General features: G+C 36.8%; 2 protein-coding genes across 5 annotated transcripts in view; both read right to left on the bottom strand.

Moving 5' to 3' along the window:
- Positions 1–16,595, bottom strand: part of igdcc3 (immunoglobulin superfamily, DCC subclass, member 3) — a 100,238-nt gene extending 83,643 nt beyond the window's left edge. The window contains exons 1-2 of one of the 3 annotated variants that reach the window (XM_048184375.1): positions 16,125–16,595; positions 2,303–2,608 (exon numbers count right to left, since the gene is read on the bottom strand). In XM_048184375.1, coding sequence (XP_048040332.1) covers positions 2,303–2,608; positions 16,125–16,188 — 370 coding nt within the window. In that variant the 5' untranslated portion in view covers positions 16,189–16,595. Of the gene's footprint in view, positions 1–2,302; positions 2,609–3,054; positions 3,183–3,203; positions 3,382–16,124 lie in introns of those variants that run through there. The other 2 variants (XM_048184378.1, XM_048184377.1) reach the window with 2 other exon arrangements.
- Positions 16,596–20,735: 4,140 nt separating this feature from the next.
- Positions 20,736–118,568, bottom strand: igdcc4 (immunoglobulin superfamily, DCC subclass, member 4). Of its 2 annotated transcripts, none has more exons than XM_048184379.1 (20): positions 117,885–118,568; positions 75,901–76,209; positions 68,483–68,642; positions 59,286–59,419; positions 49,909–50,040; positions 47,537–47,689; positions 46,858–47,268; positions 44,577–44,741; positions 40,596–40,733; positions 39,707–39,871; positions 38,287–38,508; positions 37,344–37,442; positions 37,045–37,228; positions 36,543–36,670; positions 34,500–34,670; positions 34,255–34,389; positions 30,237–30,339; positions 25,949–26,171; positions 25,531–25,659; positions 20,736–24,103 (listed from the first exon to the last, which is right to left on the bottom strand). In XM_048184379.1, the coding sequence occupies exons 1-20, from the start codon at positions 117,949–117,951 to the stop codon at positions 23,573–23,575; spliced, it is 3,759 nt and encodes a 1,252-aa protein (XP_048040336.1). In that variant the 5' UTR covers positions 117,952–118,568; the 3' UTR covers positions 20,736–23,572. The 2 variants fall into 2 exon arrangements, with proteins under 2 accessions (XP_048040336.1, XP_048040337.1); XM_048184380.1 differs by lacking the exon at positions 117,885–118,568 and adding an exon at positions 95,414–95,858.
- Positions 118,569–134,198: the final 15,630 nt, after the last annotated feature.

The raw sequence follows: 134,198 nt of genomic DNA on the forward strand, positions 1-134,198 counted from the left end.
TGAACATGACAAATCGTTTTGCTAGATAAGACCCTTATTCCTCAGCTGGGATCGTGTAGAGCCTTTTGAAGCTGCACTGAAACTGCAATTTGGACCTTCAAACCATTGGTAACTGTTGAAGTCCATTATATGGAGACAAATCCTTATTTTCTTTTTGACTGGATGACATGGGGCTAAGTAAATTATAAGGAAGTTTTAATTCAGAAGTGAACTAGTCCTTTAAGACCTGCTGCACACGAAGCGGATCTGCATCCTATTTTCTAACAACACTTTGTGCTCAATTAAGAGTTTATTGAACTCATTTAAAGCAGAACTCAGTAAGATTTGCGAAGCTCCCCCTACAGTTTCCTTCAATTAATCACACTGTCGTAAATACTCCAAGCGCAGCTCTGGACTACAACGACTACAACGCTCACCAGCGCAGTAGTTTTGCAAATACAGTACAAGAAATCTCGATGGAGTTAGGTAATTTTCGAAATTGTCTTATAAAGTCATAATATATACATTGTTTTTTAAATTACCGTAAAGCATTTTGTCACTCTCGCGTAAACATGAACATGATGCGAGATTGTTGCAGCTCAACTTGCTAGTGCTGTATTCTGGCGTAGACGTGCCAGAGGGGGTTAGTGCTCGCCTCAAACACACCACTACAAGTCAATTAACCATCGTAAGGACTTAGAAAACTATCTAAGAAGGTAAAAAAGTTACTTAGTTCTGTTTTAAGTGCTTATGAGAATACTCGACAAACTGCCATTTTACATAATTTTGTGTTTCTCTTCATTTTACCGTGTTCTCTTGTGTCTTGTCGTGCTTGAATGGTTCAAAAGCATTTGCATGAATAAGAGCTTGGTCATATAATGTAACGCTAGCTAAAGGATGACAGAAAAAAGGAATGCTGCGTTAATTGTGTTAAATATTTTTAACGCGTTAAACTGCAAATAATAATTGCAGGTGTTAACGTGCTATTTTTGACAGCACTACATATTATATATTTATATTTAAATAAATAAATAAAAATAAACACGTCTGATAAAATAAAGATGCCTCTTTAGCTTAGGGAACTATTCAAACATTTTTTGCTTTTTTCCAAAGTTAATCTTTGAGCGTAAGGTAACAGGTTACTGTAAGTAATCATTGTGTGAAGATGAAGAGAAAGGACCTGATTGCTAAGAGCTTATTCCTTCTGAAGCACCATAAAATAACAGCAAGAGATCCTGAATTCCTCACATCATCACAAAAACACACTTTCACATTAGCACTGCAGTGTGCTTTCAAATTAACACTTGCCTGACATCCATTTAATGACCAACTCTGCTCTCCCCTCGGCTACTATTTACAGCTATGCCAACACAACTACCTCCTGCTAACCGCTAAAGAGAACATAAAGAACCCTCCATAAGGCCCTTCTGTTTTCTTTCTTCTTTTGCCCTTTATATTTACCCAGCATCTGTATGAAAAGATCAAACACATTTTGGACGACATGAGAGCGGACAAATGATAATAAGTCATCTTTAGTTGCCACAAACACATGCTGAGTTTATGAAAATCCAATCATAAGCACAATACAGTAACAACGTTTCAGCACTGGACGGGAACAAGGCCCGATTCATACGGGGCCACGGTGGGTATGGGCGGCTAGAAAAGCAAATTTATCCTTGGTGCCTGTGACCAGCAAGTGGGCGAACAACAGCACTCCAGATTATTGTGACATCGACAAAAGCAGAGGGAAAAGAGCACAGCATGGCCGGGTTTAATAGTTAAGTTCAATACAAGAGGCTGAGATTTAGTAATATAAATCACAACACAAGCACGACCGGGAGCGCCACAGCAGCGCACAAAAGGCAGACTGGATCCTACAAGCCAATTTATCTTCAAAAATAGAAGGAGCCCATTGTCCATATATCAAATGGCCTGTCCCAGCCCCCTGTGTCCCTCATGTTCAGTTCATCCAAAGTTAATGTAGCCTGAGTCTACACCACGCCGTGCTCTAACACAGTGCACTCTGTGAAAGACTCTGCAAATGAGCTGGCAGTGGCTTCTATCAAACTCACTTTAGCTTCTCGGGACAATCTAACAGCACCAATATCTGCTGACAGTGGTGTATCTAGACATTTTTCACAGTGGCCCATTTGGGGGCGGAGACACTTTCAAGAGTGCCATGAAACATAACCTGCCTTCTCTCATGATGATTATAATAACATTTATTCAGTATGTAAATGATGTTTATAAAAAAATGACTATTAAAGACAGATAATATAATATAATACATCTCTCAATTACAACACTCTGAAATGCTACTTACTAGCAGCCTGAACTCTGGCTTTGCGGCTCAAGACCAGCCCAAAGAAATTTTGGGCTATGCACTCATAGTCTCCCTCATCAGACGAGCCATCAGACTTGGTCTTCTGGAAATGACCAATCAGAAGCGAGCCATTAGCAAACATGACGTAGTTTTGGTCCTCCACAATCAGCGCTCCGTTGCGTCTCCACTGCGTGGTGATGGGTGGGATCCCCTCCACCTGACAGTGCAGCATCAGAGGTTGTTCCTGAACAGCGATGATGTCACTGGGCTCCAGGGTGAATGACAGCTCGGCCCCAGATGTCATACCTAGTAGGTACAAACACACACATACACACACACACAAATACACAGAGATTAAAACTGCACTATAGAGACAATGCAAATGAAAGGCTTTACTCAGAGAGCTTTGCTCAGAGTATTACAATTTAAAGGGGTTGTTGATTATGATATCACTTTTTTAACTTTTAGTTAGTGAGTAATGTTGCCGTTAGAGCACAAACAACATCTGCAAAGTTCAAAGCAAAGGGAAATATTTTATTTTAAAGAATTCTCTGTTTAAGGACTACAACAAGCTTCTTCCTGGGTTGGTGACATCACTAACCCTAAAATTTACACAAACCCTGCTCCCGAGAACACGCAACAAAGGGGTGAGGCCATGATAATGCATTACAGTAACACAAATGCAATAGCATGTCATAAAAGCAAGATGACAACATAAGTTATAACCGTAATTAAACTAAACTATAACTTACCTGTTCTAACTTCATGCAGCATATATTCTCTGGCTCTGTATGATCTTACAACAGTTCCCACATGAGCGATTTATAGATTATCATTACAGACTATGCTAATGAATGGCTTTAAGATATCCCACATCATCTACATAAATTAAGCAACTAACCATTCAAAAACGTCCTGTTGCATTCTTGCAATCATCATTTCTTCTTGAGTCTCTCCATCATTGTCCGACTCCAGTTTGAACATAAAAGGCTGACCAGTTTCAGTGAGTCTGCGTGAGGTAATCGACGCTAATAGAGGGTATGCATCGACGTCACTTTCCCGCCGAAAGCGCGCTCCCTCAGCTGGACTGAGTGGCAAAAGAAGCTGCTGCGTGACTGGATTTAATAGGGGAAACTGCGAAAACGCGAGTAAAACTAACGAATTACACTAAAGGTTGGAATTGAATGTGTTCCTTACAACTTGTCAAATAAACCTAATCCTTGGATATTGACATGCAGTCTGGAATCGTGTTTCCTGACATTTATATGTGCCTGATTTCGACGGCGGGGAGACACATAAAGCAAATATGCCTGTGAATATTTTATATAACTACAATATCGGTAGGTTTAAATCCACGTAATCACTTATATCAAAGTTATATCGTCATATTGTCCAGCCCTAAAACATATATAGTTTTTATAGTATAGTTTTTGTCAGTGTTGTTTATTGAAAAACACCCAATTATGCAGAATATAAGATGGGAAATATTTAATTGATGAGTTGTCAACATAATATATAACAATACAATATATACGGTATGATTTTACCTCAAAATCCAACAATTTGACAAAATGATGACTGCAAATCCATGTTTCTCTGCCTGGAGTCCACTGTTTCTGTGAATTGCAGTGATCCATTTGCTTTTTTCCCTGTTGCGTTCTGCAGTTTTTAAATATATACCTCAGGTTTTGTGTCAAAGCTATTTGTACAGTCAATCACAAAGCTCTTTCCCATTTTGGATGTGTTTTGTGTGTTTTTCGCGACATTCACGCTGAAAACCAATGCAGCCGCTCAGTCTTTTGCCACTCAGTGAGCGTGCCCGCAGTCGTAACGGTCGACGGTGACGTCACGTGCATACCCTCAATAACACGAGCTCTTGAAACTCCGCTCCATAGACTGTAAAAAAGCTCCGCTCTCATCTTGAGAGCTGCAGCTCATTTGCATTTAAAGGGACACACACAAAAACAGAGCGTTTTTGTTCACCCTCAAAAAGCGACAAATTTAACATGCTATAAAAAAAATCATCTGTGGGGTATTTTGGGCTAAAACTTCACATACACACTCTAGGGACATCAGACTTATCTTACATCTTCAAAACGTGGCATTCTATGACCGCTTTAAACCAAAGGAATTAAATGCTGAAATTAAAAACTAATTATTGGCTATATGAATAAGTAATATGGACTATACTAAAAATTCTCTAAAATATTTTAACATGCACTACCTTTCAAAAGTTTGGGGTCAGTACAATTTTTTAATATATTTTAAAGTTTCTTATGCTCACCAAGGCTGCATTTATTTGAGCTAAAATACAGTGAAATAATCAAATATTATTAAAATTTAAAATAACTGTTTTCTGTTTGAATATATTTTAAAATGCAGTTTATTCCTGTGATTGCAAAGCTGAATTTTCAGCATCTTCAGTGTCACATGATCCTTCAGAAATCATTCTAATATGCTGATTTGGTGCTCAAGTAAAGTTTCTTATTATTATCAATGCTGAAAAATGTTGTGCTGCTTAATATTTTTACAGGATTCTTTGATGAACTGAAATTTCAAAACAACAACATTTTTATGTAACAATTTAAAAATCTTTACTGTCATTTTGACCAATTTAATGCATTGTTGCTGAATAAAATTATTAATTTCTTTCGAAGAAAAAAAAAATCTTACTGAGCCAAAAAACATTTGAATGGTAATGTAAAACATTAGCATTATCTATAAAGAAAGCTGCTATTTAGGAACAGATAGAGGGGGGAGGAACATTTCTGTTAATCGTTCAAGTGGGCATAATTATCTGCTGATGTCAATCTCAAAATGGCCAAGTAAAAGTGAATTAATCTGCCTGGCAGATATCATATATCAGTAGAGAATGGGAATAAATGGCTCAGTGCCATGAATCTGCAGTGAACTTGATTGATAGTCATACTTTCTGTCTAGATCAGTAGTGCAGTGAAATTTTAAATGTCTCTTTGATTTAAACCGAATGTAATTCACTGACATACGTGTGCACGTTTGTGTGTAAAGCTAGTGTACTATTTGCGAGGGCCTGTACATTTTTTCCATCCATCCATCCATCCATCTTCCAAACCATTTTTCCTATAGAGTCATGAGGATGCTGGAGTTTATCCCAGCATCTCAGGCTATAGATAAATGCTCTGGAAAATGGCCAGTCCATCACATCATAAATTTTTTATTTAGTGTAAATATAAAACAAGAAGAAAGCGAGACCTACTGGGACTATTAATTTTCATTATTACCGTACTTCAACACTGACATCAAAATAAACACCACCACTTTATTATTACTATTTATTTTTTTGACCTTTTGAAAATAGTGAATTATTTCTGGGTTCAGCTACACTCAGACCCTTCTTGGCTGCTCAGCCACATATGTTCTGTTCTGGATGCTGATGAAATCAGTAAATTAGCTTGCACTACCAACCTTGGCAACCAGCTTATGCAGAAAGACCATGGTAGACCAAGTTCACCAGCAAAGTTTTTCTAGTTCATCAGCTAGACCAGTACCAAATCAGCACTAAGCAACATACAGTAAGATGGCAGACAGGTAGAGTATGGATAGAAATCACAGCAGAAGAGATATAGAGAACATACTGTATGGAGAGAGATAGAAAAGGAGATAGAAGAATATACTATTTAAAGAAACTTTCCTGTTGTTATCTAAAAATGAAGTTTGCATCTACAAAAAAAAAAAAAAAAAAAAAAAACACACACTTCACACACCACATTAAAGGCCTGTTCACACCAAGACCGATTATGATAACTGTATTGTCCACACCACGCACAATAACATTCTTTTTTATAAGCATGCACTGCAGTTTTGTCATCTACCGCTTTAAATGCTCGAGCTCCTTAAAGCAGGATGGATTCTGATTGGCTGTCAATGTTTTTATCATTCATCAGCTGGAAAAAAAAAAAAAAATTCTGAAAGGGATTCCAATGATATCGTTCCTCTATGCCATTTTCATAATAGTTGTGGACTCTGCTATTCTTTAAAGTGCCCCATTATGCTCTTTTAAAATATTACCTTTCATGCAGTGTGTAATAAAACTGTTTGCGAATGTAAAAGGTCTCCAAATTCTCAAAGATCAAAGTGCACGATAAATAAAGTCATTGTCTCAAAAAAAAAAAAACAATAGATTCTGAACTGCTGAAAAAGTCATCCAGTCTTGCTTCCATAACATACATACGTATCAGTGTAACAAATTTGCATAATGCCCATCTGTGGGCTATTAATTTGCTGCCCGCGAACACTGTAGCAGATTCGTGTTGTGTGCATGTCGAGAAGATGCTGTTTTCTGCTCTGCATAAGCTATTTTTTCAAAGGATGAGGATGTGACGAGTCAGTGGTTAAAATGACCAAAGTGATACAACAGCCTTTTGACGACTGCTTCTCAAATCTCTGTGAGGTCTAAATGAGATTTACAAAATGCTTATCCATTAAAGATGGGACAGTAACCACTTTATTTGGACCACTTTGCTCCTCAAAATCACAACCTGTAATTATATAATTAATTACTGATGTATTTATTTTCTACTGAGCATTTAAAATACATATTTTTGTGTTTTATATTGTGTAGGTCTCTGTCTAATCGTCTAACTCATGTTATTACTGTCTTACTGAAATACTATCACCTAAAATGACCTAAAATGCTAATGGTGAGGAATTACAGTTGCAACATCTCAATGTACGACAAACTGAGTAGCGCATCATTGAGAAACGTCCTGCTCAAATAGTCCTTGTGATGGAGGTTTGGGTCGTTACTGTATTTACAGTGTGTACAATCCTTGAGGATTTAGAAAGCCTCCGGAGCTGAAGTTCAGTTATGATAATGGGCGTTTCGTTTCCAAAACGCACTGTAAACGGTAAACCAATCACAACAGACTGGACCGTCTGACCGATTAGAGATTGAATCTTCGGACGAGTCGTTTGAGAATCTTTAAAAAAAATGTGGTGATGTGCAACGTATATTATGTGAAAATGAAAGTGTTTTTTGACCTTTTAAACCAGTTTTAGGAGAACTCTAATTAGGAACCTTTAAAATAGCATAATAGGGGCACTTTAAAATTTAGATACTTGTTGTGAAAGGGCCTTAAGTCTCACTAAATGTTCTCTTTTAATAACAATGTCCTCCAGCAGATCAGTGACACCCACACCGATGAGGGACGAATAATAAATAGCAGTCTGCCCTGACGATAAAAAGGTAGAGCTTAGCGGACTCTCTTGTGCTCTGCACTGGAGGTATCGAGTTTCAGTCACTGATCGGCTAAGCAGTAGCAGCCTTTGCCTGTGGCTCAGGAATCCATCTGAAGTTCGGGAGGCGGGGGGGCACGAGGGCACAGCTAGACACCAACTCTGGCATCATCGCTCAAATTCCAGCCCCAAAATATACTCCCTACAAGTACAGCCATGGAATGCATTGACTCGCTCGTTCCTGCAGATCACATGACAAATAAATGAAGAGGGAGAAAAAGACAAAAAAAACAGCCTCCCATTATGTTACTAAAGTGGGCTGAGGGGCTTGAGTTATCTCTTCAGGTCTTTCTTATCTCGCTGCTGTTTCTCTCCAAGTCACTCTTTTGTTCCTGCTGCATTTCTGAAGCAAGAATCAAGCTCTTCTGTCAATCTCACAGTTTTATTATCGAACACAGTTTTCTTCTCTGACTTCTAACAAGGTTTTATTGCAGCTCCAGCAGCGCGTCATTCTCAGGGTTACACACACCTCCCCAGAGCAACTGAAAACTTCTCACTGGGTTCTTCACTATATCGGTGTTCAAATCTTCCCTTCCCTTAGATGATAAAACACCAGGGATGTACAGCATAATGTTTAGATCTTTTTGAGTTTTGATGTTGATGTCGCTCATGCATAACTTACGAATGGAATTCCTCAAACTACAATAATTCATGTGTTGATATATTATCATAGAATTAATGCAGTGTGATCCGATGCCGTTGCGCTTGAATTGGCACTTCTGCTTTTAAACCTTTTTAAACTCTTGAAGCTTACATTTTTAGATAGCAACCTTACACTTAGTTCATGGACACAGACAAGTGCAAATGCTCAAATGTCTGAGGTAAGATTTTAAGAAATTTTTACTTTTATTCAGCAAGAATGCATTAAATTGATCAACAGTGACAGCAAAGACATTGAATTCTATACTGAATTTCAAATAAGTTATGCTCTTTATATTTATCAAAGAACCCTGGAAAAAATGTATCATAGTTTCCACAAAAATATTAAGCAGCAATTCAGCTTTGCCATCACAGGAATAAATTACATTTTAAAACTGTATAAATATATAGTAATAAATACAGATATAAATTACTATTATAATATTAATATATATATACACACACACACACACACACACACACACACAATTATTTTAAATTGTAATAATTTTTCACAATAAAAAAAAAATGCTGCCTTGATGAACTACGCAAGTACCACATACTAAACCTAGTGTATATACACATTTTTCATGATTTTTTTTTTTAATTAAAGAATGTTATACAACACAAAATTTAACAAATACTTTAAACTTCTACATTATCATTCTCTAAATCTTGCTGTCACCTGTCTGTTTTTCTCTATTTAGCATGGACCATGTTCATTGCTGTCTGCAGCTATATTTTTTTATTTTTTCACTAAAAGATCACACTTCCGTTAAGCATCCATGTTCAATCAAGGCATCAGCAGCAGCAGTAAGCCCATGTAGTTATTGATTAGAGATTTTTAAAGAAGGCTGCTGGAACTCAGATGAGACATTAATCAGAAGACACAGAGTAACATACAGCAAATGTGAGGGGGAAAAAACAAGGTTAAGAAGTGAAGAGATAAAATGAGCAAAGAATGAGAAACAATACTAAAAAGGAAAGAAAGAAAGATGAGGAAAAAACAAAAATACAAGAACAAGTATACAGCAGCAGTCACACCCACAGTGACTCCTCTTTTGAGAAGTGTTCAGGATTAGCCCAGCGTGAGTCCTGCAGCCTGCCAGGCAGACTCACACAGAGTGCCTTTGAGTGATGCTCACACAGGGGTTTACCACTGACACTCAAAACAACACGCCACACCACATCAGCCTCAATCAATGTTCTCTCCACCCAGCAGAAGCCTACAATTTTCAGCTAGAAGGAAGAAAGAAATACGAAGAAGAGACATTTTAAAAGGACAGTTCATGGGATTTTCATCTACGCACCCTCGTGTGGCCTGAAACACTTGCGATTTATTTTTTTTCCATGGAACACAAAAGAAGTTATTTAGCTGAATATCCAAGCTGTATCTTTCACGCAATGTATGAAGTACCTGCAGCTGTCAGATTTCAAAGTAAACAACTGGCATAAAATACTAAGAGAGTAGTGCATTAGACCTGTGCACTACTGTATATCCCAAGTCTTCTAAAGTTATGCGAAGAACAGACCATTTCATCAACTCCTGATTGCCACTTGTTCAAGCAGAACCTGTATACGAACTAGTGCAACACATTCAAAAGAGAAGAATATTCACACATTTCGTTTTTATTTTTCTTGCTTGTATTACCAATGTCCTATGTTCAATTTATCATATGACTTTAAAAGACTACAAAGAGTACAACAAAGAGTACAAGTAAGGACTTTCATGATATTTTACCCCAGTTAAAGAATTAGTTCACTTCAGAATTAAAATTTCCAGATAATTTACTCACCCCCATGTCATCCAAGATGTTAATGTATTTCTTTCTTCAGTCGAAAAGAAATTATGGAGGAAAACATTCCAGGATTTTATCTATGTAGTGGACTTCAACGGTTACCAATGGGTTGAAGGTCCAAATTGCAGTTTCAGTGCCGCTTCAAAGGGCTCTACACGATCCCATCCAAGGAATAAGGGTCTTATCTAGTGAAACCATCTGTCATTTTCTAAAAAAAAATATATAAAATTTCTCGATTTTAATCAATTCTCATTTTTACGAACCATATCGATTCTTAACTCCCAAGAATCGATTAGTGTAGTCTGTTTTCAGTTGATGAATGAACAGAACATGTAGCCTGCCTCCCAACCAATAAATCGCAATAATCTTTGTGATTTGTTACTTTTGATATGAAGCAAAGTCTCAGATTTCCATCTTATTATGAGATTCAAAAAAGAAATACCGTTTTGGCGCTGTTTAAATGTGGCATGACAGATCGCTTTAGTGCCTCAGTTAAAGAGAAGCACATGTGAACATCCTCTCCGCTTTAATACCAGTTACAGCGCAAAATAATCATGACTAAACATCTGAAGGTATGTTAAAAGATACAGTACAACTTACCGAAATCCGTATCATGTAACTGCTCAATCAGTGTTTCAACCTTGGAAAGACGTCAATAAAACAGCTTATAAACAATGTCACGTAACGTCACATTTACCTCAGAAAAACATATTCAGTGACCATAAACTCATTAGTCAGCTATAAAAATGAACTCTTGAGAGCAGCATTCTTATAAATATATGCACGTTACATATTCATTATAATTTTTAATGTTCTTCAATATTTAATGCATGTTTGAATAAATCAGTTATGACAGCCAAGATTTAAATGTTTATATTTAAAAAAAAAAAACAAATTGGACCGTTTGACTTAGTCTTTGCACGTTTGCTTTGTAAACACTTACTTCCACCTACATCACGCGTGACCTTTCCAATGTGATTACGTAATGCACAGCGAATTGTAGAGCTAGTGCAAGACAAGCATTTGTGGTTAAAAATATATGAATTTGTATTTTTTTTAGAAAATGAACGATTGTTTCGCTAAATAAGATCCTTATTCCTCGACTGGGATCGTAGAACCCTTTGAAGCTGCACTGAAACTGCAATTTGGACCGTCAACCCGTTGGTAGCCGTTGGGATCCACTATATAGAGAAAAATCCTGGAATGTTTTCCTCAAAAGCCTTAATTTCTTTTCTACTGAAGAAAGGTTAAGAAAGGTTTAAGGTTATAGTTGTTTTGCTAAATAAGATCCTTAGATCCTTAGATCCTAAGATCCTAATTCCTCGACTGGGATCGTAGAACCCTTTGAAAGCTGCACTGAAACTGCAATTTGAACCGTCAACCCGTTGGTAGCCGTTGGGATCCACTATATAAAGAAAAATCCTGGAATGTTTTCCTCAAAAGCCTTAATTTCTTTTCTACTGAAGAAAGGTTAAGAAAGGTTTAAGGTTATAGTTGTTTTGCTAAATAAGATCCTTAGATCCTTAGATCCTAAGATCCTAAGATCCTAAGATCCTTATTCCTCGACTGGGATCGTAGAACCCTTTGAAGCTGCACTGAAACTGCAATTTGGACCGTCAACCCGCTGGTAGCCGTTGGGATCCACTATATAGAGAAAAATCCTGGAATGTTTTCCTCAAAAGCCTTAATTTCTTTTCTACTGAAGAAAGGTTAAGAAAGGTTTAAGGTTATAGTTCACCCAAAAATGAAAATTCATTTACTCAAAAAGACATTGTAAAAGTGAATGAAGCAGTTTCATCAAAGTCTTCTGAAGAGACATGAAAATTACCTTTAAAGCGCCTTTTTGTACTTTTAATGCACAAACGTTTTGGTAGCGTGAACTTTCAAAACAATTAAAGAATTTACAAAAAAAATTTCTTCAGATATGTTTCAAAGATGAACGAAAGTCATGGCTTGGAACGAAATGAGGGTAGATGATGACAGTTTTCATTTTTGAAAGAACAGAATGGATATTCTGCAAAATAACGTAAAAACATAATATTTAATCAACATTAGAGTGAGTAGATGATGGTATATTATTCTTTTTAAACGAACTATGCCTATAGTTCATGTAGATTATATTGTTTCACTTTCAAACAAAAACTTACCACATTAGAGAATGGTTTAAAATTATGACTATTTTTAGAAAAGATTTAAATGGTAAATGGTATTTTTGTACCCTTGTATTTAGACTTGGTTCTAAACCAAGGTCAAGAAGAGCAAATACTGAACTGGTTTTATTCCTGCGAAAAAGGACACAATCAAGCTTTATATATTTCAGCATCAATACTCCTGTGCAGATTAGATCATCGGCCGCAAAGAAAAATGTATTCTGCACTGGATAATATAAATGTGATTATAACTAAATGCTAAATGGCAATTCTTAAGTTCTCTCTGACCTTGAGTTGGTGAAATATCACACCAGTCATGCAGTGAATTAAAGCGTGCACCGACCATGAACAGCCCAGTTTCATTAGCAAAGGATAATTCCACTCTAAACAGTCATTTGCCTCTCACTCTAAATATCAATGGTTTAGCATGACCTGTCCAGGGGCCCCGGTGCCACCTCCTTATCAGCATCCTCCGTCATCTCTTTACAGAGCCTTCTGCTAGTAAACAGGGCATCTGTATAGCCTCACCTGCTTAATTCAAATAGCAAACCCTTTTCCTTTCCTCATTTCTGCATCTCTTCCCAGGGTTTTGGTGTGACAGCCTTTTGCACACTGCAAGTCTTGTTTTGATTTCCTGTGACAAAGCACTGAAACATGCTGTCAGAGTGATGGCTGCTTTCAGCCCCTTTCTTTTGTCAAGATTTACAGAAAGAACTCTTAGATCGAGGCCACAGAGGGGGCAAAAGAAAAAGTCATTCTTTGTAGGGTGACCTTAAAACCTATAATCATCCTCTTCATCACTCTATAACTGGAGCGGATTGTTTTTACAGTCACAGCTTTAAGACTGGACCAACTTGCTTGATATGTGAGGAATTTTTCAATTAAAGTTCTTATTGCTCAACCAGAGCTCAGTGAGAGTATTAAATCCTTCAGTGAGGTATGTTTATTTCTATAGATTGCTGAATATTCAGGCATATTATAAGCAAAAAATATATTATGCATTCATTCAAGCCTACTGTTTTAACTTCATACTTAGCCTGTGGCCGCAATTGTGTTGCCTTCACCTTCCCATGAGAACGTGGCCATAATAAGCGTACTTCTCTTCTTCTCTCTGAGAAAGCACTTTCATTTATTGTATTCTCTCACAACCTGGAGGTCTGTTCACAAAGGGTAACACAAGAGAATTAATGCTTAAATTATTAAACCTTTGCTTACTATGGAAGTCTGTTTCCACCTTGGAGTAAAAAAAAAAAAAAAAGATAATTGTGAGATAAAGATTTAAATAGAGTCAAATTGTGAGATATAATGCCATACTGTAAAATATTAAAGATACATCATAGTTCAAAAGTTCAAAAGGGTCAGTAAGGTTTTTTTATAGATATACTTATGCAACAATGACACAGTGACAGTAAAGAAATGTATACCATTACAATAGAATTCCATTTCAAATAAATACTGTTCTTTTGAACTTTCTATTCACCAAAGAATCCAGAAGAATAATAAACAATTTTCAACAATGATGATAATATTAAGAAGTGTTTCTTAACCACCAAATCAGCATATTAGAATGATTTCTGAAGGATTGTGTGACACTGAAGACTGTAGTAATGATGCTGAAATGTCTGCTTTGCTGATTAATTATATTAAACAATATTTCAGTTTTTACTGCATTTTTGATTAAATAAATGCAGCCTCGGTATAAGAAAAAGCATTCTGTCATGACAAGTGACAGAAGTGTTTGGCATGGTAATGGGTATGACAATGTTATATATGTGATCTTTGCAGAATAGATCTGCTATGTTGCTGCTGCTGTAGGTTATTGCTTGGTTATTGCCAAGTATGGGACTTGCTACTGCCATGAGACACTGCTGTGAGCAAGTAAGACATGCTGCTGCTGTACAAAAGAGTGTACATGAATAAGCTGGGGAAGGTGGAGGGTGAAAGCACGCTGCACTGCTAAAGCAAATGCTTACCAAGCATTTGAAGGTTGAGCACGCAAGCTCATTGGCTACTGTACTGATACAGCAGGAACCAATCAATTGTGCCCTATAGAGAATGATGTGATTGCAAGCGGGTTGAGTTAAGGACCTATCAGCCTGCACCATCTAGAGTTTCATGACACTTTTGAATGGTAGTATATGAACTCACAACTGAGATAAGATATAAAAATCACAATTATGAGAAATGAAATTGCAATTATGATAAATCAAGGGAACATTTTGTGGAAACAAGCTTACATAGCTTACACAAAACTGAAATTATTAACTGTATAGTCTATTTTAAACCTCAAATACAACATCAGTCTTTTGACATTTACAACGTCTCATCAAGTTCTCTTCTTTTTTGAGATCTTGATGTATTAATTATATTGAGAATTTTTATTCCTTTTCATGAATGGCTTCTGCTATTTATCTGCTCTCATCCTGCTTTATCTTGGCTTATCCAGCATAAAAGAACAACAACAAAAAACGTATTCCACAACCTCCCTGGGGAGATAACAAAAAACATTGAGTAATTTAACAACCCAATCCATGCTATTCCAACTCAATCTTTCCTCCTCTCTTAAAGTTCTTTGTTGACTGGCAGCTCTGCGATGGCACCCTACAATGAAGACCGGAAGGAAGACTCCAGCATAAGCCAATCATTTTAACACATGACCTCAGCATGCACATGGTTTGTTTGATGATTGTACTAGTTGGCAGTTAAATGAGCTTTGTGAATGCTAAGCAAAATCCTCATTCCCTAGATGTCATGCTCCATAAGCACACATCCTGCACACTGCCCTACAGCCCAAGCCAACAGGCTCACATACACAAACTGACAATTACAGGGGAACAAAAGAACCAAGGAAATTTAAAGGAGAAGTGAAAGACAGCCTTGACACACAATCTTCAAGACAACAGCAGCCTTCAGTTCTTTCCTCACTTTTTCACTACAATGGAAGCAGAATAAAAGGAAGCAATCAGTCGGAGCTCCTGCTGTCTATGACAGACAACAGATGCAAGCTTCTCACCTGTGGGCTGAGAGGGAAGAGCTACTATATTTTAGGAAATGTTCCTGCACTTCAGATATAAATATTCAGCATCTTCCCTTTTAAGTTATCACTTAAAACCTAAGCCACAAAAAAATGAATAATACATGTTAGAAAACCTGAACTGTGAATGTCACTGTTAATAGATCTTTAGACATGCCTAGAGTGCTGAATATGTCTATGTCAAATAACAGAAAGATCTAAAATAGCTATTCAAGGCTTTAAATCAGAGAATATGAAACTGAACACCTATCAGTCTCTGCTTATATTGTATTGAATTGTGTATTACAAATATTAGGACTATTTTAACATTATTTGCACATTTTATTTTTTCTGTCACTTTGTGTGTGCATATTAATGCTTTGGCAATATTAGCATGCAAGATAAGAAATTTAAGCAGGAAGAAAATGCTGTTATGATAAATAAAAACATGCAAAGATATAGGCTACTATTAAATTAATCAAAGTACACACTAAGCACTTCAATGATCAAGGGCAGTGTCATGTCTTAAGTGACTCTATAGATTGCACATAACTCAATATTTCATATTGCTGACACATTGCTCAAGAAGAAATATAATTAGAATTTCATTGTAATATTCCACATCCAACATGCAAAACACGTGGTAAAAATGTCTCATTATAAGTGAACTTCACATCATAACATTTTTCAGTGTCTGAAAACTGCATGAAACCGTAATATAGCGTGTGAGCAAGCTCGCGGAACTCTCCATTCACAAAATCAATGCATGCTTCAGTATGTAACATCTACATGTAACACACCCACCCTACTACAGCAGTAAACACAAACGCTACAACCGCTTAAGAAACATATCTGAATCCGACTGCAATATGGTCAAGTTCACAGTCAATCGCGCTGACCAAGTGGCCCAATACCGCGAGGTTCTCGGAGAGAAATCACACACTTACCGACAAAAGCGAGCAGGAGTATTCCGAGTGAGCATGGAGCCTGACGGCGCCGTCTGGAAGCCATTTAATCACATTGAAATTTACACGAGATGCAAAAAAGAAGGTGAGGCAAGAGCGAAGACAAGGATGGGAAAGCAGTGATAAGCTCCTCTAGAGCCAAACTACAGCCGGTGGCTCCAACATACTTGCGCCATTTTACACATCTTTCTAGGAATGTGTCAGCAGCATCTCGCGCTCTCTCCTCCTCGCGACCAGCACACGCGCTCATCCACCTTTCTGAGCTCACACAGACCGCCTCTCTCTCTCTCTCTCTCTCTCTCTCTCTCATAGAACAAAAGACAAAACAGAGAGCTTGATGAAAGGTATGTCGTCTGGTTATATGTGCAGGACATAAAAATGATCGTATGTAATATATTTTATAATAAAGAGGCCACAGCTTAACAAAGACTTTAAGGCACAAACTAATAAAGGTAGAAAAAAGAAATAGGCTACTGATGGAATGAAGTGTAGTTAATCCTAGTGTGCTGCTGCTAATGATGATATTAATAAAGTTATAATTAATTAGCTTACATTATTGGACATTTTAAATAGAATAATAACCATCCTCCTCCTTATCATCATAATAATCGTTTACTGAATCATTTATCGTAAAGATAAATAAATCGATTATCGGTCCTGATGTTTAAAAAATGTTATTAGGCCTATTTAGAAATGTTGTTATAAATATTATTTCGCTTTATTTACAACTTGAAATTTCAGGCATAGGGCAACAACGATAAAAGAGTGCCATCTATTGGCTGTTCAACATGCAATGAACACAAGGTTGCCATGTATTGCCCAATCTTTACATGCACCCTCAGACCCACCAGTATGACTCAAGGACCACTACACTGACACCAAACCAGAAATGTGTTGCTTTAACTCATATTATAGGTACATATTATTTAGGCCTAGTGTTATTGTTAATATTAGTAAAATCATTTTAAACGTAAAACAATTGATACACTGTAAAAAGTAATATGCTATATAGCCTATACTCCATTCAATTTTGGCAACAGATTACAAGAAATATTATTAAAGTGTTAGTTAACCCATAAATGAAAATTCTGTCATTTAGGCTATTACTTACCCTCATGCCGTTCCACACCCGTAAAACCTTCGTTAATCTTCGTTAATGCTTAAGATATTTTAGTTGAAATCCGATGGCTCCGTGAGGCCTCCTCTCTCAAGATCCATAAAGGTACTAAAAACATATTTAAATCGGTTCATGTGAGTACAGTGGTTCAATATTAATATTATAAAGTGACGAGAATATTTTTGGTGCGCCAAAAAACAAAACAAAATAACGACTTTAGTGATGGCCGATTTCAAAACACTGCTTCAGGAAGAGCACAAATGAATCAGTGTATCGAATCATGATTCAGATCGCGTGTCAAACTGCCAACCATAACGGCTGAAATCACGTGACTTTGGCGCTCTGAACTGGAGATTCGACACACTGATTCATCTGTGCTCCGAATCTTCCTGAAGCAGTGTTTTGAATTCGGCCATCACTAAATAAGTCGTTTTTTTTTTTTTTTTTTTTGGCGCTCCAAAAATATTCTGGTCGCTTTATAATATTAATATTGAACCACTTCACATGAACCGATTTAAATATGTTTTTAGTACCTTTATGGATCTTGAGAGAGGAAGTGTCCATTGCTCCCTATGGAGGCCTCACCGAGCCATCGGATTTCAACTAAAATATCTTAATTTGTGTTTCGAAGATTAACGAAGGTCTTACGGGTGTGGAACAGCATGAGGGTAAGTAATAAATGACAGAATTTTCATTTTTGGGTGAACTAACCCTGAAATTAAATTCAACAAATAGAATTGGGTTAGGATTAATCAAATGAATTCCTTAGATGTCAACCATTTAAAATGAGTAAAATTTAATTTAATCAAAAATATCTAACTAACAGACAGACGTCAAAGATGAATTAAGAACTATTTATTTTTATTGCCAACATTGAAGACAACTGATGATAACAAGCAGAATCACTGAAGCAAAGAGAGACACAAGAATTAACAGAGGTTTAGATGTTGATGCTGATTTTATTGAAAATGTTATGAACTTTTTGAAGAGCCAAAAGTGGTAGTTGTGTAGTCTGTCAATGGAGTGACATAAACCTCTCAGATTTCATTAAATATATCCTTATTGATCACTATTATGGTGATCAGTGTTTCATTTAGTTGGCCAGTTTTGCTTTTTATGTTAATTTGTGGGTTTTTGTAATGGTGTTTGCTTATTTGACACATTTTATATGGTTGACTTTTAAGGAATTAATTTGATTAATTCTAACTCAATTTTTATATGTTGAATTTAATTAATAATATTGCTTGTAATCTGTTGCTACAATTTTATTGAGTAGATAGAGCATATTACTTTTTACAGTGTGGGTCTGTGCATGAGTGAAAAAAGACAGCCTACCAAGTGCTACGAATCTCATTTTCATATATATATATATATATATATATATATATATATATATATTCTATAGGGTCTATACTTGTGAAGATGCATAATTCATGAAAATATATGCTGTTAAAGAAATATGCTGTTACTGCTTTAAAGAAATGAAAATAATAGGACAGATTTTTTTTATTATTAAGATGTTTATTTACATAGTACAAGTTTGCAAAGACTTAGATGCTGCAAACCTCACAGAGACAGTGACAGAGAAAGAACATAAACATTATAACATCATATTGTCCTCCACTGCATCCATCCATCTAACATCAAACTCCACCCTTCACAGCTCATGTATATGATATAATCGAGTACCAACATTTGATCAGTCATCAGATATAATTATTTAATTGCATCAATTATTCATAGGGCACATTTGTTCCTGTTAAAAAGATTAGATCCAATCTAAGTGAGTAAACTGAAGCTTTCTTATATATTCTGACTATGAATGACTGATGTCACAGCGAAGGAATCAAGATTTACAGATCACAGGGCTTGTTGAGTATAACATTTCTATGGGGGTTAAAAGGTATTACCCATATCTCAGAAACTAAATGGTCAATGAACGCTTCTTCAATCTCTTTACCTCTAACTTAAAACCATTTACAATCTTTAGATTTGATTTTACAAAGAAGGCCATGAGAACATACAGATAAGAGACAGACACATGCTGTAATCTTACTGGGATAGAGTAGTTTTGCGTGTGCTGAGACTGATGTTTTGTCTCTCACATATACTGACAGACATCAAGAGGCCATACTGCTGCTGGTGTTACACAAATGTGTCCACAGTATGTGTGCTGAGAATCTCAGAAAAGCACAGGTCTGCTGGTTGGGGAGAAAAGTACAAAAAAAAAAGGATGAATTTTCACATCACCAGAATAGAAAGGTAACCACAAAGCACCAAAGAGAAAACAGCCATTAGAATTTCTTTAGAAAATTGTCTGTATCAGTGTTACTATTTGTTGTTGCTTTTCCTCTGATGTTAAAGCCTTTATTTCCTAGGAGGACAGGTGAGGTTTTCATACTTCACTGCACATTTGCCTTACATCAGAGTAAGCCGGAGTTTTAATGCAAAGACACGGCACCTGAGCAATAAACACTGATTATACACACAGTATAAAAATGGCCCACATGCAACCTTGTGTCTGTTATGAGAGGTATGGCTTGACAGGGGAACCCTCTGGTCTTCTGAACTCTCATTTCAAGCATTTTGCTATCCATTGCTCTGCAAAATCACAGACTTTTCCAGATAAACACAAATGACAACCATTCCTTTGCTTAATATAGTGGAGCAGAAACCAGCCTGAAGCTTCAAAATGAGGTAAAATGAGACAATCAACTTCTCCAGTTTAAGAAAACACTGCTGCCAAACACATATGAATCTGATCCAAACTTCCGATTCCTTTACACGTGTAACTATATGTGCGTGTAGAAGATATATCTGCAATTAAATTAACAAGCAGCAAATGAGGTATCTGAATTATAACTTATCCTGAAGGGCTCTTTCTGAACAATAACATGCATATCTAAGAGTGACAAGACATCTGCTGACCCTGGCGAAACCACAATTTCCTTATTTTTAGACAAAACAAGAGGTCAGTTTATTTTCCCCACACATTCCTAATGCTGTAGGTGGCATGTGCTAACACTATAATCTGATGTATAAGACTCAGGAGCAAAGCTAAGACTGTCTGTTTGACAACACAAACATATCAGAACAGAAAAAAATATGCACAAGAATGATTTGCGTGGCAATGTAACCATTTATGAAAATCAAAATGACCCTTTTTTGCAGTTTAAATGGATCATTTACCCCAAAATTTAAATTCTGCTACCATTTCGCACACAAAAGAAGATATTTTGAACAATCTCTGGGGGTAATGCATAACAAGTAACTTGAGTTACATAATCAGATTACTTTTTCACATTTATTGACTGACAGCTCTACTGTCCCCATGTTGAGAGAAATAAAGTGCAGAGGTGTTTGTGTGCGCTGTGTGAACATGATGGTTATTGTAGTTCTAGACTAAATGTGAATATGCATTTACACATCTCACTTGCATGAAAACATTCAGTATTCCTCAAAATTAATAAAAACATTGAAATGCAATCTCAGAATTTTAGGCAAACCTGTAATAATAACTATATTAAGTTACACAAATATACTTTATGTATTTAATCTCACTTTATTAACCAATGTCTTTGCTGCTGAAAGGTTTGTTTGAGTTGTGCCCTCTACTCTACAGGCGTAAATATGCATTTCATTCAGCCTGAGGCTTTTGGTGTGAAAGGGCCTTTACATTTGCCAAAAGTATAACTTTTTTTGTTGTTATTAAAAAACAAACAAGCAAGCCCAACCCAGGTGAGAAAAAGTAACGCAAAAGTAATGCATCACATTACTTTTCATAAAAAGCAACTAAATAATGCAATTAGTTACTTTTTGAGGGAGTAACGCAATATTGTAATGCATTACTTTTAAAAGTAATTTTCCCAACACTGGTTTTGTCCATATACTGTAATTGAAGTCAATATGGTTCAATGTTGTTTTAGAAACATTCTTCAGAATATCTTCTTTTTGCAGAAAAAAGTAAGTGATACAGATTTAGAACGACATGAGGGTGAGTAAATGATGACAGAATTCTCATTTTGGGTGTGAGCTATTCCTCTAACACAGAACTGACAGGAAGCATATTGAGAAAATACATTATAATCTCAGTAAAATCATCAACTCTAAATCTACAGATCAAGGATGAGTTGTTGACTGGCCACTATACATCTAGAATTGAGACGACTGACGGTGTGTGAGATGCTTACTGTACGTTGTTAAAAAAGCAGCCAGAATAAATTCAGACATTCATCATCTTCATTTCCTACATGATCAGCCCTGAGTTTGGCCTGCTGTACATACAAAAACTGGAATGTTTAAAAGACCATCTTAAAAGGAACCTAGTCTTGCTCTAGCACCAAAGCACTATTCTGTGAAATTATTGAATTAGGAGTCAAAAATCAAAGACAAACAGCTGAACTGTGGCAATGACAAAGACTGACTAGACCTAGAGTTGTCGTTGGCATTATGGGCAGTCCTGTCAATGACCTGAAGAAAGACAGCAAGAGTTTGAGAGTTGTTGACGTTTCTCTTCCAATATAACAGCTTTAACATAAAAGATACTACTTTAAATAAGCATTAAAAAATGCATAAAAAGGAAGCACAACAGATACAGAGCCTGCTCTCAGCAGCAATGCATGATTTTGCATGGAGAACAAAGTTTATTTACAGTTCCAGATGAACCCTAAATGGTGGCAGACGCGTGGCCAAAAGACAGAGTATAAGGTAACGGGATGAGACCTGTCTGAGAGATGGAGGCTATTTCCTAGTTTGGCTGAAAATGTTCTTCTCAGACTCCCTGTGTAGAAGTTCCTGAGAAAAAGAGATGACTGGCATGTCAACAGGTAGATCTTATGGACACAAACCTTGAGGTCTTGAGTTAAATCGTGTGTTTAGCCTTCTATTGTTTTTATATCCCTTCACCTGAAGGGTATATTGCAAAACTGTTGTGATGATCAAGTTTTTTGTCTCCCATGTCAAAGGATTACACAAGCGAATGACCACATGCTTGCACACAGGCTAATAACCAGAGACGAAAGTTTCCGTAACCGTTACACAAGAAAACAGACACAGAGTGAGAAGGGCAGTAGATTCTGCTATTATCCAAAGGCTATGAATCAGACGGCTTAAAAACGCACACAAGTCGCCGCCTTCTTAATTATACTCATAAAATCACACCGAAAAAAAAAAAAAAAACAATCCTGTAAAGAAATGAGGTAGAGCTGTTGACTGAGAGAAACTTGGAGCATGAATCAGTGTGATGTGTCTTTACAAGTACACTCAGAGTTGAAATGATACAAAAAGTACATGACTCTTAGTGTTCTTTTTGTATTGTTTTCCTTCACTATTTTTTTCTTCATTTTTGTCATGGTTTTCTACATGTATTTGATGTATATGTAAATGCACCTTGAATTTGAGACTCCTGAGATGCTACGCTCCAGTCAGGGAATGTGTGTTTTTATTCGTATTGTATTCAGGATTGTGTTTGCGTGCAAGTGTGTGAAGATGTACCTCTGATCTGATCAAGTTAAAGGACCCAAACCTGAAAATTCTGTCATTATTTACTCACCCTCATATTGTTTCAGACCTGTATGACTTTCTTCCTTTCTGCAGAAAACAAAACAAGATATTTTTAAGATGTTTTTGTCCGTGCGCAGGTTTGGAACGACACGAGGGTGAGTAAAAATGACTACATTTTCATTGATGGGTGCACAATCCCTTTAAACTCGAATAGACGGTTACGTAATATCCATGTAGAGCTGAAGAAGGTGCTATTTTCCTGTAATAATCATTTTGAAAGCACGGATCTATGTGTTTGTGTGTGGCAACCCTGAGACAGCAGGAGGTGGCAATTTGTGGCAGGGTAATCTTCTCTGACAAAATGGATCTCCACCTACTGGCACTGATCTCGGATCGATCCGTGACATCTGTCCCGTGAATGAGTTTTGTTTCCATATGCTGGGATGATTTCAGGATCCTTCGACTTCACCTCAGAGTAAGAACACTCTGACTTCATGTGTGCATGTAAACATATAAACCACTTCAGCACATTCCATACATGCACACAAAGAGGGATTAAAGTGTGCCACTGATATGCCATAAAATGCATATCCATGGATACTAGTCCTAAAAAAATAATTCTATATGTACATACATATAAAATAATGGAACCAAAAGGTTGCAATAAAACAGCCGTGAGAGGAGGCGAACGTGGCTACGAGAAAACATCAACTCCCCCAGCAAGAAGGTGCCACTCGTTGGTCTCCTCTGTTGTCCTTCTGTCCCAGAACTTTAGGAACACCATTTATTACACTTCTCCTTCTCTTCCAGCTTAGGGGTACACATAGTTATGCGCCCCTGAGGTAGAATGGACAAGGCCAGAGCTGGCGAAGGATGAGGGGGAAGCGGGGAGACCTGGTGAGGACAGAACCTTTCCTGTGGGGCACAGTCTATGGGCCCCGTTCTCCAGGGTCTCTGCCTTTGACCGAAGGGGTTTGGACGAGTGGAAGCCATTGGTAAGCCCCACTCCTTGGTTTTTGGCACCACCCACTGTCGGCTGGCTAAACCCAGTCTCAAGTGGTCCATTGTGATTGGACAGAACTTCAGAGATGTGAGTGCTGGGGGTTGGAGATGGAGATTGTGTCTCGTGGTTGTCCTCGCTGTGAGCACAAGGTGGATGAGGGGTTGATGGAGTTGCCTTGTCTCCAGGAGAAGGGTGCTGGGAAGATGGAGACTCGAGACAGAGCTCCATGTCGCTTTGTGGACCCTGGTCAGCCGTCGTGTTAGACAGCTGTGAATGCACAATGACTTCAGCCTCCACCTGGTTCTTGCTGAGGGAATACAGCCTCTCCACATGCCCGCTCTGCAAAGACAGCACATCACAAGGAAACAAATGTCAAACAAAACTCTTCAAATGGGGTTTTTAAGTATTCCTAATATGGGTCTAGTTCTTTTATATCTTTTTTGTAATGTTGGAGTATTTTATATAAAAATGGTTAACAGACCTTTTATTAAGATTTTAATCAAATAAATTGCATGATGTACAGTATTTCAATATATTATATATAATATCAATATTTGCTATGAAAAGCTCCCAAATTTCAAGGACATTATATTATTATATTTTACACTTTTCTTTTCAAAAGTTTGGGGTTGGTAAGATTTTTACATATTTTTTGAAAGAAGTCAAACCAATAACTTTTCTATTTTATTGTATTTTAAAATGTAATTTATTCATGTTATGGAAAAGATGAAAACCATGCTAAAAACAGTTGTCATGCTTAATATTTTTTGTGGAAACTGTGATACATTTTTAGGATTCTTTGATGAATAGAAAGTTCAAAAGAACAGCATTTATTTGAAATAGAAATCTTTTGTAACATTATAAAATGCCTTTACTGTCACTTTTGGTCAATTTAATGCATCTTTAATTTCTTTCAAAAAAACTCTTACTGACCACATAATATGAATGGTAGTGTATATAAAATTGTTTATATACATATAATATATATTATGTATAATATATATATATAATATTACATATATTAAATTGTCTATTTATTTTTTACTTATTTATTTATTATTTTCAAATCAATTTTTTCCAGTTTCTTACACAATGAATGCCACCTATTTGAGTCACCATGACATTTTGAATGTAGTTCTAATTTTTCTAATCTTTTTTTTCTTAAATAATTAATTGACTAAAGCAATGTGTTAAATTGACAGGTCTAATATAAACATTGAATTATGGGGTGGAAATTGTGGGTATGGAAGGTGGAACATCACAAACTGAAATGTTAATGAGTTTGTACAGTACAATTCTAAGATAGTGCTATTTCACAGTAAGACAGAATTTTTCTGAAACACTGATTTTTAGAAATGTCAACAGGGAAATAAAACAGTGGTAATATGAGGAAGAGAGGTGGATAAAGGTGTAAATTCCTGCTGCTCCTATATCTGAGGAGCTTTGAGAAGGACAGTAATTGGTAAACGGTATGCAGACTTCAGCTTTCCATTTCAAGTGTCATGTACTAATTAGCAGTGTGTCTTCCCTACTGTCTGCTTAATGGTAATTACTACTCTGTATATTTCCTGTCTGCATGAGGCACAATCTATCAGCCCCATCCCCCATGACACATATTCATAAACGCACAAGCAGATGTGAAAGGATAATGTGCATTTCATAAGATAAAGATTCAAAATCTGTTACGCGACTTCTGTATTTCTATTCTGCCTGTCTTTGACACACACACAAACATACATTGGCATTTATCCATTTCTTTGGCTCACCTTACTGTTTTCTGTCAGTGGTCCCTCCAGAGCCCCATTGATGAGAGCCGAAGAATCCTCGGTTATAGTATCTCTGTATCTAGTGATCCTATTGGCCCAATTCCGACTAACGGATCCGTTCCAGGCTGACTGAGTTTGGAGCAGAAAGAAGAAACTCAAAGACTGAATGTACTTGATAAACACCTTATGTTGGTCTTGGAAAATTTCTATCAGAGAAACACAGTCCTATCCCAACCGTAAGCCAAACCTAAACCTCTACAAACTCATTAGGTGATATGAACCTTCTTCCAAGACCAACAAGGATGTTGCTCCAGGAACATGTCCTTCTTGGGGAAATGGTTCCATAGTACACCATAATATTGTACAGTAGGTGGTGGCACAGTTAACTACAGTATATCTCCATGTTGGCCATGCTCACCTTGGATTCTGAAAGGCCATCATCAGTCCCTCCTACATTACCCATGAGACTCTGCTCCTCACTGGGTTCTGTGAGGGGTCTGTTGGGGTCTTGAGCAATAGAGGGCATGAGGGTTTCCAGTTCATGGCAGTCACTGCAGTCAGGCGCAGTAGCAGGCACTGGACGGGCACCCTTCCTGTACTGAGGACTCAAAGAACTTGAGTCAAGTCCACCAGAGACATCCCTAACAATGGCAGAGAGAAAGACCATTAAATATCACTTAATGTCTTTATTTATAATGCTAAACTCAATGCAAGTGATGTATACTTCTATGAGACCTCAGCAAATGAATGCACATCCTGAGCCATTTCTCTATTCGTGCAGCAAGTGATAAGTGATAAAGTACATAAAAATTCTTTGAAACAGGTCATAAATATAAATATAATATATATACACGTACATATAATGAGAGCTGTTATATAATGCTTTCAAGGTTCCAACTTTTTTTATAACCTTCCAAACAATTCAAAAACTCTTCCTCGTTATTTTTTAAAGAGATCTACTCTGTAGTACCATAGACTGTAAAATACATCTCAATTTGGGGGGAAATGAGTATATGAGCTACACGATTAATTGTTAAAAGATCGCGATCTTCTCTATTCAAACACCCACACGATATTGACGATTTGCCTGTATCTTTTAAATCTTTGACAAAATTACACCAGAACATTCAAATCTGCGTCGGCTCTGCCGCTAAGACAGAGAGAGCAGTTGTCATGTATGAAACAGCGTCACAGTCTTTTCAGTCTTTTACACAGTATTGTTATTTCTGTCTTACAAATATTATCACAGAAATCTGGGATAAAAGTTTAAAGTTAATGAACTGATGTCCTACAGAAGAAAATCACTTTTTGAAAGCGCTTCAAGTAATGATTGTATCGATTACATCGTTATGCCAACAGGTGGTGACAAGTGACTGTTAAAATGTATTTGTCATTGAATCATTCATTCAAGAGGTTCATTCAAAAAACACGCATTCATCCAGTATTGAAACAAGTGAAGTATTTATGAGCGAGTCATTGAATCATTCATTCAAAATGATTTTTTTTTTAAATAATTCATTCTGATAGACTGCAGCAATTAACATTTGTCAGAATCTCTAGAAAATTACATGTTGTTTTGTATAGGTGTCTATTCAGAATCGTGGGAGAATCGTGACTGTCAATTTATCCAGAATCCTGCACCTCAAGTATAGTTCAAACGTTTTTGTGCTCAGTACGTTTTATTGAAAATTTTCAGCAAGGATGCATTTAATTGATTAAAAAGTTACATTAAAAACATTTAAAATGTTACAAAAAAAATTTAAATAACTTCTTCAAGAATCCTGAAAAATAGGTAGCCTATCATGGTTTGTACACAAATATTAAGCAGCATGACAATAATGAGAAATGTTTATTGAGCACCAAATCAGCATATTATGACTAAACAATATTTTTAGTGTCATATTTTTGTTTTAATGAAAAAGTAGGGTGAAATTTAAATGTGGTAAAATTAACGTACTGCAGACATACGGTTTTTCAGGATCTGTGACTTTTAAAGATTTATAATATCATCAATAAAATAAGTAAGCAAAAGCGTCTTGATTATTAATGTTTTGAACAGATTTTATATTTCAATTAATCAAATGTGAAATGACTTGGTTTATAACACTTATTGTGGAATAATAATAGTATATGTTTATCAAACCAGAAACAGTGTATGCCTGAAAACTGCTATGAAATTGAAAAATTAAAAAAAAAGAGGCTTTTTAAAGACATGCACAATGTTCCTTATTTCAGAAATGTAACCTGCCCTTTTTCACCTACCCTTTTATATACATTTACATGGTGAATATTAAAGAACCAGACATTTTATCTAATGAGCTTGGTTGCAGTTTCACAGCTGGAGGTACCACTCTAAATTCCCCAGCCACACACAACCTGTCAAATCTCACCCATTAATGTCAGTGTATACTTATGTGAAAAATATACTTTGAAATGTAAAGGTCACACGTGTTTAATGGAGACACAGTGCCCTATTCAGACTCTGTTAACCAATAATAACAACCACAATTCTCAGAAGGTGGTGAAATGAGTTTGCTTCTCTCATTCTCTAAATGCAAAGGCCCAGAAGACTCAATCTGCCTCTGTGGCTGTTCATTAAACCAGCAGAGCTCTAATAGAGCAAGAGCAATCAGCCATGACTCTCTGTCATTCAGCTCTCAATACCCCACATCTGCCACATCTGCTTCAGACACACACATGCTTGCACACATACTGTGTGACTGAGTGTTGTTATTCACCCATGTCACATTCTAGATTAAAGTAACATCTAAAAGGTCCTTGAAACTTTCTGAATTTGAATATAATTTGATGCGGCTTTTCACTGCAACTTGTTTGTCATTAAAAGCCTTTGAGGAAAACAGATTTCTGCCTAAGCTGAAATTGTTGAAGCATTGTTCTTTGTTTAAGGGATAGTTCACCTAAAAAATGAAATAAAGACACTCTGAAAAATGTTGGAGTGTTTTTTATTCCATATAATGAAAGTCAGTGGGACCCCAATGCTGTGATGAACAGCGATATTTTATAACCCTTTATTATTTATATACTATTATAGTATTCATTATTTTTTAAATATTTTTCATGTTAATTTTAGTTCAAGTTCATTAATTATTAGTCATCAACTTTTCAAATTGTTTTTCTAAATACGTCTTTTTTTAAGTTCTAGTTATATATATATATATATATATAATTATACTATATATTAATATCATGACAACTCTCTAAATATTTTTAGCATGGTAATGGAAAGTCAATAGCATGACAATGTTAATGTATTTGGTCTTCGCGGAATAGATCTGCTATGCTGCTGCTGAATTGTTGCTGCTGTAGATTATTGCTGTTGTAAATTATTGCTGCTGTTGCAGAGCAAGTACAGGAACTTGCTACTGCCAATACATACGCCGATACGCTGCTATGAGTAGACAAAGTGCTGCTGCACAAATAGCATATATCAATAACCCACAGCAGATCTATACAGGTGGAGCTGGGGAAGGTGGAGGGTTTTAGAGGAACTCTGAGGTGCTGTAAACTGCTATAGTGAATGTAACTCATTGGCTGCAGAAGTAACATGGACCAATCAGTTTCTTTTTCCATTTTTAATAGTTTTAGTTAATTAAAACACTGTTTGGTCACATAGTTAACCCCTTAAACAGGCAAGACCGGAAAATGATCAGCAAAAAATAATTTCATGTAATTTTTTATATCATCTGGACTTAAGTAAAACATATCAAAAGGAAATTTTGAAATATTTGATGTAGTTTGAATTTTATGAGTTGTATCTCCCAGTACACATTGCCTGTTTAGGGTATAAAAAAGGGATTATCCACAGTATTGACAATGAATGGTGTTTCAAGGTAAACTGGGCTCCCTGTACTGGTCAAAGCATTATTGAGAATTCTGGGGTGATGACTGAGGGGTCCGTTGTGGGTGGTTGGAGGTCCAGTAGAAATTTTGTTCCAGGACCGGGGTCCCTAGGGAAGACCCTTATAGGCCCTCCAGGCCTCTGGGCCAACTGTACACAGTCCCCCTTCTCAATCGATGTATTTTGAGTTTTAAAAAATGTGCCACTGTTAATATTTACTCATAAAACTGATATTATTATATTTAGTTGACTATATCTTTGCAGTTTTAACTAGATATTTTCTTGCAGAGTTTCCCAAAGCTCATTTTATGGTCAGGCTGACTAATTGACCACAGAAAACTTGAAACAAATAATGTGACCAGCATACTCAAGACAGACCAGGCTATGATAAATGATAAAAGGATTTGATGAAAAAATCGTATGCCCCAAACAACACACTAAAAAGTATGTTTCTCGTGGTACACATTGCCTGTTTTAGGGTTAACTAGCCATTGAGAAAGGTCACATGTTACCGAAACATTTGCTACTTTTTCATTAAAGCAGTGTTTTTATCTTGCAATTGGAGGTTCCCCTTCATTGTTGGAGTATGCAGGCTTTTTCCCCAATGAGTGTGCGTTTCCCCAATGTTGTTTTGAACACCACTGACTTACATTGTATGGACAAAAGCAGAAAAAACATTCTTAAAAATATATTTTTGTTCATAGAACAAAGAAAGTCATACAGATTTAGAATGACATGAGGGTGAGTAAATTATATGATTTTTTATTTTGGGTGAACAATTTATAATCAACAGAACTATCTAAACTGAGAGTGTTGTGAATCTTATAGAGTCTGGACAGGTGCATACCGTGTTTTTCCATTGCGGAAACTGACACACATGCAGAACAGGATGCAGAGCAGACCGAGACACACTCCAACTATTATACCAGTCACAGCATGAATATCCAGCTCTGTAGGAAATTGATAGAGCAAAAGAGAGAGAGAGAGAAGTAAAAACAGAGAAAGACAGGGGAGAAGAAAAAAAAGAGAATACATGATAGAAGTGTAGAAATCATTCATCAAGCAATTGTACATAATTAAACCTCATAGTAATTCAATACAAACCATACTTAAGTATAATAATGAAATATTAATTATAACACAATGTGTATATTAATTATAAGTCATTATAGGACTGGTGTATGCAAGTCTGTGTGAATTTCTGTGGCCAACTCCCCACAGACGGTGTGTGTGTGTGGGGCTGGACTGAATCACTTCACACTCCCTGTGGGAGTGCTATTAATTGAGTGTCAGTGATGGGCAGAGGCAGATGGCAGTCTCTACACACACACACACACACCTGCGATGCCTCATGCAGATTCAGAGAAACTTAACTGGCATTAAAAAAGGGGGGTTTACAATGCCAAAGCAACAGAAAATATATCATACACATAATGATACATATAAGCACAAATCAGTGATACTTTCAGGTTCACGTTTTTGTCCCAAAAGCTTTCAATTTCTGATAGCAAATGTTCACATAACAGCCAAGTTTTCAAAGCAGTTCTGTAGCTCAAAGCGTACTGCAGGTTCATGGGTTTGATTCAGATAAAACGCATACCCTAAATGCAATGCAAGTCTTTTTGGATAAAAGCATCTACCAAAGGCACAAGTGTAAATGTAATGCAAATGTAAACATTCTGAGGTTTAAGATAGTACTATGGTTATGGGAGATTGATTATTTTATATTTCCATAGCAAATCTTTGGGGTAGTTTGAAAAATGTACGCATGCACGCACACAAAATAGCAAACAAACAAACAAACAAAGCTGTTCAAATTCAAAACAATGATTTATGTACACTACTGATTTTTTAAAGGCACTTATGCTCTCTAAGGGCCTGAAACAGATGGCCGGTAACATTTTTATGAATTCTGACAATGCAATGTTGTGAGAACATGAACAACGCTCTGTACAGTTGAGTTGATGGTCAGTGCTGCATCATCACAAAAGTTTAAGCCTTTCCACTGTAAATATTCAAGCGCTAGAACACCCGAAATGGAACTCGTTACTCAAGCAGTATGTGTGAAGTTCAACATCCGAAACATCTGAAGCGCGCGCCCTGAAAGCAGCGTCTCAGACAGTGTGCAAATACTAAGTTGAACTCTCTTTCATGTCTTCCTGTGCTTGAACGGACAAATTCACACAAAATGATGGCAAAAAATGCCTGTCTCAGCAAGTATCCTAGTAAACATAGTCAGTTATTTTTTTAAGTTGAGAAAGAAAATGCATGATCCATGCATGCATTCGGTCTTAAAGTGACATAAAGCATCCTAATAATCCTGCTTCTGCGCTCTCTGTTTTTAATGTTTAAGGATTAGTTAGTTAGTACTTTAAAATGAAAATTACCCCAAGATTTACTCAGCCTCGAGCCATCCTAGGTGTATTTGACTTTCTTCTATCTGATGAACATAAAGTTATATTAATAAACATCCTGACGCGGCCAAGCTTTATAATGGCAGTGAACGGGACCATCGAGTATGAAGCTCAAGAAAGTGCATCCATCAATCATAAACATACTTCACACTGCTCTGGGGGGTTAATAAAGGCCTTCTGAAGCAAAGCGATGCGTTTGTGTAAGAAAAATTTCCATATTTAACAAGTTATAAAGTAAAATATCTAGCTTCCACCAGACTGCCTTCCATATTCAACGTACGAAAAGCGTAACCGTTTTGAACTGCGAGAGGCATTACACTTTCTGCGTAAGTTGAATACGAAGGCGGTCTGGCGGAAGCTAGTTATTTTAATTTATAACTTGTTAAATATGGATATTTTTCTTACACAAATGCATCGCTTCGCTTCAGAAGGCCTCTTTTGTAACATTATAAATCTATTTTACTGTCACTTCTGATCAATGTAGTGCATCTATTCTGATTAAAAGTATACATTAATTATACAAAAGTACACATTACTGATTAGCAGTAATATGCTTCGGATGTGTGAGCACACAAAACATCTTACATAGTCTTACATTGTGCTTGAATGCTTAAATTGGCATGGCTTGAACACAAATGATAAACTTTTGTAACCATGCAGCACTGACCTGATCAGGACAGTGTCTGTTCCTTCAACTGTCTGAAACATCTTTCATGCTGAAAGACGCAACTGGATCTACCATGTTAAGCACTAAATCAGGAGTTCCCAAACTTTTCAGCCCACGACCCCCAAAATAACGATGCCTGTGACTCGCGACCCCCACTGTCTTCAGAGATGGTTAAAGTATACAAACGTTGTGCGCAATGGCGCACACGCACTATTTTCACACATAGGCCTACTCTGTTTGCGGTGTAGTTTTTTTTTCCGTGCCCATATTAACGGATTAGAGCGTTCACACTGCACACCGCAGCACATGGATGCAGTCCGGCAGTGCGTTCCACAAGCGCACCGTGCAGCGATCATTTACGCAGTTTATTTTTGCTGCACTGAATTAAAACTGTTCGCATTAAAATAAACAGGTACTGACGTGAAAAACTAGTAGTAATTTCACCATAAATGCATATACTGTAATTTAAAGTCTCTGTTACACAGTCAACATGGCTTTTATGCCTTGGGTAAAGCAAAGAAACGGGTACATTACCTAGCATTTAGGTTAACAAGGAAGGAGACATAAAGATAGCACTCGTCTCTTCATGAAGGTGGAAAAACAAAGTTCTTTATGACCTGAGGGATTTCTTGTAAAAAGATTTAAAAGGAAAGAAAAGACAAGAGTCGCCTGTTTTTGTCTGTTTTAAGTTTTACTTTAAAATGTTTGTGATTTTAACATAAAGCTTATGTCTCAATGTTTTGCCACTTGCGTGAGAAACGTAATATATAAATCAAAAGTATTACTTTATATAAAGTGAATTGAACAAAACGTTTAAATGTAGTGCTTTTAAACGTGACATTGATGAAATACAGTGTATACAAAGAGAATCGCAATGCTGACAAGCCATGTTGAGTAACAACCTTTGGATTTGAAATAAAAATAAGTAAATGTGTTTGTGATATACAGCCATGGATCAGTTGCGCACTGCAAATGCGGCATATGAAAGCACAATAGCGCGTGCTGCATATGTACTGCAAAGGCATGGCAGAGGTGCTTCTCTCTCCTCCTCCTGCGTTGTCTTTGGTCGATATTAACCAACGTTTCATTTCGACAAAATAATATCCAAAGCTTAAAGCCTAAAGAATTACCTACGTGCACATGTCTGAATGTTTAACATAATGCTATAAATTGACCTGCTGCAACTGATGCTGTTGCTAACATGTCGTTAATCTGTCGTAATCACCTCAAGAGTCAAGGTCAAGGGGAAGGAAAATCAAAAGAAATAACTACTATTTTTAGTATTTTGTTACATTTATTGATAAAATCTGCTATTTTTAATCATTACATTTTTTTTTCTTTTTTTTTTCTGGAAATCATCTCGCGACCCCCACTTTGGGAACCACTGCACTAAATTAATGACAGAGTCCGCGCTGTTGTGCAAGGTAAATAGGAGGATGACATCTAGTGGAGAAGACTAATAATAAGATTAACGTCAATCAGATATTATTATGTTCAATGTTTGCGGAAATAAATACGGAAAAAAGATTTATTTTTGGCTTTTGAGAATTGAAATTCAAAACAACTGCATTTTTAAAAACGATTAATCGAAAAATCGATTTTCTTGCCCAGCCCTACTGTTTATTGACATCTGTTGCTGCCAAGTATTTACTAAACCAAAACAAAATAGTGACTACAAAAGCATAATATAAACCTTGAAAAATAACCTAAATAAAATTACACACTCACCAAATATTGTGAAAACAATACATAGACAAACAAACAATTTTACAATACATACACACCATATTTCTTTGGAGGAGTATACACATCCTTCACAGGTGAATATGGTCCCACCCCCATTTCAGTGCAGGCCCCCATCTTAAAATAATAACGAGTCCCACTCATCAGGCCCTGGACCTCTGCATTGGTGACAGAACCTGAGGGAAGAGAGTGAGACAGAGAGAAATTTAAAAGAGAGGCAATAACATTTCTCATATAAAGTACAAGACCATGTGCTTGTTGTTTGTGTGTGTGTTTTTAGGTTCACCATCATGTGTGAGGTTTATCCACAGGTGATCTGGATGGCTGATGTTGCCAGTGTAGAGGATCCAGTAGGTCAAAATGACTCCATTTGGCTCCAGTGGAGGGCGCCAGCTAACCAGAACAGAGAATGAGTCCAGAGCACTCAACTGCATATCCACAGGAGGAGAGGAGGGTCCTGCAATTAAACCCGACACACAAAAAAACAAAAAAGGAAAAAAGAAGTGTAATAATTAGTAATGTTAATTATTAATCTCCTAATCATTTTGAATTACATACATACATTCTACTTGTACTACTGTGGCAAGTACTATGGCATTTACCATTGTATTTACATGGTATGTCAAAGTACAGTACTTTTCAAGAATACCATGGGACTATCAAGATACTTTTTTGAACTATGTGCTCATTTTTGGAGGTTGACAGTAAAAATCACTATCCACTTTGATTATATGGGAAAAAAGTAGCTTAAAGAGCATCTTCCTCATTTTGATCTCATTTTGTGTTCCACGTTAAAAAATAGGTTTAGAATGACAAGCAAGTGTAAACAATGGTTTAAGTGAACTTTATTGTGTGCTAGCTGCTAATGCTACACAAATATCACAAACAGAAATGCTTCTTTTTTTCTCAGGTAGAAAAAAAGTGTTTTCTAAGAAAAGCACATTTAAATGTTTGTGATGTTATAATGGTCACAGTCTGTGAGTTTTAAGGAGATACTGTGAGCATAATACCAGTTCTGTTTTTTTTTTAGAGGGAAAGGTCTCTTTTGAAGTGCCCACTCTTTCTCCCCCCTCAAGAGTAGATAAAGCTCCTCTCAGTTAGTATGACACTAAATCGCTGTGGCAACGTGCTCCTCCCTGCCATCACTTGGCTAGACTGACTGACAAGCTGAAAGACTCTTGGCCAACAAAAGGGGCAATTCCATCTGGGCTTTTAATTAAAGCCAATTATCTCCTTACGCTTCTCCCAATTAATCCCCTAACTGTTAACCTAACACAAACACACTGACTCACAATGACCCACACAACTCACACACTCACAGTATACTCACAAATACACATTCATTCATTATTTTCCCACTCAAAAAAAAAAATACAGACACTCACATTTGTATACACACTATAATCAAAGCTCTCACTCACACATGAACAGACACGAGACAGTGTGAACTCGGCCAGATTCACTAGAAATGAAACTCATGTGTGAAAAGCTTATTTCGAGGGGGACAAAATCATCTTCATATTCTATAAACTTTCTTTCTGTCATATTTTCTTCATATATTAAATTCTGTTATTTACTTACCTTCATGTCATTCCATACCTGTAAGACTTTTGTTCATCTTTGGAACACAAATGAAGATCTTTTTGATGAAATCTGAGATCTTTCTGTCCCTGCATAGACAGCTATGCAACTGACACTTTGATGCTTCAGAAAGTTCATAAAGGGACTGTAATACTAATCCATATGAATTGAGCAGTTTAGTTCAAATTTTCTTAAGAGACACAATCACTTTATATGCTGAACCAATTTAATTTAGGTTGTTATTCACATAAACATTCATCAACGCTCACATAATTTTTGTTTGCTTGACGTGTGAGAACCAATGAGGTTCAGTCTTGTGTGTTACCCATCACGTCTGAGCTTCCGCAAGAACCAATGAGGTTTGTTCTCACGCATCAAGCAGGTTCAGTTGAGCTTTTGTTTATGTGAATAAAAGCCTAAATTCAATCTGTTCATCATATAAAGCGATTGAGTCTCTTCAGAAAATTTGGATTAAACCGTCCAATTCATATGGATTAGTTTTACATTCTCTTTATGAACTTTTTGAAGCATCAAAGTAGTAGTTGTGTAGCTTTCAATGGAGGGACAGAAATCTCTCTCTTTTAATTTTATTAAAAACATCTTTATTTGTGTTCCGAAGATGAACAAAAGTCTTACGGGTTTGGAACGACACAAGAGTGAGAAAATAATGACAGAATTTTCATTTTTGGGTGAACAAACACTTCATGTACAAAGGATCTTTCACAGCATTAAAAAGGGCTGTACTCACTGTCTGGAAGTGTGGATTCTTCCACTGTGCTGCTGAAGGGGCCACTCATATCAACTCCGTTAGATTGCACAGCGATTTCATAGCTAGTGAAGGGCTTAAGTGATCCCAGTAAAATCTCCTGAGAAGAGCTGAAAGACAGTAAAGAAAAATACAGAGGACTGGTTAACCAATAAAGTATTATTTAATAGTCAACGCTGCTCTTTAGAGAGAAGCGTGGTCAATATAATGTCTCATAACCATTCAAAAGTCAATGTCAAATATTGCAATAAATATCATATATAGAGAGAGAATGATAGAAAATAACATACAATATTTACTTAAAATTCACTTTATTTACTCTGTAAAATGGCCAAACATTGGAAAATAATTGCTGGGTGAAAGAGTGCGCAAGAAAGAAGCATGTAAGAAAATGGTATGGTGATGATAACATGTGCCTCTTTATTTCACAATGATTGTTTATAATCTGACTATACAAAAATATTTTTGTGTATTTGCATGGTACCTGGTATAGTATGAGACCAGCGATGCATTGCGTATTCCTGCGGGGCTGCAGCGTATAGTGTAGTTAATGATTCGCACATTGCTAAAGTGCGGTTTCTCCCAGCGGAGCCAGATAGAGGTGGAACTGTTCGCACGAGCTCTGATGCTGATGGGCGGCAATGGTGGGAGAGGGTTTGGTGTCCGCACTAAGAAAATGATACACACACACACACACACACACAAATTTACTCAGATTTAAATCTACATGACAGGTAGATGTGATTTTATCTATCATTATCTTCTCATCATAACCAAACGCACCTCGTGTGAGTTTCTCTGTTCTGCCTTTCCAGACAGCAGGATAACCCTCAGTCTGTTTATTGAACGCCCAAACCTTCACCTCATACAGCTGATCAGGAGCTGAAACAAAATCATAAGGTCCAAAAAAATTAATAAAAATCACAAATGGTGATATTGTAAAGCATTTTGCATACTTTACATTCATGTGGGTTAGACCAGTGTTGTTTTAGGATTATTGAGATACTATTATAGTTTTTATTTTTATATTTTACATTCGGCAGCAGCTATTTGCACTAAGTGAAAATAGCAGCATTTTCTTAGCAATATGCTATTTACACTAGGTGAAAATAGTGATATATTCTATTTACACCATGTAAAAGTAGCAGTTCTTTCCAATAAGTGTACATAGTAATTAGATGCTATCTATAGGCTACTTTTTATTGCCAGATGCTATTTACACCTCAGTATTTTTGTACAACAGGATGCAATAATATTAGAGTTTAATGATTATATTTATTACAATTTTATTTAGTTTTATTTATTATAAAGTTTATTTTCTTTAAGAACATTTTTTTTTTATTTTTACTGAAAATAAATGCCTTTCTGATGTGATATGTGATGTGAAAATGGAGAGGGGCGAGCTCGGCAAAAGGTGGATTCAACAAAAAAGGTGGATTTAAAAGACAGTTCTGCAAGCCTTACTCGCTACTGCTGAGCCACGTTGAATTCCGTGTGTCTTTTCTTAAACCTGAGAGGCCCAACCATTCATTGGTGGGCAGAGCTAGTGTTGCTATTTGGAACAAGGGACGCTATTTGCGCTTAGTGGACTCCGTTTACATTTTCAGATTATAGTCCCTGTATTGGGAATTGTATGAGCAGCTTTGTTATATAAGATAAGCAGTTTCAGATAAATGTTTGTGTTAGAATATAGCATATGTGAATAAAGTTACTGCTCAACTCTCACCAAGGCCTGTGACCTCATGGTGTTTAACTCTCTTCCTCAGTTTGATCTGTTGAATCTTCTCATTGATCACAGGCTTCTCCTCATTGGTCAGCTCCTCTCCATCCACCTCCCACCAGGAAAGCTTGTAGCCGGTGATCTGAGTGTGATTGGGCGGTGGCTGCCATGTGACATGGAGGGAATGCATTTTGGCTCTCACTTTGAGCTCAGTGGGAGCAAAGAGCACTGGAAAAACAACAGAGGGAGTTGGTGAGACAGGCAGTGCGTATTTTGTGTGTGTGCGTTGGCTGTACATAAGCAGTGGCACCTCCAGGACATTTTTAATGAGAGACACTGAAAGTGCAAACAAATTAAACTAGTATTTCAAACAACCATAAAGAAGCCTACAAGCTTATTCCACTGCCATAATTAATGTGGACCAGAATCATTTTATCTTCATTTTATCTTCTTCTTTATTAAGTTTTCTCCTATTTTAGCTTTAAGAAGGCCCAATAGGAAACAAAACATAGGGAAAAGCTAATAATTCTGGCTAAATATAATTTACTTGGTCTAATTTTGTGAGAACAAATTAAGACAATATCAGCTGATGACTTCAAAATGTCTATGGATTGTACAGAAGATACACAGATTACCTCACATAGCAGATTTTATGCTAAAAATAATATTTTTATTCAGCAAAGACACATTAAAGTGATTAAAAGTGACAGTACAGACATAAAATATTAAGCAGCATGACTGTTTCCAACAGTGATGATAAGAAGAAATGTTTCTTGAGCACCAAATCATCATATTAGAATGATTTCTGAAGGATCATGTGACACAGAAGACTATAGTAATGATGCTGAAAATTCAGCTTTGCCATCACAGAAATAAATTACATTTTAAAATATATTACAGAAGACAATTATTTTAATTTGTAATCATATTCCACAATATTACTGTTTTTGCTGTATTTCTGGTCAGAAAAAATATTACCCATTAGCCTTGGTGAGCATAAGCCGACTTTGAACAGTAGTGTATGTAAAACCTTGTACTTGACTATTGAACTTTGTACTAGGTCAAACAAGATCTAAACTGCACAAAACATAAATAAGTAAATAGAAACTAGGGAAATAAAGCATGTGGTGACACATCAAGTTCAAAATATTCCACTTATGAACTCTAAGTAACGCGTTTGGCCCATTTCTGATAATACATGTAGACATTAAAATCACTATTGAGCATTTAAGTAACCAAAAATGTATACATCTTGGTGACTGTGAGACTAACGGGGTGGTCAATGTTGTTTTAGGGGGATCAATGGCCCCCCGGACACCCCTTGGAGGCACCACTGCATACAAGTTTAACCTTGAGTGAGTTAAAACTGGTATCTATGTGCATACAGTGCATTTGCTTTTGAGTGCATATTTATGCGTTTACTCACCCTGAGTAAGGTTTGGTGTGTGGTGCGAGGCCCACTCAGAAGGCTGACTGAACCCAGCTCGTGTTCCTGCCACAATCCGGAGCTGGTACGTTTGATTTGGTTTCAGATCCCTTAGAGTCACCTGTGTCTCATTCCCACCCACTTCCACAGAGTATATGTGATCCACTGCAGAGCACACACACACAAACACGAGCCAGAAAATAAGTATGCCAGTGGAAATCATTTCTGCAGCTGGCTGATAAAAAAGCATGAACAATGGATGTCTGAATTGACTTTGGTTCTGTCTTTCATTCTGTGTCACAGGCCATCAGACCGAATCTGTCTTTTGTTCCACCTTTATTACTGTTCATTAAGCATCCAGAGCACTAATAGAGCAGAAGCAATCAGCCATGTCTTTGTCATTCAGCTCAAAATACCCCAGACATGCCTGCTGCTCTACTAGCGACTGCAGAGAAATGCACAAAGCTACGAATTCAGCAGCCAACATGAATTTATCAACATGTGTCAAGGCAAAACCTCAAACACACCCCTCATAGACACCCATCATATTTGATACAAAAAAAGACAACTTTCAATATGATCAAATATGATAAATAAAGCTTTTGAGGAAAATTTACTGCATTTGTACATCTCTCAAACATCATTGTATTGCACAACTAAACTACAGAGCTTTGGTCATAAAACTGCGGTGTTTTTTTCCTCCTCAGAGTATAAATTCCATATTCTCCCATATCATACTATGTGAGCCATAAAAGCCTGATGTATCAAACATGATGTACAAAAAACACAAAAGCAAACATTTTAGATTTTTAAAGAATATTTTGTTTAAAGGCTCAAGAAACCTTTCCACGGTTAACGCCCCAGGTGTCAGTAGGTGGCGCTGTCTTACCCTGCTCCAGCGCTCTGTAGTCAATGCGATAGCGTTTGATGGCTCCACGGCTCAGCTGAGGGGAGAGGGGCAGCCACATGACTCTGATGTCAGTGGGAGATGTGCTCAGCAGGGACAGCTGTGGAGAAGCGCTGGGAACTGAAAAGAACAAAAAGCAAACAAAGATTTACAAAACAGTAGTTGTCTCAAATGACTTGCACTTATACTATGCACTCTAGTGTCTAGTGTATGAATTTTATAAGGTCATTTTGTCATCCAGCATTGGAGTCTAATAGCTCCTCCCCTTCCACTGTAACACTTTACATTTCTGTAAAGCATTTTCGGTAAAGCTGCTTTGAAACAATATGAATTGTGAAAAGCGCTATACAAATAAACTCGAACGAAAATTTCACATTGTAAGGAAGGTTGCAACAGTCGACTGCATGAAGTGTCCATGACTCCATTTTTCAGTTAAATAAGTGCATCATACGGGCATTTTAAGTGCACTTCTTCTTGGAATTTGACTCTTGGCCCTGTCCCAAATGGAACCCTAACCTCTCGAGATCTCCCTCTGAGTCCACACTTTCGCTGCTTTGAATGTCGTGTAGAAGTCTGCTATGGAGCTTGCTTCAATGCAGGCTCGGCAAAAGGGTGTATCAAGGGCATTTATACTAGCCGCAAAGGAGGCACTTCTGAATACACTTTTAAAATGAAAATTGGAACACCCTACAGTCTTGTCGACTTAACGGACATGCGCACGCAGCAGCTATTGTAAGTCCACAAGACTGCAAGTCCAGATGAAGTGTCCCAATTGGGACGCGGCCCTAGTGTATATTGCACAGGTCAATGAGATCTTTTTTTTTCTCCGAAAATTGCTTATGTATCCACCTTATTTTTCAGCTATTTCCTGTAAATGTTTGAGACTTCAGATTCATTAGCCGCTATAGCTAAATAACTAAAAGAATAGTGCAATATACGGTAAAACTATTTTTGCTATAAACCGGTGTGTTTATGATTACAAAAATAAATTAGCTGCAAGCAGCAATTACGGGGCCAAGCACAAAAACGGCACAAGGAGCCAGCCAACATGGCTGGGAGCATCAGACCAACAGCAGCAGTGAGCAATTAGAAAAAAAAGTTATTAGCATTTTTGTCAATTTTGTTATAACTTTTGACCACAAGGTGGCGCTGGTCCAAAACTACTCAGGCTCCGTCAGGGCATGTCCTGATGACCCATACCAAATTTATGAATTTTTGTCGAACCCATCAGAAGTTACAAGCAAAAATAGCCATTTTTCATATTTCCCCTCCAGTAGGTGGCGCTGCGCCGAAACACTGTATATTGCCTCAGGTCATGCTTGTGATGACACGTACCAAGTTTGGTCTGAATATGTCAAAGCATTGTAGAGATACAGCTTCAAGAGTAATTTTGCATCATGCCTCAAATTCTTTGCTCCGGTATACGAAAACGGTTTGATTATCGACTTGAAATCCATAACTTTTTGTCGGCATGTCTGAAGATGATATGGTTCAATTTTGTGAAAATCGGAGCAACGGTCTAGGAGGAGTTCGAAAAAGTAGGTTTTCAAAGTAAAACGATTGGCGGACAGGAAGTTCACTGACTATGGCAAATTTGTAATCATGTTCTCAGCATGACCCAAGGAATCTATTGAGACCAGTTTATACAATCGGTTAATATAGTCAAAAGTTATTAGCATTTTTGTAAATTTCGTTAAACTTTTGACCAAAGGTGGCGCAGTGCTGAAACTTCTCATGCTCCTTCAGGGCTTTATCCTGATGACCCATACCGAGTTTCGTAACGATACGCTAATGCGTTCGTAAAATACAGCATTTTAGCACAAAATTCAAAATGGCGAAGCTAAAATGGCCAATATGGGAAAATTGGATATTATTCATCGGCATGATGCCCCAAATCCAAGGAGACCAAATTTATGATTTTTGGACAAACCCATAAGAAGTTAAAGCAAAAATAGCCATTTTTCATATCTCCGCACCAGTGTGGCACTGGCCGAAACACTGCATGGTGCCTCAGGTCATGCTTGTGATGACATGTACAAGTTTGGTCGAATATGATAAAGTGTTGCAGAGATACAGCCTTTTTTTTTCGGAGGCATACAATTCGTTCGTGTGTTTTTCGAAAACGTGAGCAATGACTTGTTCCATAACTTTTTGTCAGCATGATCTGAAGATGATCTGGTTCAATTTTCGTGAAAATCGGAGTAACGGCTAGGAGGAGTTCGAAAAAGTAGGTTTTTCAGAAAATCAAAATGGCGGAAAAATTTTCATGAGGAAAATGACGTCATAGTGCAATATTCACTGAGCCAAGGAATCAAGGAAAAAATATTTTGTTTCTAGCCCTTATGGTTCAAAAGTTATTAAAAACATAAGTCAAATTTGGACAGCTGGTGGCGCTAGGGATTGAGTTAGAGACTCCAAATGCAAACATTCAGACTTCCTCTAACTGTGTGCCAAATTTTTTCCAGGTTCATCTGCCATAGACTTGAGCGGAAGAAGAAGAAGAATATTTGAACCCTTTCCAGCAGTGAATTAAAATAATATGATAAGAAAAAGTTGACTGTGGTTGATGATTTACAGAATGAAAATGTTAATTATTTTAACAAAATAAGAGGGAACATACAAAATGCATGTTATTTTTTATTTAGTACTGTCCTGAGTAAGATATTTTACAAACAAAAAAAAGTTTATATATAGTCCACAAGACAAAAAAAAAAAAGCTCAATTTATAAAATGCGAAAGTTTACATACCCTTGATAGTTAATAGCGTGTGTGGTTACCTGGATGATGCACGGCTGTTTTTTTTGCATTTAGTGATGGTTGTTCATCAGTCCCTTGTTTGTCCTGAGCAGTTACACTGCCCAATATTCTTCAGAAAAATTCTCCAGGTCTTGCAAATTCTTTGATTTTCCAGCATCTTTTGAATATTTGAACCCTTTCCAGCAGTGACTATGATTTTGAGATCCATTTTTTCACAATGAGGACAACTGAAGGACTCAAACTCAAGTGTTAAAAAGGTTTGAACAATCACTGATGCTCCAGAAGGAAACACGATGCATTAAGAGCCGGGGGGTGAAAACTTTTAAACAGGATGAAGATGTCACAATTTTTCTTATTTGGATTAAATATTATATTTTTCATTTAGTACTGCCCTTCGGAAGCAACAGAAGATACATGTTTCCTGGAAGACAAATTAAGTACAATTTACCTTGATCTTCTTATTAAAAAAGTTTTCACCCCCCGGCTCTTAATCCTTCTGGAGCATCAGTGAATGTTTGAACCTTTTATAATACTAGTGTATGAGTCCCTCAGTTGTCCTCAGTGTGAAAAGATGGATCTCAACTTCATACAGTCATTGCTGTAAAGGGTTCAAATATGCAAAAGATGCTGGAAAATTAAATAATTTGCAGGACCTGGAAGATTTTTCTGAAGAACGTTGGGCAGTTTAACGGCTCAGGACAAACAAGGGACTGATGAACAACCATCACAAAACAAACAAACAGCCATGGATTATCCAGGTATTAACACACAGTATTAAGAATCAAGGGTATGTAAACTTTTGAGCAGGGTCATTTTTAAAAAAAAAAAAAAGCTATTTTGTAAACATTTTAATTTAAAATATCTTATTCAGGAAAGTACTAAATAAAAAATATCATGCATTTTTATGATCTCTCTTATTTTGAAAAAATATATTTTGCAGATTCTGCAAGGGGTTCACAAACTTTCAAGCAGTCACAATGTAAATGGCCTAGCATTGGTCAAGTCTAGCACATTGCATACAGCATTATGCATAATATGTATAAGTTAAATGTAACAGTAGGTTGTTATTCCATGCATGCAGAAAGCTTATTACACACAGTATGCTGTACATATAATAAAAATACCACTTTAAAATCTATCAATTTAGTCAATTCACTTTCTTTATCACATTGAAAACCTGACCTCTCCCCACTAGTCAGTGCTCACCATCCTCTAGCATCTCCACAGTAACGGGCTGTGACGGGCGGCTGGCCCCAATGGGCGAGTAGGCCACTACATAGAAGGTGTAGGCTGTGTGAGGGAGCAGCTCCTTTACATGCAGCTCTGTGGTGTCATTATTCACCGCAAACTGATACTCCATGTTGTCTGAGCCTGTAAACACACAAATAGTACATTTATAGTACATACAAATAGTACATTTGTTTATTTGATCTAAGACAAAATATATATATATATATTTTTTTTCTGAGTTTCTAAATGAGGAGAAGAATGACCCCGTCAATAACAGCCGGAGCTTACATATGGCTTGTGGTTCTGTACAGCAGCGATCTACGAAGTGGATTGGCTTCGGTAAAGTAATGAGACAGGATTTTTCTCTGCGGACTGATCCACTTAAGTTGGCTACACTCAGTGTAATGAGAAACACTGCAGGTCAAACAGGGACTCCAGTAACTTCAGGCAACAAAATAGGAAAGAGCTCACAGAAAGCTTTTGGGAAATTTAAGAACAAGATAACATTTTCCAGATTTTGTTCCAATGTGTTATTTTAGTACTATTTATACACTATTATAGTATTTATATTTTTTATTATAGTATTATAGTAAAGACTAAAGGTGACTATGCTTTTGAGGTAGTTGCTCCTAAGTTGTGGAATGCTCTCCCTTTGGATCTAAGATCTGTTGACATTTTTAAAAAGCAGCTAAAAACTCACTTGCTTTTGTCTAAATTTTCTATGTATCTTTTTATTGATTGTCTGTTTTTAATGTCTTTTATTCTTATTTTTGATTTCTCTTTTATATTTTGGATGTAAAGCACTTTGTGATGCTTGCTCTGGAAACGTGCTATAGAAATAAAAATCACTTACTATTATAGTATTTAGTCATATTTTGAATTAACTTTTTAAAGGTGCTACAGAGGATGTTTTGTTTTATACAAATTTGCAATATTACTTGAAACTGTCTTTACTAACTGATAAAAGACTATTTATTAGGTGCACTGAAAGGAATAATATTAATATACATCATCTTTGCACGAGGTAGGGCCTTAAAAACATCAGCCAATCGTTTACGCGATCATCGCGTAAACGATTGGCCCTCTGGTTTGTCAATCACTGCCATGACGTTCCTTGTGAGAGACGTGCGTGGCTGCGCGCTCCAGTAACTTTCCACACTCTACAGGCGCCGCATGCAATGTTTTTGTCAGGTAGACAGGAGGAGTAACAACTGCAGATTATGAGTTACCTGCGGTGAGTCCGACATAATGAATCCACTAACACGACACAGCAAATGCCGGTGGTAAACAAACACTCGTGTTCCAATACTCGTGCACGAGTTTTGGGAGGCGCTCCCTCGAAATGAGCTATGAAGGAGGGGGGTTGTTCTTACGCATGCGCTCATTTCAAAAACTCACTAACAGTCTTTGGTTTCGCAGTCGACCAAAAGATCCTCTGTAGCACCTTTAATATTTTAAGTTTTCATTTCAATTCTAGATTTAGTAATTTTGTTATGTGCGTTTGTCATTTTTATTAGTTATTGTTTGTTTTTAAACATTTCTATTTAGCTTTCCTTTCATTTCAGTTTTAGTAATATTAGCACACTAAATTCAGTTAGTTTTCAAGGCAACATTTTTAATTTTTGTTTTACAATTTTCATTTTAGTTTTACATGTAATATTTTTATTTCAATAAAGAAGATGATTGTTTTAGTTAAAAATAATAACGTTGAGTTAAACACTGATTTAAAATGATGAATATGGTTGGGAACCGAGAACCAGTTCTTATTCAGAATGTTTTTATTTTTTGAAAAAATGTTGAAAATACAGAATATTTTAGAACCGAAAAAGCATTCCTGCGTTATTTATTCAGTAGTGTACTTAGATTACAGAACAAATGGCTCTTATCAGTTGGTTCTTTTTGGTAAATCCAACTTGCAGCTTAAAACCATCTGTCTTACTGTACTTTACAAATTACGACTTACTGTAAATCAATGTAATTATTGACTGTTTGACAATGTCTAGATAAAGATAAACATTATGCATTTGGTCAGTAGTATTTTTTAAATATTAATCAATGAAAAATCTTACCACATTTTTGTTTACTACTATAGGTCAATTATTGCATTGCATTTATGCCACCTCTAAAAAGACTGTTATTATTGTAATAAATGTATTATTTATTTTATAAATTATCTCCTCATTAGGTAATGCATTTCTTTTTTTTCCTATTCTGAATTCTGAAACGCAAACACACTCTCTCTCTCTCTCTCTCTCACCTGCCGTGCGTTGGTAATGTACTGAGAAGCCGATGATCTGGTCGCTGTTGTGTTCAGGTGGGTCCCAGGTGAGCAGTGCTGAAGTGCTAGAGTGGGGTGTGGCCGACACATGACGAGGAGGGCTAGGCAGCCCCTCCCTCACGATGACGGACAGCTTGGCAGTGGCACAGGCGGTGCCCAGACTGTTGGCAGCAATACACTGGTAATATCCCGCATCGTCCAGCCGCAGCTGGTTGATGAGCAGAACTCCAGGGTTCTGAGTCTTAACCCGGGCATTAGACTGGACCGGTTCTCCATTCTTGAGCCAGCGCAGAGCAGGGGGAGGGTCACCAGAACTATTACACACAAACCGAGCCGTATTCCCCCGGGACAGGGACACTGCCTCTGGGGGCTGGAGGATGACTGGTGGAGCTGGGCAGAATGAGAGCGGAGACAAAAAAAGATCATATAGAGGATCATATAGAAATATTGCCAAAACTTTACAACACAGTTCAGTTTTTTTAACATTAACACATTAGGTACAACCAACTAACATGTAATGTAGGTTAATGTTAATATAAATATGCTTTTGTTCATTGTTCATGATACATTATATACAATCCCTCAGGGAATGTATCCAGTATTATACAGAATATGTAGGATCTGTTAAAAGATAATACACACACACACACTCAGTTACCCAGTACTCGAAGTTCAGCAGGAGATGAGACAAAATCTCTGGTCTTGGGTTTGTTGGCACGACACACGTACACTCCAGCATGGTGACTGCGGGTGTCAGGAATCACTAGGTTGGTTGCCAGGACAACCACATCTGTAGATATAGGCTTCCCATCTAATGCATCCCAGAGGAGTGGTTGTGTAAAAAGAATGAAAATAATAACATAAAAAATGTATAAAATTAAAAAGAAAACAAGAAATAAATCGATCAAGACTGAGAAAGCATCAAAACACTGACAATTTCCTCAAGAATTCAACGGTCCATAGGAGAAATGGCACCTTGAAAAATATATATTTTACAATTTAACAACACTTTTGTTTAATAGTGTACACATGACTTGAATACTCCAACTATTCAAGTCTTGTGTACACTATTAATCAAAATGACAAGTTTTAGTAGTAGTAGTTCAGCAAATATCAAATATCTGTCATCTACTTACCCTCAATGTTGTTGAACACAATACAGTTACAGTGAATAGGGACAGAAGGTTTCAAGTTTCAATAAAGAATGCAAAAGCTCCATAAGAATATATATATATATATATATATATATATATATATATATATATATATATATATATATATATAAAATATATATATATATATATATATATATATATATATATATATAGTGTCCATTCAACATTTTGTGATCCTTTTGTGATCCATGGCAGAAAAGCAAGTGCGTGTCTGGAATAACTTGACGGTCCAGAAATGCTCACAGACTGTTAATTTTGAGTGAACTATCCCTTTAAGCTGCTAAGAAAAATATCTATCACAAACACTGCATAGCACCTTATACTGGTGTGCAATGAGCAATGTGAACCGACAGAGGTCAGTACAGCACTGGAGGAGGTACGGCATGCATTAACGATTCCTAGACACTGACCGTCTGTGGCTGCCATATTAGCACTCAAACAAAGAAAAAAGACACCTTCTGCAATTTACAACATCTTGTTAATTTTTTATGAAACCTAATGAGAATAATGCTCTCAGTTATACATCCTTGGAATCACTGTGGAGAAAAGGAGACAAAATGAGGTCTGTAATGAACCTGGATGTAAGCAGTAACAGTGGGGGTGAAGGGTGGGTAGTTGGGGTGTCTGCTGCAGCAGAGCCACGTGTCTATAAAGCAAACATATAAGCTCACTCTATAAATCACAAATATGTGTGGTTCATTTACATTGTTCACTCCAAGTTCACAGTGTACACAGTACTAATTACAATTTGGTCATTTAGCTGACACTTTTATCCAAAACAACAATGCACTTATTATAATCACAGTGTCTCCCAATCAACCAGGGGTTTAAGGGCACAGCAATGATTGGTCAAGAATTTAACATCAGGTTTCGAACCTACCAGGCCCTCCTACTCCTATTTCAAACTGACCGACCCAGTTAGTTCGGGTCCTCTAGCCAACCCAAGCCCAAAAGGAATTCATGAAAAATAAATTATATTTAAATGGTAACACTTTAAAATAAGGCCTCATTTGTTAAAATTAATGTATTAACTAACATGAACTAACAATGAGCAATACATTTGCTACAGTATTTATTAATCTTTGTTAATGTTAGCAAGTAAAAATCCATTGTTTGTTCATGTTAGTTCACAGTGCATTAATGTTAACAAATACAACATTTGATTTTAATAATGTATTAGTAAATGTTGAAATGAACATTAAAATAAATGCTGTAGAAGAAGTATTGTTAATTCTTAGTTCATGTTAACTAAAGTAGTTAACTAATGTTAACTTAATGAAACCTTAAATGTAAAGTGTTACCATATTTTATATATATATATATATATATATATATATATATATATATATATATATATATATATATATATATATATATATATATATATATATATATATATATCCAACAGATATTATACTGACTACAAGTAATTTGCAAAACATGTCAACTTATTCTGTACTCTATCCATAAACTATGAATAACTTAGTTTAAAGTATCTTACAGTTAGTAGAATTTCTAAAGTGAAAATAAAGTGTAACCATTTTAATAAAAAAACTAAATTTATTATAAATATAAAATTGCACACACATCTCCATCTATGCATTTTTACATGCTCGGAAAGGAAGTAAAAAGAAAGTGAACTTTTTTAGGTTTTGGTTCAAGTCTTAATTTTTGATGTATTCCATCGTAATTTGATCAAATGGGATTGCATAGTCTTGTTTAAGAGCCATGTTCAGGCTCAATGTATAGACCAGGTTCAAATAAATGCATGCACAGACCCCCAAGTTACAGTCTGCTACAATAGACCAGGATACGGATGTATGCGTGTAATAATATATTTGTGTTTGCGTCTTACCCTGTCTGCTCCATGACACGAAGGGTTTGGGCTCACCCTGAGCCATGCACTCCATCACAGCTGGACGACCCATGACCACTGTAGAGTTCCGCGGTGGAGCCACAATCACCACCTCACTCTCCTGAGACAGACCTACATATGTCAGACACAGACTATGAGTGTGTGTTTGTGTACATGATAGAGCCTTCACCATCAGGCACAATGGTTTGCTTGAGTGAAAGCAGCACTAGTCAAGCAACTAACTCAACAGAGGATACTGTTTCCTCTTCTGCTCACGAGAAATGAGAGAGACAGAGATAGAGCGAGACACACAGGATCGAGGGGAGGAGGAAAGAGTAATGAAACAGAGATTGAAACATTTAAAGAGAGGCAATCTTTGAGGCCTAAGAGGATAGGTATCATGTTTTCTGGTTTGCAGCTCTTATATATAAATAAGATATATATAAATAATATATTTGAAAAATATATATACTTTTATTCAACAAGGATGCATTAAATTGATCAAACTGACAGAAACAGCATTTATAATGTAACAAAAGATTTCTTTTAAACTTTATATTTATTAAAGCTGCAGTCCGTAACATTTTTTGGTTAAAAATGATCCAAAATAACAGTTCCTCTGTGCGTCATTACGTCACGTCCGTAAACAGAAAGGAAGGAGTCCAGGCTAATCGGTTTCATCACGTGAGGATGCAGCTGGTAGCGGATCATTTATAGCCTTTTCTCACAGCAGCTGAAATAATTAAACTTATCATTTTGATAGTGGATTGTAATCTAGAAAGGTCCAAATGACAATCATAAGTGACAATTGGAGATTCACCCGTAGTCAAAAGCAAAAGACTTTGGACTGTGGAGTGGCTACAGAAATTTAAATCTACAGGTAATGCTAATATACACAGTCATAGCAATGCTGATGTTGTTAACATTAACAATTTGAGAACAATATAATAACAGGTGTCAATAATGAGCCGTCGTTCGGAAGTAGAACATGGAAGCTTCAATGAAAACAGCATAGCAGAATGACAGGGGAGAGATGAATTTGTTGAATAAAGTCATTATTTTTGTTTTGTTTTTGTGCACAAAAAGTATTCCCACCGCTTCATAACATTAAGGTTGAACCACTGTAGTCACGTTGACTACTTTAACAACTTTTTTTGTTTTTACAACTTTTCTGGATATGACACCACACTAAATGTGGTAATTTCATAGCTTTCAATGGAGGATAAAAAAATCTCAGAGATTTCATCAAAATATCTTAATTTGTGTTCCGAAGATGATCGAAGGTCTTACGGGTGTGGAACGACATGAGGGTGAGTAATTAATGACAGAAATTTCATTTTGGGGTGAACCAACCCTTTAAATGTGCTCTATAAATAAAGTTCGACTGAACAAAAAACTATACATTTAGTGGTAAAGGCCCTGTTCCTGTGGCCTCAGAAGAGCCTGTATGAATTCAGTAGACACACCCACAGATGATAATGAAGCAAAACATTAGCATGCAGCTATGGATACGGTATGACGATCATAAATTAATCACTCTGATTACATACAGCAGCAATAACATATGCATGAGAGCCCAGGGATTTAAAAAGGGTCAGATTTCTGTCTGAGGCTACAGGGTGCACCGTGGAAAAGCAGTATACAGTAGACGTGCGCCTGTTTTTAAAACAACCTTATAATGAGAACAGCAGGCCACTACAGACCATGATCAACTGCAAAAGTTTGCTATACGGCTCTTTCAAGATAAAGTGAAAGTGTAAAAAAAAATATACAGTATCAAGCAGAATGCAGATGAGCCAAACTACTGCCTTACATCTCAGCGACATGAGATACCTGAATCACACACACACTCACAATGACTGTTACTGTGTAATTGAGCTGTCTGGTGTCAGGGGCAAAAGATGTGTTGCATTCACAGAGCAAAACTATGATTACCTCAAGGTGAAGATTGCTCTCTTTTAGTCTGTCTTTCTCTCATTCTGTCTCACTATTCAATTTAACTTTATTGGCAAGCCTCTAAATATTTAATAAACTGGCAAAGCTGAGGAGGTATGCAAAAATAGAACATATTAATAGAGAAGTTAGTAACTTAAGTTAGACAACACATAACATAAGAACTAAGGTGAGCGACTGAAGTGTTTATGTAACTGAAGGCCATTAGCATTACATAAGATGTCTACATACACATACAGACACACACACACACACACACAGGGTCACTATGGTGACCAAAGTGTATACATAACATACTGGGATGATACAGATAATACATATTTAACATGATAAAACGTATCTAGCAGCCAGTGTTTTTGTATGTCCATCTCTAAGAATTAGTTTTTGTCATGGTTAAAAAGTTGCTTATTGGGGTTCTTCAATTCTTTGCTCATTTTATTTTTTTTCTTTCACTCATTTTAGTGTCAAATGCATCAATGCATCTTGCTATAGAAAATAATAATAAAACAAATAAAAAAAAATCTTTCTTTCTCTCAATCTCTCTTTCATTTTTATTAACTATTCTCTTTCTCTTATTCTGTCTTTCACACCCAGACACACTCCACTTAATCCATTTCATTTTCTTCCAAAAAGGGAGAGAAGAAACTTTATGAAGCAACTGAAACAAATAAAAGGGTTGGAAGAGCAAATAGGAGTAGAAGAGAGGAAGAGGCAGAAAGATGAATGTGGAACAATTAGAAAGATAGCTTAAATGATGAAAGTGTGAGATGGAAACACACACAGAGAAAATCATTCAGGTCTCTGGCTGATAACACAGACGCATAATGGAAATGAGCAAAGGTCAGCATGGAGATTTAAGTCTTTCAGAGGTGTGTGTTTGGGGGGGGGAAGGCAGGGATTGACTTCATAGCTTTACCAATCAGTCTCCCTCGTCTTCCCACACTCTCTTTTATTTCATTTAGTTTTTTTTTTATCTCTCTAGCCTTCACTGTCTTTGTTCCTCATCTCATTCCTCTCTTCCATCCCTCCTTTTGCCCACTCCATTTCATCAGCCTTCGCAGCCTTAAGGACAGCAGGAAATCAATTCTGCCTGCAACACAGACCACCTCTGCAGAGGGCACTTAAACACACATACATAAAACACTGAAAGGGCCACTGCAGATATTCAAACTTTACTTAAAATAAAAAGACTGAAAGAGAACCATAAACTGATGTTTCACAATTTAAGGGGTCATATCATGAGTAATCACATTTCCAATGTTCTTTTGATAAAAAATTGCTTATACAAACCGAATTCCGGAAAAGTTGGCACGTTTTTTTTATTTGAATAAAATAAAAACTAAAAGACTTTCAAATCACATGAGCCAATATTTTATTTACAATAGAAAATAGATAGCATAACAAATGTGAAAACAGAAATTTTACAATTTTATGCACAAAATGAGCTTATTTCAAATTTGATGCCTGCTATAGGTCTCAAAATAGTTGGGACGGGGGCATGTTTAGCATAGTGTAGCATCTCCTCTTCTTTTCAAAACAGTTTGAAGACGTCTGGGCATCAAGGTTATGAGTTTCTGGAGTTTTGGTGTTGGAATTTGGTCCCATCCTTGCCTGATTTAGGTTTCCAGCTGCTGAAGAGTCTTTGACGTATTTTTCATTTAATGATGCGCCAACTGTTCTCTATAGGTGAAAGATCTGGACTGCAGGCAGGCCAATTCAGCACCCGGATTCTTCTACGACGAAGCCATGCTGTTGCAATAGCTGCAGTATGTGGTTTTGCATTGTCCAGCTAAAATACACAAGGCCTTCCCTGAAATAGCCGTCATCTGGAAACCTTTATACACACCTTTCAGCATTCATAGTGCCTTCCAAAACATGCAAGCTGCCCATACCATATAAACTTATGCACCCCCATACCATCAGAGATGCTGGCTTTTGAACTGAATGCTGATGACACGCTGCAAGATCTCCTTCCTCTTTAGCCCGGAGGACACAGCGTCTGTGATTTCCAACAAGAATGTCATATTTGGACTCGTCTGACCATAGAACACTTTTCCACTTTGAAACAGTCCATTTTAAATGAGCCTTGGCCCACAGGACACGACGACGCTTTTGGACCATGTTCACATATGGCTTCCTTTTTGCATGATACAGCTATAGTTGGCATCTGCAGATGGCACAGCGGATTTACCGACAGTGGTTTCTGGAAGTATTCCTGGGCCCATTTAGTAATGTCATTGACACAATTATGCCAATGAGTGATGCAGTGTAGTCTGAGGGCCCAAAGACCACGGGCATCCAATAAAGGTCTTCGGCCTTGTCACTTACGCAGAGATTTCTCCAGTTTTTCTTAATCTTTTGATGATGTTATGCACTGTAGATGATGATATGTGCAAAGGCTTTGCAATTTGATGCTGAGGAATACTGTTTTTAAAGTATTCCACAATCTTTTTACACACACTTTCACAGATCGGAGAGCCTCTACCCATCTTTACTTCTGAGAGACTCTGCCTTTCTAAGACATCCCTTTTATAGCTAATCATGTTATAGACCTGATATCAATTAACTTGCTAGATGTTCTCCCAGCTGAATCTTTTCAAAATGTCTTGCTTTTTCAGCCATTTGCTGTCCCTGTGCCAACTTTTTTGAGACCAGTAGCAGGCATCAAATTTGAAATGAGCTCATTTAGTGGATAAAAGTAAAATTTCAAAGTTTAAAAATGTGTTATGTTATCCATGTTCTATTGTGAATAAAATATTGGCTCATGTGATTTGAAAGTCTTTTAGTTTTCATTTTATTCAAATTTAAAAAACGGGTTTGGGTTGTATATGAAAATTTGAGTAATATGAAAATGTATTGCAACTTTCATTGAAAAAGAGACCAAAAATCAAAATTAAGCTGCAAAAGAGCTAATTTCATATTTTTATGACTTAAGGAATGTGAATACATTTGCACCAAATACCACTCATTTCTACATGACAGGAACATATGCTGTTTAGAAACCTGTCCTGTCCATCACTGTAAAGTAATACACTTGTTAAGTCATGACATAAAGAGTAGTCTTTCGGCCTCCACTCTGTTTCAAGTGAGAATAGTATCTCAGCAGCCATTTATGAGCAATATTAAAGGGAGAGTTCACCCAAAATGAAAATTCTGTCATCATTTATTCCCACTCAGGTTGTTCCAAACCTGTATAAATGTCTTTGTTCTGCTGAACACAAAGGAAGATATTTGGAAGAATGTCAGTAACCAAACAGATCTCGCCCCCCATTGACAACTATAGTATTTATTTTTTCTACTATGGGAGTCAATGGAGGGTGAGATCTGCATGGTTACAAAAATTCTTCCAAATTCTTCCTTCCTTTGTGTTCAGCAGAACAAAGAAATTAGGCTTAGAACAACTTAAGAGTGAGTAAATGATGACACAATTTTCATTTTTGGGTGAACTACCCCTGTAAGCTAAGCTTTTAAAAACTCACAGTACACTACATGTAGTGCGGCAGTCTTCAGGTTCATGGCGTCCCGGAAACAAATATTTTAATGATTCCAAAAACATGAATCAGTGTCTGGAGATATTAGGCATGGAGATAAAGATTAAGATATTACCAAAATATCATGATATTTTGAGAGACTTCCATTGTATGGACAAACAATGAAAGTCAACGAGAATGTAACTGTTTGGTTACCAACTGTCATGAATGCGGCTCTCCCGGTTCATTCTCCGGACCGCCGGAGGGAGCCATCACCACAATACTGATTCGGTTCTATTCGGACTCCATTTCCCATAGGCCCTCATTCCTGGGACTGATTGCGCACACACCTGCACTGCATCACACACACACTATTTAACACACACACACACACACACACACACACACACACACACACACACACACACACACACACACACACACACACACACACACACACACACACACACACACACACACACACACACACACACACACACACACACACACACACACACACACACACACACACCATCGCGAAGTCTTGATTTGCTGTTGTGATCATTTCTGAGCGTTATTCTGTGGACTGCTTTTCTGTTATTACCTGGACTGTTTATCACTGCTGAACCTTTGCCGCTTGCCTTGATTCCTGCCTGTACCTTGGTCTGTGTTTGCTTGCCGCCTGTCTCGATCTCTGCCTGTGACCCGACTCTGATTCTTTGCTGCCAGCCCCGACCTTTGCCTGTCCCCGACCATGGTATTGCCTTGCCCTTGTTGTATTTGCTGTGTTTTAATAAAACTGCGAATGGATCCACTCTCCACTGACCCTTCATTACACCAACATTCTTCAAAATATCTTCTTTTGTGTTCAGCAGAAGAAAGAAATGCATACAGGTTTAGAACAACATGGGGGTGAGTAAATGATGACAGAAATGTCATTTTTGGGTGGACTATACACAAATCCGCCGGGAACTCTATGGGCGCCGCCATCTTGCCTGCCGCCATTACTGCGTGCCTGCGAAGTGTGACGGTGTGACACTTGCCGGTGCCCTTTAATGACATTTCAATGAAAGCGCATCCTGCTCTTTTAAGAAAATGTCTGGTGAAAGGGAACATTGGGTAGATGATGTCAGGCAGTGGCCAAAACTTACCGATAAAGGTAATTTATTGACAACATAATGTAATAATGTAAAAATGTAATGTAATGTAATTAAGAAGTGTATTAATTGATGACAACAATAAAACCGAACGCTGTCATTACTAGCTGTGTTGCTAATATGTTCACAAGCTTCACAAGTTTCAAATAATTATTAGGCCATCCTTAAAAATATTCTTGTTTGCCATAACCCGACCGACCCTGTCAATTTAGGACCGACCCAATTAATTATTTTTTCCCCTTTTAGTCCGACCGACTTGCCGATTGTAATTGCGTTAAGACCCACTGATTTTTTTTTACTCTTCAAACAGCTAATACAAATGCAATAAAATGTGAGACACACGCAATTGACGCTTTTCACACGCTCTCACGCCACACATCCATTTTCTCACGCACAAAAAAATCGCGAAGAGGACAGAGAGACCGACAGACTAGACAGAGCAGGTTACTTATGATAGAAAAAAAAAAATCTCAGCTCTCAGATTCTGTCAATTTTATTACGAAATTCAAACAATAAATACCGTTTTGGTGCTTGTAAATGTGACATGCTAGAAATACAGATTAAAAAATATTACAACATCAAACAACGTATAATATGTTCTTGTAAACATGTTTTTCAAAATGGATTTATGTAGCCTATTCACACTTACCTTCGTCTGAGGTAAATCTCTCAGAAATGACCGAAGGCTGTCAGCTAGCAGCTCCTCACACAGAACCTGTTTTGGCTGATATGTGTACTGTATTACATCTTTATTATATTTTTACTTATAAAGTTGTTATTATAATAAAAAATGCATTATATTTAAATTGTTATTTTTAAATAATACTGCCAGCTGATAGGGCTCTCTGTATGTTTACATTAAGTTAGGTGAGTTGTTTTTTTCTTGAGAAAAATTAATGCCTACCTTGTGTAGCCTACCTAATATTTATCCAAATGAGTCAATATTTAATCAAATCACAATAATAATTAAATAATAGTAATTGAATAATTGAATTAAAATAATAAAAAAGTGTAGCTTACCAGAAATTGTAGCCTACCATGTAAACATTGTAACATGTCACTAAACCTAATAAAATTCAGCTTAGTTACTAAAATGTTTTGACAATCACAATACACTTATTGTGATGCAATAATAAAAAAAAATATTTACATTTTTTACGACCTACCGACCATTTTTTATTTTTTTGGCTGTTATGGCAAACCAAAATATTTTTAAGGATGGCCTTAGCCACGACCAGTTGTAGCAATAAAATACATGTTCTTACAGGTATTCAAGATTATTTTATTAATCATCTGGCATGCAATGAGCCATCTCGGTTATGTGTTTCATCCACTTTTGACGCACATCTTGGTCCTCCGCTCGAGGAACTCTGTGCAATCCGTATGGCCGTAAACATGGGCAGTCAATGTGCAACAAAGGTTCGTGGAATACACAAACGGTTTTATTCCAGGCCTGTAGTTTTGTGCTGTTGTTAAAACAACACGCTCTTCCCGGCATCACTGGACAGCATACGTACTAAAAAAACTATATAGCTAACATCTGCTACAGCCTACGGGACCAGCACGCTACTTCTGCTACTTCATAGCAGCAAGGCACGCAGTAATGGCGGCGCTGCTTTACTTCCGTGTTTCGCCGGATTTGTCTATTCCTTTAATATGAAAGAATACTTCACAAATGTTTTACCCGTATTCTGAATTACGCAGTGCATTGTGTTGTGTTTTAAATGTCCATAAACTTAATGGAAAACATACTGGTAATTTTGCACCAGATCATTATACATTTTTCGGTTACACTTTATTTTAAGGTGTCTTTGTTACACTGTAATTATACATTTGTAACGAAGCGACGGGACTCAGGCAGGGATCCATTTACAAAGCTTTATTAAAGTGAGCGTGGTCGTACAGGCAGGGTCAAACGGGAGCAAACAGGAACAGCAAGGGACAGGCAGAATCGTGGTCAAGATACAGGCAGTAGATCAGGACAGGCAGATATCAATCACAGAACAGCGGACAAGGCAATGGTCAGGACAGGCAGCAATGGGTCGATAATGGGTAACAGGCAGGTAACAACAGACAGGCAAAGAGGATATAAGCACTCAGAATTGTACACAATGTGAATCAAGACTTCGCAAAGAGGTAGTGTGAGTCTTTTATAGTCCAGGTAGTGTGCTAAGCTGTATGTGGCAACAGGTGATTGGTGTAGAGTGAACATGTGACTGGCAGAGAGGATTGTGAGAAATGTGGTCCGGGAACTGACAGGAACAGACGGTGATCGTGACAACATTTAAGTATTGTGTATTAAGTCACTACATGTACTTACTATAGGATTAAGGTTTGGTTTGGTTTAGGGTTAGTTGCATGTAATTATGCATAATTTATAGTTCTTACATAGTAACTGCATGTAACATATGTAACAATGACACTGTAGAAAAATGGGTAACACTTTATTTTATAGTTTTTATAAAATAAAACATTTTATAGTTTTTCTACAGTGCACTTACAGTAGAAGGCAACGCAACAAAAACAGACCATTTACTTCCAAGGTTCATAGAAAGAGCAGAAAAACTAAGTTATAACTAACATTATAACTAGCACTAATAAGTGGAACTCTATAATTCTGGTGCTTAATGAATTCTCAGAGAATACACTCACTGAGTTCTAAACCTCTATAAGGCCATTACTGTGTGTGAGTCAGCGAATTGAGGTGAATGGAGCTTGAAAATTCTATGTGAGGCCGACAGAACACGAATAATAAAAAGCTGTCTATGATGGGGTAATTAGGAACGGGTCTTTGTACCTGGGCTAACTGTGAGAGAAGCATCTTGGCTGAAGCGCTTGCTGGCAGAGTTGAAGGCCACGCAACGGTACAAGCCTTCGTCTTCTTTAGAGACTCCTAAAATCTGCAGCACCCCGTTTGGAAGAGATATGTACCTGTAAGAGAAAGAAAGAGATAAGCATTAGCATTTCTAAATCAACCGAAAGTGTCAATATGTGTGTGTGTGTGTGTGTGTGTGTGTGTGTGTGTGTGTGTGTGTGTGTGTGTGTGTGTGTGTGTGTGTGTGTGTTTGTCGTTCTTCTAAACTGAAGCTTCTTTTAAGCCTTAGGAGGCTAGACATCTGCTATTTATGCCAGCACTAAGCACCAGTCAACTCAGAAAAACATATAAAGCGGCAATACACACAAACCATACTGCAGAAATAACATAGCGGGGGAGTGAAAAATGGTAGAGAAAAGAAGTAGAGACAGACTTTATGTATAGGAGAATATAGGAGAACAGTCCAAAATGGCTGCTTGTATCTTCATAAGACCATTTCAATTTCTTTCTTCCATTTACTCTTTCTCTCTTTGTTTGCAGTGGCAAGGTCAGGTTGCACCACTAATATACATTCTATAAGTTATCTTTCTCCCCAAGAGATCGTTTTCAAATCCTCTTTTCATTCAGGACCGATATTATACACCATTAATCTTGTAGACTCATCCCCATGAGCAAGACACTCTGGCAGAAAGGCCACGAAGACCAAGGTTGGGTGAATATGTCCATCTGCGGGTTGAAACCAGGTGCATTATAGAATTCCGAATTCACTGGGGCTGTGAGAGTTCAGCTGAGGACACATCCACACCAGAGCTACACCTCCAGCAGTACGGCACCGCCTCAGCTGCGCTCGGGATGTAAATGAGAGAGTGATTGCAGCAGCCGCCAGAACACGACAGTGTGTATTAATGCATGGCTAATGTGCAAGTGTGTTCTCATTAATATGAAGAATGAATACAAAATACACTTTTTACAGATACAAAAGAAAGCACCTGATGCAAACAATCTGTATCCTTTTTAAAGTTTGTTCTCATTTGTAATTCCAAACTGCTAGACTTCAATGCAGTGACAAATACATCAAGACTACTAGAACTTACTTCTGGACTATACATTTACTGTGCCTACAATCTTACATCTAATGATTTAAAGTGGTTAACAGATGGCTAAGAGTAAACACATCTGTCTAGCAGTCTGTAATTTAGTGTTGAAAAGAGTCAAGGTCCCCCACTGGAATGTAAAAATTTCTTTCATTAAAAAGTTTATATACTGTACATACACTACCATTCAAAAGTTTGGGGTTGGTAAGATTTTTGTTTTTGAAAGAAGTCACTTAAGCTCAAGAGGTGCAATTATATGTTAAAAGCAGTTATAGTTTTTTTCTTTTTTTTTTAGAAAATTCAAAAGAACAGCATTTGAAACAAATCTTTTGGAACAACCTAAAGGTCTCTCTCTGCCGTCACTTTTGATCGATTTAATCCATCCTTACTGAATAAAAGTATTAAATTGCCCCTATTATGCTATTTTAAAGGTTCCTAATTTTGTTTTGGTGGTCAATACAAAAGAAGATAATTTAAAGAATGTTGGTAACCAGACAGTTGACTGTAGCCATTGACTTCCATAGTATTTTCCCCCCCTACTATGTCAATGGCTACCGTCAACTGTTTGATTATCAACATTTTTAAAAATATCTTCTTCAAGTCTACATAAACAAGCTCCACCCAAACTTTTTGCACTCCATTTTAGTCAAAGTGGTGGCACAGAGGGTAGCATGTTGCTCATGAGGACCCGGTTTCAAGTTCAGCCTGGGTCATGTCTCACTCCAGTTCTCCCTTTCTCTGCCTGTGCTTTCCTGTCCATTGTCCCATCCAATAAAAACAAAATTTAAATAAAACTCAATTTAATGACATTTGATGTACACCATGGCACAGTTGCTGTCATATGCAGAGAAACATTTCTCAGAGGATACTTCAACAGAAACTGACAGCAGATGATGAAATCTCTCAATGATGCAATCAGAAGACATTTAATAAAATTCTCTGTTCTCATTTGACATTTGAAAGTCTTTCTTTTTCACTCTGCATGTTTTTAGTAAGCATTAACTCTTGAAAATATCTATATTATTACATATTACTTAAAATATCTAATAGTCTTACCCTAACAACCCATTAGTAAACAGTAGGTATAAAAAACCTGATGCACAATAATAATAATAATAATATCATGCGGCTGGATATCATGAGGTGAATTGACATACATGTGAAACAATAGATATTAAATATTGATTTTAAAATCTGCAATGCTCTCCAAGGTACCAGGATGATGAATAACACTGGACATTCAGTCTGAAAGATACTGTGATTATAATATGTGTTTTAAGTGTATGCTGCACACCTACATCTCTCTATGTGCAAGTGGTTTTATGTGTTTGCTTATGTGTGTATGTGCGAGCGATAGAAAGAGAGCAAGAGATGCATGTTCTTATTATAAAATAAAAAAGACACTCTTGCTCTCAAGTTCAAGCATATGGCTGTACAAGAGAGAAAAAGAAAGAGAAGGTCGAGAAAAAGCAGAGAGAAACTGAGAATAAAAAGAAAAAAATAGAGATATCGCTCCAGCTTTCTGAAACATAGCATGTTTTTCTCCTGAATTTTAACAAACAATTAAGAATCAGTAGCCAAATGCCCTTTATGCAATCAAATCAGGAGTTTATCCTAAGATCTCGCTGTCACATTGGTTTGGGTTGTGTTGGTATTGTTCATGTCTTGAAGCCCCTTTGACACAGCGCATTGATCCCGGAAAATGGCCATAAAAGTGGCAGAGTGCCTTCTGTGTGAACGCAAACACGTTCCAGGATTGATTTCGACATAGATTCTATGATGGGGACCTACTGCAGTAACATTGCCGGGATCAGTCCCGGAACGCGCCCTGTGTGAACAAAAGCCATAATCAATGCTGTAAGGGGTGTGTCGTAGTGATGACGCTGAAGCTGAGCTGATGCATTTAGTGAAACGGTACGTGATGCGCTAGTTTATGATCGAATCAGAAAAAAAATATCCACAAGCGTGGTTTATCGAGAGAGAAATCGTAGATCATAGGCAAACTTAAGACGCTGCAGAGACATTATATCACATCGATGTCACGTGTCTTTACAGGATCTTTATGGGATGTGTGTGAACGCAAGCACAGATTCTGGAAAATCCCTGGCAGTGTGAATGAACCAAAATCAAACGATCCCAGGACACATTATCCAAGTATTTTCCGGAATCCCTGTGTGAAAGGGGCTTTATTTTGTAATTTCACGTTTCCTGGTTTCTTGTCATGTGACTTCCTTGTGATCATGCCTTGTGAATGTGCCATGTTCTGATTGGTTCGCTTGTCTATGTGTCACGTTCTCCTTGGTTCATTGTTCATGGCTTTCAGGTGTGTCTTGTTAAAGGGTTAGTTCACCCAAAAATGAAAATAATGTAATTTATTACTCACCCTCATGTCGTTCCACACCCATAAGAACTTTGTTCATCTTCAGAACACAAATTAAGATATTGTTGATGAAATCCATTGGCTCAGTGAGGCCTCTATTGAGAGCAAAACCATTCAAACTCTCAAGGTCCATAAAGGATACTAAAAACATATTTGAAACAGTTCATGTGAGTTAAGTGGTTCTATCTTCATATTATAAAGCGAAAAGAATACTTATTGTGTGCAAAAAAACAAAATAACGATTTTTCAACAATATCTATATGGCCGATTTCAAAACACTGCTTCATGAAATGAAATGAAATGAATGAGGCATTTATATAGCGCTTTCATATGTACAACTGTACACCCAAAGCGCTTTACAATCATATCAGGGGTCTCTCCTCATCCACCACCAGTGCACAGCATCCACTTGGATGATGCGACAGCAGCCACAGTACAACGGCGCCAGTGCGCTCACCACACACCAGCTGTAGGTGGAGAGGAGAGAGAGTGAAGCTTCTGAGCTTTATGAATCTTTTGTTTAGAATTAGTGATTCGGATCTCCTATCAAACGGCTAAACTGCAGAAATCACGTGACTTTGGTGCTCCGATTCACTGATTCGATTCGTAAAGCTCTGAAGCAGTGTTTTGAAATCGGCCCATATAGATATTGTTTTTTTTTTTTTTGGCGCACAAAAAATATTCTTGTCGCTTTATAATATTAAGATAGAACCACTGTACTCACATGAACTGTTTCAAATATGTTTTTAGTACCTTTATGGATCTTGAGAGTTTGAATGGCTTTGCTCTCAACAGAGGCCTCATTGCGCCATCGGATTTCATCAACACTATCTTAATTTGTGTTCCGAAGATAAACAAAGGTCTTATGGCTGTAGAACGACATGAGGGTGAGTAATAAATGACATTATTTTAATTTTTGGGTGAACTAAACCTTTAAGTCATTAGTCTTTGTGTATATACAGCCCTCATGTTTCATTGCTCTCTTGTCTAGAATTGTTCAATGTAAGTCCATGTATTTCTGTCAAGTCTTTGTCTAGTTCACCTTGGATTATATTCAATAAAACTTCACTTGGGTTCAGCACACGCACTTTCAGTGGACTGCTTGTTACATAAGCATAGCATCTGCAAAAACACAAAGAAAAAAAAAAAAAAAAAAAAAAAACTGAACAAAATGATTTGCTCAAATTAAAAATTTTATATTTATTAAAAAGATACAAATAAAATAAGGAATTAAATATTAGAACGGGGGGGTCAGCAACCTACGTCATGCAGAGGGATGTCAGAAGCACGCACCTCCGGTCTTTTGCGAACGGTTTGTTGGATCTGCGCACTAGCACAGGATATAATCTCACAGTTCAAATACCCAAGTACCTCAAAATATACATCTGTAAGCAAGTTTGAAGGACTTTATCTTAATTAAATACATACACCTCTATAGCTGTTGTCACATGCTAGTGATTATCCCTCTGCGTGCCATAGGTTGCCGACCTCCTGTACTACAAACTCAACCGATTTGGTGATCCTAACCATATCATTATAAACCCTCACAATACAGTTTTGAACTTAATTCCTGGCCTTTCACTATCATCTCCATGAGCTAGGGACCAGACAATATAGTGAGTCAAATTTAAATGCAAATGAAACATGATTATATAAATTCATTGGAAAACTCAGTGTTGCAAGTTAACATGCAATACTATCTAGACAGTATGTTCAGCAAACCTAGCTACTTCCGGCAAAATGAAATCAAACCATTTAATCAAACAGGAATTAGGAAAATTATGATAACCATAATAAAAAGGTTTTGAGCCAACTTGGACAGTAGAGTACACCATCAATATTTTACATGATTACTGTGCTGCATAGCCAGCAAGAGATTTTCCTGACCAAAAAATGATTGCAGTTTCTTACAGATTCTGTACTTGACCTTTTCAGATGGGGTGACTGAGTTACAGAAATTTGGCAGCCTCTGCTATAGTAAGCCTTCCATTTATCACATGACATGACATACTTTAAACCGATGACCCAGACTTCATTTGATGCAACAGTCCACCTTCCTTCTGCTTCCCTCCCTCTGATGCCCACCTCTTTGATGGGGCCCATGCCTAAGTCTTTGACCTCTGAATCTGATGGGCCTCTTGTACACAGAATCATTGATTGGCTTCTCTCACATACAGACTTACCTGCTCTAAGTTGACAAATTGCAAAAGCAACTTACGACATACACATACTCTGAAATGGTAAACAACTGTGATTACACTATGAGATAAATTGACAATTCTCCTAATTTTTCACATAAGAGCAGAGATGGCCATTTTCAGATTGAATGTATCTGGCTTTCAGTGTCATCTTCCTCCAGTTATTATTAGCTGTACAAAACAGCTAATTATTTATGTAATGTCTTAATTATAAACACACTGGTTTGTAGCGTAAACAGTTTTACCATTTACTGCACTTTGATATTCTTCTCATTATTTCCATATAGCAGCTAATTGATCGGAAGACTCACACATTCACAGGAAACAGCTTACTTCAATGTTGAAAAATAAGTTGGATACTGTAACATGAATTTCACTGGCTACTCTGTTTCAAACAGGAATAAAATTTTATATTTTTCAAACATACAAAACAATCAAATCCATAGGCATACCAAATTGTTCATCAATGGATTATTTAATTAACTGTTAACATGAGTCAGATTAAATAAAAATCAAATGTATTCAAATGACAACAGAGACAAATAAATTCCTTTTGCATTATGGGCGCAATAAAAAAGCAATTATTTTAAATAAAAGAGTGTCCAGGTGAAACATGTACATAACTAGCCAGTGTTCAAAACTATCGCTTTACTTTAGCCCGATTCACAACAGTAAGCTTGTAATAATGTTTTATAATTCAGGTGGTACTGGTGGGTTTCCACAGGAAATTTGAGCATGCAGCCGTTCGTCTTTGCGTCATTACGTCACATCTGTACACATTAAAAAAAGTCCCCGCTAGTAGGCTAAATCACATGTGAGGATGGAGGATCATTCATAGCCTTTTCTCACAGCAGCTGCAATAATTATAATCTTATCATTTTGATGACGGATTATAATCCAGAAAGGTCCACATGACAATCATCAGTGACAAGTGGAGAGTCACCTGTAGTCAAAAGCAAAAGTCTTCTGACTGCGGAGTGGCTACAGAAATTGAAATCTACAGGTAACGCTAATACACACTAAATACATGCAATGCTGTTGTTGTTAACATTAACAATTTGAGAACAAAGTATAACAATAATATTAATTTGCACGATTTGACTTGAGCTGAGCCAAGCGATGGTTAGATTTATTCACCAATGGCAGCGCAATTTATTGTATGCTTTTTTTCTCAGTGGGTCAGAACAAAAGTGCCAGATTTGTTATGTTGCGTTCCAGGCAACCCTTAACCCGTGTTTTTCCAACCTTCTACCCGTGAAAGTGCACTGGAACGGCAGTCAAACCTGTGACTTTCCACCCGTGAACTCGTACTAGATCGATGTACTCCCAGTAAAATAACGTAAAATAAAAGGTATAACAGCTTCTTTTGCCTTATGCGCCGTTTTTCCTTCTCTGTTTCCCTTAAATAAGCAAGGAGTAAGCACCTTTGGCAATAGAAATTATTATAAATGAGCATAAGCCCGGTATGGTCTGCCATGCTGATTTGTTTACACTCAGGCAGTTTGGTGTGACTTGCCTGGAATGCTACAAAATCACGAGTCGTGGTTCGAAGTCGTGACTTACAGGCTCAAAATCCTGCCTGGAACGCAGCATAACTTACACAACATTTTCCGGTGAAAATTCTTATTTTGGTCATACATCTTCCAAGACGCAGAATCTGTGATTCCAAAGTACAGCATCCACACAGATGTGGTGACTGACAGCAAACATTAGATTCATCCGCACTGAGGAGCCGTGCCGATGCACAACCCACGTAAAGATGATAATTCCACATATAACTGCAATTGCAGGTTTCAAACAGAGATGGCGACAAAGAGGCAAATCTTACGGACTGCAGCTTTAAATAGTCAATTAAATAAAATTAAAAAATGCTGTACATTACATTTATATGTGAAAATAGTTCTATTGTGAATTTAAAAAAAATGAAATGTGAAAAAGTACCATTAGTTATAACGTACTACGTCATCAAACCTAAATTATGTCCAAGAGGTCAAGCAAACTTTAATTATGTACCCATCAGACACACAATAAGTCCATGCAGAACTACACTCGCAGACACTAATGTCTAATGAGTTTTCACCACTGGACTCACCACAAGGAAAGTATTCTCTAAACAAGACACATAACTGGGGAGCTTCTAACTTAAAGGTGCCCTAGAATTAAAAATTGAATTTATATTGGCATAGTTAAATAACAAGAGTTCAGTACATGGAAATGACATACAGTGAGTCTCAAACTCTTCTTATATAAATCGTATTTGTTTAAAAGACCACCGAAGAACAGGCAAATCTCAACATAACACCGACTGCTACGTAACATTCAAGATCATTAATATGTACGCCCCCAATATTTGCATATGCCAGCCCAATATCGAGGCATTACACAAGGGCAGGCAGTATTAACGTCTGGATCTGCACAGCTGAATCATCAGACTAGGTAAGCAAGCAAGAACAATAGCGAAAAATGGCAGATGAAGCAATAATAGCTGACATGATCCATGATAACATGATATTTTTAGTGATATTTATAAATTGTCTTTCTAAATGTTTCGTTAGCATGTTACTAATGTACTGTTAAATGTGGTTAAAGTTACCATCGTTTCTTACTGTATTCATGGAGACAAGAGCCATCGCTATTTTCATTTTTAAACACTTGCAGTCTGTATAATGCATAAACACAACTTCATTCTTTATAAATCTCTCCAGCAGTGTGTAATGTTAGCTTTAGCCAAGGAAAAAAAACTCAAACTCATTCAGAATCAAATGTAAACATCCAATAAATACAATACTCACATAATCCGACGCTTGCATGCAGTATGCATGACGAACACTTTGTAAAGATCCATTTTGAGGGTTATATTAGCTGTGTAAACTTTGTTTATGCACTGTTTAAGGCAAGCGCGAGCTCCGGGGGTGGAGAGCGCAAGCATTTAAAGGGGCCGCAGCATGAATCGGCGCATTTCTAATTATGCCCCAAAATAGGCAGTTAAAAAATTTAATTTAAAAAAAATCTATGGGGTATTTTGAGCTGAAACTTCACAGACACATTCAGGGGACACCTTAGACTTATATTACATCTTGTAAAAAAAACGTTCGATGGTACCTTTAACCGCAGGCCATTCTGTTAAGATATTGTTTAGTTACAACACTAGAAAGCTACCTGGTAATTTTGTACATGTTGTGTAGTGATGTTGTGTAATGCACAAGTGCCATTTATACTATATATTTCACTGTATTTTTGATCAAATAAATGCAACATAAGATACTTCTTTTAAAAACATTGAAAAATCTTGCTGACCCCCGGTAGTATACAGTAGTGTATTATTAGTAATATCTATATTTTTTTTTTTCAAATAATTGTGCAGCCTTATTTTAAACAACAAAATCAGCTCCCATGTTGGACTAGCTTTGCACTTGCCATGTAGTCCTTAGTGCAAACATTATCATACTTAAAAAATGTGACAAAAAGATAATTATACATTCCAAAACTCATGCCAAGATAACTTACCTGGATGGTTCTAGAGATTCTGTGGGTGCAGGTAGTGGTGTCTGGTCCTTCTCCCAGGTGATACTTGGGGTGGGCAAGCCATCTACATAGCACTCAAACCGGGCAGTGCCACCTACAGGCACAACCTGAGGCTCAGGATCCTGAAGGAAATGGGACAAGCCTGAGAAAGACAAAAAGAGCAGATTGTGAGAGCAGAAAGCAACAAGAAATAACCAAAAAGGGAATCAGTGAATGCATTACATTCGCTTTTCATGGAATAAGCACAAGTGTTGTAGCCACATGGTGGGAGTAGAGAAGAGGCGAGCAGGGCCCCTGACCTCTACTCCGGTGCCTCTGAGCTTTGAAAATACTCTCACTTTGATCTGCTACATCTGCTAGACTAACACCGCTCATAAACCCACAGTACACTGAACAACTCACTCACAGAACAAGTGAGAGGAAACCTTATTATTCAAACAAATGGTCAATGTTAATTTCTTGGTTAATGTTAATTTCAACGTACATTAATACATTAATATTGAATAAATTAACAGTTGTGTGGATTATGAACAAATGTGAATTAACAATGAACAATAGTATATTTATAAATTAACATTAAAGGTACACTATTTAACTGTTTTGTTCAAAATTAACAAAATTTAAATAATGAGTCAATACATCATCAATACTTCTTCCAAAATATGTCTTAAGTAAGTGTTAATATTTTAGACATAGTGGGATGGTTTTAACGGGAGATTGTGTACATAGATCACTCGTCCATGCATGTCTCCTCATATTTATAAATAGAGAAAAGTTGCTCGGGCTACTGTCGCATGTATGGTGTGGGTGTCACATAAGTTTTGAGGAATTTGGAATGTTGTAAAAGGGACACGGAGATGGAGTTTTATTACTCAACAGTTAAGTAAGGTATTTTTTGAACACATACATATCCATATGTAGCTCTCTAACAGAGTTCACTGTAAAGCATTATCTGTTGTGCTAAGGTAGTTTTTACTAAGGTTGTTGCGCTGTGCTTGAATTTATTTTCAAGTACCGTATCTATTAAAGGGGTAGTTCACACAAAATTGAAAATTCTGTTTCAATTACTCACCCTCAAGTTGTTCCAAACCTGTATGACTTTCTTTTTTCTGCTGAACACAAAAGATGATATTTTGAACAATATAAGTAACCACACATTTAATGACTTCCACAGTATTTTTTTTTCCCCCCAATTCTATGGAAGTCAATGGGACCCATCAACTGTTTGCAAATTCATACAGGTTTCATACAACTTGAGGGTGAGTAAAAAAATAAATTTTTGGGTGAACTACCCCTTTAATGCCTTTACAAAATTAAGTATACTTCAAGATCCTTTTACTAAGTATAGTTAAGTTCAAGTATATTTTTCAGTAGACTTTATGTAGTAAGTATACTAATATCAATGTTCAAGAAGTTTACTTGTAAGTGTACTCTTTCAATACTACTTAGGACTAAATTGGCCCACTTTTTAGTGTATAAAAGTAAACAGTAAAGTATAAAATGTAAAGTTAAAGTGTAACAGTAGTAAACTTTGAGTACACAACTATAAGTTTTTCATTTGTACTGCAACTGTACTACAAGTGAACTTATACTGACAGTTTACTAATCAAATACTTGTAGCACACTTTAGTTTATGAAAGTACACTTTGAAGTATACGCTCAGTAAACTACTAGTTTAGTCGTTGTATACTGCATAGTATACTTGTAAATTTTCTTTAAGTGAACATAACATCATACTTACAGTTTACTATTTATATATTGTTTTTGCACAAGTATACTACTATGTTCCTACTAAGGTATTCAACAACTTCAACAACTTCAACAACTCTTTCCATTTTAAGAACATTTTATTCTAGCTTCATGCATCCTTTTTTTATCAACTTGAATATATGTAAGTTTCATAAAAAGCAACAAAAAGCTGAGAAAATCGTTATCTTTAGAAATCAATATTTTCAAACAATGTAAGTTTATAAGACAGTATGTAAAACTATGTGGAGAAAGTCCAGTATACATAAGTGCAATTTTAAGTATATTTCTGAAAAGTACATAAGGTGTATTACTGAAACATATACTTAAAGTATAATTTTGTTTTGTTTGTTTTTTGTACGTTTAAAAGTACTATACTAATTGCACACTTGAATAAACGTCTTTTTCGTAAGGGTGAGTACATCTACAGCAGTGATGGGAATAACGGCGTTATAAATAACGCGCGTTACTAACGCCGTTACTTTTTTCAGTAACGAGTAATCAAACGAATTACTTTTTCTCCCGTTACAACGCCGTTAGCGTTACTGACAAAAAAAATGCCGCGTTACTATAATTGAGCTCACTGAAACGGTTTTCATCCGAGTAAGCTCTCTCTCAGCCATAGGACCTGCAAAGTTTTTTTCTCTGGTGTGTGCTGCGGTTAGTCATACACAAATATAATTTTAAACTGATAATAATGTATGATGCGCTGTGTGTGTGTCTGTCAGAGCATGCGCGCGAAGCGCGAGCTCAAACCAGAATACCCTTTTTGATGCTTGATCGAAAATATGTGAAATTAGTTTTTTTCTAGTCGACTAGTAGTTGTTCATTTAAACTATTAATTGACTAATCACATTTATATTAATTTAATTTCTTAAATACTGGAGAGAATAAACCATAATAAGGAGCGTTTAAGGGCACGCATAATTGCCATAAAGAACCGGCAAAAGTAATGATTATGAGTGTGACAAAAACAGCAAGGAGACATTTTAATTGTTTATTAATAAAGTAATGTTTTCTGAATCAGTGTCGGCTGCAAAGATGAAGTTGACATTGCTGATTCTCATTGCTGATCATCTGCTTATATGGACGCGCCTAGAGAGATAACGCACATTTCATTCGGATTAGGCTATATAATCAGAGTAGCCTCTTTCTTTTCGTGTTTAATGACTTCATTTTCGTTAAAGTAGATATTTCAAGCATTCTACAGATATATTTCTCATGTCTGCGAGGCAAGCAGCCTCTGAGTTTCGGTTCATTTAGCCTATAAGACGCGCTCCAGTTCACGCGCCAGTGATCGCGCCCGCGCCTCCATGTCATGATTTTATTGTCTGCTATATTTACTTGTTATATATTAAATCCAAGCAATTGGTTGATGAAACGTTGATTAAAATTAAGATACAATTTTTACAAAACGAAATTCACTTTAAAGAGAGGCTTTCTATGAAACTAAACTGTTTAATTTCATGTCTGACCCACTCCATGTCTCCCGATATATTTGCGCATCTTACTCACGCTGTTCACGTTTCATAATTGAATAAATGGATTTAAAACATAACATAGGACTATTTAAAGATAAATATGAAACTACGTTTTCTTTAATGGCTACCAACACAGTACAGAGAAATTTCATGTCGTGAGCAAGAGCGGATCATGAGTCAGGAGTCGCATCAAGAATAATTTATTCTTAGACTTATATGTAACATTGGGGGCATTCAATTTATTTGGCATATTTTTATTTTTTTAAAAGTAACGCAATAGTTACTTTCCCTGGTAATTAGTTACTTTTATAATGATGTAACTCAGTTACTAACTCCGTTACTATTTGTGAGAAGTAACTAGTAACTATAACTAATTACTTTTTTAAAGTAACGTGCCCAACACTGATCTACAGTAACCTCTTCAGTTAGTCAGCTTGAGATCCTTTCCATCCTTTCCATCTTTCCATGCGCACAGTCACACAGAGCCGAAGCACAACCAAAGCAATGTTCTTCCTCAAAATGCATGCAGTTTTGCAACATAGTGTACCTTTTCCCTATATAATTAAATGCCGTAAAAACTTGTTCATTGTTATGTTAGTGCATGATAATTCAAATTTATTGTAAAGGATTACTATAATCTCAATTAAACTTCACAACCAAAACTGTCAAGACTTACGGAAACAAAATCTTTAGATTGCATTAAACTGCATTAAACACTAAATGTCCCAGATTCATATTGAATTCTTAATACAGTTTTGAATTTAAATGAGATTAATTTAATAAAAAGACAACTTAGAAATAAAAAAATTGATTTAATTTTTTATATTACGAATACAATGTATTTTCTAGGGATAGTGTTGACTATTGAAGCTTCTCTTAAGATGATTTATGGTCAGGGGAGAAGCCATCCATATACAAACAATTCAAATTTAAAAGTTCCTAAACAAGCTCACACATGAAGCACTGCGGAGTTCATAACAGCTCCGCAGGCAGTGCAGCCTGCTTGGCTGAGACCTGTTAAACATTAACACCAGATATTTTTGACTTGTACACAGCATGCGGACTAAAGCAAACACACTTTACAAAAAAACATGGGAGATTTACTGGAGCACACACCAGTAGCATGGTTATGTGTAGGTGTGAGCATCTGAACTTACAAGGCTATTAAAAAATAATAAGAAATATTCTGCCACTGAGAGAAAATGGCATTTCATAACCACAAAAAAAGTAGTATATGGAGACAAAACTATTTAAATGAGGACCTCTTCCCTCTGTCACTGTCACCACCAAGTGAGTAATAATTAATATAATTTTCATGGTAACTGTAAGTGTGTGACTGCTTCCAAGACACCTTTGCATGCTGCAGCGCTGAGGATCCCAGTCATGCAAATGACAGATAACCAGGCTAAATTACAAAACCATGTACTGACATCCCTCCCCTGGAAGAAACCTTCATTGCACCGATTTCTCAATGGAGGAAATAGTCTATCTGTTTGGACTATCTCCAATCCCAGTACCGCCTCTCTGTCCAGTTTCCAAATCTCTATGTTCTTCTGTCATTCACAAAATTCACTGACAAAGATTTAAAGTAAATATTCAAGAAATGTCTGTCTGTCTGTCTATTTATCGTATCTCTTACTTGTTTTACTTACTTGCATTAGTGCGAGGGTGTTAAAAGCCACTCTTATTTTAAATAAAATAAAATAATAAACAACTTTTGTCCTTTTATAATGAATAATAATGTCAATATGTTATTATGCATAGCCTCATATATAGTCTCTAATTTTCATGTTAGACTAACATGACAGCTTCCAACCACAATGAAATTGTGTTCCACCAAAATTGTTCCCCACAACAAAAAAAGAAGAAGAAAAAAATAAAAATAACAATAAAAATTCAGGAACTACCTTTTGTTGTCCTTTTGCTGATAAATAATTATGTCAATGTGTTACTCATGTATACTTATACTTGGTTTCTAATTTTCATGTTAGACTAACATGACACGCTCTCTCTCTCTTACACTAAAACCGCAATGTACATCAAGGTCTACAGCAGAGATGCCAGGCATCATTACTATCTACATAAAAGTAATAAAGCAAAATTGAATGAACAGAAATAATGAAGGACGACAGAGTCATGGCCAATGTAACACATAATGACTAAAGGAAATTTTCTTTATCGTCTTTATCGTCTAGTGGGCTGCCTTAAACACAAAGAGAAAGAAAGAATAAGGAGGTAAAGAGATAAAGGGGCTGAAGTCTGATATCTTCCCCCTCCTCAGGCTCTTCAGTAAACACAATCAAGTCCTTGTGCTAACCAGGTGAGAACGACACTCAGCTCTAGCCAAGCAAAGACAACCACCAACTGGAATGTGGCAGAGAGAGAGTCAAAGAGAGAGGATGGTATGCATCTAGGAGTTAAGTCAAAAATGAAAAGCCTAAAGCCCAAAATATACTTCGGCTATCTACATTCCGCAACGGTCTGGGCGCTGTCCATGTGATGTAATTTTCATCATCAGGAGGATCTGTGGACAACTGTGCACACTGTTCGTGTGCAGCACGATTTTTGTGCACATGTGTGAGTGTTTTGAGTGCTTGAAAACAACAAAGTCCACTAAACAGTGTGTATACTATGCGCAAAATGCATCTTTCCACACTCACCACCAAAGGACTTATTGACTTATTCACGATACAGCACTAGCTTTGAGTACCTTATTTCTTTTATAAAACAGTTACCACACAATACAAATATTAAAGCCAAAAATATGTATCAATGCAACTTTCATGAAGTAAACTTTCACTAAAGCCTTCCTTCCGCCGGAAAAAGTAGTCCCTGACCGTGAACAGCAACAGACGTTACATTACTACGCCATTAGATGGCGGCAAAGACTGTCTTTATGAGTGTGTCAGTCAGTAGCGAAGACTGTTACATTGAAAAGACTGAATTGTTATGAACACGGAACAAGAAGCAACTGTCAAATGCTTTGACTAGCGCTGTATGTCACAGGAAAAGCCCTTAAATGTTAAAAGGACAGGATAATACATCAGGCATTTAAACAGATTTTTTATTATGAACATAGGACTGACCTGAAGGAAAATGCTAAATCTGAATGCAGGTAATAAACTCGCTCACTCAATCTCTTTCTCGCAATACTCTTCTACATAATACAGGAAGCTTCAATGAACAATACCAATTGAGAACATTTACGTTGCTAAGAGTGGTTGCTAAGGGTGTTGAGTAGTGATACACAGAACCGTTGGGTGAAGCGGTCATAGCCGTGTTTTATCGTGAATAAAACACAGCTATTGACCAATCACAATCAAGGACAGGAACTAACCGTTTAAAAATATAATATAATCTTTTTTAAGGCCATAACACCAAGCCAACGGTCAGCCAACGTAGGGCCATCGGTGAGGGTCTGTCAGGCTAGTTTTTGCGGTGTGTTCCACACATTGTTTCTAGTCAGGCTCACGCCAGTGGAAGCTGTCGGTGAGAGAGATCGCTGTGTTTGGCTGCTTAGTTTAGTGAACGAGTCTGTGCATGAGAATAAAAGCGATAGTAATGAAAGCGAGCAAAGAAGTCTAGACGGCACAGACTGAAGTTTGTTCTAATTTTATGTCATCATACCTGAGCATTCTAATACGCTAATATTTTGATAACAACATGAGCCATCTGGAAGGAAGAAAGTGATCAGCATGATTGATATTCAAAGTGGTAAGCAAGTGCTGCTTTGTTTATGGTTTGTATATCTGCAGTCCTACCCTTTTTGAATGATGAATATACCTGCTGATATAGACAGTTATTTCCTAATACGCAGGCTAGTTGCCTATAGCCTGTAGTCTTTTTGTTGTGTTTTGTTGCCTATAGCCTGTAGTCTTTTTGTTGTGCAGCTTTTTGGCCCAGATGCAGCCGACGTGAGATGACAACACAGTCGGCTTTTGTCACCAATAGTTCTTTGATGTCGACTTGGTGTGTAATGGCCTTAAGGTCTTTATCAGATATGTGTGTACACATTAACTGGAATGTGATGCTTTCTGGATGATGCAGATTTCAACACAACAAAAACTTTGGCTAGCCTCTCAAGTTTGAAATGATCTGGCTCTTTGATCTCTCTTAGACTCAGCAGCTGTTGTGTGTTGGAGATAAATCAGAGTAGAATGTGTTCATACTCACTGGCGAGATGCAGGGTGAGAGCCCGGCTGGTCAGGGCTCCTGTAGAGCTGGTACTTAGGCAGCTGTATCCACCCTCCACACCCGCTGGAGTCTGGCCATCCGTGGAGGAGGGCGAGATAAGCAGGGATCCGTTGGGCAAAGGCCGGATGGTCTGGCTCTCAGAGAGGACCGCTCCATCCCGCAGCCAGGTCACATTGAGGGGGGGCTCGCTGGCCCCCAGATGGCAGTCCAGCAGTAAGGGATGATCAGGCTCCAGAACCACATGGACCGGACCAGCACCACAGCTCAGCTCCACGGACACAGGCTTCTCTAATTAGGGAGTGAGAGGAGGAGAGACAGAGCTGATGTTACAACCTTAGGTTGGGAGGGATGAATTAAAAAAAGCAAAGAACAAATCAAATGAAGAAAAGAAAGGGCCAAAGAAATGATCACTGAAAAGGGTTGTTAACAGTGAATCAGTTAAATTCACAATTCACTGTTTTTTTTGATAACTTGATTCAATACAAAATTCATTTAAAGAATTAAGTACAGGCTACTCCAATACAACACAAAGTACAGGACAGTGTGTAGACTACATGGATGACCAGAGATCAAAGGATTACTTTAATAATACATTCCAGTATATTATTAGCAAATACTGGTGAGATGCAAGTGAATTTAATTAAACTGAACTGAAAATGCTCTCTTCGGGTGTATACATTCGTAACATTACTCTAACAGTGGTTAGAAAAAAGGTATGCCATGAACTTAAGTAAATATTGTCCACATAACATTTTCAGAATTTCCTTTGGTTTATTACACTACAATACAATGACAAAAGAAGCAGAATATTTCATTTTAAAACAAGACAACACGTTATAGTGTTGTCAAAAGTACCAACCGCAATACCAAGTCAGTACTGAAATTTTAAAAAATGTGACACTTTGAGCGTTGTTGAGCAGATTCGCAAACACCTCCGATTGGCAATTGTGTTCATGCGCTCATCAGATATGTCTGTGATTGGCTACAATGATCAAGGCTTCAAAAACATGTTTGACCCCACTGATAGATGCCTGCTTTTAAATGCTCCCGCTGCCGCTTTCAAATTCAAACACTTTCGTGCACTTTCAAATGCTGCCATGCGTAGCCAATCACAGACATATCTGATGAGTGCGTGAACACAAAGGCCAATCAGAGGTGTTTATGAATCCACTCGACAGAGCTCAAAGCGTCACATTTTTAAAATTTCAGTACTGACTTAATATCGCGGTCGGCAGGCTACTTTTGACAACACTAACAAGTTGTTATTTTTCTCAAACAGTATATACGGCCCTTTATACATGAACATATAGAGCTCCTTTTATATTTTAGGAAGAAATAATGGCCAAAGAAAGACCATCACTCTTCAACACAGCATATTTGTATCAATATACCATTAATAAATAAAATTTACTTTAACCAAACATTGAAAACAGATCTTGTATCAACGTACAGTAATCTGGAAAACACCATTTACTTTACACTCAAAGGAACCTGGAGAACAGAGTTATTCACGTTATCAGTCATGTCAAGCGTGAGGCAATAATTTTATAACGACTATGCTAATCAGCCATCCATAACACTATGTCAGCGCTCTGTACACTTACACACACACACAGACCACATATTGGTCCTCTACATTTTCGTGCTGCAGTAAGCTCCCAATTAATTACGCTAATGGGAAATGGAATTATTTCCTAGATTAAAGTGGAAGCTGACCCTCCGGCATCCCTGGGTTTGTGCGTGTGTGTGTGTGTGTGTGTGTGTGTGTGTGTGTGTGTGTGTGTGTGTGTGTGTGTGTGTGTGTGTGACTGAGACAAGCTAGCAAGCAAGAGCAGCTCACACAACTAGCACACAAAAAGAGGAAGGGAAAACACAATATTACTTGTTGGATGGCTGAAAGCCAGAGTGCGCAGACAAACATGTGAGAGAGTGACTTCTGAGGCAGAAAGAACACAGACTGACAGAGAGAGACTCATAATAAGTTCAGCGCAACCAGAGCTGCAGAGTCCCCGGGTGAAATCGTCAACCTCAGTTTATAGGTGAAAATAAGGCCACTAAGCCTCTGGCTCCAAAAAGGTCAGCGCCATTCCAAATGAGACCTTATTAGTAAGTGAGAGAACAAATGCGTGTGTCTGCGTGCAGATCTGAGAAAGAAAAAAAAGAAAAAAAAAAAAAGAAATGCTGCCCACAATGAGCTGTCCTGCATCAAAGGCATGAGAGATCTGTGAGCCATAATAACAGAAACACTGGCCTACTTTCACCACAGCCATTAACAGTTACACAGAGTGCACAGGATCGCTTCAATAGACAGTCATCCCAGCTCACCTTAAAGGGATAGTTCACCCAAAAATGAAAAATTCTGTCATGCTCACCCTCAAGTAGTTCCAAACCTATATGAATTTATTCGTTCTGCTGAACACAAAGGTAGATATTTAGAAGAATGTCAGTAACTAAACAGATCATTTACTGCCATAGCAGGAAAAATAAATACTATGGTAGTCAATGGGGGCGAGATCTGTTTGGTTACTGACATTCTTCCAAATATCTTCCTTTGTGTTCAGCAGAACAAATAAATTCATACAGGTTTGGAACTACTTGAGGGTGAGCATGACAGAATTTTCACTTTTAGGGCCAACTATCCCTTTAACCGTGCTTCTGTCCTCTTCCTGTCTTACTTCTATTCAATTAAATCTCATTAAATCTAATTACGGCCATTTATGACAATTTCTCTGAGAATATTTTTTGACTTCCTAAGATCTTTGATGACTATACATTATTTAACTCCCAACTTCTCTCTCAAACGCAGAGTTTGGCATGAAGCACATACAGAAAGAACAAATCCGCATACTTGAACTATGTCAAAATACACATTAAAATGAACTACTGTCCATTTGTACCACTCCCTCTCCTGTGCACGTGCAAAAGCACAGCAGCTTCCTGAGACCCTGCTGAGTTTGTGAAATGGCAATGTTTGTGGGGTGATTTCTCACCCCTATGGACCTCTGCTGCTCTGGACTCGCTTTGAGATCAATCCGGTGGGGAATCTCATGGCATGGCAGAGGTCCAATCAAATCATCACTGTTGCCCTGCCTTTGCAAATGAAGAGAGCGATAAACAGAGATGGAAGATAGAAGAGACAGTATTTTCCACTGAGACATTAGTTATGTAGTAGCCCAAAGCATCTGACAAAGCAAAGTACCAAAAATATAAAACACTCCATTGATAAGAGATCATATGATGTATTTTGGATGCAGGTTTCCTTATTTACTAGTCTCAACCAGTTTCATTAGAAAGATCAAGCTGGTCAATCTGCAACACTTCATTCAGCGCCAAATCGGCACTAACTACCATAAATCTGGACTAGAATGCAAATGCTATAATCTAAGCTAGACGAATTTATAAAAAAAATTACAAATTCTATATTTTCATTATATATACACAGTCTCACACATACACACTTAATTTTTATTTTACATGATACATGAGGAAAATTGTGGAATTCAACATTTATAAAACATTTGGGTCTCATATTGGGCCTCATTTATGAAACAAACGTATGACGTTGCATTTCCTCGCAAAACATGGCACTTATCAATATGGGCATGAGCGGTGGCTACGATCAGATGAGCCTTTTAATGACAGCATTTTGTTTATTAAGATTACTTTCTTGATCAAGTCCGACAACCGAAGCTCATTAATCGATCATTAACCGTTAAATGACTAGATTAAAAAATTGAATTAAATTAGAATAGATGGGTGTCTGTGACCCATTAAAAATACCACAAATGTTTGTTTTCCCCAGAGGTTTAGCAACATGCCCAAATAGCAGCATAAACAAGAGAACACGATGATCCACACATCGTTGCCTGCAACGCTTCTGTGAACCAAGAAATTACTGTTAAATTTAAAGGATTTGTTGTGGAGTGAGTGGAAAATAGCATAGTGTTTATAATGTTTGCAAATGTTTAGTTTTATTTACCGGTTTTTAACATACATATAAATAATGTAATTGTCTGCAATTACGAGGTTAACGGGTGTTTTTGGTGCAAGATAAGTTTCTCTATCATGAGATTACTTCCTCTTCTTGGCCTTCTTGGTTACGTTTCTCCATGTCATAAACTCTAGGGTCGAGGCTTCTAAACCGTGAATTTTTAGGGGTGTGATATTCAAATGACAACCACCACATTTATCATCATACGATCATTCGATTTCTGCGCTTGGATGTGCCTTATAAGCACTTAGTTCCAGAAAATGTTTTCATAAATGTTGTGAAATAATCATGAAACTAAAATATCTGAGATTTATATTTTACTAGTAAATTGTTTTATTCATCAAAACTGCATCATGGTATACCTAACCACAGAAACTAACCATCTAAACCATGACCCATTGAGTTATTCCACCAAACGTTAAAAAAAAAGAAGTTAATATTCACATAATGGCTAAATATCATCTGATTATGCCTGCCTGAAATCAATCTATCATAACAAGCTGGTCCATCTAGCCATACTCGGAGACTAGAACTGGTAAAAGAACGACAGAGGTAAAAGAGTTTGTGATGAAGAATGTTCTAGTCATTCTGGCTCTGATAATTACTAAAACATTTGCATTCATCTACAAGGAGATCTCCCTGCAAACACCTGACAATATATTATAAACAGTGCAAACTTCTCAGTTACACAACACCAGCCTCATCTTTTTACAAGAGATACAAAATTATCGCCTCTGCATGAGTTACTGTGAAGTGGAGGCAGTGCTCAGGGGTAGTACAGAACATATTGTCTGAACTGTGGTCCATTCAGTGAAACTTTTTTAGATTGCACTGCCAAAGGCATGAAACACTCGTGATGTGACTCAACAAATACAGCACATTGTGTTTATGCAGTATACTTCATCATCGGTGTGACATGCAGCAGAACACTCTCAACATCTGACATCTACTGAGGCATCTTGCATGTCAACTTGACTTAACTAGATAAGACATATTTTTAGAACAATGATTCTGAATGCTAGATTCTCTTGTTCATCATGCATACACATATACAGTGCAAAAGTCTTAGTATTCTCTCTCTCTCTCTCACTCTCTCTCACACACACACACACACACACAAAATGGTTTTAAGTTATTTTATATCTTTTGCTGTAGTGTGTCAGTAGGAAATATCAGTTTACATTTTCAAACATTCCTTTTGCCATTGTTCGTAATAATCCAGTGAGATTTTTCTATGCACAAGGAGTCTGACAACAGCCCGTATACCAAGATCTGATCTCACTCATTGAGTCCATCAGGGATTACATGAAGAAACAGAAAAAACTGAGACAAATTAAATCCAGATGAACTGTGGCAACTCAATTCAAAAAGTTTTAAAGATATATATATAAATATCCCTAGATTCTTATTTTTAATAAACTTTTATTTTGTAATCTTCAGTTTTAAGGACATACAGGGTTCAACCACGTTTAAATGGTTTAATTTTACACATTTTCAATGTTCGAAAACCAAATGTGAGTTACTTTGCATATAGCTGATACTTATTGCATTTAAATGGGAATGTCCGAAGAATAAATAATGTTGAAACTAGAAATGTATCTGGTTTCCCTCTATTCAAACAATTGCATGCAATATAACTCTCTATGAGTTCCAAAAGTCCAGAGCTGAGGTACATTAATTTGCTCTCAAAAGTGTATTTATATATAATATTTGAATCAGTTTCAGGGTTATTTGGTAGAAGGGACTTTGCTCATTTTAACAGCTTCTGAAGCTACCAAGAGTTCAAATACACAGTATCATAACTACTTGTTACCACAGTGACATCCCAATATCTCTGGGATTGAACCATAGGACCTTAAAATTAAGATTCCATATGAAAAGTTTCATATTAACAAGAATCTAAAATTCTCAAAGAAACCATTAAAACACAACGGCACTAATGATTTTAAATATTAAACATGCATTTTAGTAATATATACAATCATCATAATAAAGACAATATTGTTCTCTACACTGAACAAAGAGTAATTTCAACATATAAATGAATTATTTTTGTATTTTACTATATTTTCAGCTGAAATTCTCATTACCGCAATGCGTCCAGGTAGGTCTGAATGTATGTTGTGTTCTAATTTAAACAGAAAAAAATGAAAATATTCTAAAAAAAAAAAAAATTATATACGGATGTTCTAATAAATGATTTCAAATGACAGAAAAAATATTAATGTATAATATATAATAATAATGAAATAATAGAGGAAAAATTAAGAGTCCATGACTGATGTTCTCATCCTCTGCAACATTTTTTAAGGACTCTTTACACACACACACACACACAATTTTGAAATATAGCTGCGAGCAGCGATGGCGGGCCCAAGCCCGGTGGCACCGCCACCCCGGTGGCTTCAGGGCAACTGTGCACAGCGGGCAATAGGCACTTAAAACGGTTAAACATCAAAGGACTATGTCAAATTCACTCCACATTTACTGCACTACAAGGTGCCACTATAGAGCCCCTCCTCCCTGCCCATTTTCAAAGGATTACATGTGCCAAGTTTTAACATTATTCTGATGAATTTTGAAGCAAATCAGGTAAAAATAAGAGGGTGATCTCAATGTATGCTGAAAGTGACACATTTTCTGCTTCCAGTTGGTGGCGCTATTACTTTGAATCACAATAGTCACATCCATGTGATCAGCCTTGTACAACGAAGACTAAGCCGAAGTTTCATCAAAATCAATTAATGTATGCAGAAGTTATAACACTTTGTTTCCCTTTTCTTGCCATAAATTCGTTGCCTCGCCACGGCCAAACCGTTTGAGATATCCAAAATCCGTTTGCAATTAAACAACTTCAATGTGTTAGCAACAAGTTAAAAAAAGTTTGGTGTAAATTGGATAAACCCTGTAGGAGCAGTAGTATAAAATTCATAGCCTGTTTTTTCAAAAAATTAACATTCAAACCAAAATAGCTGACTTCCTGTTGGTCGGAGCTAATGAATGTAAATTAGAAAATTGTCCGGCTTGATGAGAACAATATGTGTACCGAGTTTGGTGATTGTAGGAAAAACTAACCCCCCCACTTTTGTCAAAAGGTGGCGCTACTGAGCCCCTCCACCACGCCCATTTCTATGGCTTTGTCCATGTCTACTGGTTGACAATATTGATGTGTGTGTCGAGTTTCATGCAATTTGAAGCATGTTAAGAGCCTCAAAAACACTCAAGAATATTATTACAGTTTGACCTGTTGCCATGGCAACAATATTTCAAATATCAAAAATCCTGTCATAGGTCTACATCTGCTGTGTATTGACATTACACTGATGAAGTTTGAAGCAAATCAGGTAAAAATAAGAGGGTGATCTCAAAACATTTCAAAAAGTGATACACTTCCTGCTGCCAGTTGGTGGCGCTATAACTTTGACTCACAATAGTCACATCCATGTGATCAGACTCCTATAACGAACACACTCGTGAAGTTTCATAAAGATCAATATATGTATGCAGACGTTATAACACATTTCCTGTTTCCTTTTTCTCGCCATAAATTCGTTGCCTCGCCACGGCCAAACCGTTCGAGATATCAAAAATCCCCTGGCAATTTTTAATCATCAGTGTCTTGACTTCATGCTGACCGAGTTTGGTGGCGATCGGATTAATCGTCTAGGAGGAGTATATCAAATTCCAGAGCATGCGTTTTTCAAACAACCCTTAATAGCTGACTTCCTGTTGGCGTGGTGTTTAACTTAGAGCACGAAAGTTGTTCGGCCCGATGAGGTCTATATGTGTACTGAGTTTCATACTAATACGTGCAAGCGTGTTTAATATATGGACCAAATTTTCAGACTTTTTTCAAGGGGGCGCTGTCGAGCCCCCCTGCCACGCCCGGGTACCAGCCTCTCCGGCGTCCTAATGGCCGCGGATTCCAATGTGTGTGCCAATTTTCAAGAGTTTTTGAGCATGTTAAGGCCCCCAAAAAGCCCCGGAAGACGGAAAAAAAATAAAAAAAAAAAAAAAAAAAAAAATAATAATAATCCTTAGAAGAACAAGAGGGCCCTGCGCGAATTTTCGCTTGGGCCCTAATTAAGCAACATTTGCTAGAACCTCAAAGATGGCTACCAAGTAGGCAGATCTCTTTAAATTTATCCAGTTAAAAGTTCAAAATTCTCTTATCAGACCACGGCATTTTGATTATCATTACCGTAACAGGAAATTTTCCTCATTTAGAAAAACTTCAAATTAACAATTTTCTGTGAAAAAAAGTACTTCATTGATGACTAATTACATACATTGAATAAAAGTTGGCTAAATCTTCATGGCTTCTCTGAATTTAATAAAATATGCTAAGGTACCTCATCCTCCGCAACACCATTCTCACTTACCGCAACAATTTAAGGCCAGTTGCAGTAGAGAGAACTTCCGTTTCGGTAATATTTTTAAATATATATTATGAGGTATTACGTTAAATAATATTTACTAACTGTTGGAAAACTTTTGCAAAGGCTAGGGTGACAAATTTCAGAGAAAAGGTTTACAAAAAAGAAATCTATAGCTTCGGGAAGTCTACACAAATGTGGATATTCACACACGCTGGCACATCTATCATTATGAAGACTTTCAACAGGCGTAATTATTTTGTATAATAATCTCATGTTTTCTATCCCTTAACCTCTAAACACAACTCTCACAGAACACTTTTGGTCATTTTACATTTTAATAAAACATTGTATGTTTATTTTGCCATTTGAGTGAGGTAAGCGGCTGCTTAGGGCCCCAGGGAATCAGGGGGGCCCCATTGATGGCAAAAAGCAAGTTTTTGTTCAGAGTTGAGTTCTGTGTGCTCACAATATGCATTTCAACTTAATTCACTTTTATTTATTATAGCGCTTGTCACAATCCATATTGTTTCAAAGCAGCTTTACAGAAAATATGGTATCTTTCCTTGATCGTCTGAAATATATGTTAGCAAAATGTTACGCTAGCAAAGAATATGTTTTTAATGATACTGAGTGCAAAACGCCTTGAATGCTTTTATTTTATGTTTCGCTGTAGGCTTTATGTTTTTATTTATAGTTTGGGTGTATTTTATTATTTTTATTTGGATTTTTGTTCATGTTCTGTGTGTTTTTCAAAATAAATGAACTGAATTCATTTTGAGTCTGCAATCTGATCAAATAAACGTATTTGGCGTGCTGTCCAAGGGGATCGAGGCTCCGAGCTTGGAATTTTGCCCAAATCCAGAGTTCTCCTCGTATCCCCAGCCAGCCGAGAGTGAGGAACGGGGTGGCGGAGGGATGCAGAAAACTGTCGAGGTAACTATGTGAGTCGGCTCTCGTCTGTGTATATATAACTCCTCTTGAGCTGATTAGATACACGATTTAAATGTTCTCCTCCAAAACTTTGTTTATAAAACATCATTTGTTACTTGAATTCTGAATTCTCTCGAGATGCAAACATGTAAGAGGCTGACAATTAGCTGAACATGTACCAGTTTAATTAGTGACACAGCCATCAGCCAATCACCGTGGGCATAGTCCATAGCAACGAGGTCAACCCACCTTTTCTCTTAGCTTAGCTTTAAAAGGAACACTCCACTTTTTTTGAAAATAGGCTCATTTTCCAACTCCCTTAAAGTTAAACAGTTGAGTTTTACCGTTTTCGAATCCATTCAGCCGATCTCTGGGTCTGGCGGTACCACTTTTAGCATAGCTTAGCATAGTGCATTGAATCTGATTAGACTGTTAGCATCTCGCTCAAAAATGACAAGAGTTTCAATATTATTCCCATTTAAAACTTGACTCTTCTGTAGTTACATCGTGTACTAAGACCAACGGAAAATGAAAAGTTGCTATTTCCTTGATTATTAGACCAGTTCCTTGATTATTACACCAGAATGAGAGTATAGTTCCTAGCTATATCGGCCTAGAAAATCGCAACTTTTCATTTTCCGTCTGTCTTAGTACACGATGTAACTACAGAAGAGTCAAGTTTTAAATGGGAAAAATATTGAAACTCTTTGGTCATTTTTGAGCGAGATGCTAACGGTCTCATCAGATTCAATGAACTATGCTAAGCTATGCTAAAAGTGGTACCGCCAGACCCGGAGATCGGCTGAATGGATTTGAAAACGGTAAAACTCAACTGTTTAACTCTAGGGTAGTTGAAAAATTAGCCTATTTTCAAAAAAAAAAAAAAAAAAGTGTTCCTTTAAGACTTCTCTCTATTCCTTAGTAAAAGTTGGTCTCAGCAGCTTTGTGAATAGGTTTTAACAGAAAACTCTTAGCTAAGAACTTTTACTGCCATTTAGGAGAACTCTTAGTGGTAAGATAAAATGTTTTGTGAATACGGCCCCAGATGTTTATTTAATATTTATTTAATAGATGGAAAAATAGTTGTTTGCTTTTAAATGCATGTGCAGAATATATACAATATGTACTTTCAAGTTTACTACATCATTTTGAAAATATGTCAGGTTTCACTGAAATATATATAAAAAAAAAAAAAACAGGTTGTAAATTGTGGAAGGTGTTGCAGTAATGAGATAAATCAATCAAAACTAAAAAAAAAAAAAAAAAAAAAACTGCTCATTTAAAAATAAATGTTATTTCAGAATTTCAAGTAGTTCTCCATGACTGTTAATAATCCATTTTTAAAAATGTGAAAACGTATTTGATTTTCTAATAGTGTTGATGTTTTCAGACTGTTGCGGTAATGAGATTAGGACTTGTTTTGGAAATTGTGTGCAAAAAAGGTCTTAAATTGTAAGTACATGTTTTTAAATTAATGTTCACAAATACTCCAGGCTTCGTTTCTAATGTCTGAAAAAAAATATATATATATATATTTTCATGTTTGAAATTTTTAAAACCAAGTTTTCATACAGGAATTAAATGTTTTCATTCTAGTTGTTTCATGTGACAAAAATATGTACTGTACAAGTTTAACAAAATTATAGTTTATGAAAAAATGACAGAGGGAACCATATCTCTTGACCTGTTCATGTCCTTGAGAGCAATTATTTGAACTATTTAGTTGAGCAAAAACCACTTCACCACCAAACAAATAACTGACTCATCAAAACTTAGTGAAACAAACCTTATCTTCTTAAATGTATTGGACCACAACAAATCCCTGAATTATATATGGACTTCACAACATAGCGTTTCTATAAACATATGCTTGTCTTTATTATCGTTCACACATATTTAAAAAAAAGTTGAGCACTGATTGAACGTTTAGCATGCTCTAATGGACTGTTTGATTAAAACACAAACATATATTTCAGCACAGCATTTTATCCTGTATTGATCACACATACACTCACCATCGTAATGACAGTCCACAATGTCATTTTATAGGTCTGGCAGAGATCTTACTGACTATATGAGCCACAGTTATATTAATTTCAGTCACAAAACTAAACGTTTATGTTTAAAAGAACTGTATAGCAGTTTAAAGTGTTTAAATCATGATCAAAAGAGAAAACAATAACACACTCAAACATCCCGCATATATCTGAACAGATATGCTGATGATAACAACAATAAGAACAGATACAACATCCTAGCTGATGGATTGCAGGAGCTCGCACACACCTTGTAAACACTAAATCAGGCTTCAGTTCACACTCACATGCAGCAATTCTGGTTGGCACTCCTGCCAGCTATTGGCTGAGAACTAAGCACTGCACGAGGTGGACAAAGGTGGAGCTGTGTGTGAACACGCGTTTGTGCCAGCTGGATGTGTGACATATGCACCGCACAACCACTAATGAAGGCTAGGAGGACAGGGACAGATGGTCTGATTGATAGCCCAGTGCAACAAACCATTTAAATTCAGATGGCAACATGTCTGTGTGGGTGCATTTGTGTGTGTATCCTGGGTACAGTGCCAGCTATTACTCAGCAGCGAGGCACAATTACAGAGAGAGAGAGAATAGGTGAAAACATGACCACAGAAACAACATACATGTAACATGTCACATCAAATTTTGATAACATGAGTTATACCAAATATTAATCACATACAGAAACAGTTTACAGATTAGTTTATTTCTCACTTGATGTGTTACTTCAAATATTCCAGGATTTATCATATCGATTTCACAATGACAAATTGACTAGATTTCACCTTATTTTTATATTATATTGTTAGTCATTTTATATTTTTGTGCTTTTTTATATTATTATGTTAGGTTTATTCAAACAATAAAATACAAAACTACTGAACAAGAGAGACCCATCAGTGCCTGGTTACAGATGACATTGCTTTACAACTGTCACATATTTTCAGTAATTAGGGTTGAATTATTTGTAGTCTGCCTTGAAAAAGTTATGATCTGTAATATTATTATGTTGTGTGTGGGTTTATTTATCTTTACTTTGGAGACAAATTTGTAAAATTAATGTTTTTTCCCCTCAATGCAAAATATTTTCTTTTAGGGGTAGGGTTAAATGAATAAAAAGTACCTTTACATAAAAATAGAAAAAGAAGTACTGTATGTAAACATTCTTCTTTTCACTGAAAGAATAATCATAAATTCACAATTTATTTTGTCCTTTTTTTACAAGCTATTTGTAAACAAAATGAATACAGACAAAAACTAAAAACAACATCAAAACAGAACAACTAAATAAAATAGTTGCTTGATGTCTGGTTGTTTTAGACATGAAAATGGGAGATGATCACAACTCATATTTCTCAAATGTTTCTCTACACGCACTTTTCTCCACCACTTACCACCACATGCTAACTCAATGCAACATTTCAACCTTTGGCTTGGAGTGTAAGTCCATATTTATAAGATGCGCTTATTTGCAATACCTAGTCACATTATTTTTTGGTTCATTATTTCTGTCCAGGATCTGACAGTTTGTTTTCATATTGACAGAATTAGGATTAGGGCTGTCACTAATGATTATTTTGGTAATTGAGTAATCAGTCACTTATTTTTATAATTAATTGAGTAATCAGATATTTTTTGTGGAAATAAAAAATAGACCTGTATGTGTGTGTATTTATATATACATATTATGTAAACAGAAACTTTTATTTTGGATGCGATTAATCCCGATTAATCGTTTGACAGCCCTATTTGCTATAGGGGGTTAGAGGGGTTGCTATAGTAAGGGGGGTCTACTGTTGCTGTAATGATGAACAAGTTGCTGTTTGTGTTGTGGATATTTATGTAAAAAGTTTGCTTTGCTTCGTATATTCAGTTTAACAGCTGTAACTGAACTGAAAGGGCTTAGCCAAAGCCAGGATTAAGCCTTATTCAATTACGGTATTTAAGTAGTTTTATTTTATAATTTATTTTATAATTATAGTTTATAGTAATTTATAAACGTTCAATAGAAAAAAACATTACTCGTGTGCATCTTGAGACAAAACAATAACACTGACATATTTTAAGATCTGTCAGTTCAAGTTACTTTCACTTAAAACAGCTCAAACTTGCATTTTAGTCTGGGACTAGCTTAAGCCTTGTCTGTGAAACCGGGGGAATATTTTTTTTACACTTAAATTATGGTCTAAATGAATTGGTCAAATGCTTTTCCAATCAGTCTGAATCCACTCGCATTTGTTTGGACTGTTTCTCAGTCAATAAAACAGTATCGAGAGAACCTGTTGTTTTCCTCTGTGAACATGCACTAAATGAATGTCTGACAATTTCATTGCTTTTTGAAATTTTTGGATTTAAAAAAAGTTTAAAACGTCTAGAGATGGAGTACACTCGTTCTGCGATACCGTTGCTCTCAATGATGGTCTGAAAGGTGTGTAATAGTTAGGCTACGTATGCTTTTTTTGCATTACAGTGTTAAATAAAGAAACCCTTTATGCGTATCCTGCAGGCGTGTATGGATTCTCCATCCATACAATAAATGCACATCCTTGAATGAGCGGAGATTTCTAGCATATTTACTTGAACTTCTCAGGTAATATCTAGTATGGTTTGACCCATTCCAGAGGCGATCAAAATCAGAATTTAAAATCGGCTGAATAAAGCTCTCTACAAACCGCCCTGGCTGTATGCGCGTGAATCACGGACACGCACACAATATTGTAAGTTACTGTATAATATTTTTTTAACAAGCAGAATAACACAGTCACGATAAACAGTCTCAATTTTAGCTATGTCTTTTAACTACTGTAGTATTATAGTATTTTGAAGAACAAAAATATGAAGTATAACTATTGGCTTTAAATCATTAAGTCAGCTATCACTTTACTTTGGCGTGAGGCCCTGGGGATGTGGCACAGCCCTATTTAGATATATATACAGTGCTTAGCGTAAATGAGTACACCCCCTTTAAAAAGTAACATTTTAAACAATATCTCAATGAACACAAATAAAATTTAAAGTTTTATATAACATCTGTTTAACTTATATTATTAACCTTTCATGTTATAACTCAAATTAGGGTGTTGCAAAAATGAGTACACCCCACTGAAAGTCTCTGGAGCAAAGCTAAATTTTAGACTACAAATGTCTAATTGAACAAGAATTCAACCACAGGTGAGTCTAATATTCATTACACAGGTGTCCAGCAGACAGCTGACTATAAAGGGTGTTAAAACCCCTTCCCATTTCATGCTGTCAGCAATGGCACCACATGGAAGAGAAATGTCACAAGACCTGAGAAAGAAAAGCATTTCTTTACACCAGAAAGGTGAAGGCTACAAGAAGATCAGTCAGAATACTGTAGCAAAAGTGGTACAAAAAATTAAAAAAGATGGAACTGCAACCATCTCAAAGAGACGTCCAGGTCATCCATGGAAGTTAACACCTCGACAGGAGCGTCTTCCGATGAGAAGGGTTGAAGAAAATCGGCATACAAGTTCACTGCAGTTATCTAAAGAAGCAGAAAGCCAAACTGGGGTGACTATTTCCCGTGACACAATACGGCGTACACTGCAGAGGAACGGCATGCATGGGTGCCGTCCATGAAAGAAGCCTCTCCTAAAGCCTATGCACCAAAAAGCCTGCCTAGAGTTTGCCAGGGCCCATGCTGACAAAGATGAAGACTACTGGAACTCTATACACTGGAGTGATGAGACCAAGATAAATGTTTTTGGAACTGATGGCTTCAAAACTGTATGGTGTCGCAAAGGTGAGGAATACAAAGAAAAAAGCATGGTGTCTACAGTGAAACATGGTGGTGGCCGTGTCCTTATGTGGGGCTCCATGAGTGCTGCTGGTGTCGGGGAGCTGTATTTCATTGATGGCATTATGAATTCACAGATGTACTGCTCTATTGGCAAGGCAAGGCAATTTTATTTGTATAGCACACTTCATACACAATGGCAATTCAAAGTGCTTTACATAAAGAGGAAGAATAAAAATAGAACATAAGAAATAGAAATAACAGTAAAAACAGAGAATTTTGTTATCTGGATGGAAGAGCTAGGAAGTTTCAGGGAGTTTTTTTGTTGTTGTTGTTGTTGTTGTCCATCAGAGTGGATCTAAACGGATCTATCCATCGGAGCGGATCTAACTGGATCTTCCTCACACGTCAGGACCGCTGTCTAGCTCTACCTGTTAAGGCACCTTGAACTATACTGAAAGAGAAGATGCTACCATCACTCGGTGCCCTTGGTCGTCGTGCACTTTTCCAACATGACAATGATCCGAAACACCACTGTTGGATTTCTAAGTTATATTATTAACCTTACTTTCATGTTATAAGTTAAATAGATGTTATATTAAACTTAGTCTTGTCAACATTTTGGAAACTGTTTTTGTGTTCATTGGGATATTGTTTAAAATGTTACTTTTCAAAGGGGGTGTACTCATTTACGCTGAGCACTGTACAATAAGGCAATAATATTTGGTTCAAATAAAGTATCAAAAGCAAGTAAACATAGGATTTTATAGAATGCTTAAGATACATAATATAATATACAATATAATAAACGAATCAACTTATGTACATCGTGCATTATAACAAATGCCTGCAGAGGGCGCCAAAGGCCTGGTGTTGTTACACTTTACAACAGATCAAATCCTTGTTTAATATTGCCATTTAATCTTCACTTAATCTTTATATTTGACTTAATATTTGACCACTTACCATAGAAATGCTACAGCCACTGTAATTTCTTGAACAAGAATATGAGGACATTTTTTAAACTTTTATTTTGAAATCGCGATGAACAGTTCGCACATTTAGAAACATATTGTATGTAATTGAGGACTTTTTTTTAAAATAGAGTACTTGAATTTAATTGAGGAATCGAGACAACCCTAATTAGGATAACATGTTAACTTCTAACATGAGGGCGAAAAAGTCAAAACTATTTCTACTTCCTAATAATTAGGGGGAAAAGAGCTGAAAAGATTTCTCAAAAGAAGCTAAATCAAGTGCATATTCCTGTGCAAATTTGGTCAAACTTTTTTTGGTGAAAAAAATGTTTTTAATAATAATAATAATAATAATAATAAGCTAATATTTATCCACACAATATTTTGGACCACACTGAGTTTTACTGTATGGACAACAACAGGTGAAACGTTCATCAAAAAATTATTTTCTGTTCCACATTAGAAATCATGGTCAATCATATTTACTACTCTTATATACAGGATTAGAATGTATTAGAGTAAATGATGACATAACTATCCCTTTAAAAAAGGGATAAAGAGAAAGGCTGCAAAATGTGCCTGTATGTTCAAAAAAAGACCTAAACCTGATGACGATCAACAACATCCATGTGTCATGCTGGTAAAATTTCTACACTATACAGCTTGGAAGAATAAATGGGCACTTGCTGCAGCGTATGGGAATTGAGTGGGAGGATTTCAAACTCTCCATCTTTGAGTATATGACAAGAGAGAGTGCAATGATGAGGAAACAATTTACCACAGCATTCCCAAGTTACCATGGGATTGCAAGGTCGAAATACTGTGGCTCATCCAACTTCACTGTAGTTCTCTCTGAAGAGTTTCACTAGTCAAGAGTTTCACTGGTCATGCAGAAGCATAAGATATATAAGAGAACATATTCAACTGCAATGAGGTCATGAGTATAATATATATATATATATATATACACATACACACATATACACACACATATACACACACACACACATATATATACGTGTATATATATGCCATCCTAGGTGTATATGACTATTTCCTTTCAGACGAACATAATTGGAGATATATTTAAAAATTTCCTTAGTCCTCCAAGTTTTATAATGGTAGTGAATGGCTGCCCAGATTTTGAAGACAAAAAAAAAAAAAAAAAAACATCCATCCATAAAAAACTCCAGGGGGTTAATAAAGGCCTTCTGAAGCGAATCGATGTGTTTGTCTAAGACAAATATCCTTATTTGTCCAAAAAGCGCTAACTTCCGCGACTTAATACACAATGCCATGATGTTATACACTACGCCATGACGTACTATGATATATCCTACGCTATAACACGTAGCACATCATGTCATTGTGTAGAACGTTATGTCATTGTGTATAGTCATATACACCTATGGCTTGAAGGTGAGTAAATCATGGGATAATTTTCATTTTTGGGTGAACTAACTCTTTGAGTAAAGCAGCACATCCTGGCATCACAAGACAACAAGTTACTAAACAAAATGAACAACAAATGTAAAAAAAAAAAAAAAAAAAAAAAAAGGATGACATTCCCTTATGGCATCAATGCACTTTATCTATGTTTGTTATTCATTCTAATGTGTCAGGGAAATGTTCTTAAAGCACTAAACAAAGTAACATCATACTTTCTGTTCTCTTCTTTTTAAAGAACGTCAAAAGATGCGCTTGAACTGCTTCTTGAATCAGAGCTCTGGCGTGACTGTGCTCAGCACACTGTACCACTGTAGTTATGTTAACTATTTTAACGATGTCTTTACTACTTTTCTGGACCATGAATGTGGTCATTTTGTTGCTTTCTATGGGGGATAAAAAAAAAACCTCTCGGATTTCATCAAAAATATCTTAATTTGTGTTCTGAAGATGAACGAAGGTCTTACAGGTGTGGAACGACATGAGGGTGAGTAATTAATGACAGAAATTTCATTTTTGGGTGAATCCTTTAAGGAAGACAATGGACTGCCAGGGTTAGGAGAAAAAGAGCTTCTTTTCAAACAGTCACAAGATCTTTTCAAGCCAAAGCATAAAAATATGCAGATTTTTACATTTGTTTTTTAACTTTAACATTGTGCCATCTCAGAAATCAGCAAAAGTTTGGAGTGTCAAATGTATTGGGGAAAATGTATTGCTTAAGCCAACAGGACAAAGAAAATTTTGACTTGAAAGAAAACATTTGGAAAAACAAACCAGTTAATTAGAAGGAAATACTAGAAAACAGATTTTAGCAAATCTAAAAATGAATATGATCATCTATTTTTTTATATTGTGAATTATAATATTGTATTGCTTACATTCACTTGAATTTTAATATCAACCATATAATGAAATTCTTTAGTTTAGTGATTTATTTTACATATGTTTAAAAAAAATCATCTAGAATTTTAATATTCATATATAATGAAAATAATTATGGACTGTCATGCATCTCTAATTTTAAATTTTTAAATTTTCAGGTTATAAAGTCATCTGTCACAAATAAGAGGCTGCATGTGTTTTTGTTCCTCAGACAATGTATTAAATTAAAAATGGATGCCTGAGGGATTGAAGTAGGAGGAATTCAGAGCAGGCATTGACAGTACAGTGACAGATGAGTCATTTGGTTGTAAAGTGACAATAAATAAATCAGAAAATTAATAGAGGTGCAAGCAACAACACACTAACAAAATAATAGCAGGCTGTTAGTAGTGACGTGACTGCAAGACCACTGCAGGGTGATTATTTTAGGAGCTTTTCTCAACATCACTGATAAGTGTCCTGTAAGATCTGTAGTGCAATAGCTTTGTTGATCTGTTTGGCTAGTGAGAAACCAAAAGGGGAATAAGGTGTCTAGGAGGAAGGAGTGAGTTTGACAAGCCGCTCAAAGCACTCGATTACTGAGGTCACTGCTCTTGAAGCATGTAAGGAATACTGACAGACTGGAAGATGGTAGTGAAATATTAATGTACGTTTATACATTTATAATAATGTACATTTATAACAATGTTGTGCTGTTGTGCTTTATTTCCTTGCATTCAATTACAGAAAACTGAGTGAATGTTTCAAATACAACAGCTGAGGAAGTGCTAGCAAATTTGACATTTTTCTCTCTTCTGACCAATCAATCTCTCTGTATAGGCCAATTCACACCGCACCGACAAACGCCAACAAACACCAACAAACGCCGACGAACAAGTTGGCCGTTGGATTTAGAATCCTATGAGAAAAAACTGTCATGTTCACACCGCCCCAACAAACACCAACAAACGAGTGACGTCTGACTGGGAAAATTCCACAACTACATACAGGTAACCATGACAATGTTGTCAGGCAAGTTTATTACATTAATAATACAGCATCATATATATTTTCATTGTATTAAAGTATTGAGGCAAAACAAAAATACTAACCTGAAATCCGAAGCGCTGTAGCCATCGATCTGATCGTAACCTATTGCGGTGCGGTTGGTATACACCGGTTTTTAAACTTTTTTTTTAGCGCGACCCTTTTTATTAACGAGACCCATAAGCATATAAAACCATGTAGCTAAACGAGCCAAAACGAATTATTAAAAAACGAAACTGAAGGTAAACCTGCGTTGCTCTCATGGTGGTTATAACGTCGTTACCTCTATCTTTCGGTGAAGTGGAGCAGCTGCTCTTGCTGAATGGCACGGATTGCACTATGGACTACGAATACGATACGAGAATACGAATCTGACGTCACGCCGCATTGAGTTCTGGGTAACTTCTTTGTTTATTCGCCATCTTGACAGGATCGCGCAGCCTTTCCGTTATTGAGTTTAGTGCAGTAATTTGTTTTCTGTCATGATTGTGAAAAATGTCACCATTGTATGTCATTAATGCTGCATCGATAATTGTGATAGTAACTCAGATCATCGTTCTGAGAGAAAACAAGACAGTGAAAAACGTTTTTTCGCCTTTTCTACGTGTAAAAACACCAAGGGAAGCAGGTCGAGGAGATGACGAGAAGACGCCGGATGGCAAATCTATTATTAATGGCACTGATTAAACCCACTGCTTATCACTCAATAAAAGAATGGCATTGCTAAGTGTTTTTGAACGTTTTGATTTCGTTTGGTTTAATAATTAACATTACCTTTGCAAGTCTGACTCTCACTGCGCTCGTGAATTAGCAGAACTTGACGGGGACATTCAAATGCTTAACAAGAAAAACGCTTCATGTGACAAACAAACAATTCTGTACATGTTTATTAAAGCATACTGCGTGGAGATACGCAAATGAGCCCAAAATATGAACGCAACACGTTTATAAAAACGGTTTCCTCTCTGTCCTCTCAAGAAAAGGCTTAATGCACTTAGACTGATATTAAAGAGACCAAATTCTATTTACAAATAAAGCACATGCAGAAAAACGAATGAGACCAAAATATAAACTTTCAGTATCACTTAAAATGCAAGCATTTTATAAATTTTCTTCATAACGGTTTTATAAAGGTATGAAATTGCTTAGTGTGGTTGTCATTTGTTAAAATAAATATAAAAATACATTGTGTTCGTGTCCGTCTGTCCGCTGAATTTGACCCATAATCTCTGATTCTCCTCATCTGTGATCATGGAAAAGGGGGATTACAATGACAACAGTTGTAAATTAGGCCTACTCAGTATGCTCGTTTAAGCACCATTTAAATGTTTCCAACAAATAAATGAATCGACTTTTCTCAGTGTGTTGATCACATAGATTTATTTGGATATTCATACGATGGCTGAAGCAGCGGTGAGCGTCCAGCGTGTGACACGGTAAACAGATCAACATTGTAAACGAAATTCTACAAAACTTCAATGAAAAAAAATAAAATAAATAAAATGATCATGCGACGCGATAAAATAGCTTCTATTCCCTGCAAACGATACCATTAAAATGTTAACGTTCCACTTATTGGCAGAAACAAAACAAAAGGAGAAACAAAGCAAGAATCCGTATTAATTTCAGTACGAGTAATAGAGGGCTATCCTGTCAAAATGGCGGCGCCGCCCTGGCATGCAACGAGGCGTGACGTCGGTTCGTATTCTCGATTGTACCTTTTGTAATATTTTTATTTTTAACTGTATTTTATTTTTTATAACGAACAAGCTGCGATGTCACGTTTCCAGTACTTTGTTGTGTGTGCGTGAGGCGCGGGCGCGATCAAACAGCTGTCTATTCAGGGGACTTGCCTCATCGTCATGGCAACGGTTCATAGCCAGGTCAGATTACGTCAGAGTTTGTTGCCGTTTGTTGGAAAACTGTTCACACTGCGCAGACATTCCACGACCCGACAAACGCCGATTAAACATGTTCAGTCGGGTGAAAACCGACTCCGACCAACGCCAACAAACGCCAACAGGGTTATCACACCGATCCAACAAACTCCAACAGATGAGTTTGTTGGCGTTTGTTGGCTGTTGTCGGGGCGGTGTGAATTGGCCTTATGTTTGTTTCCTCTTTTGGAAAGTCGTAGAAACAGTATTGTGGATTTTAACAAATAGGAACGCAAAAATTATATTTGTTGTAGTTTCTGTTCACTACTATAGAAGTTTACTCAACTATGACGACTTCCGCTTCTGAGAACCCCAGAAAAGTGAAAAACATCCACTGACAGTTCAGGCAACATACTCAAGCAGGGCTGGGTAAAAATGACTGATTTCTTGATTTTAATCGATTCTCATTTTTATGAACCAATATTGATTCTTAAATCCCAAGATTCGATCTTTTAGTCTGTTTTCAGTTGATGAACAGAACTTTGTAGCATGCCCCCATCCAATAAAATGTGAATAAGCTTTGTGACTTTTGATATGAAACAAAGTCTCAGATTTCAAATTCTGTCCATTTTATTACGAAATTCAAACAATAAATACTGCTTTGGCGCTCTGGTGTGACAGGTCATTGTAGCATCTCAGTTCAAGTGAAGCAGCAGCGCAGAGCCCACAAGAACTGATCATGTCTTCCGCTTTACTAGTTACAACAAATAAACATGAATGAACACCAGAAGGTATGTGGAAAGATATAGTACAACTTACCAAAATCGGTATCATGTCTCATGTAATTGCTCAATCAGTGTTTCAACCATGGAAACACGTCAATAAAACAGCTTGTAAACAATGTGTCACGTAATGTTACATTTACCTCATAAAAATCATTTAAATGACCATAAACTTGTTAAAAAAATGAAATGTGTCAATACCCAAACCAAATCCGCAGTGCATTTACATGTAACTTGTGTATTCACCGATGTCTCTATACTAGCAGGAGGGGTCTATCAACAAAATCCAGCATACATTGCAACTGAATCTATCTAGGTGCACGTCTTATCAGCAGAGCTCCAGGATTTAGTATTCTGATCTCTTTACCAAACCAATATGGCATCCCAGTTCTAGGCAAATAAGGAAAGCCTCTCAGGAATATTAGAGAAGCGATTACAATACACCAAAAAATAATAAATAACCACAGTGCTCTAGGGAGATGTGCAAACAATTACAGGACTCCAAGCAAATCTCACTGCGTTCAAGATGAGGATGATGATAAGGACTTTTAAATTGCTTGTTGAGCAAGTCCTGATGAGCCGAATGAGCTGATGTTATTCAAGAGGTCACAGCTTCCCAAGTTGACAGCCAATTCTGACAGCCTAACAGTGTGTTAAATAGGGCTTCAAGAGCAGTTGTGCAAGAGTGCCGTCCATTCAGTGGTCTGTGCTGAAACAACTCGACTTAAAGATAACTAATCTACTAACACTCTACAGACACACTAAAGCTTGAGTCGACATTGGCTATTTTTTTTTTTATTTTACTCAGCAAACATTTTGCATGTAATGCAAGATGAATTCTTTATAAAAATAGATGAATCCTTATTAAAGTTACTAAAGTTATTCAGTCAAGAGCAGTGAGTACTTTTTTGCAGTGATGTTTGATTCACATTAAAAACACAGACAGCAGCAGGAATCGTACAATTTGCTAGCCACTGGCTAAGTACAGACATTTTTAAGTTGCCTATAGCGTGAAATTTACTCTGAATATATTTAAATGGAATTTATATGGATGCTCGCTTCCACCAGAGAATAAAAAAAATGTAAAAGATAATTGTGACTTTATTTCGCAATTCTGACTTTTTTTTTCTTCTCAGAATTGCAAAATATAAACGTAAACAATTCTGAATTTATAACTCGCAAGTTTTGCGAGTTTATGGCATGGTTTCACAGATGAGGCTTAGATTAAGCCAGGATTAGGCCTTAGTTCAATTATGACATTTAAGCAGGATTGTAAACATGCCTTAGATAAAACATTACTGTTTTTGTTTTGTTTGTTTTTTTAAGATATGTCAGTGCAAGTTGCTTTCGTTTAAAACAGCTCAATGATGCATTTTAGTCTGGGCTTAAGGCTTGTCTGTAAAACCAGGGGTATATCACGTAATTCCAAATGCAATTGCAATTGCAAGAAAAAAAGTCTGAATTGTGAGATAAAAAGTCGCAAATACCTTTTTTATTTTGTTATTCAGTGGCAGAAACAAGCTTCCATAGCTTGATGTCTCAAGCATCAAATCTCTCGCAAAAATTTTAAAGTCCCCCTGTAGTCAATAATTTTATCCCTTAAAACTCCTCTTTGATCACCAAAATGACACATTTAAACATTTTTTTCCTGTGAAAAAAAAAAAAAATTCTTCATGCCTTAAAATAGCTTGAATGTAACTTTACACCATTGCCTCATTTATTATATGGGGATCTATGAATATGCTAATTAGCCCAGCCTCCACTCATTGGTACAAGCTCAAGAGATCCACCTTAATGTCAGTGGAGAAAGGCATATAGTTCATCATAACATCGTTATATATATATATATATATATATATATATATATATATATATATATATATATCATACACCCACTATATTGCCAAATCTACCCAATTTTTTATATCAACAGAAAAATATACTGGGATATATTCTCTTGAGACTCTCCTGCTTCAGAGCGATCACGGTTAATGATATGCTAAAGCCCGCCGGCACGTTGATGTGATTGGTTACAAGGTAGATTGTGATGTCAGAAACACCAGCGATTTCAAACCACGGGTTTGAGACTGTCTTTTTTTCACTGCAGTTTTAAATAGAAAATACTTAGCAATGATGTTGACATGAATTTTGCACATGGTTTGTCTAAAAGCATATTAAAAACACCACATAGACAAATAAACAACATTAAAAGCTTGAATTTCACCACAGGGGGACTTTAAGTACAAAAAAGTAAAACCAACTTTCTTTCTGGCTGTGGCAGTTCTGGCATCCATGGCCAAAACAAAGTTCCTTTGGAATGGACACGTTATATTCTCAGACCATGAACGGAGAATGACTCACTCGCTAGACTTTGCACATCCTGCAGCTGTGCCACTGCCATGTGAACCATTGCAACTGGACTCAAAATGCAGTAAACCATGATGTCCATTACCACTTATACGCATTTAAGTTTTGGGTCAGAAAGATGTGAGAAATTAATACTTTTATTCAGCTAGTAAGCATTAAATTGATCAAAAATGACAATAAACACATTTATAAGGTTTATAAATGCTGTTCTTTTGAACTTTTTATCAATCAAAGACAATGTGGTTTCTTGACCACCAAATCAGCATATTAGAATGATTTCGGAGGCATTATGTAACACTGAAGACTGAAGTTTTCTGAAAATGCAGCTTTGTCATCATTAGAACAAATGACTTAAAATTGATTAAAATAGAAAACAGTTATTTTAAATTGTATAAATGCACATAAATAAATGCAGCCTTGGCAAGCATAAGAGACTTCTTTCAAAAACTTTCAAAAATCTTACTGACCCCAAACTTTTTCACAGTAGTGTACACACAACACACATTAATGTTAGTTTTTGAGGCAAAAAAATTATTGCTTTAGTCCATCTGAAATAGAACCTTTAAAGTGCAAGTAAATACCCTTCAAGTCTGTCTGAAAATCTAAAAGGGCAAAGTGAAAACATCTATAATCAATGGCAAAAGCATTTCCATTGTCACAGGTGCTATCTGTATGATAAGAGGTAACAGTCACGACAGTTACGGAAGCTTCAGCTCTACCTCTTTATCTGTAAACCACAGACACACATACAAAAGTTCTAACATGATATGTATTGATGTTATCTGTCTCTGAATATAAAATTCTGGGAATTCTGCTTAGGGAAACTCAGTGCAGCCAGATCAAAAGCAAAGGAGCAGAGCATAAGACAGGTAACACTAAGGCTAGGAAATAGTACGAGATTTATATTATAACTGAAAGAAAAGGAATCTGATAACTGAGTCTCAAAAAGTAAGATGTTGCAGCAGATGCACTAAGATCATTTACACATATGGCATGCTATCTAAAAAAACTCGCATTGCATTCAAGACAATTTATCAGTTCATGGAATGCATTTCTTGGGAATCGAACCTTTGACATTGGCTTTGCTAGCAGCATCCTCCACTATGTAAGCCACAGGTATGCTATACAAAAATACGAAACACTATTTGAACACCTCTTTCCACCAAAAACCAAGTCACATATGCAAACAAATGACAGACAGAGACTTTTTTTTAAGGAATTTCTGTAATTTCTTTTAACCAACTGCTCATATAGTGAATGTATGAAGTTGTTTTCTCTCACAGTTCACACATATAGTAACTCACAGATGTAAAGTAGTCCATCATAGAAACATGTTAAACTAACATTTGGCAACCTGAAAATGGCAAAATACTTCTTGACTCCGTTTTGAATATATTATTTTATAAATTTAAGACTACCAACCTTTTTGTTTTCCGTTTTGCTTATACTGTCTTTCTTTTTTTTTTTTTTTTTTTTAAATGCCAATTGGTTTGATAATTAGAAGTTTTATAGTTAGGCTATATAATGGATATGGCATTTTAAGTGTGACTTAAAGTGTTAGTTCACCCAAAAATGAAATTTCTGTCATTAATTACTCACCCTCATGTTGTTCCACACCCATAAGACCTTTGTTCATCTTCAGAACACAAGTTAGAGGTGCCAAAGAACATGTTTTCAAAAGATGTAATATAAGTCTTAAGTGTCCCCTGAATGTGTCTGAAGTTTCAGCTCAAAATACCCCATAGTTTTTTTTTTGTTTTTTTTTTTAACTGCCTATCATTATAAATGCGCTGATTCAGGGTACGCGGCCGCTTTAAATCTCGTGCTCCTCACCCCAAGAGCTCGTGCTTGCCTTAAACACCATAAAGTTCACACAGCTAATATAACCCTCAAAATGGACCTTTACAAAGTGTTCGTCATGCAACATGTCTAATCGCGTAAGCATAGTATTTATTTGGATGTTTACATTTGATTCTGAATGAGTTTGATAGGTGCTCCGTGGCTAAAGCTAACATTACACACTGTTGGAGAGATTTATAAAGAATGAAGTTGTGTTTATGAATTATACAGACTGCAAGTGTTTAAAAAAATGAAAATAACGACAGTCTTGTCTCCGTGAATACAGTAAGAAACGATGGTAACTTTAACCACATTTAACAGTAGCTACATTAGCAACATGCTAACGAAACATTTAGAAAGACAATTTACAAACATCACTAAAAATATCATGATATCAATGATCATGTCAGTTATTATTGCTCCATCTGCCATTTTTCGCTATTGTCCTTGCTTGCTTACCTAGTCTGATGATTCAGCTGTGCACATCCAGACGTTAATACTGCCTGCCCTTGTGTAATGCCTTGAACATGGGCTGGCATATGCAAATATTGGGGGCGTACATATTAATGATCCCGACTGTTACGTAACAGTCGGTGTTATGTTAAGATTCGCCTGTTCCTCTGAGGTCTTTTAAACAAATGAGATTTATATAAGGAGGAGGAAACAATGGAGTTTGAGACTCACTGTATGTCATTTCCATGTACTGAACTCTTGTTATTCAACTATGCCGAGGTAAATTCAATTTTTGAATCTAGGGCACTTTTAAGATATTTTTGATGAAATCCAATAGTTTTTTTTAATCCTCAATAGAAAGCAATGAAATTGCCACATTCAATGTCCAGAAAGGTAGTAAAGCCATTGTTAAAATAGCCCATGTGACTACAGTGGTTCAAACTTAAAGGGTTAGTTCACCAAAAAATGACACGCTCCGAAGCTTCCTGAAGCAGTGTTTTGAAATTGGCCATCACTAAATAAGTCATTATTTTGTTTTTTTGGCACACCAAAAATATTCTTGTTGCTTTATAATATTAACATGTTACCACTGTACTCACATTAACTGATTTAAACATGTTTTTAGTACATTAATGGATCTAGAGAGAGGAAATGTCATTGCTGGCTATGGAGGCCTCACTGAGTCATCGGATTTAATCAAAAATATCTTAATTTGTGTTCCGAAGATTAACGAAGGTCTTACGGGTGTGGAACGACATGAGGGTGAGTAATTAATGACAGAAATATCATTTTTGGGTGAACTAACCCTTTAAGCGTCCAAATACATTTTGGGCCACTGTATAGTGTACAGAATATGTGTGTATTATTTGTATTCTTTGTAGATCTTGCAAATGCTTTGGCGATACACTGTACCTTTTCATATCAATATAGCACCTTTGAGTTGACTTGAAATATTGAGCTGTCCTGTTGTATGCTCACTCTTGCTTCGGTATCAGGGTGAGTAATAAATGACATTATTTTCATTTTTGGGTGAACTAACCCTTTAATGTTATGAAACGTCAAGAATGCTTTTTGTGCGCAAAAACAAAACAAAAATAACTACTTTAGTCAACAAATTTGTTGAGTTAAAAAAAAAGGGGCCAGACAAATCCAAATTAAACCCTGCAGCTCGTGACGACACATTGATGTCCCAAGACATGAAACAATCGTTTTTTGCGATAAACCAAACAGTATTTATATCATTTTTTTTTTTACCTCTAATACAACACAATGTCCATTGTTTTAACAATGTTTTACTACTTTTCTGGACCTTGAATGTGGTAATTTTCGTTGCTTTCTATTGAGGATAAAAAAAACTCTTGGATTTCATCAAAAATATCTTAACTTGTGTTCTGAAGATTAACAAAGGACTTACGGGTGTGGAACGACATGAGGGGAAGTAATTAATGACAGAATTCTGATTTTTGGGTGAACTAACCCTTTAAGTGTCCAAATACATTTTGGGACCACTGTATAGTGTACAGAATATGTGTGTTTTATTTGTATTCTTTGTAGATCTTGCAAATGCTTTGGCGATACACTGTACCTTTTCATATCAATATAGCACCTTTGAGTTGACTTGAAACGTTGAGCTGTCCTGTTGTATGCTCACTCCTGCTTATGCTCAAAATAACAGTACTGTCTTTTTATAGACTTTCAAGAGAGTCTCCCAGTCCACAACACTATAATAGTGGGGTCCCCAGATGGCCCAATCCTGGCACAGGTCTGGTTAAAGACCACATTTATTTACACATAACAGTCAATACTAAAAGCAGGAATTTAAATAGCTCAGTTGGAGTCTTTGACGCATTTACAATTACTTTTTCTCCTCTGTGAATTAATTGTGATTTTCTTTTGACAAGGCAATTACTGCAGTCTTTTGACAACATTTTAAGGGGAAATTCAAGACAAAGGCACTAAGACAGACAGCCAATTGCCAAGCTGAAAAACATTAAATCATGTACTGAAAGCAAAACACCTGGTGAACCGGCAAGGTTATAAACCTTTCATGAATCTGCTCTTGTTAATTATCTTCACAGCCTCTTTGTGTGTCAAGAATTTTATAACAGTAAGTATCTGACATGTTTAATACGTCTGCATTGAAGAAAAAAAAAAAATACACCCTTGTAAATATGGGTGCTTGCATCCACAATCTAAATTGTCCTTAGTGATAAATGGCTCCCCTTCCTAAGGCATGCCTCCCCACCCCACTATGAGCCCTCCTTTGTGTTCACGTGACCAAGTGGACAGCAGCACGGAATGGAAGGAATGTGATCGGATGACTGTTTACCCAACCAGCGTCATGAGGAATAGACCCCGCTTCACACACTCGCTCACACATGCACGCACCGACACATACATTAACATGCCACTTTTTTCTCATAAAACACACAGCAGAATGACTTCAGTTCTACACAGTATATATATATATATATATATATATATATATATATATATATATATATATATATATATATATATATATATATATATATATATATATATATATAGGCTGATGAAGGCTGGTGTGTCATCAGTCATAATACATGACAAAATATGGCAGTTATGTTGCTGTAAGTAAAAAAAAAAAAAAAAAATGACATATATATATATATATATATATATATATATATATATATATATATATATATATATATATATATGTCATTTTTTTTTTTTTTTAATAAATAAATATATAAATAAATATTTTTTTTACTTACAGCAACATAACTGCCATATTTTGTCATGTATTATGACTGATGACACACCAGCCTTCATCAATAAATATCATCATTTTGGACCAAACATTTTCTTTCCCAAGATTAATTCAGAGAATATTGTCCACCCATTGAAACTATCATTTACTGAACAGCAGTGACAATCTTCTTTCTGCTTCAGCAAATGTATAGAGCATACACAAAACCCAGTGGATCACGACCTCCTTTCACTGGCTACAAACGTTCACACAATGTGAATCGCTGTAGCCTACATATGGCCTTGAAGCGTTTTTTTTTTTTTTTTTTTTTTTTTTTACTTATGCAACAAAAACAGATACTGGCACAGTTTGGACATTTATATATCAGATGCTTCTTCAAATGTCCATTACACTTGCATGCACCAAAGTAATTTTTTTATTTGGATACAAAAGAGTTGGGATACTTGATTCAGACAAAGTTCTGCTGTGGTCATTCTGAATGGTGTGATAGTAAAAAGAGCAGCTATGCATTAAGCTGCAGAGACTCAAGTGGGAGCTGATGAGTTGCTGAAAAAAGCATTGTGGATGTTGATCACTGTGGGGGAAACATTTCTGGCTACGCTCAACAGCAAGTTGTCCAAAAAAAAAACAAAACAAAAAAAACAAGGGAATTGGATCAAATCTGATTACGAACAGTAGAAACCATTAATAAAAGTTCAACTTTATGTTAAAAATATTCTCCAGGCTCTTGGCTAAGAGGCCCTTGGCAGGGCTTGAATGTTCTTGGCAGTTTGTATGTAAGCAAACAAGTCAATTATCAACTAATAGAGGGAATGCAGTGATGCATTGAAGTTTGACTATATAGTTTGGTCTTGAAATAAAAAAAAAAAAAAAAAAAAAAAAAAAAAAAAAAATCACAAACCTGCTTTCACATAACTTTAAAGGGGTAGTCATTATTTACTCAATCTCATGTCATTTGAAATTGGTATAATGCTCCTTCTTCTGTGCAACAACAACAACAAAGATATGTTTGAAGAATGTTGGTAACCAAGCAGCTTTGGTGACCATTCACTTCCATTTTATTGACAAAAAAATTAGAATATTTTCTTTTGCGTTCAGCAGGAAAAAAAAAAATCATATAGGTTTAGAACGACATTGTTGACAGAATTTAATTTCTCTTTAAGACAGACAAGCAATCACTTTAATGATCATTTAAACAGGTAATACTAATTATTCCAGTTGCTCATGAAACATGTCCATTCTCCCATCGACCCATCCAGTTCCTCCCTTTGTCCTTCTTTTCATCTCCCTTTGACCCATCTGAGGTTCTATCCCTGGTCAAGCCCCATGCTGATAGATTTTGACAGCTGTTATCCAGGTCACAGTATCCCTGGAGTCCATGTGTACAAATGTTGAACTCAAATAGCCATTGCAACACCGAACACAGAGAGCTAAGCACTAGCTTCATATAGATCTGTTTGGGGATTCTTATTGGACTTATTGCAGGTGGTCAAATATTTGATACATTAATGTAACTTTTTTATCCAACAACAACTGAATCACTTTCAGGTCTTACTGCTTAAAACATTAAGTACATTACACAGATCATTGAAGAGATTTGTCAACCTTTCCTAGGGTCAACAACCTGCGGCAGACCTTTGTAAAGACTGACAGGAAGTATGATAATAAATAACTTCCTTGTATGATTTCCTTCTCCTGAAAATTATTCACCTCACCACTGACAAGCAAACCTGGCAAATGCAAAATACAAGGAGGCTTAAAACAACCACCGACACCCAACCAAGAAAAGAAAAGAAAAGAAAAGAAAAGAAAAGAAAAGAAAAGAAAAGAAAAGAAAAGAAAAGAAAAGAAAAGAAAAGAAAAGAAAAGAAAAGAAAAGAAAAGAAAAGAAAAGAAAAGGGCTAGGCTAAATAATATTAATCAACCTGAATCAACTGTCTTACTGTCAAAAGTTAGGCATAAAAGAACAAAGACATACACAATAAACCACAACAGAAAACCATAAAAATAACAAAGAGAATCAAAGAAGAAACTTCTTAACTGAAAGGTGGGCTGCATGACCTCAAGTCACCGTGAAATCAAAATTGTTTATGGAATGTTGCAGTGTTTGTTATAAATTATTTATATGTGTACATTATTTAAAAAAAAAAAAAAAAAAACATGCCCCGCAATGACATCTCTTTTCTGTTGATATGCACACTGGCGCAAGGACTGGGCAATAAGGTTTTCCAACAGCCAGACCAGTTTAAACCAGTTCCCTACAGAAAACTGGCAATTAGCAAAGGACAATGATCCAATCATTTCCTGATGGACAAAATCAAGACTCGCCCTACATTTCCTTCTCATTCAAGAAGCCGTTTCACTCAGATTTACCTCACAGCAAGGAATGAAAGACAATAGCAATTTCATGCCGACTTTAAAGGGCATTCGAACTAACAACAACCTACATCTACAAAGTAGGGCTGCACTATTTATCGCAATTAAATCGCACGCGATTTGGCAAAGGCTGCGATTATTTTATGCGCAGCTTGTCATAGCTGTACGGCTCTGGGATCAATAGTAAATGTTTCTCCATCTGAAAGCCAGAGGGCGCTCTCGCACAGAAACTCTATATAAGCCCAGAAGTAGATAACACGCGTCATTTCACTGTAGCTGAATAAACTGAAGACTGAAACGCTTTGATTGATTGAACATGACTAATAAACACACGACTGCCTTATTCTGTGTAAGAAGCAACATCATCTCACAGATGGAAAATCAACTGTCGAGTGAGTTTGGAGTAAAAACATGTTGTTCCTAGGTGTATATGACTTTCTTGTTTCTGATGAAGACAATCAGAGAAATATTAATAGATATCCTGACGTATCCGAGCTTTATACCCTGCTGCGGGGTAAGTTGTGCCTTTGGGGAGAATACGTAGGGGTAATTTGTGCCAGTCATTTCTGAAGTAAAACAGAACATTTTAATGTTATGAACTGTAATGCTATATGAAAGCAAGACAAATTCAATACAAAATTACTCATTTAAGGTTTATTTAGATATTGTCACCCTATTAAACTGTTGGAATAGGCTAAGTCATATTTTGTAGTTTTTGGGAAAACACAAAAAACTTAAATACACAAAATATGATATTTGTGAATCATTTCAGGCAAAAAGGCTTTGGCAATAGATGCCTGTTGACATACATAGAACGCTGTCTCTCAATTATAAGAATAACATAAGAACACACCACGTTCCAAATTATTATGCAAGTGACGTATCAGTAAGATTTCAGTAGAATAAACATTCAGATTTTAGTTTTTCTAAGAAAATGTTTGTTTGTTTATTTATCCATGTCTTATAACTGGTATCAGTCTCAGACAAAATAATTTGCCAGGTCTATGGAAACCCTACTTAGAGGTTGTTCCACATTATTAAGCAAGTCACAGTTTTCATGCAAAATGGGGAGGAAGAAAGATCTTTCTGATGATGAAAATACCTGTTTGCTGCTCCAACACTGGCTTTTTTTTATAGCTGCCCTTTTAATACAATTAATTTTTTTTGACAGGAACTTTCATTAATAAGCCTTTATCTGACCGAGTTCTGCTGTGCTCTAATCACTCACAAATCTTATGATAATTCGATAATCTCCATTCAGTTTTCACACAATATTAGTTGTTTTCATGCCTTTTGCACAACATTGGACCATTTCATGCTTTTCATCTTCAGAAAGTGCGTTTTATAAGTGTGTGGCATGATGGGTTTTGGTCTAAAATCAAGAATGTCACATAGTTTAACTGCTAAAATGTAAGAGTACAATGTACAATTACAAATTAATAATATGTTGAAAATAATCATACGTGGGGGTGAGTTGTGCCACTGGCACAACTTAACCCAGGCCCTCTGGCACAAATTACCCCGGACCCACAAGTTTGAAAAACTAGCATGATCCAGCAGTTAAGAGCTAACATCATGCTAACTGTTTAGACTCATTGTGTAGCCTGCTAAAGCACTAAAACATGTGTGAAATGTTTACAAACTTGTCTATAATTGTTCAGACACTACAATCAAAAAACCTTGATCATAGAAATTTTACTTTGAAAGGGAAAAAACAGTTTTTTTAGCTAAAATGTGCTTTCCTCTCATGCCATGTGTCTCTCATCTTTGGAGGATGAGTAAAATGGATGGCTTTTCAAAATTATGTGGTTATATGACCAATTTCTTCTATGGTTTTCCAGAAACAATGGGTGAAACTACTTCCCCCTGGCACAAATCACCCCACTCTCCCCTACTGTATGCTACTATAACTACCGCGACTTCAGAAGCGTCTGCTTCAGTCTACATTTTGTGCAGTTATTGAAAATCTCTTCATCCCTCTCAGGGGCATTAAACAATATAAACACTTGTTAAAAAAGAGGGAAAATGAGGTCATGAAGGGATGCTTTAATGGAAGTAATGGCAGAAGTGCTGCAGCAGTACTAGAGAAAGATTACACAGCAGATCTAGTGATGAAGCTGGAAATAAATGCCATGGAGCACAAAAGAGTAACTCTTTCCTTTCTGCAGGACAGGCTGTGTTGCACTGATGTGATGATCAAAACATGGAGAGCCCCCCCTGGACAGAGCACACACTGCAGCACTGAGTCACGGGTTTTGGAGCAGCATGCCTGTGAGACCATGTGACAGTCCCTGTAAAACATGCCCTCTGGCCTCTACACTGCTTCTACCTTTTTTGGTGGTGGTGGTGGAGGTGGAGGGGGTCTTTAAAAAAAGCTGACAACTGTACATTGATTTCTAGGAGAACACTGGAATGTTAGACAACATAATATGGAAAGCAAAACATAAGCTTAATAAGATTTTTAAAGTGGAGAGGTGCAGCCTCATAAGTGCATCAGCGTACCAGTCCTCATCTATTAACCAAGAGTTCACAGATATTTTATGTGATCTTTCTTGTGGAAAAGCAAAGATCTCCGTTTATGAATATGAAGTGGAAAAAAAGAGAGGAATAGATAACTCCAAATCACCCTCACGATTCTCCAGTATCACGTACCACAAGAACACACTTACATATAACAACATTCCTCTTCCTCTTTGTAAACCTGGCACACAGCCTCAGGGAAACCCAGCCTGAATTTGTGGGTACAAATCTTAGTGGACAGGAGGGAAGAAATAGCGATGTTATGTTCATGACTTTCAAAGTCACTGGAAAGATCAACCTGAACTCTCAGACTTACTCGACCACTCCATCTACCTTCTCAAAGTAACGTATTTGCTTACAGCATCTCTTGCGGTGAAACCTGTCAAAATACTGCGCTCCTCTGCACAGCCTGTCCATAATAGAAGTCTCAAAACATCTCTGATCTTCTTCTATTGTTATGATAAACCACAGGTGCTCAAGTCAGCATTTCAGCCGATTTTCTCATTCCAACAACACAATAACAAACCTGTACATTTCAAATGAACCCCGAAGAACCATAACTCAGGTGTGTTTAGTAATAGTTAAGACTATAGGAATGGATTTAGGTCTTTTGGAAAATCTAAAATGTCTTCACCCAGTTTTATCTAGAGATTAGATTTCACAAACTGGATTTACACCTCACTGAAATTCTCAATAATTTTTTCCTCATCAGGAAGGATTATAGGATTTTAGTTTTGAGGGGAGGCGGGGGGTTGGGCTCAGTCCCGACTTCCAACATGAGCTTATGCGTCTCAGCATAACACATCTTGCCTTAAAGGGATATTGGGCAGATTGGGTAGCATTTCATTTTGTGAATGCACTGGAAGATAAAGCGTTCGGAGGCGAGATGGGATGCAAGTCTGTAACAGCTGTGCAGGGTAGACCTTAGAACTAGAACATTGACTGAAGTCCCCTTGTAGTCAATCATTTTATCCCTTGAAACTCATCTTTGATCACCAAAATGACACATTTAAAAATTTTTCCTGTGAAAAAAAATTCTTCATGCCTTAAAATAGCTTGAATATAACTCATTTATTATACAGATTTATGAATATGCTAATTAGCCACGCCTTCACTCACTCGCACGAGCTCAGACGAGATCCACACGGGGAACTTACTGAGGTAAACGCTGCAATGGTATCGCTTTTTTACAACGTCGGACACATAATGGTAATTATATGACTAGCCGTTTGCTTGACTACATTATCAATCAGCAGATTATTTGTTTTGCTAATGTTACACAAACCATGTTCCCGTTTGCAAGTAAGACAGCTGCCTTCTAACAATCAGTAACCATAGAAACACCTTAACGTCAGTGGAAAAAGGCATATAGTTCATCATAACATACATCGTAAACCCGCTGTATTGCCAAATCTACATGACTTTTTTTTAAATCAACAGAAAATATCGGGATATATTCTCTAGTCTAGAAACTCTCCTGCTTCAGAGTGGTCATGGTTAATGATATTCTAAAGCCCGCCGGCACATTGACGTGATTGGTTACAAGGTAGTTTGTGACATCAGAAACACCAGCGATTTCAAACTGTGGGTCTTTTTTTCACTGCAGTTTTAAATAGAAAATACTCAGCAATGGTGCTGACTTATAAATTTGCACATGGTTTGTCTTAAAGCATATTAAAACACCACATAGACATAAACAACATTAAAAACTTGATTTTCACCACAGGGGGACTTTAATATGATGAACATTAAAGTTTATTCATATACTGGTGCAAAGAAAGGTATGTGGTCTATATTGGATTGTTTCTGTCAATCTTAAATCCTCCTCTAGCACAAACCAATACTTATCACAAAATCTTACTAATGTAATTTTTCCAAGGAAAAGGCATCCCTGAGGTCTCTACTCTATTGTTATGAGGAAATAATATTATTATCTTAAATACTGGGACATGGGAGCAAAAAAAAAAAAAAAAACCCTCATAGCCAACAGAGGGAACAGATTGTTACTTCATTAAACAGCAAAGTATAATCTACAGGTCTAGCATGCAAATCAGCAGGGCTCATGCATTTATCGTAATAGTGACAAATACAGATAATAGTGTATGAAGATAAAACTGTACTGTTAAAGGTAGGATAGGCAATGTTTTTCATATAAAATGTTTGTTATACTGTTTTGAAACTCCCTTCACATCCTGATAGCAATCAATAATAGAAGTGGTCTAAATATTAAATGTACATTTATCTTCTGTGGAAGTCTCAGGTCCAAAAAATGTTTGTCCAATCATTACATTCGGTCCGATAGGATGTCCTACCTGCCAATCTATGTATTTCCATACATCCTCCACGCACCCTGCTCGTGCAGATATCACACGTCATCAGTGTGTTCTGTAAGGCTATTCAGAGCTGTAGACAGACAGTCACCAAGTGCCGCAAACAAACAGCAATGACCTTTTATAGTTCCTCCTGAACCAAAACAACAAGCTTATGCTGCTTTCACATCATGTCTTACTTGTTGTAATTAAGAGATGGCAACCCATGATGTTCTACTCGGAGCCATTCACGTCCTCGGACTCGGAACTGTGCATTTCTATAGCAACATTACCAATGGCAAAATGAAGCTGCAGCAGTCACAAGATGCATCCCAATTCAGCCAAGACGCATTAGCGTTTACACGCGTTTCAAATGCATCGCTTGTGATCACTTACATTCGAATTTCGTCAAGACCCTCCCCTCTTATTTCAAGACACATCGCTTTCGGTGCATAAATACTACTTAATGAACAAACCCGTTTTACGTGGCTTATGCAAATTAACCTAATATAATATGTAAGGGATAATGTACATCCAGCCAGTTGTTATCTCAGAATAAACCCAGACAGGGTGATCTTGCATCAGCCTGAAGGGGTTTATTCTGAGATAACAACCAGCTGGATGTACATTATCCCGCTTATTACACGGATACTTTGAATAATTATACACGGCTAAGTGAATAATTATACACAAAATATTGATCTGAGTCTAAATATTTTATTAGCAAAAGCTTACAAAGCTTCAGTGGAGAGAGCAGTTGCTGGCGTGGCAAGTTCAAACTAGACAGACATTTAAGGAATACGGTACAGTCACACCACTTATTAAACAGCATTTCACCACATAAATAATTATGGGGATACGAGATATTGATCTGAGATTAAAATGTTTTAAAATCGTACCCGTTTGTTAAATAATCCAACAGTGTACAAAACAATAGTCGCAAAATGTCAGCAGCTGCATTTGTATGAAACGAGAGAGTCCACAATACTGGATGACATAATTAAATAACTGTACTCAAAATATTGATTTTAATGAGTTGTAATAGTTTATTAGCTCACCAAACGCAAAGCTTAGATAAAGAAAAAACGTTCCTAGCAAGCATATATAGTGCTGCTGACTTAATCCGGATAAGCCTGTGTTATCTGTTTTCAGCGGTTGTTATCGGGGAATAACATATTGCTGGATGGTGTGATTGACCAATCAGAATCAAGTATTCCACAGAGTTGTGTAATATAATATAATGTAATATTATTCTTTTTATGTGCACTAACTCCCGTAAATAAGTTTTTACAAGATGGGATGTCTGACTGGTACAAGGTGGTACAAGTCAAAGCTCTTTAAATTGTTTACGTTCATTATTATTGTAATGTGCTTTGAGACATAAGGTAATTTAACACCCTCTCGTGACGCTTTACAGACTCTGCTCTGGCTGTGAGCGTTCATGTGTTTTGGAGGAAGCTTGGCTTTGGAGACACTCTGAAGGGAGGGTGGGATATTATGCTTTCAAGGTTAGCTTGCTATTAATAATAATAATAATAATAAACTTTATTTTCTATAGCGCCTTTAAAAGTAGCATCTCAAAGCACTTCACAAGAATTAAATAAAATAAAACACAAAACAAACAATACATTAATGAAAGTTAAAGCTGCAGTCCGCGATTTTTCCTCTTTGTCGCCATCTCTCATTTGAAACCTGCAATTGCAGTCATATGCGGAACAGTTATCTGTATGTGCGTTGTGCCTCGGCACAGCTCGTCAGCGCGGATGAATCTAATGCTTGCTGTCAATCACTACACCGGTGTGGATACTGTACTTCAGAATCACAGATTCTACGTCTTGAAAGTATGACCATTATAAGAATTTTCACTGGAAAATATCATCTGAACAAGTAAGTAACATTTCTGCCACTTTTGTTCTGACCAACTGAGGAAAAAGGCATTAGGCCTACAATAAATTGCGCTGCCAATGATGATTAAATCTAACGATCGCTTAGCTCGAATCATGCTAAACCGTGCAAATTATTATTACTGTTATACTTTGTTCTCAAATCGTTAATGTTAACAACATCAGCATTACTATGGCTATGTGTATATTAGCGTTACCTGTAGATTTCAATTTCTGTAGCCACTCCACAGTCCAAAGTCTTTTGCTTTTTGACTACGGGTGAATCTCCAGTTGTCACTGATGATTGTCTTTCTGGATTACAATCCGCCATCAAAATGATAAGTTTAATTATTTCAGCTGCTGTGAGAAAGGGCTATAAATGATCCGCTACCAACATCCTCACGTGATAAAACCGACTAGCCTGGACTCCTTCTTTCTGTTTACAGACGTGACGTAATGACGCACAGACGAACTGCTGCATGCTCAAATTTCCCACGGAAATCCATCATGTCGCTCTTATTATAAAACATTATTACAAGCTTACCGTTGTGAATCGAGACAAGATAAAGAGATAGTTTTGAACACTGGCTGGTTATGTACTTGCTCAAAAATTGATTTTGGATCATTTTTAATCAAAAACAGTTACGGACTGCAGCTTTAAATACAAACCAAAAAAATAAATAAAAATAAAAACATACTATCAAAAAACTTCAAAAAGTAAAAAGAAAAGTATGACCATTACAAAAATAATCAGGTAAAAGCTACCCTAAAAATAAATAAATAAAGGTTTTAGGGGAAGATTAAAAACACTTATTCTGCTAAACACTTATTCTGCTTGCCTAATCTCAGCAGGCAGAGAGTTCCAAAGTTTTGGAGCATTTAAAGAAAAGGCCCCATCACCCATAGATTAGTCTCAGCCATAGACGTCACGCCTACAGACCGTTGGCTGAACATCTGATGCATATGGCACACAAAATGGGAAACACTTCAGCAGTTTCAAAGTCATCATCTGTTAAATTCTAGAGGACTTCCTGGATAATAATAATGAGCGCTTACCAGTATCAAAAGCATGTGAAGTTTGCGGCGCCACTGTTGTAGTAAACTTGCACAACGTTCTTGAATGAATAATTTATTAGATGCATGCCGGTCTGTTATTGTACTTCTCATTTTCACACCCCTAAACATGACGCAGAACAAACAAACTGTGATTCGTTGCTTTACACGTTGGTCGGACGCTGTCTTGGGTGATCCTTGGCCAATGAAAGCTGCAATGAAGACTAACTTGTTATAGTCAATCCGAAATTGCCTACCCTACCTTTAAGGTTAATGTTTCAAAAGAAATCTGTCAAAACAATTCTGGAAGAAAATCACAAGTTGTATTTAGAATTTTCTAATAAATAAATAAATAAATAATATTAAATTTTAAAAAAAAAACTGAAGTACTTTAATGAAAACAAAACCACCCTACAGCAGGTCTGCACAGCGGTCTAGAGCAAGCATTTTTAATGCAATTGATCACTAGTAGGTCCCGCCCCGCTGTAAATAATCTATCCACTACAGCACTGGCACTAAAATCGTTAACGGAGCTCAAAGATGACACAGTGTTTTGACCGCTGTGGTTGCTGTTTATACTTCCCAGTGGACATTGGAGAGACAAGGGCATCGCTGGATGCCAAGAGGTGCCCATGTGTTTCAGTGCACTTCTTTGTTATGTAAATAAGGTGTATAGTCTTTGGATAAGTCGCCCTGACCATTCCCCACCCCTTTTTCCTCCAGCGCCTGTGACTGAATTCAAGTCGCTGATTCCTGCCCGAAGCTCCTGCACTGAGCAGCACTCACCCTTCACGAGCCATAACAACACTCCTACTGCCTTTGATCTCTCCAATTTCATTACATACCATCCAGTGTGATAAATATATGCCATAAAATTACAAAAAAGTGTGGGTGGTCTACACAACAAGCATCAAAGCCTTTTGTAAACTCATAAATTAAATAATGATTTGATTTAAATGTAAGAATAAGCTAGATAATAACAAGCTTGTGCCAGTAATTTTCCGCTTACCCAAGTCACCATCTCTCTATTTTAAAAAAGGGTGCGATTTACACAATGCCTTTCAGCGGGGTCAATTTTGGGGGGTGGGGGTATTTTGGCCCAGTCCCCCTAGTGGGTGACAAAGGCACCACAAGCTACAAAATGCCTATTTATTTTCATGTGTTACCATTTTGGCACACTTAGGGAATGTGGGCAAAAATGCAGAATGCATAAGCAATGTATGTATATGGAGAATATATATATATTTTATGGTTTAAGTTGTAGTACACAGAAATAAAAAAAGTGTAAAGACAATTAAAAGACACTGTGAAGCATAGAAAGAAGACTGCCTTCTCCTCCACCTGACCTGTTCAACTCCCTGTCATCTTGTAATGTGTGAAAGGCACTTTAGTCGTTTAAAAACAACAAACAGAACATCCTACTCGTTTTCTAGTTCAAACTTGTAGTCGTTTGAACTTTTACATATACATTTGTTACAATTTAGTTAAACAATCTGAGGAATTATGACTTAGGCTAATGTGTGCGGTTTCTTAAGTTGTTTTTTTCAGCGTCAAGACAAACATGCTGCTTCAACAAATGGTCATTTTAGCAGATTAGTTTCATATTTTCAACTCAAGGACACTCAGGGTAAATATGTGAGTTAATGGGTTGCAACGTTTAAGTAATTACGTGGACTGATAATATGGATTTTTTAAGGCCCCCTCCCCTCCCTAATTTTGACGTCCATTGGTGGTCTTCTAAATAAGTCCAAATAAGGAATTCAAACAAACCCCTTTAAAGTCAAAAATTTCTTTTACCAGTTTTACTTTTAATTAATGATGACTATGAACCTGTACATTCCGAAACTAGAGCCCCCCCTATTACATATCCGCCCCTCTGAGCAAATATTGCCTTGCCTTTATGTATCTGCATCCATTTGTTTTATTTTTAATATCGTTTCAGTATGCTGTAGGACTACTATTACATCAAATTAACCAAACGGTTATTGAACGCATAATATGTTTTACAAAAGTGAAGTTTGGATGTGACAAAAAAGTTTAATCCACAAATAAATATTGTAGGCTACTTCAGCGTAAATAGGCTGCCTGTTTGCGTAAAGTAAATAAAAAATAAAATAAAAAAAAGGAATAACGTTACGTGAAAAAAGTAAAAGCTCCACAACGCTGCAACAAGCAAGGTGCACGATTTCTCTCTCCAGCCCATCTACTAACATATCCTGACAGATACAAAGAAATACATAGATATAGGCTACGAGACACACACACACAACTTAAAAGACATTGGACGGGGAAACACCGGCTATTAGATTTAGCTTGTATTACCTTGCACGGATAATCCACAGTAACCCAGAGAAAGTAGACAGAAGAACCAGATATTCTCCACCGCCATGTACAGCGTTTGATTTCCAGCAGCGGGGTAAAGCAAGTGTGCTTTATATGACCGCTACAATCTACATGCATATAATGGAATTCGGGGAATAATCTCTTAAGGTATAATTAGTTTCGCGTAATTTCATGTATTTCCCTGTCGCGCGCTCCCCCCACCTATAACATAACGTGGTTGTTTAGTCGGGGAAGAGTCGTCGTGTCTCTCGGCGCCTCATCGCCATGTTGTGTCCAAATGTTAAGTGTGTGAGAGTGTGTTAGCTCTCTTTACACACACACACACACACACACAGTGAGTCCCGCTTTAGGTGTCCACTGGAGCTGCATGAAACGCTGCCAGTATCCTCACACACCCCCTTCCCGTGTACACGGGTGCACGCTAGCTTCTCTGAACGCGCTGCGCCAAATACACGACACAACAATGTAAAATGAACATACACTGATTTATTTAGAGCCTCGTATTTCGCTTGTAGCAGTGAGAAAAACACCCTTATCTAATACGATGTGCTGATATGTTCCTAAGATAGCACTTCCGAGTGTGCTATAAAGTCAGATGTGTTCTAGGCTATTTGCATTAACTGTAATTTCAATATTACACAGGTGATTCCATGTGCCACTATAAATCACAACAGAATCTATCAATCCGATAACATTCACTTGCTCATTGATATGCGAATCATAGATTCACTATAGCTAGTCTGCAACACACACAGCTGGGGTTGCAGGACCCTCTGCCATGACCTTCAAATGGGCTGAGAGAGAATTCTTCTCTCCTGGTGTCTGAGGGGGCGAGAGATCACATGTGCATCCGTGTCATGTGCTCCTACAGCCTGAGGATCCCACTCCGCCTGTCCACTGAGACAGCCATGTGCACGGGACCCCTACTGTCTACACAAACAACTAATGGGGTCAGCTCAATCATAGACTCATAGAACACAGCACCAAGATTCTTTTACAAGTAAACCAATCTATCTATATATCTGAAAGAAGAGAATGTTTATACTCTTCGCACATCACAAAACCAAACACTGAAAGATACCAGGTATTAATGATGTTATCATATACACCAAATGGCAACATTTTGAGGAAGAGGGTCCAGCCTTGTGTATTTACAGAGCATATTAGAGAAAATAATGGGAGATTATTTATTCATTGCCCATGGAAATATGTTTAATGGTAAAGACCTTAATATTTCATAGTGTATGTGTATGTGGATTCTGCCGTGGGCAAGTCATGTTGAGAATGGGCTGAGAAATTTTATCTCTCCCAAGTCCCAACTGCAAAACGAAGGGCTTCCTGGGGGTAACTGTATCCAAACCGCAGAGGGAATGAAACAGATCAAACAACGGGGATGTCCCTCCTGCAGCTGCTGTCTTTCCAAACAGCACCGCTCCTGTAAGCAGAGTGTATTCACTCCGTAAATATCTCCTGCCTCTCTGTGCTGTTGTGACTCTATTGCTCCACTTCCACCACATCAAAGGCACTTTTGTCATGGCATAATGGAGTGATTGTAAGCTTGTTGTTTTAAGGGTAGGCTGCTTTTGCTTCAAAACAAAAACAAATAAAAAGAATGATTATATGCACTTGTTGCAGACACAAAGATTCAGCCCAAAACACAAATATTCTGTGTACACCTCTCGAACATCCACTCAAATGAGTTAATTTGGGGTTATAAAGCTCATTTAGTGTTATGAATGAAAGCTCCCTCAAGAGGCCTGAGGACATGCAGTTAATCAGTTTTGCTGATCTCATAAAACTTTGTATTTGTTAAGCCGATATAGAATTAGGCTATGATATATTTTAGATCTAGTCTCAAGATGCAAAAGAAAGCAAGCAATCAGATGCCTTTGAAGAAGTCAGACGAAGGGCCCTAATGTCGTTCATTGCATGATTCAGTGAATGAATGAGATGAACTTTTCATCCTTGAAACGACACATGCCAATGAATTTAAAGCCAAAGCATTTTCGAAGTGGGTAGGTATTCATCATTGAACTCTTTAGCTAAACATCTAAATGAGAAAATCAATACAGTATTTTTTTACAGACTGAAAGACTCAATATTTGACAGGACATGAAGTGAAAAAGCTGTAGAAGTGTGTTTCATTTGAAAAATACAATTTTTACCCTTTTTGCAGGTTTTGGGTGCAGTGCACAAAATAAGGACATGGATTGCACTTTTATATAAGAATAAATCAAATCAAATCAAATAGAATAAATAAAGATTTTAATATTATTCAAAGTCAGGGAATATAATGCCTCGCTTCGAGTTTTTTCCCCCTGGACAAAATTACCTATCATGTATTTAAAGTGAACCACAGTAGAGCCAATCCCCAAATATGATGGTGTTGTAAATAACTGCCCTGCCCAGTTACTACCCCGCTCTTCTGTCATTGTAAGGGCACCAAATGTATGCTTGGCACAGTCAGCATGTCACCATGGTTACTGAGACTCAGGAGTATAGGCATAGGACAAAAAGCTCAATGGTACAATTGGTGGTCCAGTGCCACTTGGATACGCTGGCATGCGGCCCAGAGAGGGAGTAGAGAGGTATGTTGGCTACTACTGTACGAATGGGGTGGCACCCAAACAGTAGCCTGAAATTCACAATATATTGAAGGTCTGGTTTTGCTTGGCTTATTTTCCTGGACTCCAAAAAAAGTTTTAGCAAGAACCACTGATGTGGCTAAAAATATGATTCTTGTTGGCTTGAATGATATCCAACTCTCTCTAGCTCTCTCTCTCTCTCTTTTTTCCCTGGGAACAAGCAATTGCTTGTTATTATTTATACTAACATTTCCTCACTTAGAAGCTGAGGCATATTTGAAGTTTATGGGAAAGACTTTGCAAGAAACAATGAATATTGCATTTTATACGACAGTGTCAGTCATTGAATCTGATTGGCTGAGCAGTCTTCCAAGACCGCTGATATTTAGTCCTAAAGCAATGGGGCTTTTTTTTCACTCTGCTTGTCTAATATTTGTATCGTCAGTGTATGTTTTAGAGGTGGGGATTATCAGTAGGTTTCTGCAGGTTAAATCTGTAGTAAAATAGCAAAATGTCCACCTAGCCCAGTGGTTCTCAACCAAGGGCCCAGGGGAAACTAGGTGCCCTCAGCAAACTTTCAAGGGGGTTTCAGGATGACTTGAAATTTAACTTTTTTATTAATATTGTTGGGGAACGAACAGTTTTAGGACCCTTGAGACCAGATATGTTGAATAAAGACCCGGAGTCAAAGTTTTAAAAAAATAAATTGAAGAAAAATTTCATGAAGAATAGTTTGCAGTTTCATCAGCAGAAGCCAGCTTCAAGTCTCCCAAGGAGTTCGTAGGCCGCTCTGCGTACATTCACATTTCCACAACAATTATACTCTAACAGAGTCTACTAACTACGTCATTACTTCAGGTTGAATGATTCTGATTGGCTAAGAAAAATAGACAAGATTAGAAATTTTTCCACACGTGGACAGATAGTAAGAAGCATATCTCCCTTCGTCGCGGTGATGACGAGGGGGACCCTGGATTTAGGTACCGGATGTCCTTTTGGGGTCATGATGTGGCGTCTGCTAGTCTCAAGCAGAATGCCAGTTGTCCAGTACAAAGGGACCTGCACAAAACTCTTAGCACACATACACAGAGACACATGATTCACAGCTTCTTCAAGGCTGAAGTTGATCTGAGATCTGCTCTGAGCAGGAAACTTTCCCCAAAACATACTGATAACATGTTCTTTTCTCTCAGTGAGAGGTACAGAGGAAAACAGATGCTTTAACATACATTGAAGAAGTCATTCAAATATTTTAACAGAAATATAAATGTTGATTAATAACTTAAAAGATATATATTGAAGCGGCAGTGGATTCCAGAATCCACCCCTTCAGTCCCCTCTTAAAAGGCCAATGTGAAGTCTTAAACACCACATCTGGTCTTAACAAATTAGGCCGCTTCAAAATTTAACGTTGCTCACCCATGCTCCCCTGGCAGGTCACAATTGTATAAAATAGACAATAGGTTTTCCCTCTAAAGGCTTAACTAGAACAGAATTTTCTACAGAGCACATAGTGCATTATTGACCTTCAGTCCTTACACATAGTCGTCTTTACATCAATCTTTGTGATTTGGTTTATCATCAAATTCCTTGACTACAAAGCAAATACATATTTATTCTCTGGAAGCCGGGCTAAATGAGCAAGCACTGTTACTGCATTCCTGGCATGGGCCAGACCCTCAGTCACTCCTCAGATACTAAATACAGACATTGCCTGTAATCATAAACACCAGGATCTATACACTGGTTTTTAGAAAAATATAATTTCCAATTCATTATATATTACAAGGTGATGGATCATAAATCCACTCCTTTCACTATACCTTTATAGATAATTTTTAATATTAAAAACAAAATTGTGGTCTAATTCAAAATGAACAACAAAAAATAAATAAGACCATCATAATCCATCTAAGTATTATAAGTTTCTTAAATCATTGTTCAGTTTACAGACATAGCATGTACCACCTTAATTGAAGAACATCTTTTAAATCTCTTTTTTTTTTTAAACACCTTTAAAAATAGAAATAAAAGAAAACATTTACATGACCGTTTCAATTATCATTTTCAATAAAACATAGAATTGTTACTTTTACTTAATAATCCTTTTGTTAAGATTTCTTTTCACAACAGATCCATTATAGCCCACAAAAAATAAATAAATAAATAAATAAAATAAACAATATAAATAAAAAATAAACCTTTGAATTTTAAAACATTTCGTTAAAAACTTTTCATCAAAATGACATAATCATCAAAACATATAAATTTAGTTAGAGTAACAATTTCTTTGTCTTGACTGATATCTTTATCATGACATTGACTGTTAATAATACTCAATACCTAATTATTATTAATCTGAAACTCAATTTTCACAACATTTCACAGTACTCAGTCCATGTCAGCAGTACAGCATTTGAAATCAAATAATTAAGACTTCCTTTAACGTCAGTTTTAAACTCAAGTTTCTTGTCAATTATAACTGCATAGGCTGACCAAAATCTTAATGACCAAAATCTTAACCCTCTTCTTTGGCAGGGATCTTTTTCATTATCACTCACTGCACCAAAATTGTCAAACAAAAACACAAACGGACAGATTTTCTTCCATAACACTTATAAATTATACAAATTTGTACTATAAGACATTATCAATTTCTTTAAAGCTGTTTTTGAAACAGTTTCTCTCTCTCTTTTTTTTTTTTTTTTTTTTTCACAATAATTTAAACTGCTTATAATTTTGTCACATCCTATCAAATTGTTAGTCTGCAGATCTAAAAATATATTATCGTTACTGTCTCAGTCCCACTTATCTCTACTGTGTTTCAGAAACCAAAGTATTATTTTTCTCAAATCTCAACCCCTAGGTTACACGGACAGCCTTATAGCTTCTTTCACCTTCAACCCTTATTACATAAATTATATTTCTCTAGGCATCTAATGTCATGCATCAATTTAATGGATGAAAAATAAAACTTTTATCAGTTATATTCACTCCTCCTTTGTTTGCCCACTGGCCTTCCATAAATTTGAGGGGTTTCTCTGGATAATTTACTAGTGACTTAGCCAATGTGTCACTTTGTCTCTGCCGTCAAAGCTTATAACATTTACGCTTATCATTCTGATCAAACAAATAAGACAGTGTTTAAATTTAGACCCTCAGTTGAATTCAGACAAGGGTTTTTAACCCATGGACGGCAATCTTCAATTACACAATTCCAATTTATATAAATGTTCTTAAAAATGCTAATCCAGAGAATAATTAAAATCAACATCATACATGACAAAAGTCATAATTACCATTAGCAGACAGAGCTGGATATCCAATCCACTTAAAGCTTGTCCCATGTTCTGTATCGTCTTTTCATAAGATTCAATCCGAAATATCGGCTTGTCAAAATTTGTCATTTCATGATAAAACACTCATTCCAGAGGTTAATGACATACACACGCTGAGGACAGATTATTTCCCCAAACTAACACATACAAAACATAAAGTTCAGTCAGCCTCACACACACTAGACACATGAATATGAACCGCTCATTGTCAATGTTAGCTTTTTGTTTTAATTCTAAAAACACATTTAAATTTCCCATTTTCCTGTAGGTTTATTCTTATTCAGTCTCAAAACATCTCTGTTCATTTTAATTCTTTTTCACAAAAGTCAGCTGGGTTGTTTTGGTTCTAGTCTCATTGCTTTGTTTTGTTTAAACTTTAGCAGACTGATAACAGACAGACAGAGTGTCCTTGCCTCTACCCCAGCCGTCTCTCTCTCTCTTACTGCACAAATAATCAATTCAGCAGCCTCAAAAGTCTGTAACTTAGACAGAATTTAATATTAAATTATTATATGGAAACCTTGGTCATTCACAGGTTAAAATGTACTTTTTTTTTTACTTCCAAATAAAAGCCATTACCATCATCTAAAATGTTATGCTAGTAGCCATTTTTGAGGTTATCTTTAGTTTAAATGCTGAATGCACTTATCTGTCTCTTGACTCTTCAAAATCAGTCTTTATCTTTAACCACCACCATGTCTACGAATTATTCTCTGCCATGTCCAATGACCTGCAGGAGTAAAAACTATAATACAGACACATTAGTTCAAAATCAACACAGCCTCATGAATTCAGGGATTCACAGTACTGTTGAATCTAAAACTTCTATACAGTTCTTGCCAATAGGGCAACCAACATCATGTTAATTTTACTCTGGTCTCCCCAGAAATTACGGACAATCACCTCATGATCTCAGTCGGCTCTTGAAAGCTCATTCCCATCAGCTCTTTATCAATAATCTTCTTCTCCTCAGGGTCTTGTCCCCTGGCATAGTTGTGGACTTGTCACAATGAAAAACAAGCCATCTTAGGAATGCGGTTTTTGGTGAGTGGTATAGAGGAACATTTTTGGGGCAGACTGCTGTACCTCTGACAGCTCCCCCCTTTTGATGCTGCTGGCCTCACAGACATCCGCTCCACTCTCATACCCATCTCACATAACACCTCCCATCAGGGTAGGTGCCCAGTGGCGGCGTGACCCCCTGCCTTAGGTTGTCCTCGTCTGGCCATAGAGGATCTTACCCGTCTTTGAGAAATCACCTCGTGCACACTGGTACCCGCTCTTTCCCATTCCAGATCTTTGACAGTTTTCTTCACCAAAATCAGGTGTTTTCTGGAGCTTAGGGAAGTTGCATTCAAGATCCACCAGAGCCATTGGACTGCCTAATAGTGTTAAAACATGGAGACAGGTTAATGACAGCAGTATTTAATCACTAAAATCATTAGACTGCATTCTCTCAGCAGTAACATATTAGTGCTGAGATTATACTCAGTGAATTTAATTCTCACTGTCCATTCAGTGTAATGTTCTGTCACATCTGTAACTGGAGCCATCGGCCCTGCACATGGTGGTGACAAAGATCAGACAAAAAGTTACTGGTCATAGAAAAAAAATTCATCAAAATAGTCACATTCAAGGTTTGTATTACCATTTTAAAGACATCTTTACTCTCATTGAGTGTAAAAGTTTTACTTTGACACATTTAACAACAAATGGCCCTCTTTATGGCAATCATTTCTTTTAACATCTCTGTGTCCATGATTTTCAACTTAGACACTGTGCTTCACTATAAACAGCTTGTTATCACTTATGACACAAGCTCAGATAGCAGCATTTATCTGACTTTGAGTGAGAGAGAGACTCTGAGGATTTCAGGACTGGTACACTGCCTTTTTATAACTTTTAACATCAAACTTTACCTATTTCTTGTAACTCTGGCCCAACTTAAGACTTTGCCAGAATTGACATCTGTTTTCAAATAAACATTATTTTTATATTTGTCTTTCACCCATATATCAAGGAACTGAGACATTACAAACTTCCGATCAGGTTGAGTCTCTGTGACAATGGCAGTCTCATTTTTGCCATTTAAACCTTCTGTCACTTTGACCATCAAAAATCAAACATTTAGAACTTAGAAGTCCTACATTATTTAGTTATTCACATTCACGGTAGTGATGTGTTAATCACAAGATAACATACTTGAGACTGTTCAAACATTTCTCCATAAAGTGAAACATTCTTTCAGAACATTCAATCATCCCTATTTTCATCCTCTACTTACTTTTTATATATTTTTGTAAATCACGTTTTAGATTTATTTTCAGTAATTTTATATTAACCTGTTTTTGTCCAAAACTTATTATTATAGTTTTCCCTTCAAAAGAAATTCCTTTTGACCTTATTGTTATCTCTTGTTCTTTCTCAGTTTCACAAGCTCTCAGACAGAGTGGAAGTCTCTTTTTTGTTTCTTTCTTTCTTTTGTTTACAAAATTTGTGGCTATGGCCAAGTTTCCCACACTTGTGGCATTTTAACGGATGTTTACGGCATGAACGAGCCAAATGCCCTTTCCTACCACACTGGTAACATTCTATGTTATTTTGTAGATTTGTTTTGGCTTCAACCACAGCAGCAGATACTTCGCCTATATTTTGATCCTTATTAGCTTGTAAACGGCTCCAGCATACAGCACACCATTGAAGCAGGCATTCCCAGTTTGGAATGTGAACAGAGCCACTGATAACCAGTTCTCTGTTCTCTGTATACTTTGGACAATCCTCCTGTGGCAGATTCAATCACAATAGCCGAATCATAATCTTCATCATTATCATTGGCAGCACAGTAATTTTCATAAGCTGCTCGGAAACGCTCAACATATTCTAAAGGGCTTTCACCAGGTTTTTGTTTGACTTGCGTTACACTTGTCCAGGGAAAGGATCCCCGACCCAAATTTTATTTTACTTGTCTTTTATAGTCACTGTAAGCCATGCAATATTGTCCCCAAGTTACTGGGGCCCTAGGGCCAAACTCAATTCCCTGAACTCTACGTAATTTACTTGAGGGAACCAGACTTTCTACCAGAACCTGTACATCAGCTATGCCCAAATTTTGTTGCCTAGCAACTGCTTCTATTTTATCCCACAAGACTTTGTTTGGGTTAAACTATTTAAAAGGTTCCAATCCTGCAAGCAAACTGTTTTTTCTCAGAGGCTGAGAGTCTAGTCCACTCTCCGAGCTCAAAAGCGGCTCCCACCTCTATGTTTCTGTCAACATTGTCAGAACGTCTGACTGGAGCAGCTGAGACAGTCCCCCTGGAAGTGACCACATTCAGTTCCATGGGGGTCAGACGGAGATTTCTGACTTCGGGACCTGAGTAAGGTTTTGCTTGCATGGTAGGAAGCTCTGGGGTTTCTGCATAAGTGTGAAGGGTATTTGCAGCAGCAACATTCAATAAACTGCACATCTCAGTGTAAGGGCAAACTACTTCAAGTCCTTTACTCCAACTACTCAGATCAAACCCTACATCAATTCCTGTGATTTCACATATTTTATCACGTTGGGCAGTCAGACTGTACCATCCCTCAGTTACGTCTGGGATTTTCTTTTCAAGAGTTAAAGGTACACCACCCATTTTACAAATCCAAGAATAAGCACAAACAGCAAGAAATTTAAATCTTTCAGGCTCTTTCTTGGTCTGTAGCCAGTCAAGTTGTTGAACAACATTCCAATCAGAATCAAAGTCCTGACTAACCATTTTATTGATTAGCTCTGCATATTTCTTTGAAGTGAGAGCCTCAGAGCAAAGCTGCTTACAGCGTTTACTCCCTTCTGTGTCATCTGTATCAGGACTGATCAAGTTACTCCATTTGTCAGCCATATCTTTGTAAAAGTTAATACTCACCTGAACAGATGGAGGCGGCGATCTTTAAACAACACAGCTTTGGATTCTGCTTGATGAAACTGCAAAGTATACTCCAAAATCACAGTTACTTACTGGTCCAATCCAATTAGGGTCATAAAGTTTTTACTTTTCTCGGAATCGTTCTAGATGCATCCCAGGCAAACAAGAAACCCTATCTCTATTTAATTTTTATTTTGTAATTAACTAATAACTTACTCCCTAACTGTCTGAATCACTAAGCTCGGGGGTCCCCCTATCTGATGTGGAAGAGACAGAGTTAGGTTCACGGTGCCACTGGAGCCTCCAAATCCAGTGCCTTACACTCCCTGTAGGGGTACCTCTGTACACCACGCCGTGTCTCATCACTTTGTGTCCCTGTATTGGAGTGCGTCCGATGCGCTGCCTGCCGTCACATGGCTTCAGCGACTTCTTATACTACCAAATTCAATGATATCATATCATAAAGCTAGTATAATTAGTGTACCTCCCCGGCCTCCAAATCCGGTTCTACGGTACTCCTCACTCACGTCTGAGTGAAGCTTTGCCGTTCTCCTGCCCCAATCTCTTCCACTCAGACAGCCCTAACCAAATAATAAAACAACTTCCTACCTTGTTTGTTGCTTAGCCAGGGATGTCACCGAAGAATGATTGCCCCGCTCAATCTCCACCATAAAACTGTTGGGGAACGAACAGTTTTAGGACCCTTGAGACCAGATATGTTGAATAAAGACCCGGAGTCAAAGTTTTAAAAAAATAAATTGAAGAAAAATTTAATGAAGAATAGTTTGCAGTTTCATCAGCAGAAGCCAGCTTCAAGTCTCCCAAGGAGTTCGTAGGCCGCTCTGCGTACATTCACATTTCCACAACAATTATACTCTAACAGAGTCTACTAACTACGTCATTACTTCAGGTTGAATGATTCTGATTGGCTAAGAAAAATAGACAAGATTAGAAATTTTTCCACACGTGGACAGATAGTAAGAAGCATATCTCCCTTCGTCGCGGTGATGACGAGGGGGACCCTGGATTTAGGTACCGGATGTCCTTTTGGGGTCATGATGTGGCGTCTGCTAGTCTCAAGCAGAATGCCAGTTGTCCAGTACAAAGGGACCTGCACAAAACTCTTAGCACACATACACAGAGACACATGATTCACAGCTTCTTCAAGGCTGAAGTTGATCTGAGATCTGCTCTGAGCAGGAAACTTTCCCCAAAACATACTGATAACATGTTCTTTTCTCTCAGTGAGAGGTACAGAGGAAAACAGATGCTTTAACATACATTGAAGAAGTCATTCAAATATTTTAACAGAAATATAAATGTTGATTAATAACTTAAAAGATATATATTGAAGCGGCAGTGGATTCCAGAATCCACCCCTTCAATATCTTAAAATATTAGAACTCTAATCTAAATTAAAATTCTAAAAAATATATATATAAGATCAAGATATAAACAGAAATAATCATAATCTGCCCCATATTTCTTCTGGAATCATGATGTTTTAATGGATTGTGGTTAATTCATTTAAAGGGTTAGTTCACCCAAAAATGAAAATTATGTCATTAATGACTCACCCTCATGTCGTTCCAAACCTGTAAGACCTCCGTTCATCTTCGGAACACAAGTTAAGATATTTTACATTCAGTTCGAGAGCTTTCTGTCCCTCCATTGAAAACGTATGTACGGTATACTGTCCATGTCCAGAAAAGACAATAATCGCGTCACTGTCCGGAGCAGAAGGGGGCGGTAATGCACCAATAAGCTGGATGCCAACCGCCGTAAAACAGGAAAGAAGAAGAAGCAGCAGCATCACTGTGGAGTGAAAGCGGATATACAACAGACCCAGAAGATAATACAATGCTGAATAAATTCGTAGTTTTTGTTATTTTTGGACCAAAATGTATTTTAGATGCTTCAAAAACTTCTAACTAACCCACTGATGTCACATGGACTACTTTGATGATGTTTTTATTACCTTTCTGGACATGGACAGTCTACCGTACATACACTTTCAATGGAGGGACAGAAAGCTCTCGAACTGAATATAAAATACCTTAAACCGTGTTCCGAAGATGAACGGACATGAGGGTGAGTCATTAATGACATAATTTTAATTTTTGGGTGAACTAACCCTTTAATGTATGGACACTCCCAGTTTCTGTTAATACAAAGTTTGAAAACAAGCAGGATTTTCATAATTGCAGCAGAAATACTGGAAATATAGGCCTATAACCTATAAGGAAGCTCTTCGAGTCAAAAAGGTTGAGAACCACTCACCTAAATGATTCCTGATTCAGGAATGAAACACTACTGCGTGTTAATTCTGCTGTGGCTTCATTTGGAATGATTTCAGAGCAAAAATAAACAAAGTAACTGACATTATTATCTAAATGTAAAGGAGCTGTCACATTTAACGTTGTTTGGTGAATTGTTATCAACTCTTCATTATGTATCCACACGATTGGGAATTTTGCATGGGAGCGGAAGATGCAGATTTCTCAACAGGACTAACAGAAAGTTGCTTGTGAAACAGTTATGTTCTGTTTTATTATCTTGGTGTTTTGGTTTCCCGGTTTGCCTACCTGTGTTCCCTATTAGTTTCCCTAGTTGTTAAGTTCCCACACCTGTTTTGTTTGACATTGATTACTCTCTTCATGTATTTAAGTCCTGTGTTTCCTTAGTTCTTTTTTTTTTTTTGGTCATGTATCATCAATGTTAATGTGGTTGTGTTTACACTATCTCCTGTGATCTCCTTAGTGTTCTGTTCTGGATATATTAAAGACTGTATTTGTTCCCTACTCCTTTCGTCATGTGCTTCACCACAACCAACCGTTTTGAAAGTGACAATTCTTTGCAAGTTGAGTTTTATACATAGCTATATTATTGACGATAATAAAACCTTTTTGTTCAAGAATCTTTGCAGAAATTTCACTAATGTGACCACACCTTAAGTCATCCTATATTAACTCCTTGCTTATTGAGTTATTGTATAAAAGAAATAACACTTGCTCAGTCGTGCCAGGTCTGAAAATCACCTGAGGAATGAGGTCGGTATTTAGAACAACAGAACTTTGATCACTCTGATTGGCATAAAGACACAAAAGACCAACTCTTAACCTGTTTAAGTGAGAATAAGAGAGAAAGAGAGTGTTGAGATACATTTGGACAAAAGCAGAGTGGGAGTGGCAGACAGCAGAGGGACAGCAGCAGTTCTGTCTCCTCCTCAGGCAAACCACTCATTAGACACACAAAACCTGGCTGTGTCCAGCCCTTCCCATTAACAATGTACACAGCTCAGTGGAGATCCACCCTCAAAGGGATTCTACCTCCTCGATAGCCTGTCCATCAATACTAGACCCACTATACTCGCATAAATCTACATAGACTTAAATCCATCCGTTCTAAGATAGGTTTGCATAAAAATGCATCACAAAGATGCCATTGATGGAACCATGAACATGACCCTATTTTCCCGTATAGTGAAGAAGAGGAGGACAGTGGTTAAATAGAGAGGGAACTCTCATCAAAATGAGCATAAAAGTGGATTTTAAATGCTCGTAAAGGAGTGCATGCTAGAGACAGGAGGAATCCGTCCAGTGCGGCTGACCACCGTGCCATCATGAACATCCCATAAATGGGAGCGTTGTTAGCCAGCGGGAGGGAAACCCTTTCCCAGAGTACACTTATCTACATTTGGACTCTCTACTGAATGTCATTAACACACTGCTCCTAACAAAACCTGTGAAGAGTAATAGTCCGACTTAACCTGATGAATATTCATCAACGGGTATATGGAGGGGGAGGAGGGGGGCTAAAGGGAAGAGAAAGACAGCAGAATGGCAGAGGGAGGAAGAAAAATGGCGAGGAGGGAAGGGATGAGATTGAGGTGAATAAAGGTTGTAGTGTAGAGACATAAACAACAAAATCTGAATGCAAAATAGAGCCCAAGATGAGACGTGTCAGCACACAATAGATGAAAATGAGACACACAGAGCTTCAAAAACTCTGAAGGTTTCCTTTTTAAGGTCTGGTATTTAGGAAAATAAAATAATTTATAATAATATAAATAAATAAGTGAAATTAATCAAAGCAGAAGGGGACCATTATAGGGGGAGGACAGAGGAGATACAGACAAGGACAGGACAGGACAGGAAGTTTAAAGGACGCTAACAGAAAAAAATATGAATAAGAGAAAGAAATAGAAAGATTCAGTATAAGAAACAGATTCAGTAGAAGAAAGCAACTAATAAAGATTTTGCTGGATAGGCCTTCCTGAATTTTTTTTTGACTTTTTTGTTATGTTTTCTCTTTTCATCTTTTATTTATTATACATAGAAGCATGTGAACAGAAGCAGACTACTGTTCAAAAGTTTGGGGTTAATACGTTTTTATTTAAAGGTGCTAAAGAGGATGTTTTGTTTTATACATTTTTGCAATATTACTTGAAACTGTCTTTACTAAATGATAAAAGACTATTTATTAGGTGCACTGAAAGTAATAATATTAATATACATCATCTGTGCACGAGGTAGGGCCTTAAAAACATCAGCCAGTCGTTTACGCGATCATCGCGTAAACGATTGGCCCTCTGGCTTGTCAATCACTGCCGTGACGTTCCTTGTGAGAGACAAGCGCGGCTGCGCGCTCCAGTAACTTTCCACAATCCACAGGTGCCGCATGCAATGTTTTTGTCAGGAGACAGGAGTAACAACTGCAGATTATGAGTTACCTGCGGTGAGTCCGACATAATGAATCCAAAAAAACACGACACAGCGAATGCCGGTGGTAAACACTCGTGTTCCAATACGCGTGCACGAGTTTTGGGAGGCGTTCCTTTGAAATGAGCTGTGAAGGAGGGGGGCTGTTCTTACGCATGCGCTCATTTCAAAAACTCACTAACAGTCTTTGGATTCTCAGTCGACGAAAAAATCCTCTCTATCACCTTTAATCAGCAAGGAGACATTAAATTAATAAAATTGTTGCAAAAAATGTTCAATTACAAATTAATGTTTTTCTTAACTTTCTATTCATCAAAACCTCCTGAATATTTTATATATATATATAACAGCACAACTGTTTTCAACAATGATAATAATAAAATGTTTCTTGAGCAGGAAATCAGCATATTAGAATGATTTCTGAAGGATCATGTGACATTGGGCTGCTAAAAAAATTCAGCTTTGCCACCACTGGAATAAATTAAATTCTAAAATATATTCAAATAGAAAACACATTTTAAATTGTAATATTTCATAATTTTACCGTATTTTTAATCAAATAAATGTAGCCTTGGTGGTGCACATGAAATACTTCATTCAAAAACATAGGGAAAAAAAAGTTTTACACCCCCAAACTTTTGCTAGTAGGCTAGTATACATTTGTCATGGCGATAAGACCTATTTCAGTCCCTCTGGAGGAGAGCGAATAGGAGAGACACTGACATCACCTGCAGTTTAGTGACAGGATATTAAGGACAGTGAAGACTCTTGTGTGCTTGAAAACTGACACAAAAAAATATATATATTTTTGACTCTCCATGTGTAACTCACTAGGTCAAAATCAGCTGACTTAACTGGTTTCTTGCAAACTAGACATTGGAAACCGATTGGCATGTCACTCCTTTCCCTCTTTAGGATAGGCATTCTTCAGCCTGTATCAGCGAGTCAAGCTGGCCTTTTGTCCTGGAGAAGATATGAAATCTGTCATCTAAGCTTTAAAAGACATAACAGAGATGTCATCGCTGTGCATGGTACATATTTGAAAAGTGCTTATTAAAATGAATGACAGATGTCATGTGAATGCGATAAGGGGGTTCTCTTTGCTTAAAAATGCATCGACAAGCATTGAGTCGTGGAGAAAGTGGATACACAGCCCCCTACAGACGATACTACCAAAATGCACCTATAACAAACATCTCTGACACCTATAACAGCATGTCTTTAGATTTGACGTTAGAAGACAGCAGACATTGTCTGGATGACTGTTTAGCATCATAATAATGCAGTATGATGTATTAATTAGCCTATTTAGTAATAGTATTTAGCATTTTGTAGTCATTCTATGATAACTAACTGTTGCAAACAATATAAAAATATGGAGATGTACTTGACTAAGATTAGGGAATAAGAAAATGGCAGTTTCATTCTAATAAGACTAAAATAGGAATGTGCTTTTTAAGAAACTGTAATTTTTGCATGCTGATGTCATTACCACCCTTTACAAATAATGCCAGAGAACTGTCACAACAGATGAATCATTTATAACTTAAGTTTTTTAATAATTTAAAAATAATTAAGTTGTGACATTCATGGAAGCATAATGGTAAAATGCTAGTCACACATTGTAACAGTTAGTGTAGAGGAAATACAACTTAATATTATTCTTGTAACTCAATGTCTTGTACTATCATACATTGACTTCTTTCAGTCTGAGCACTTCAGTCCTCATAAGTGAACCTGATTTCAT

Source organism: Megalobrama amblycephala, linkage group LG3 (assembly GCF_018812025.1).
Source record: "Megalobrama amblycephala isolate DHTTF-2021 linkage group LG3, ASM1881202v1, whole genome shotgun sequence".
NCBI classification, from domain to species: Eukaryota; Metazoa; Chordata; class Actinopteri; order Cypriniformes; family Xenocyprididae; genus Megalobrama; species Megalobrama amblycephala.

Coding starts and splice junctions, on each gene's coding strand:
- igdcc4 (XM_048184379.1), bottom strand. CDS start 117,951: ATGGCGGTGGAGAATATCTGGTTCTTCTGTCTACTTTCTCTGGGTTAC. Junction 59,420..68,482: donor GAATCTCTAGAACCATCCAG/GTAAGTTATCTT, acceptor TTTCTCTTACAG/GTACATATCTCTTCCAAACG. Junction 25,660..25,948: donor ATGGCCTTTCAGAATCCAAG/GTGAGCATGGCC, acceptor CTCCAAACTCAG/TCAGCCTGGAACGGATCCGT.